At 36.4% G+C, this 119,325-nt stretch overlaps 5 protein-coding genes across 6 annotated transcripts; 3 read left to right on the top strand and 2 right to left on the bottom strand.

Annotated features, from left to right (window-relative positions):
* Positions 1 to 336: 336 nt before the first annotated feature.
* Positions 337 to 12,145, bottom strand: LOC142984546 (angiotensin-converting enzyme-related protein-like). Its single transcript, XM_076132249.1, has 10 exons — positions 12,068 to 12,145; positions 9,292 to 9,658; positions 8,053 to 8,441; positions 5,420 to 5,608; positions 4,788 to 4,894; positions 4,163 to 4,308; positions 3,729 to 3,837; positions 2,027 to 2,787; positions 1,396 to 1,551; positions 337 to 516 (listed from the first exon to the last, which is right to left on the bottom strand). Exons 2-10 carry the CDS (start codon positions 9,615 to 9,617, stop codon positions 354 to 356), a joined length of 2,346 nt encoding a protein of 781 aa, XP_075988364.1. The 5' UTR covers positions 9,618 to 9,658; positions 12,068 to 12,145; the 3' UTR covers positions 337 to 353.
* Positions 12,146 to 20,305: 8,160 nt separating this feature from the next.
* Cht2 (Chitinase 2) lies at positions 20,306 to 42,994 on the top strand. Its single transcript, XM_076132236.1, has 9 exons — positions 20,306 to 20,529; positions 35,782 to 35,946; positions 37,230 to 37,425; positions 38,198 to 38,294; positions 38,769 to 38,984; positions 39,500 to 39,694; positions 40,255 to 40,388; positions 40,925 to 41,097; positions 41,631 to 42,994. Exons 1-9 carry the CDS (start codon positions 20,469 to 20,471, stop codon positions 41,912 to 41,914), a joined length of 1,521 nt encoding a protein of 506 aa, XP_075988351.1. The 5' UTR covers positions 20,306 to 20,468; the 3' UTR covers positions 41,915 to 42,994.
* A 199-nt stretch (positions 42,995 to 43,193) lies between these two features.
* On the bottom strand, positions 43,194 to 45,767 carry LOC142984593 (U-scoloptoxin(01)-Cw1a-like). The gene is made up of 4 exons (XM_076132331.1): positions 45,627 to 45,767; positions 44,606 to 44,769; positions 43,721 to 43,801; positions 43,194 to 43,277 (listed from the first exon to the last, which is right to left on the bottom strand). The coding sequence occupies exons 1-4, from the start codon at positions 45,655 to 45,657 to the stop codon at positions 43,224 to 43,226; spliced, it is 330 nt and encodes a 109-aa protein (XP_075988446.1). The 5' UTR covers positions 45,658 to 45,767; the 3' UTR covers positions 43,194 to 43,223.
* Positions 45,768 to 52,635: 6,868 nt separating this feature from the next.
* On the top strand, positions 52,636 to 64,130 carry LOC142984576 (spliceosome-associated protein CWC27 homolog). Of its 2 annotated transcripts, XM_076132309.1 has the most exons (10): positions 52,636 to 52,814; positions 53,213 to 53,321; positions 53,788 to 53,888; positions 54,379 to 54,529; positions 55,458 to 55,644; positions 56,147 to 56,277; positions 56,885 to 57,116; positions 57,611 to 57,814; positions 60,966 to 61,094; positions 63,967 to 64,130. In XM_076132309.1, exons 1-10 carry the CDS (start codon positions 52,773 to 52,775, stop codon positions 64,115 to 64,117), a joined length of 1,437 nt encoding a protein of 478 aa, XP_075988424.1. In that variant the 5' UTR covers positions 52,636 to 52,772; the 3' UTR covers positions 64,118 to 64,130. The 2 variants fall into 2 exon arrangements, with proteins under 2 accessions (XP_075988424.1, XP_075988423.1); XM_076132308.1 differs by lacking the exons at positions 60,966 to 61,094; positions 63,967 to 64,130 and adding an exon at positions 58,553 to 60,130.
* A 7,870-nt stretch (positions 64,131 to 72,000) lies between these two features.
* On the top strand, positions 72,001 to 109,409 carry LOC142984404 (uncharacterized). Its single transcript, XM_076131958.1, has 21 exons — positions 72,001 to 72,105; positions 72,342 to 72,565; positions 74,752 to 74,884; positions 75,318 to 77,908; positions 89,643 to 89,781; positions 96,155 to 96,489; positions 96,911 to 97,300; positions 97,796 to 97,934; positions 98,470 to 98,621; positions 99,429 to 99,567; positions 99,992 to 100,173; positions 100,679 to 100,814; positions 101,462 to 101,623; positions 102,126 to 102,289; positions 102,582 to 103,316; positions 104,003 to 104,119; positions 104,568 to 104,634; positions 105,760 to 105,875; positions 106,153 to 106,440; positions 106,791 to 106,929; positions 107,407 to 109,409. Exons 2-21 carry the CDS (start codon positions 72,451 to 72,453, stop codon positions 108,485 to 108,487), a joined length of 7,320 nt encoding a protein of 2,439 aa, XP_075988073.1. The 5' UTR covers positions 72,001 to 72,105; positions 72,342 to 72,450; the 3' UTR covers positions 108,488 to 109,409.
* Positions 109,410 to 119,325: the final 9,916 nt, after the last annotated feature.

Below are 119,325 nucleotides of genomic sequence, written 5' to 3'. Positions count from 1 at the left end.
CAGCTTTATAATATTAGTATAGATAAATAAGTTAAGTTACCACCGTTAAAGCTCTGCTTACATTAGCTTAGAAATCAAATAATCTTATGGGTTCAGAGATATACAAAAGAAAATTATGGCATTTCTCGTATTTCACTTTTCAGTATGTTCGGCCATCTTGGAATATTTCGGAACGAATGGCAGCGTTCAGAATTTCACAAAATATTTGTATTTGGTTGAATTAAAGTACTGCGAAAAGCGGGACAACAAAATCGTTGATATCATATCACCTTAAAATCTAGCATTTTTCAATAAAAAATAATCACCACTCTTTTTAAATGCTTTATTACGATTTAATAAAATATTAAACAACTCTACCATCCAATAGGAATACGATGTTGTGTTACAAACTTCTTTAACACTTTGTATAGAGGCCGGTAGTAGCGGTTGAGAGCTGATGATGAGAAGTCTTCAATGTCAGTTGTCATTTGAAGGAGCTCGCTCCAGTGTTGCGAATGGCCTCGAGACATTAGGTCCCTGGGGAAAGAAGAGCAATTTAGAAGGAAAACATATTAGGTCGGGGAAAAAGTCTTTTAGCATTATAGTATGTATGAACTTGTAATAAAATGTCTTTTGCTTCAAGAATTACAAATGAGTACACGGTTCATTAGGTTTCTTTCAGTGAGCTCGTGAGGTACCCAAATATCGAGCTTTGTTGTGTAGAAAAAATATTTTTTTACAATTTCATACATACTTTAATACGAAAAGACTTTTTCCCCGACCTAATACTTATATATCTCATGTTCCGCCATTATCAATGCTAAAAGTGCTATGCTAAAGGGATGAGCCTATTGTCTTAACCGGTCACAGGAATGCGAAGTCTCTAAGGTACCCGTATTTGGCTAGCATGGTAGAGTCCTTAAATCTTTTTTATTTTGGAATAATGAGACTCTTTCCCAGTAGGAAAACAGCTTTATACGCGTGTCATCCCGTAATTAAAAGCCTTGAGTCTACTAAGCTGTCTTTTGCAGGTTGCGGTCTTTGCATCCTTGCAGGAACTGGTTTAATGAAGTTTCAGACAAGAATTATTTTGAAAAAACATATTACTTCGAAAAGTCCCCAACCCGCACTAGACCAGCGTGGTGGCCTCAAGGCCTAACCTTTCACTCTTTACGGGAGGAGACCCGGAGGAGGAGTCAAATTTTGCGTCAATACTGATATTATTAAATTTCACGAAAAAAATCACGACACTTTCGTCGGCAAATGTCGACATAAATATAGTGTGGTGAGCACGTTCTGATTTGTCGAGTATAGCTGACCGAGGCGTTCAAAGGGTAAAAGAGTAGCTACTTGAAAATACCTACCTAAAGGGCTTTATGGCAGAAAAATGACGTAAAGATAATAAAATCAACTTACTTGAGAACCTTCCCAGCAGCCTTCGACCCGTAGATATCACACCGGCTTAAGCTGATGCTATCAGGTACAGGACCGTCTGCGTTCCTTCGACCGAATACAGCTGCTTTACACAGCTTCTCGAATAACTGGTGCTGAAGGAAACTGCTTAAAAAATACCTGGAATAAGATATTAAAATGAGGAGCTATTTTTAAAGCAATAGGTATTTCGAAGTAGCAGTTTCAAAATATTGTTTAGAGTATGTGAATAAATCTACAAATTGTGGGGAGTATTAATCCATATAATTTTCCATTGATGGAATTAGTAAGCTAAATGTGTTTTGTATTTATAATATATTTTGTCGCAAAAAGACCGGAAAAATTACGTGAAGATTTTAATTTGTTCGAAGTCTCTAGCGACCTTTTACCAACATTATAATCGAACTGTCAACTCATTGCAATTCAGAAATAATGATAGATAAACCAGACTAGTTATTTTCTGTGGCGACTAATTATTGTTTGCACCTATTTACTTCGGCTTTTTTTTCTTAGTATTACAACCTATCCCTCAAGCAAATTATATCCAAATCTATCCAATAATTTAGCCAAAACAGACAGGGAAGCAATCACATACCCTAAAATATTTCAGTCTTACCTGATATAAGGCGTATTATCCGGTACATGAAACTTCGCCCCAACATCAAAGTACTCCTCCCCTCGCTCACTAGATGGCGCCACTCCTTGCAACTCCTCAACTAAATCCCAATACCCTCCGTTTTGTTTTATCAAACTACCCTCAAAGTACCTCCACCGATACTCATCAATGGCCAAAGCGAAAGGAATTTGCGGTATTTTATTTAAAGCTTGTTTGAAAAGTAAAATCATGTCTGTGTTAAGTTTTTTCGAGTCGAAAAGTTCGGGAACAATTTCGTCAACAATATGCATATTTTGTTTCACGTTTTTTGGATTTTCTTTATCGAAAATATTGTTAGTTATTTCATTGTTATTGTAGTTATTTATTTCAGGATATGTCACACCATATTTTGGTTTAAAATCACGATTTTTTCCCTTTGTTTGAAATTTATTTTTACCCCGAATTTGGGAGTAATTTTCGAAGAATGGATTTTCAATTAAGACAGTATCTTTTGTATTTAATTCCTTTTCAATACTATCGTTTGGTTTAAACATATCATCGGATATATCTACAGACTTATCTCCGGATTTCTCTTCAGAATTTTCATTTAAATCTTCAGGGAGGTTTTCAAGGGTGTTCGATTGGTCTTCGTCAGGGTTATTTTCACTAGGGGTGTATAGTAAAGAGTCGTTTATAAGACCTAATCGGTTCAAATGTTGTGGGGTTAAAACTCCGTACATTATTGTATCGCCGATTGTTTCGTGGAGAGCTGAGTTTGCTTGCTGGAATGGAAAGGTTAGAGAAATAGTTATTATTGACTTAAGTACATGAGGTAATATAGATTTTTAACCGTTGTCAGTTTTTAGGGTTCCATACCCAAAGATTAAAACGGGACCCTTTTACTAACTACGTTGTTTGTCTGTCTGTCTCCAGGCTGTATCTCATAAACTGTGATAACTAGGAAGCTGAAATTTTCATAAATTATGTATTTACATTGTCGTTATAACACAAATACTAAAAATTTAAAAAATATATATTATGGGGGCACCCATATAAAAATCGCATTTTTATGGTTCGGGACCCTTTGGGCGCGAGTCCAACTCGCACTTGGTCGGTTTTTTTTATTATATTAGGCGTATGCATGCAGTTTAAGATGCGCAAGAATAAAATTATCATAAAACTACGCTTAGAAATGCCGTATATAAAGTAAGTGCCGCAAGTAGAAGAAAGGCTGAAGAATAAATAATATACAGATGATACGAGAGATGGCACGTAATTCGGATGTTTTGAAGGATAAAAAGGATAAAAAGGAAGGCCTATTAGTAATAAGACACTGCAGACTAAAAATAAAACAAAAAGGGAAAGATGGATTCTTTAATGTGTAGGGAATAATAATAAGATATTAAGGTAAGAGTCAGGAGCAGTGATAGCCGAGTGGTATAAGTTGGTACTTCCCACGCAAGTGGTTGCAGGTTCGAACCCGAGGCAACACACCAATGACTTTTCGAATTTATGTGTGTATTAAAAATAATACGGTTAAGGAAAACATCGTGATGCAACCTTGCATGCCTAAAAGTTCTGTAAAACAGTTCTCGAAGGTATGTAAAGTCCCCAACCCGCACTTGGCCAGCGTGGTGGACTCCACCCTCATTACGGGAGACGACGCTTGCCCAGCAGTGGGAAAGTAATGGGTAAAATTTAAATTTAAGGTAGGTGTGCTTACCCTGAACAAGGATGGTTGTTGTTCATAAGCCATGTAGTATTGGATGTGACCGAGTTCATGGTGCAACACGTAGAAATCTTCTTTAGAAGTTTCGGCACAGTACAGCAATCTAAGAATAAGGAAAATAAAAATAAAACTTTTTCCACATCATTTCGTATCATTAGGTACAAAAGCAGAAAACGGTGATTCGGGTATCGAACCCGAGCCTTTAAGATGCAAACACAGACTTTACCGTAGCACTACATAAGTAATTTACTACAACTCATTGAAATTTATAGCTTTTAGGAATTTTTAGGGCAATAATTTATACTGACTAACATCATTATTTGAAGAAACACTCTGTTTGTCACAGTATCACAATAGCTGAAGACCTGATATCAAAACAAGATTGTTTTTTCAAAACGTGAAACGTTTTAAACACAAACAACACTTACCTATAGTCACCATTTTGAAACATGTCTGCCGCAGTACCATGACATCTCGCGTCATTATTTTCCCGCGTAAACTTAGATTCGCGCCAAAATTTATCCGTCATGGCGGGCAGGCCTAGTGATTGGTAGAAATCTTCCGCCCTTTTCACCTGAAGGGCATAATATTATGATTGTAATAGGCTATAACGGTGAGCTTAGTTTAATTTAGTATGTATGGAAGATGCTCAAAGTGATGCGTTTATTAAAGCTTGATGATGAAGGGAATAAAAGAAAATGGGGTTGTTAATATAAACATAAATAAAGAATTTACTGTAATGTACTGAATAACTGAATGCTTTTCAGTAATCTAGACTAGGGTTATACATTTACTTAATTGTTTATTTAAGAACTTAATTCAGTTTTGTATGAATAGAATGAATATTTAAATAGGTTAATGTGCAAGTCGTAAGGCATTAGAGTTGTCTATTTTGGAATTAATATTATGTAATACATATCTTATTTACAGCTTATGACAAATACCTTTAATGTGTCTGAATATAGCAGCAAATTCTTTCAAGAAAGGCAAAAGAGAAAAATGTAAGTTATAAGAGAAGATTGTAAGTTATGGAACGGAAAGAAAATTATTTACCATGTGCATGACAGTCCAATTTGATTCCTTGATACTTTTATCCAAGTCTATGTTTTTGGGCAACATCATATCTGCTAGGGGCTCCCAGTTTTGTGACCATAGGTTACCTGTAAAATATACATACATATTTTATAGTTATATTGTTTCATTAAAAGGGTATAGAGTCGCAAAACCACTTGGCTCTAATTTCCAAACTAGTGGTAAATTCACCTATTATATTTGACCATCATAAATGTCTGTACTTGACCTAAATAAATTAATGATTTGATTTTGATTTTAAATGATGTAGCTGGTTCTATTTCAAATATTTTCGACTATTTTATTATGGAACAGAGTTGAAAGACCTATATTATTATATGAATAATTTTCATTTTCACTAATTGATTACTCAAAAGAGTTGATAGACCTATATTTATAGTATAGTAAACCTAATAATGCACAGTAGCCCGATTCTCTATAGTCAGTACTGTCGAGTATCGAAAGTTTGTCATTGAAAATGTACTGCCAAAATAGTTTCTACGACGCCCGCTGATCAGATTTTCATACAAAATTTTTGATAGCTAGCCGGTTGTCCGTAGTCGATAGTGGTAGAGAATCGAGCGAGTGGTACAGAAACTTGAATATACACGTACCTAACAAATGCGCAGGTATAGCTCCCCTCTCCGGGACTACATCACCGTAGACTCTTCTTAGATAATACCTGACAACTCCATGCAGTAGTTTGTACAGCGGTTGTACACCATGGTACAGATGGCGACACTGGCGGCGGAGACGTGGCAGTTCTAGCTCATCACGCCAGGAGGCGCCTATGTCTGGGTACCCTGGAGAACAAGGTGAGGTCAAGCTAGTGACAAAGTTGTTTAAGAATAAAGGCCTTTGATATGGCTTAATGATTGTTATCTTATTTGAAAAAAACTGGGACTGACACGGAGTTGCTGAGCCGATATACCACTATACGGCCACCCGTCTAGGGATTGTAGCCACTGATTATTTCTTCAGTATCAAACAAAATTTGAACCTGACCTACAAGAATCTATTTCCGGAATAAATAATAAAAATATCATTGGACAGCTCACACATAGTTATTTGATAAACGTACTATATACTTCTACATACATACATATTTATACAGATTAATTAACAACAGGACAGATTACTCGTATCCATCACATAAATGTCCCGAGAAGGCTCCAAACCCACTACACGCGGCGATACGATTAACGCGGCGAGGTGATCACGGTAATCATTGCGCCAAACGTGCAGTTAATCAAATGGTAAGGAAGTGTTTAGGCCTTAAGTCCACCAAGTTGACCAAACGTGGGTTGGGGACTCTACATCTTTCAAGAACTGTCTTAAAACACTCTCAGGCAAACTCTATATTAAATAAATATTTAAAAAACCTTCCTATTACGATCTATTTATTCTCAAAATATATTATTACACATTTTCCTGGAACGTAAATTACTTTAAATAGCCCAAGAGACTTCCATTTTTCGTACATCAAAATACTTCCCAACCTATGTTATTTTTAATTTAGCGTTAATTATTTAAGATAGCATAAAAATATTATTGTAAGTCTATCTAAAAATGTAATTAAGTTCTTTTATAATATTATGCCATCAAAAACATTCTGTAAAAACCTCAAGTCTCGCCGTAAAAAGTTGTGAGATCGATATAATACCAAGTCGATTAATCTATTTAGTCTCTACTTAAAGGACCTTCTGTCTTAAGTTTTTACGTATGTTATTATCATGCCAATTTAATAAAAAATACCTTTAAAACAATTAGACCGACCTGGCCATCGCATGATTTAATTATTAGTATGTATCACACTACACAGCACGACGAGAAGTTAATGCTCCTGAAATGTTAATGGCGAATTTGTGTTTTCTTGCGATGACCAAGTCGATCTAATTGTTTTTAAGGTATTTTTTATTAAATTGGCATGATAATAACATACGTAATAACTTAAGACAGAAGGTCCTTTAAGTAGAGACTAAATAGATTAATCGACTTGGTATTATATCGATCTCACAACTTTTTACGGCGAGACTTGAGGTTTTTACAGAATGTTTTTGATGGCATCTCACTTCTTTTTGTAGAGCGAACATAAGTTCAATTTGTATGGAAAAACGTTTTTTTTTCATAATTCAACATATTTTCCTATTGGAATGTTGTTCAGTTTCATGGGCTAAACACCCTTATCCACCTTATACCCCCTCCCCCGTTATGTCTCATATAGTAGGTACCTATTTACACCTATTTATTTTATTTTCTACAGAAATAATAATTCATTAACTGCAAATGTAACCTTGTAATCTTATACATTTATATGGGATTACAAAGTTATTGTTGCAGTTGGTGTATTTAGAAAACTGGACCGAAATTAGAAAATATTAAATTTTTCCCATGATTAAGACACTAAACCCTATTTGTATTCTAGATTTTAAGCTTCTAAGTCTGCTAGAAGTACCTTAGACTTTTGATGATCGGTGAGTCAGTGAGTCAGTGAATCAGTGAGTGACAAAATTCAAAATTTTAACAAGTTGTCATTCCTAAACTACTGGTTCAAATTGACTGAAATTTTAAATATACCGTGTTTATACAATGACTAATTAGTTGCTGAAAATCCAGGCTTCTTGTTTTATCCACAACGAAATTATAGGGGTGTCAAAATAGCCCGAATTGCTTCGAGAAAAGGATGTTACGGCCGTGCCGCTTTTTTTTTGCTCGACTTGCGGGGGCACTTCCGTGCCCCCAGATTTACATAGCCATTTAAATAGTCTGAAAGAATTTTGTGAAATTTTGTATGAAAAGAATTTCGGAACGAATTTATGTATACGAAAACAATCTTTTTACGTTTTAAAGATACATCGCAATACCTAAATAGACTGAAAAAGAATATCAGAAGATTTATTTTGACCTGCCTTCGAATCAAACCCAAGACCCATCAGTCTCAACTCTCATTCGCTACAAAAGAGCCACTGTACTCAAGTTTTCAACCTGCTTTTTCATTTCACTACAAAGTATATAAGCACATTCAAAAACTTTTATTTTTGATAGCCTATATGCTCCACTGAATAAAGGAAACCCCACTCCGTTTCCACTACCTGGTAGAATAATACATATTTACATACATACATACATATATAGGTACATACATACATACATACATATGTACATACATACATACATACATAAAATCACGCCTTCTTTCTATAAGGATAATCAGAGAACAAAGAATATAGTTTTAAAAATATCTTACCATTACGCCTAGCGGCTTGATTTTCAACATGAGCCAATCGTTTATAAGGTTCTTTCATAGGAGGACCAACCCTCTCTCTCCAAGCCAACCACAACCATCTCAATACATTCTCATTTCTAGAAAACTCCATTATTTTTTCAAAATCATTCTCTCCTTTCAAACAAATACTGTTTCTTCCTTGTGGGTAGTTATTGACAGCTATTTTGGCGGCAAATAAAATGGTGTCTTTGTGTTCGAAGTTTAAAAACTGTTTGACGTTTGACAGGTAATTCAAGATGGCTGTCTCGATGTTTGAAAGGTTGGTTGTTGGGGTGTTGTTGTCGTTTGGTATACAAACTTCTGCGTTTGCATATATTGATTGGAGTTCTTCGTATAGATTACTTGTTAGTCTGAAAATAAAGGAATAAATATGAAACCTAAATGACCTAGCTACAATTTTTGAAGTGTCTGTGTGAAATTTCTAAGGGTGCGTCCACATCTGGCGAACGTGCCGCGAATGTGCAGCTCGCAAGCCGTTTGCGAGCTGCCGGCGAGCTGCGCGCGTGCAGTCACGGCAAAAGTTTGGTGCGCCTCTTTAGCGCAACTCGTACAAGGCTCGTATAAAGGCGTGCGCGCGGCGCGCGATCTGCGCGTACTCAATCCTCGCGCTTACAGTTCCATTTACTGGCTCAGTACTTTCGAAGATGTCGGACGACACTAGTGCTTTTAATATAATTGCTGCATCATTAGCTATTATATTACTGATAAAAAGGAAAAAAAAGAGACAACGGCGTTAGGGGTGCGGGGATTGAGACGCGGGTGGAAGGAAGACGCGAGCCGCTAGCGCGCCGCCCGCGCGCTGATCGCGTACGGCGCTTAGGTTGCGCGTGAACTGCGCGCGGGCGGCGCAGGAGCGGCGCTCGAACAAAATTGTACGCGCGCAGCTCGCAAACGGCTCGCGAGCTGCACATTCGCGGCACATTCGCCAGATGTGGACGCACCCTAACGTGCCATCCAAAGCACGGAGACATTCAGCGAAAACACCTTGGTGACTAATCTATGGAATTTAGATGTCAACAACCACTTAAGTCGCAAAACGTTAACCAACCGCTGGACACAAATTAGCACCATACATTTATACAAAAACCATAATAAAACTGTTCCATGGTTTATCAGGTTCCCCTGTATTCATTTTGGAGTGAATACCTCAATCTGTCACTTAAATATGAGTAAATAATTCCAGTCTTAAATTAAACTTACCTAGCTTCCTCAAACGTAAACTTCGGTCCTCTACACAGCAAATACGACTGCCTTTTCTGAGTGTCATTCAACAACTGATCGTTATACAGTGTTCCCAGCCTATTGCACACTTGGTGTTGCCATGCTATGCGCTTTTTCTGATATGCAGCCGACTTCCTCGGTAACTCAGTGTTGCCAGGGTTTATTGAGGACTCCCACGCTATTGATGCCGCTATGGCGTTCAGTTTCCCATTTTCTTGGTTAATTTTTTGAAATAGGTTTTCTAGGTTTTGGCTAAGACATACTTTGAGGAATAGTAAGAGAAATAATGTTGGTGTTAGTCCCATTGTTTATCAAATTGTCATTGTGTTTTTGATGAGAATTGAACCTGAAAGAAGGACTTATTATTTAGATAAAGTTAACATTTAGATTTGATGAATTTAGTTACGACTGTTGTTAGTTAGCCACGAGCTCTTCTAGTTGTGTAAAATAAAAAAGACCAAAAGATTAAAATAAAAAGTGGCAGGAGCGGCTTACGGGTATTTTAATATACACAAAGTTATGCGACACCTGCAGTCGTTTATATTCATTGACTAAACTCAATCTAACTATATATATCTCAAAGGTGACTGACTGACATAGTGATCTAACAACGCACAGCCCAAACCACTGGACGGATCGGGCTGAGATTTGACATGCAGATAGATGTTATTACGTATGCATCCGCTTAGAAAGGGTTTTGATCAACTCTTCCCCAAAGGAAATAAAATAGGGGATCTTCTTCTTGTCGTATGGTTAGTGGTCAACCTAGTGTCAAAAGTAAAGTAAAGTTGTTCAAGCCGCCCGAAGGCTTTTCACATGGCTTAACGATCTTAATTGACAACAACCGGGACCGACTTTTTACGTGCCCTCCGAAGCACGGAGACGCCCTGTTCGAATACCACTATGCGGTCACCCATCTACGGAATGACCGCGCCAAGGGTTGCTTAACCCACAGATCGTTTACCGACCGGTGAGCGCAACGGGCGCCTCTAAAAACAGGGGATGAAAGTTTGTACAAAAATTCTGTCCTAAGTCACAAAAAAGAAAATTATGCTGACAAAGTTCTACTCTCAAAAAAAAATAACGCCTAATCAGTGCAGGTACGTATTATCTATTAAATCAGGAGTGTTTCAAGTGCTTGCTGATAGCGCAGATATGAGTGACGGTTTGAGAGCGGTACTTAGTCGCTGATTAGAGTGTGAGAGTGATTTCACCAAGCTAATGTGTTTAGATTAATTTCGTTCGTGATTTAGATAGATAAAGGCTTTTTGATGTCGCGGTTTTTTTATTGAATTTTGTTTTTTGTTGGATAGCTTTTTTTGGGTCCGAATCTATATTATTTATTATTAATATTATAAATCTATACTAATATTATAAAGCTGAAGAGTTTGTTTGTTTGTTTGAACGCGCTAATCTCAGGAACTACTGGTCCGATTTGTAAAATTCTTTCAGTATAAGATAGTCCATTCATCGAGAAAGGCTATAGGCTATATAAATATATCATTACGATACGAACAATAGGAACAGAGTAGCAATAAAAAAAATAACAAAAACGGGGAAAATCTTGACCCATTCTCTCTTATGTGACGCAAGCAAAGTTGTGCGGGTCAGCTAGTCTGTAATACAATTTGAGTTTTAGTATATTTTTATTTTATTGCAAATGGTTTCAAAGATACTGAATGGTTTCTGATAAAATTTGGACTTACAAACTTTGTATACTATTTGTAATATGAGAATCGATAATTATCAAGCTGAAAAGACTGTTTATTTCTAATCTCTTAAAAATCACTTAAAGACAATAGTTAGTCCTATTTCCTACTAATCCTTACCAATATAAAGCTTTAGTTTGTGAAGATTTAGTACATAATATTTATTATGTATTTCTATGTTGTCACTATTTTACGCGAATCTACCGAACAGATTTTGTTTGTGTACAGACAGTTTATAAGCTGGATTAACACATACGATACTTTTTACTCCGGTAAATCTTTTCCGAGTAAAGTCACGGGAAATAGCCAGTTTATATATAAAAGGAATAATTACGAGGTTTTGAACTCACAATAGTTTACTTAAACGTTTTGAAATCGTAATTCAATGATAGACAAAGAGGGAAAATTATCAAAAGATCTTTTAATTAAATTTACAAATAATTAATTAAAAGTTTTTGATTAATTTTCTATTGATATTATGTCGCAATGGAAGGTGGAGATGACTTTTGATGGCGCGGATCGGAGTTCGAGTTCTGAGTCGACATTTTGGAAATCATATAATCTTGAGATAATAGTTGCATAGTTATTATACTTGAGTGACAAGAGTTAAAAAAACAAAAAAAAACTACATTTAGTGTAAGGGGTGCTTAACAAATCTACAAGCAAAAACCTGAAAATATAACTACACGAAGATAGTTTCCTTATTTACAAGAAAACTGTCTTAATTAGGAATGGAACTCGAAATGCCACAGTCTCACCAACCATTTTTCAAATGCACTCAAAATAAAATACAAAAGCATATAGTTCAACTTTCCAATTACGGCACACAAAAACAATAACTCAAATAGAAAACTTTTTTTGATCCTGCCAAACAAAAAGAAAATCAAAATTAAATACAAAAAAGTATAATTCAATTTTCCAATAACCGCATACAAAAACAATAAATTAAAAATAAAACATTTTTTTGATCCCACCAAACAAAAACAGAAAAAAAATTACAGCATTAAAAAATACATTCTCTTTTTAAATCTAAACCATAGACTTACCAAATAACTTTCTTAAACCGTCCAGTGAGGCAAGGCACACGATACAGGCTGTTAATAGACACCGTACGGCGAGGTGACTGAAACGCGACTGAAATCACGACGGACACGCGCGTACTTTACTGTTGGAAATACGTGGGAAATTCATGAAAACGGGATAAGATTGAGATTTATTTAACTGAAACATTCGATTATTTTCTTAACTAACACGTTTTTATGATGATAGAGTTAATATATTTATTTATTTAAAGTATAGTAAAGTTTGCAAAACTAATATAAACCTTTATCAATTGTGTTGGTTTCATATGAAAAAATAATCGAAACTTGTTCATATTCCCACTGTCACCCAAATGATACAAAGTTACCAAAATTGACCTTATGGTTAATTATCAAAGTTGTTTAAGATGCCAAAAGCCTTTTAATAATGATTCTTTGTCAACCACTTTGTTTGAAATAGCTAACTGGCTACTACTTGTAGATAAACTTTAAAAAATATATAAATATCTTTTCAACGGTAAAACATAACAGGCTGAAATACAGAATATCACATTTGTTAAACTAGTTGCTGCACGCGACTTCATCCACATGAAAATAATCTCAGAAATCAAAAGTAACTATAAAATATGTTGCAGATTAAAAACAAAATGTACGTAAATTTATAAATAGATACCCATAATAAATAGATCTCTATTCAACAGGTCTTATTAAATTTAAACATCCCCACATCTATACTAATATTATAAAGCTGAAGAGTTTGTTTGTTTGTTTGAACGCGCTAATCTCAGGAACTACTGGTCCGATTTTGAAAAATTCTTTCAGTGTTAGATAGTCCATTTATCGAGGAAGGCTATAGGCTATATCATCACGCTATGACCAATAGGAGCAGGTGTTCCAAAAACGAAGCATATTATATCCCTCTTTTAATAATATTAGTAAGTCAAGTATAGCTACAGAACCCCCTGTTATATGAAACGTTCAACCCCGGCCCGTTTTCATTCACCCTCAGACAAGGCGGCACTCCGGCGTGGGCGACGCGACGCTATAAATTATATCAACCATATTATACCCATTTATTAACGTACAACATACAATTAAAAGAGTATTTTTATAATAATCTCTGGGATGTGTTAATTTTATTTGTAACATTACGTCTGTTACACACAAAGGTGTAGACAGAAGTGTACGAATTTTCAAACTTTTAAGTTACTTTTATTCTCTACCACATATGTATATCGTACCAAAAATATTACGTGTAATATGTTGCCTAGACATTTTCTTCTTCTAACAGACTAGCCGATCCGAGCGACTTCGCTTGCGTCACGTAAGAGAGAATGGGTCAAATTTTCCCCTGTTTTTGTATCATTTTTTATTGCTTCTCTGCTCCTATTGGTCGTAGCGTGATGACATATCCCGAGATTAGCGCGTTCAAACAAACAAACAAACTCTTCAGCTTTATAATATTAGTATAGACTAGTATAGATAATATTCTCGTGTCACAATGTTAGTTACCATACTTCTCCGAAACGGCTTTACCGATTTTTACCCAATTTTATATGCATATTCAGTAAGCTTGAACACGTATTCATCCCCTAAGTGATAAGTGTTGTCCACTCCGAACATGTGAAAAACAAATCATTTGGTAAAGCAACGTTTGCCGGGCTAGCAAGTAAATCTATATAAATAAAAGTGAATTACCGAATTGTAATGCGCATAACTTTTCAACAACGTATTATAACTAAATTGTATAATTCTTTTTTTTAATGGTTGTACCTAGTGTTCCCGAGGCCTATAGGCTTTTAGGCCTAAAATTAAGCCTATTAGTTCTTTTTTATGGCCATGATAGACTACTAGGCTTTTAAAAGGCCACTCATTTTAAAAAGCCTACAAGGTGTTTAAAAGGCTACTCATATTAAAAAGCCTATAGGTTTAAAAAAGCCTAAATAGCCTTTTAGGCTTTATTTCCGACTGAAGTATTTTTCGAGTAGTAGGCTTATTATAAGGCTATAGGTATTGTTCAGGTTATGGCTTAGTATGAATTAAACAAAAATGAAAAATGAAATTGGAAATAATAAGTATCTACTTGTTATACATTATTTGCGACAGTGCGACATTCAAACTTTGCTTGAGTAAGATCAAATACGCGCTCGCCCAATGTACGGTTAATACTCAGACACTCAAAGTAAACGCTTATGCCCCCGACATAAGGGCGGTTTTAAATCGTAACATTAAGTTTACGATTATTATACTTTATACTCGAATAATACATAAAATAGACCTAGCCTAAAGGACGAAAAATCTATATAGGTTTCAGGCCTTTCAAGCCTTTTTAATATGCGCCTAGCCTATAAAAAGGCTAAAAGCCTATAGTCATCGGGTGGACAAAAAAAGGCTATGAAAAAGGCCTAGCCTAAAGGCCTAAAAGACTTTTTAGGCTTTTATCCCGCTGTAGCCCCACATGCATAGGCTAGTCTTAAAAAAAGCCTAAAAGCCTATAGGCCTCGGGAACACTAGTTGTACCTGTCGGGACAAGGTTTGTATGGAATCGATGGGATCAAAATCCCACGGGAATGGAATCAACGGAATTAAATTGTACTATACCGGGGCGAAGTCGGGCTAGTCAGCTAGTAATAAATATTTGTTATAAGTATCTTGTAGTGTGGTCCAGGTTTATAGCAATAAGGATAAGCCGTGAGACAGTGCTTCGTCTTAATTTGTAACAGATATACAGCTGCCCACTCAACAACTAATATCATTTGTTTATTTTTATATTATACGCTTTTTCTATTTATTTAACGGTGCTTTACTGGATTTCGAACAAAAATGATCCAAGTAAAAAATTAAATGTATCTCTGTTTGCTTATTTTGTTAAAAAAATCCGCAATTCCATATAAACATGCATAAAAAAAAATCATGTATTTTTCCCATAGAGTTAGGCGGAGGTCAAAGAACGCCACTTGATACGATCATTACAAACTTCCATTATTCCATTCACATCTTGTGATGCCGAACCGCTGGATACGAATAAACATCCTGAAAATGATAATATGAATAATAATGTAGTCTTTTACTGCTGGGTAACGGTTCCCGAACGAGGGAGACGCGTGAACTCCGGCCCGTCACGCTAGTCAAGAGCAATCCTTCAAAAATGTGTAAAAGAACTCTTACGCATAAAATGTTTTATCATGATCTATCCTTTATTATAATTTTTCATAACACCATGCTTTACATTATATTTGAAGAATAATTTGTACAGTCAAGATCCATGCATCACACCTGTTATGCCCGAAGTTGTAAGCAGACGCGTTAAAAATACACTCGTCATTCACATAACACATTTTATTCTAAGTCCACAGCACTTTGTTCGACCCGAGAATCAAACCCGGGACCTCATAATCAGTAGTCGTAAACACTTCACAAAATCTCAAATAAACTTATCTATCTACATAAATAAGGTTACATAAGCCACTTCATCTTAATTCTCAGTAAGGTAATATCGTTCTCACCGTAATTGTAGACATAAATACAAAGATTTACCACGAACAAGTTATTGTCTCACTTTTATTTACCATCGAGAACCATTTGAGTTGAAAGCTTTAGAAAAGGGACTTATTAATCTACGGATCTTAGAATTATCTTTAAAAACACAGCATTGATTTTTTATAATATTATGTAGGTATATTAAAATTCTTGACGGTCTCCGTGGCGCAGTGGTTAAGGTGGTCGCCATGCCAATACCATTGCGTCGGGAGAATTCGATTCCCACTCGGAATAAATATTTTTGTGTGAACCACAAATAGTTGTTGAGGGTCCGGTTGTACTTTGTGTCTTTACTCTACCGAAAAGACCACAGCACTTGGCTTTTACAAAAAAAAATAAAAAAGAACTTTGCCTCGTCGGGAAATCGATCTTAAAACCATAAAAAATGTCGTAATTTCAAATAAATCTATCTACATAAAAAAGGCTACTCAAGCCTCTTCATCTTAATTCTCAGTAAGGTAATATCGTTCTCACCGTAATTGTAGACATAAATACAAAGATTTACCGCGAACAAGCTATTGTCTTACTTTTATTTACAATCGAGAATCATTTGAGTGGAAAGCTTTTGAAAAGGGGCTTATTAATCTTTGCGCTTTGGAATTCTAAATAAAAATCCGGCCAAGTGCGAGTTGGACTTGTGCGTGAAGGATTCCGTACAAAAAAATACGAAAATTCTATGGGGACCCCCGTAATATATATATTTTTTGATTTTTAGTTATAGCGGCTACGGAAATACATAATTTGTGAAAATTTCAGCTTTCTAGCTATCACGGCTTATAAGATACAGCCTGGAGACAGACAGACAGACAGCGGAGGTTGAGTAATAGGGTCCCGTTTTACCGTTTGGGCACGTAACCCTTAAAAGACGGCATTATCTTTTATATTACCAAAATTTAAGATTTTGACGGCCTCCGTGGTGCGCGGTAATAAATTAGTTTTATTCATAATCGTCCCACTGCTGGGCAAGGGTCTTCTCCCGTAATGAGGGAGGGGTTAGGCCTTGAGTACACCACGCAGTACCATTGCGGGTTGGGGACTTTGCATACTTTCAAGACCTGTTCTAAAGAACTCATAGGCATTCAAGGTTGCAGCACGATGTTTTCCTTCACCGTTGAAACAAGTGATAATTATCTATACTAATATTATAAAGCTGAAGAGTTTGTTTGTTTGTTTGTTTGTTTGAACGCGCTAATCTCAGGAACTACTGGTCCGATTTGAAAAATTCTTTCAGTGTTAGAAAGCCCATTTATCGAGGAAGGTTATAGGCTATATATCATCACGCTACGACCAATAGGAGCAGAGTACGAGTGAAAAATGTTATAAAAACGGGGAAAATTTTCACCATTCTCTCTTATGTGACGCAAGCGAAGTTGCGCGGGTCAGCTAGTTTTAAATGTAGATAGACTTGGATTTTATTTTTTAAATACATTAAACTGTTGTTCCTATACTTGGATAAGTACATATCTATACTATATAATCTATACTATAATATTATAAAGCTGAAGAGTTTGTTTGTTTGATTGTTTGTTTGTTTGTTTGTTTGTTTGAACGCGCTAATCTTAGGAACTACAGGTCCGATTTGAAAAATTCTTTCAGTGTTAGATAGCCCATGTATCGAGGAAGGCTATAGGCTATATATCATCACGCTACGACCAATAGGAGCAGAGCAGCAGTGAAAAATGTTACAAAAACGGGAAAAATTTTGACCCATTTTCTCTGATGTGACGCAAGCGAAGTTGCGCGGGTCAGCTAGTTTCTAATACACATAATTTGGAAAAGTCATTGGTGTGTTGCTTCGGGTACGAACCCTCGATCACTTGTGTGGGAGACGCAACTTAAACCACTTGTCTTTCAAGATTTTTTACGTAAATATAGTAGGTATTACAATCTTATACCAGGTGCGGAGATACACTTATAACGCAGTGCAATATTATTAAATTCCAATACACATAATAATATCCTGTTGCAAGCATTCAATCATTTCTCAAATATGTAAAGTATCTCGCTCAGTTGAACGAATTATAATATTTATCTAGTGTACTCGTATATCTATACTAATATTATAAAGAGAAAAGGTTTTATTTTTTGTTTGTTTGTTTGAAATAAATAGGCTCCGAAACTACTAGACCGATTAAAAAAATCTTTCACCGTTGGCAAGCTACAATGGACTCCGACTGCTTACCTCGAGGTCCTGAGTTCAATTCCTTGGTCACTCAAAGTGCTATTGATCTTTTTCTAATTGATATATTAGATTTTTCGGAGTTCGAAGTTTGGTAACGTGCCCGGTATATGGCGCTAGGCTCGCCCCCTATTACATGGGACTAACATTGTTAATGACAAAACGTCTATGAAATACACGCAAGGCAAAGTGTAGGCAGAAATGTATGAAATACACACATTTCATATATTTCTGATCTTTTGGGTATAACAGACGTGATGTTATAAAAATAAAAGTAAATAATTGCTTCTATCGGAAGTTCGGAACAATTTGACTGCCTCCGTGGCGCAGTGGTTTAGGTCGCCACGCCGCTACCATTGCGTCGAAAGGTCGTGGGTTCGATTCCAGCAAGGGACAATTATTTGTGCGATCCACAAATAATTGTTTCGGGTCTGGTTGTACTTTGTGTCCGTTGTTTGTATGTTTGTAAAAGACTCCGCGACACAAGAGCAATTCTTAGTGCGGGAGTTGTCTTATAAAAGAAATAGCGTGTATACGACTCTCAATTGAAAAATTAACGGGTTCAATTCCCAGGTCGTACATTTTACTCTATTAAAAGGTACAATAAAGTCTAACTACTAAACTATCACCGATATACCCATTAGTTCTAATATAAATTGATTGCGAGCATCAATAATGAAACTCCCTATTCCCCTCACGTGCGTAAACAAAGGGTAGTGGGTAGTTATTTGTAGTCTGGTAACATTCCACTGAATCTTTTTAAATATAGATTTTTGAACTAATGGGATAAAGTTCCTTTAATCAAATCGATCCATGAAAGCAACCATGGCGCCATGGCTAAGGTGGTCGCCTCGTCACTACTAATGCTTCGGTAGGTCGTGGGTTCGTTTCCTACTTGGAATAAACTTTTGGGTGTTCCACAGTTATTTGTTACAGGTCTGGTTGTACTTTGTGTTCGTTGTTTGTATGTTTGTAAATGTCTCACGCGTGGTAAAACTTTTAAAAGGTTCTTATTTTCTCGTATGGTTAGTGGTCAACCTATTGTCAAAGTTGTTCTAGCGAACCGAGAGGCCTTTGACATTATTTAAAAACTGTTATGTTCATTGACAACTTCCAGGATCGAATTTTTACGTGTCCTCCGAAGCACGGAGACGCTGAGTTCAAATACCACTAAACGGTCACCCATCTATATAATGACAGCGGCAAGCGTTGCTTAACCCACAGGTGGTTTACCAACCGGTGAATGCAACTAGCTAACCCCCGGTTTCTGAGCACATTTAGCGGTAGTTTATCTATTCAATAGTGTTTTTTTATGAGTTTTAACGCTGTTGAATAGATAAACTGCCGCTAAATGTATTTCAGAAACCGGGGGTAAGAACACCTTAATAGAATCAAGTTAAAACCTATTTACTTGAAACTTCCTTAAACATAGTCAAGCAGTCTTATATCAAGCAGTGTCTACAGTCTACAGTCGTCTGTGTTTCCGAAATCGACACCTTTTGACATTTTGTCAAGGTAGCCTGAGTCATAGACAGGTATATGACAGTAGTACTACGATAATTACTTTTAAACTCTCGCGTTGCATGTTTAATGTATAATAGAATACGGCAATTAACGCGGACACGCATTTTACCTTAAAATAAATAACGTTTCGGCGCAGGTTTCACTACGAAGAGTGCAACCTGCGCCGAAACGTTAGGCATTTTAAAGTAAAATGCGTGTTCGCGTTAATTCCCGCATTCTATTATACATTATGCTGTCACATTTACTGAAATAATTATTTTAGTTGACATGTAGAGACGATTGAAAACTCGACCGTCAATCGAAATTAAAATACGTGAATTCATCTTTATAGTGGTATAATGTGAATGTACTTTTTATACGATAAAATCATTCGAAAATCAATCTTATAATCATAGTGTAAGGTTTATAATTCAGATAGCGTTATAAACCGGTCCTAACGATGGCTTGATTGTTGATAGAGTTGTGTGTTAGTGATTTACCCTGAATTGTGGGAAAATTTTATATGCGAAGTACGTCATTTTTTAGGAGACTATTTTCGTTTGTTTATTTGTCTTAGATTTGTTTTATATGTAATATTACTAATAAATATGGAATGCAGAAACTAATAGCCCCGAATACTGGCAAATCAAATTGTAGTTTTAGATTTGTACTAGTAAAACGATCAAGTAAGTAAACTATGAGTTTTGTATTACTCGTATTTTTGTAAGTATAAAAATTATTCTAAGCCAATATCCACTATACTTCAGCTTTAAAATAAAGCTGTAACGACTACCAACGTCTTTTATATATAACCACAAATAAAAATATGTAGGTACCTAAACTCTAACAGTATTAACTACAGCTTCTGTACATAAAGCATTTGACGTAAAATTATGTTATTCCCCATTAACCACACGAGTCTTTAGTCCCGCTTATCGTGGATTTGTCATCTCCCAAGTACAAAATAATGGCGTACAATTATAGTAAAAATAATGGACCTTACATTTCGATATCTAGCAACACTTAAACCAGTCACTTGAACTCGCGAGCGCGCATGCGTCGCGCTTTTACTGACAGTATTCGAAATTTAAAAATTAAAAAGCAGTGATATTTTTTTAATCTATAAAATAAACATTTGAATATCGATGTTTTAAGTGTAAAAAAAACAATAAATAATTATTAAAAATGAAGGTTTTGTGTGTGTTTTTACTAAGTTTAGTGGCGGTTTACGCTCAGACCTTGGCCGGTAAGAGAAAGGCGTTTTTATTTTTAAAAACTTGTTTTTTGTCGCCATATTGTGAATTATTCGTTCGCGCGTTTTTTGTTGTTATTATTGCACAGAATTAAGACTACAATTATTAAAGAAATCTTTTGTTAAGTTAAATCTTTTAAAATGGTCGTTGCAACAGCTTTTTTTGTGAGTAGATGACACGTTACCCTATTTAGCAAAGCTTACAACTTTGTTGGATTTCTCTTGCTCTACTCAGAGAACTATAGTTATATAGCTTACTAGCTTCTGCTCGCGGATTCGTCCGTTATGAAAGATTTCCCGTAGTAAAAAGTATCTTATGTGTTAGTCTAGGGTATAATATATATCAGTACTAAATTTCATAAATATCCGTTGGGTGGTTTTTGCGTCAAAGGGTAACAAACATACATAGGTACATATTATTATATAAATCCTCATAAACTTAGTTTTATTACCTGTTCATCCGAAGTTAGGTAGAATTCAATGTTATTTAGTTATTTCTCATAATAACACGTAAAAGTAGATGTTTGTTGACTTTACTGCTGAAATCTGATCTTGAGGTTGTGAGTTCGATTTCCGGGTTCGCCATTGTTTTTTACCTTGAGTGAATTAGCTACTTTAAAAACAGAAATACTCCATTTAACGCATGCTTTACACGGACATCAAACTTTTGATTCGATAGTCCGCAGTCAGATACTTTACCAACTTAACTATTAAGGCTGTTATTTTATATTATAAAACAAGCTTCGAACTACCAGTTCTGAGCTAACTGCAAGCTAACGAGCTTCGGCTGTATAAAAATGTTTTCTATTTCAACAATTTTCATTTTTCCCATAGGGATCTGTAGAGACCAAATATTACCACTAGGTACGATCCTTACAAACTTCCCTTGCTTCATTCACATCCATACATGTTGTCATACAGAACCATTCGTTACGAGTACTACGCACCTGACCTTTTATCAAGTAAAAAGTATCCTATGTTAGTACAGGTTGTAAACTATCTATGAACCAAATTTCATAAAATCCGTTTAATAGTTTTTGAGTAAAAGAGTAATAAACATACATTCATCCTCTCAAACTTCCACATTTTTAATTAGTATTAAAACTTAAAAAAAAATGATTTTGGCATCATTTAAGCTTTTCTATTACTACCACGAATAATTGCAAAAAAAAAACAATGTGCAATGTCGCTCACCCATCCAAGGCTAAACCTTAATAAGGTAACTTAACCTATTTCATTGTTTCGACCTTAACATAACCAAATATTGTGACAATGGTCACACACTTTCAATTGCTTGGAACGTGGTTTGTATAATAAATAATAATATTATAGGTTGTTAAGAATATTAATGTCATCAAATTCTTTTATATATGACTAATGCCTGATTTCTGAGTACATTTAGCGGTAGTTTATCTATTTGATAGCGTTTCTTACATAAGTGTAAACGCTATTGAATAGATAAACTACCGCTAAATGTACTTCAGAAACCGGGGGTAAGCGAACTGGCCCAACTTTGTCCAGGTAAAGTACAATTCTATCTGTAGGAATATTGATCCCATCGATCCCACACAAGAGTTTCAAACGTATTAAAAAAATAATTATCCAATTTAGTTAATTATTCGAAAGTAATGCGCGTGCATATAATTTGGTGATTCATTTTTACTTAATATCTATACTAATATTATAAAGCTGAAGAGTTTGTTTGTTTGTTTGAACGCGCTGATCTCAGAAACTACTGGTCCGATTTGAAAAATTCTTTCAGTGTTAGATAGCCCATTTACCGAGGAAGGCTATGGGCAAGAAGGTTATATATATCATCACGCTGCAACCAATAGGAGCAGAGTTCCAAAAAAAAAAAGTTATAAAACCGGGAAAATTTTGACCCATTCTCTCTTATGTGACGCAAGCGAAGTTGCGCGGGTCAGCTAGTAGTTTTTAAAAATAAAAATAAATCGGGGTACTCCGCGACGGGGGCCTCAGGGATCGGGGTACTCAGGGACTCACCCGCTATTTTGGCCCATGATGTTAAATTTTAAGCTCTTTCCTTGTTTGAACAAAGACTATCCGATAAATCTAAGTAAACGCTAGGTAGCATTGACCTGTACCGTGTGCTACAATGCGGAGAGAAAGTACGGCACAGTTGTGTCTCAAACGAGAATCTTGTGTGAAATAGCTATTGTTTTGCTTGTAATTGTACCGTGGGGATTCACTTTGTAACTTCAATAGCTGGTGAACTGGAAAATTGCTTATTAGTAGCTGACCTGGCAAATTATTCCCCACTATCTGACCCGTGCAACATCACTTGCGTCACATATGAGAATTGGTCAAAATTTTCCCCGTTTTTGTGTCATTTTTACTGGTATTCTGCTCTTAATGGCCGTAGCGTGATGTTTTATAGCCTATAGCCTTCCTCGATAAAGGGACTATTTAACAGTGAAATAATTTTTCAAATCGGACCAGTAGTTCCTGAGATAAGCGCGTTCAAACAAACGAACAAGAAACAAACAAACAAACTCTTCAGCTTTATAATATTAGTATAGATATAGAAGTTAAATTTTGTAGATCTTTAATAGTTAAGATAAGGTTGAAAGTCTGACAGCCAATCTTGCCGAGGGGTATCGTGTTATAACATAAGGAACTGGGTTGTGGAGGGGTTGTGTATCAATAAAATAAAGAAAAACTAAGATACTAAACAAAGATAAAAAATGTATAGAAACTGTAATTAATTTCAGGCTACAATTTACAGAGAAATCTTTGATTTCAGATGAAATTACAAGTAATACCAAGAATTCCCCATTCACAAAAGAATCAAATATCGTCTAAAAGTTTAAAAGAATTTAACAAACATGCAAATCATAGACATAACAAAAACAAACAAAATCTTTCCACTCAAGTGTGAAACAAATTATGTAATAGAAACCTACTATTTTTAAATCCGAAAGTTTGTGTAGATGTTTGTTACTCAATAACGTCGAAACTACTGAGCAGATTTTGATGAAATTTGGTACACAGATAGTTTATAACTTGAATAAACACATAGGATACTTTTATCCCGGGATATCTTCCCACGCGGACGAATTTATAGGTAGAAGGTATTGTTTAATATCGCTGACCCCATTTTTGCCTGCAATTTTATACTACAATTGCAAGTGCATTTAAAAGTCAAAGACCTAAGACTTTAGCACTACTCTCGAGACTAGAAAGTACAGCCTAGAGTCTATGACTCACCATTCCCGCAACGTCATTTAAAAACATCGCATTGTCTGTGGTCTGACTGTTTGAAAAAGGAACGAATAACAGATGACACATTCCCGCTTTATTTTTTAAATGGCGGTTTTGTTTTATTTTATAGTGAGTCATAAGGTGACTCGGTCAATGCATTTTACAGCCTATTATGGCTTTTGTCACATTGAATTAGGATCGCTTTGGTTGGATGTAGATTATATATTATTATACTAATTTTAGGACAAGTTCTCTATTGTAAGATCTAGACCTAAGCACCTATTGTAAAGAGAAAATAAATATAATATTGATTGATTTTATATTTGGAGTAAACAGTGAAAAAAATACTGTAATCGAACAAAATGTATAAAATTGAGACGCTCCTCATTTATTTAAGTTGGCTAAAGGGTTAAATTAGGTAAGCCTATGACATATTTCCCGACCATCTAGTCGTAAATAACTAAATAACTTAAAAATAACTCGTAAATAACTATTTCCCTTAACTTTGCTTGTATGTAAAATACGATTAATGCATACTAATATTATAAAGCTGAAGAGTTTGTTTGTTTGTTTGAACACGCTAATCTCATGAACTACGGGTCCGATTTGAAAAATTATTTTAGTGTTAGATAGCCCATTTATCGAGGAAGCCTATAGGCTATATATCATCACGCTACGACTAATAGGAGCAGAGTACCGGTAAAAAATGTTACAAAAACGGGGAAAATTATGACCCATTCTCTCTTATGTGATGCAAGCGAAGATGCGCGGGTCAGCTATTTATTCATAAAGATCAAAACTTCATGTTTCTATGCCACAATTAGCTCGCCTTGTTTCAAAGAGAAAGCTTTTTACTCAGAATACCGTTTTCTAAATACATGCAACGCGCAATAGTGCAGTGGTTATAGGTTATTGCCTCGTTCGCTTACACTGAACGTGTCGTGGATTCGATTATAATATTATGAGTTAGATTTTTGCATAAAGTTTGTGCATAACATATTATGTTCATAACACATACATATTATTATATCATGACTTTTATACCTGAAGGTTATATCAACAAAACGTTCCCCCACAAATTGAAAAATTTCAGTAGGTACTGTGTTCAACCCGAGAATCGAACTCAAGCCCTCGTGATCAGCTTGCGCGTATACCGGGAGAATATCAGATCACAAAGGCAGTTTTTAAGGTCTGACCCTTCCTTTTCCCGGCAGAAGACTCCTACCCACGCAAGGGATTCACTAGAAATTTAAAAAATATTTTCTGAAAAAAATAGAAAAGGCAGTACTTTGCCCGACCTGGAGATCAAACCCGGTACCTCACGATCAGCACTCCGATATATGATAACAACCGCGCCAGAAATATTCTAATATAAATTAGAAAAAATCACTTTGTTTTACTCGAGGTTCGAACCGGAGACTTCACGATCAGCAGCCGGATACAATACCGTGCTATAGAAACAATTAACATTAAATATTACGGTATATTTACCATATAATTGTTAATGATATAGTACAATTCGCAACCACTATGACAACCAGTATTCATAATTACCCTGTTTCTGCCGCTAAGTTACAAGCTATTATTAAAAACAGGTTATATGGTGATTTTATAGGCAGATATTATATCGATGACTCGGGTGTTTGAGTCATATAGCGCTCTATGACTAGGCTCAACACAGGGACTGGTTTACTATTTAGTTATAGTAGTAGGGACGCGGAGTATCCAATTGGAGGTACCGCGTCCTGGTCATTTTATGGTGACTGTTGAAGGAACACCGTCAGGTTTTTAGTCGGAACGCCTAGCCGGTGGGAGAACCCGCCAGACCCCCGCTTCCTCCCTGAAGCGGGAAATGCAGTTTTGCATTTTCCTGACGAAAAAAAAAGTTACAAAAAGTTACATACCCCCGGTTTACCCCACCCCCACGGTAGTTTATTTACTCAATAGCGTTTTTTTATATGAGTTTTGACACTATTGAAAAGATAAACTACCGCTAAATGTACTCAGAAACCGAAGGTAATAGTAGTAACTAACTAGAAGACTGCCTCTGTGACGCGGTAGTGGAGGCTACTGCCAAGAGATTTTGGTCTCTAATCTTGGGTCGGTCCAAAAAGTCTTCTGAGATTTTCTGTTAAGCATTCCTCAGAGATTACCCGGAGTAAGGAAGTTGAGATTGTAGACCTCCGTGCTTCGGAGAGCACGTGTCGCCGTCGGGCCTGCGCCTGACCTCTCACTGGTCGTGTCAATTATCTGTCCCACCGGGCTTCAGAGTAACACACTTGAAGGTATACTTTTTATGCCAACGGCCGCCCATCCCGGTCTTGTCCTAAACCTCACTGCTTCACTTTGTCGATCGTAGCTGTACGTTTTTCACGGTCAATCACACACTTACAACCATGATAATTTCAACAACTCACGCAACCAAAATTGACCTTAATTTAATGGTCACAATAAATACAACTAAAACACGGAAATATTTAAACTAATCTTTTTATATAAAACTCTTCCGTTACTGACTGATGGACAACGCATAGCCAAAACTACTGAGCGTAGAAAGTTCAAATTTAGTATGAAGAGTCCCTAGGAAGTTTAGAGGAGCACTAAGAGAGGGTTTTTGGAAATTTCACTCCGAATGGGGTGAAATTTCACGCGCGCAATGTTATAAAAATACTCCCAAAATGACTTGGTCATTGACCAGTCAGAACATAACATACGAGGAAGATGTCAAAATATTTTAAATGTTTTTCCTCAAAGGTGAATTATAAACTCGATAGTGTTAATATGAGTACAAAAAACTTCTTAGGTAGGGTTTACCCACGATTTTCCTTCTAAATACATGCATCCTTCAAATTTAAAGAGTTTGAATAATAAATATCCTTTTTCAATATGCTTTTCAGTTTCATCGATATACCAGTACATTTTCTGATAGATATTAAATATAGGTATTAACTGAAAGACGATTGTCTTGTTATTTCCTTCGGCCCGCGTCTTTTTCAAAGAGAAGAAGAAAGGGAGATGAAATCGGAATAAAAAATATGTTCTTTTAACTAGATTCCCAGGCTACAAGCTATGTATTTACATATATGTAAAAATTCTTAAAAGTATATAGAGTATTTCTAGCGTTACCAAAAATCCTAATTAGTATTTTTTCAATCATAAGTTTTTAACATGTTATAAAAGATTTAATGACGCTCGAATTTCGACAACCAAGTGATCACTAGTCTAAAACGACAAAAGCAATATAATTTTTTTCTTTATACCATTCATGAGTCAGTATATTAGGACAAATTATAAATCCCGTTTGTTAGTCACTTCCGTAATGACAAACCTGTTAGGTACTAATTAATCTATTATTCTTATTATTAATTTATTTATATCTATACATACATAATATCAAGCCCTTCCCATAGGGTTAGGCAGAAACTTTAATTTTATATCTGAGACTAGTTCTCCGCCTGCAGCTTGTCTCGCGTGGAATTTCACCCTCTTTTGGGAATTTTCATCACAAATTTCAAGTTTCTACGCTCAGTATTTTAGGCTGTGCGTTGTCCATCAGTCAGTCAGTCACCTTGGAGTTTTATATCTAAAGATGTAGTTAATATACGTTATTTTATATTCATTAATATTCGCTAATTACACCATAATAAAATTATTAATTAAACAACATAGTTAAACCATTTATTTGTAATATATTTCCTCATTAAAATATTTGAAACCGCATTCGGTTCTTTACGCGTAACCACAAGGAATCTATGTCAAATTACTTGGTAAATAAATAATTATGTAATTACATTATTACTCATTAAATACCATAACTTTTGACTACTGTGGCGCAGTAGTTAAGGTCACCACGACGCTACCATTGCGCCGGGGTGTCGTGGGTTCGATTCCTACACGGAACAATTTTTGTGCGATCCACAAATTGTTGTTTTGTGTCTTTGTTTGTATGTTTGTTAAAGTGCTCGCGACAAAAGAGCAACTATTAGTGCGGGAGTTGTCTTTTTAAAAATCAAATTAAGTTAAATAAGACTTGTCTTGAAAAGATTCTCTCTCGTCTCGTTTTAGACGTTAAAAAGTATTTTAAACCCAGATCAATCCCAGGTCATGGTCAGGTAAGCAAATATTATATTCAAAACAAATCAGCATTATAGCAGTAAAAATATAACAGATATATAAATGATCGCAGTTATAATATTAGTTCAAATATAACAATTTCTGCCTCTATCTTTTCTATAATTTTATTTTATACTGTGCCTCTGTTAGTCCAAAATTTTGCATCAAAACTCAAAACAAAAAACCGTTTCGATCGTTTACAATACAGTTAATGATAATGTTCTTTGTTTCACGGTCGATGACACTTTCTGACTGGCTGCCCCTCACCGTTCGTTGAACTAAATGTGCAATGGAACTACAATGTGACGATTTACTCTTTTTGATTAGCCATCTGAAGAACTAACGGGTACGCTAAGGCATCATTCTTTAAAAAAAAGACAACACCCGCACTAAGAATTGCTCTTGTGTCGCGGGGACTGTTTACAAACATACAAACAACGGACACAAAGTACAACTTGACCCAAAACAACTATTTGTGGATCGTAAAAATATTTGTTCCGTGAAGGAATCCAATCCACGACCTCTCGATGCACTGGCGAAGTGGCCACGTTAACAATTGCGCCACGGAGGCCGTCTTTCTATCCTTCTACACTAAATCAGTCGTGTACTTCGCTTGCGTATTGCATAGAACAATCTGACACGCAAGTCAGCGTCCCTGTGCATTGCCACATTAAATATAGAATATGGCATATGTATATACAAAGCTCGACTGATGTATGTCACCGGTGTCTTTTTTAAACACGTTACCTTCCCACTGCTGGGCGAGAGTCTCCTCCCAAACGAGGGAGAAAGTCTTGCGTCCACCACGCTGGCCAACTGCTGGTAGGGGACTCTGCATACCTTTAAGAACTGGTCTAAAGAACTCTCAGGCATGCAAGGTTGCATCACGATGTTTGTCTTGACCGTTGGAACAAGTGATAATTATTTTTAATACACATAACTTGGAAAAATCATTGCTGTTCGAAACTTCGAATCATTGACAACTTGCGTGGGAGGTACCACCTTCTTTTTCTTATCGTATGGTTAGTCAAGTGGTAAACCTAGTGTCAAAGTTGTTCAAGCCGCCCGAGAGGTCTTTGACGTGGCTTAACGACTGTAATCTTAATGACAACAGCCGGGCCCGACTTTTTACGTGCCCTCCGAAGCACGGAAACGCCCAGCTCAAATACCACTATGCGGTCACCCATCTATGGAATGACCGCGCCAGGGGTTGCTTAACTCACAGATCGTTTACCGACCGGTGAGCGCAACCGGCTATGGGCTATGGCTTGCTATACCTTCAGAGTAGGTATAGCAATCATATTCAAAACAAAATAAGGAATCTCTAAAATTGTGTACAAGAACAACTCCATCTCCTCGAAAAGCCCTGTATTTCTTGAAGAAAATTCTCTTTGGCCATGAAATATCTAATATTAGAATCTTATAAACATCGCTCTATATACAAGTCATGATGAAACTGTGTTATGGTAATCGTATTATCGTAATTTTAGTTTCCAAATATACATATGTGAATGAATAATATAAATACCAAACCCTTTGATCTAACGTATTCTATGCAAAATCCTGATAATATTATAAATACGAATGTTTGTAAGTATGTTAGTTATACCATTACGCCAAAACTACTGAACGGATTTTGATGAAGGGTTAATAGATACATAGTTTATAACCTGTACTAATTAGGATATCTTTTTTCACGTGGAGAAAGTAGTGAGCCGAAGCTAGTAAACGAACAATTTTTGCTGATTTAGACAACATTTTGGAGAATTTAGTGACTGTTATGTTTTCATTGGTAAACTTATTAACGGATTTTAGCGAAATTTCGCAAAATGACAATTAAAGACCCAGAATTCAACATACGCTACATTTTCGCAAATAGTAAGTCCCAAATGTCTGAAATAAGCTATAGAATTGCAAACTCCTTTATACGCAAATATCGAAACGGGAAACAGTCTCTCAAGTTCTCAACATGCGAAACGCCAACAAACGGCTTGTATCATTGAATTACAATCAGCCAGACATGTTTCCAAATTGCATATTAAAAGTGTCATGGCGGCCAGTATCCTTTGTGTCAATATTAGGGGGATTTCAAGGTTATATCAAAGAAGGGTACTTGGTTATTGTCCAAAACCTGTTTGATGGCTCGTTTTAAGTTAAGGGTCGACAAATGGGTCAAAAAAATGTGTGTGTTTGTACAAAAAATGTTGCAGAAGAGTTAAAATGCGTGTCCGGTTGTATTAATTTGCTCGAAATCCTACTATCTTACTAATTCTACATAAATGCCAAAGTTTGTGAGAATAGATTTATGTATGTTTATTAATCTTTCACGCAATAACTATGAAACGGATTTTCATATAATTTTGTACCTACACATAATATAGCGTATGAGTGAAGACGCTATCAGCCTAGCTTTTCTTCCAACTATATTGAAGTCGGATGGAGCGACTGCCTATCTGACATCCACAACCCAGTTGCCTGTGCTATAACACGATACCCCTCAGTAAGACTGGTTGCTAGACTTTTAAACTTCTGACTACTGGTAAAGACTGTCAAAGATCTTTGAAAATGACAACCGGGAACCACAATCTAACATGCCTGCCGAAACACGGATCAACTTCTTACAGCAAACAGCTTCCCTACTCTATATATTAATTCGCAATGGATTTTTTTGATATCTAGTCTTAGTGCAAGACCCACACTACTTACCATACAAATTATAGTGATTTATAACATAGATACGGGCCTGCATAACAAAGTATAGTCTAGGAGACATGAATGTCAATTGAGTGCCTTTGATGACGGGTACCGTTGTTTAGTGCCGCTTGTAAACGATGTCAAGTTGAAATAGTTGCTATTTGGTGCATCTAATTGTTCCTCTCTTAATGTATTTTTTGTTTTTGGACGTACCAAGCGGTGGCCGTGAACGATCAAGATAACTGTCATGTTATTTTTGAGGTTCCGTACTCAAAGAGTCGGGATCCAATTATGAGGGTTCCGTACCCAAAAACGGTAACCTATTACTGAGATTACCCTGGCTGTCTGTTTATTACCTGGCTCTATGTCGATAAATACTCAGAATAAAATCAATATAAATGCCAGGTTTCTTTTATGTCAAAGTAACTTTATCTTATAAAAGCAACCTATATCTATTGTCCCCAGAAAGACATAATAATGGATGTGAATGAGGCAAGGGAAGTTTCTAAGGATCGTACCAAGAGGGTTTTCAACTAATTTTATAGAAAAAAAGTGTGATTTCTAATATAGAAATTGTGGTGAACCTAAACTCCACCTAAACTCCTTCTACTCTATGGTAGATGCCATATATTAATCATATAACGATTTGGCATTCTCTGTCAATAAATATATCAAACACGTAATGCTCGTATTTTATTAATACATAATATTGGCGACGAGGAAAAACTGAACCTAAATGGAAAAGCTACGTAAAAAACGGAGCACCCTACGTGGGATGCTCACCAGACTCGATACCTACATCGAGCAGAGGGCGACGATGTCTGACGAGGACATCACCGCTCGCTCCGCAGCCTTGAAGGACACCATAACAGCACTGCGAGAGTTACAAGAGAAGATAGAAAACAAAACCATAGATGATAACGATGAAACAGCGTATTTACACGAACAAAATTACGGCTACGAATTCGAAGAACTTCACACTATTTTAGTATCAAAACTTTTAACAAAAAAAACCATTATTCAAGGTCAGCGACAGGAAGACCAACATAGAATATACCAATACCATAAGATTATACCAAAAATTCAATTTAATCCTTTACATGAATCAGAAACGTTCAATAACTTTAAAAAACGTCTGGTCTACAACGGCGCTCAGATGCGAAGCCCAGTAAGACTACACCGGATATAAATCAATTAAACGACTCAGCGATAAGCGATGATGATGAATGGAATGATATTAATGTTATATCTGGTGAAACATCCGAAAAATACATGATAACGGTACACATTGAACATGCTAAGATAAAAATGGAATTTGACACTGGAGCCACACTTACTTCTATGTCATTACGAGACTACAGAAAATTGAAAATCGGCAAAAGAATCTTTAAAACTAATATAAAACTCAAAACATATACCGGCGAAGTAATCGAACCTGCAGGTGTTGCATACGTTCAATGCAGATGCCAAGGAAAAGAATTCCACGGTAAATTATACCTCATCAACAACAACGTTGACCCCGTTTTTGGCCGGAGTTGGATGAAAGAACTCGAAACTCTAAATTTAGCAGATATAAAAACTTTACAGCAATCAGAAAATCTAGAATTAGACCAGCTTTTGGAACTTTACAAGACATCAGTATTTCGATCCGACTTAGGCGAAATACCCAATTACAGAGGACACCTAAATCTACAAGAAAACACAAGACCAATTTTTATCAAACCACGTAGAATACCGTACGCTTTAAAAACCAAAGTGGATGAAGAGATCGAGCGACTATGCAAACAGGGTGTCATCACGAAAGTCGACCACTCTGATTGGGGTACTCCAGTGGTACCAGTTGTCAAACCGAATGGGAGTATCCGATTGTGCGCTGATTATAAAGTTACACTAAATAAAGTCATACAAGATGAACAATATCCAATACCTATGATAGAAGATATATTTGCAGAGATGAACGGAGGTAAACTATTCTGTACACTCGACATCACCCAGGCATATCTCAACATGACAATGGATGAAGAAAGCGCAATGCTACAAACACTAAGTACGCATCGAGGCACTTTTAAGGTGAACCGCCTAATGTTCGGCGTTAAGGTCGCGCCGAGCCTTTGGCAGAAATTTATGGATAAACTCCTTCAAGATCTCGAAGGTGTAAAATGTTTCTTTGATGACATCATCATTCAAGGCATCAACAAAGAACAATTACTACAGAGACTTAAGCTCGTGTTAGACAAACTAAAAGAAAGTAACCTACGAGTAAACAAAAATAAGTGCCACTTTTTCAAAACAAGCATCGACTATTTGGGACACACTATCGACAAAGAAGGTCTACACAAAAACAGAGAAAAGATTAACGCAATAATTAAAACAGAACGCCCAGTCAACACCGCAGAATTGAGGACATTTCTTGGAATGGCAAATTTTTACAACAAATTTATACCCAACCTATCATCGATCACGAATCCACTGAACAACTTACTCAAGAAAGAATCTAGTTTTCGATGGTCTACAGAATGCGAACAGAGCTTTGTACACATTAAAAAAGAAATTCTAAGCGAAAGAGTACTTATACATTTTGATCCCAAGAGGCCCTTGGTTCTTGCAACAGACGCATCTCCACTGGGAATCGGAGCAGTACTGTCACATAGACTCCCAGATGGATCAGAAAGACCGATAGCATTCGCTTCCAGAACACTATCGGATAGCGAGAAGAAGTACAGCCAAATTGACAAAGAAGCTACTGCCATATACTGGGGATTGAAGAAGTTCTTTTATTATTGTTACGGTAGAAAATTTATCCTAGTGACAGACCATAAACCACTGACAATAATTTTCCACCCACATCAAACGTTACCAGCAATGAGTACAATGCGATTATTCCACTACGCTCATTTCTTATCTGGATTTGACTACAACATTGAATACAGAACTTCGCCTAACAACTCAAATGCAGATTACCTATCCAGGTTCCCAGTAGAAAACACAAAGGCAAACAAAATGGACCAGAATTACAGCTTTCAACTTCAACAAATACATACCATTGATGTCAACCCAAATATCATAGCGAAAGAGACAAGTATTGATTCCGATTATACACCATTAGTACTCGCATTACAAACTGGCCGATCACTTAAAACGCTCGGTTACAATGATAATGAATTTACTTTACAAGATGGATGTATACTAAGAGGAACGCGAGTCTTAATCCCAAAAACATTACGCGAACGAGTGCTGGACGAACTACACCTCGGTCACCCGGGCATTGTGAAAATGAAGCTACTGGCCCGCAGTTTTGTATACTGGAAAGGAATTGACAATGATATCGAAACAAAAGTTAAGTCCTGTAGAACATGTAGATTACAACAAAATGAACCAGAGAAAGCACCACTACACCACTGGGAACACCCAAAGGGCCCCTGGCAAAGGCTTCATATTGATTTTGCCGGACCTGTTTACGGATACTATCTTTTAATAGTTGTAGACGCATTTTCGAAATGGACAGAGATTATACCTACTAAATCAACGACAAGCTCTTGGTGCATCCAAAAATTGAAAGAACTATTTTGCACCTATGGAACACCTCTACTCCTTGTCTCAGACAATGGCCGACAATTCGTATCGGGAGAGTTCGAAAAATTTCTAAAAGACTGTATGATTTCGCACAAAACCTCTGCTCCATACCACCCTGCAACCAATGGACAAGCTGAACGATACGTACAAACAGTCAAGAGAATCTTACGAAGCTTAGAGGGAGAAAGGGGTAATCTTCAAGAGAAACTTGTTATGGTAAAAACTCGCCTCAGACGGACACCAAACTTGAATGGTCAGACACCTTATCAGTTGATGTTTGGAAGAGAAGTTCGAACAGCATTACACTGCATGTTTCTAAACACCCATAAGGAAACTACATCAAAACATCAAGAGATCAAGGTCAGACAGTTGGAAGTCGGCGAACGTGTACAGGCCCGTGACTACACGAGTGCTTCGCACCGTTGGCAGTTTGGTACTATCACAAGACGTCTAGGCCGACTTCATTACGAGATCCGCACCGACAACGGCGATGTCTGGCGCCGACACCTCAACCAGGTGTTGGCTGCATCTTATATTCAGAACAGCTAAGAGGTTAGGAGGGGAGAAATGTGGTGAACCTAAACTCCACCTAAACTCCTTCTACTCTATGGTAGATGCCATATATTAATCATATAACGATTTGGCATTCTCTGTCAATAAATATATCAAACACGTAATGCTCGTATTTTATTAATACATAATAGAAATCTTAGCGTATTGTTTAAATCAAACCTGATTTAATCGAAATATACTTAAATATGCAAAAACCTCAATATAGTTTTTTATAATGAGTAAAATAACACTGGTTCACCTTCAACGTGTCCTTTGTAAACTTCTTTATTTAAACAAATTGTCGGTTGTGTTGGTCTATTTAACACAATATGTGTGAATGTGGTTGGAGTAGAGTAAACTGATTTAAAATTGGCTAGAATCTCGCTAGTTTTAATTAAGAAAATACACAAATATTTATCAATATTATTTTTACAACTCCCGCACTGAAATTTGCTCTTGCGTCGCGGGGACTTTTACAAACATACAAACGATGGACACAAAGTACAAACACAAAAATCTATAGTTTTAATAAATAGGAGTTATACAGTGCCTCGATTCTCTACTACTATCGACTACCGACAACCGGCTAGCTATCGAAATTTTGACATTTAGAATGTACTGCCAAAATGTTTCCTACGACATCCGTTCGAGGCGCTGATCAGATTTTCATACAAAATTTCTCGATGACAGTTCGGTTGTCGGTAGTCGATAGTAGTAGAGAATCGAGCTACAGAATTGGCATTTTTTTCGTTTTTCTCCTTCCTTTCTACAGTTTTGTACCTTATGGGTAAAAACGGAACCCTATTACTGAGACTTCGCTGTCTGTCTGTCACTAGAGTGTATCTCATGAACCGTGATGACTGTTGAAATTTTCACAGATTATGTACTTGTATTGCCTCTATAACTGTCAATAGATAACAGAATAAAATAAATAATTAAGAGGGCCCTCATACAACATGATTTTAAAAATAATTTGATTAGCAGAATTAATCTGAAAAATCTTTTCAAGGATTTAAATCACAGGAAGTACCTAGTTATGGTTGGATGTCTTTATTCGTGGCTTATTAACTAAAAATCCCTTTTTTGTTCCAGGTCCGAAGCACGGTAAAAAAGTGGTATGCTACATAGCCACATGGGCGGTATACCGGCCAGACCCTGGTAAATTCAGCCTTGAAGACCTGGAGCCAGCGCTGTGCACCCACCTCGTGTACTCCTTCGCTGGACTCAATGAGACTACTAATACTATTAAGAGTTTAGGTAAGGATCTCTGAAAAGTATTCAAAATATGGCGCTTAAATATGTCAAAGTGGATTTTTGATGTTAGCTTCCATAGCACAGAGGATGATGTGGACGCCATGGTAGTACTATTTCATCGGAAGGACGTGGGTTCGAATCCCACCAAGAACAAAAAAATTGGGCAATCCACAAATGTTTAAAGCGTTAAATTCTTAAATTGAAATTTTCGGGAAATGCCTTTAAAGAATTACGATGCTATTAGTACCTAATAGTAAAAGTATAAATAGTAATAAGCAAACATATTGTTTGGGATCATCATAATTTATATCGTCCCACCTAGTAGGAAATCGCGCACCACACCTACGTGGTACAAAAGTAATACAAAGTTAGCACATTGTAATTTTTTAGATCAGGAAAGTCCCTTTATATACTATTAATGATAACTTACATTTTAAAATAAATTTAACCCGTTACTATTCCCTTACTGGGCAAGAGTCTACGCCCAGAACAAGGGACGACTCATACCTTAAGTCCACCTCGCCGACCAAATGCAAGTTGGAGACTTTACATCACTTCAAGAACAGTTTTAAAGAACTCTCAAGCTTACCTTATTACCAATTACATACAAAATGGAATCAATTATAAATAAATGATGTAACATTATCGTAGTAACTTTCTAAATAGCATGCGATTACATGCACTTGCATGAGTCAGACGCATGTTAGTGTTTAGTGACGGTCTACTTTACAAATATTGTAGACGTGATTCAGGTTTACTAAATTTAAAAGGAATTTTGTATAAATTTGCATTTTTGAGAATACTATATATTCATGCACTAAAACTGTTTCCTTTTATATTTAAGTTGTATCCATACTGGGCTTCGGATATAAGGAAGAACTTAAATCCCGATTGGTCATTTTGGTCAAGTGCGAGCTTAGCAAAATGGGACTTTGTTTTATGTATTATAAAATTTACCTAAAAGTGTTAACATTTGTATGAAATATACTCAAGTTGCACCGTTTTTAGCGTCAGGTCCCATGTAATAGAGGGTTAGCCTATTACCATGTGCCGAGCACGTTACCAAACTCCGGCTTACCATTCTAACAGAAATTAGAAAAAAAATGCCCAACATGGAAATCAAATCCAAGACTTCTCGATCAGCGGTCGTATACACTACAGCACCGATCACAAAGGCAGTCAAATCATACACACATACATAATATCACGCCTTTCGTCTTTCACTATGGGAAAATGGCAAGCAAATCATTACTAAGATTTTTATTTTTATTTTTTTCTTTCCACAGATCCATGGCAAGATCTCGAAGTAGACTACGGCAAAGCCGGTTACAAGCGGCTAGTGGGTCTTAAACAGAAGTACCCTCACCTAAAGGTCACGTTAGCCATTGGAGGCTGGAATGAGGGGTCCCCTAAATACTCTAACATGGCGTCCAAGCCGGAGAGCAGGGCTGCTTTTATCAAGAGCGTGCTGTTGATGTTGGCGTAAGTTATAATAATGTCCTCCTTGTCGATATACGGCTACGGCGGTCAGTTTCATTGAAACTGGCCATCCTGTGCAGGACTTTGTTTATAGTGTCCAAGTGTGTGCACAATACACAGGTACACTCTTTATTCCTTCACTCTCATAACCCGGTGGGACGGATAACCGACACGACCAGTGAGAGGACCGACGGCTTTACGTGCTCTCCGAGGCACGGAGGTCTTCGACCTCAACTTCCCAACTCCGGGCAATCTCTAAGAAATTCTTAACAGAAAATCTCAGAAAAGACTTTTTGGCCCGACCCAGGATCCGAACCCGAGACCTCTCGCACGGCAGCCGCATATACTACCGACCGCGAGTAACCAATTAATAAATCTATTACTGTCTTAAGTCTTTTTCTGGATACAGACTGGTGTTAAAACTGAATCCATTTGCCTGCCATTTCTGGGTTTCCTCTCAATATGATGGAGGAGTGAGGCTTTCTTCTCTAAGCTGGCGAAGTGCGGGCTGACGGCTTTGTATCTCTTCCAGAACAGTTTTAAAGAGTTTATAGACATGCAAGGTTTTATCGCGATGATTTCCTTCGCTGTTAGAACCAATGTTAGTTATTTCTGATACACACATGATTTCGAAATATAATTGACGTGCCTTGGGTTCGAATCCTCGACCACTTGCATTGGAAGGTGAATATTAGAATTTGAACACTCAACAATATCGACACAGAAAATACAACCTAAAAATTTCTATCTACAACTGAATTTTCTTTTCTTTCAGGAACTACAAATTCGACGGTCTTGATTTGGATTGGGAATACCCTACAAAGAGAGACGGCAAGCCTTATGACAGAGAGAACTTCGTTCAACTAGTCAAGGTATAGAAAACAAACTGTTCGTGACCTCTAAGTATTAAGTAAAATTTGGTCGAATATTACATTATCAGAAGTAATTTAGTTTGGGTATCAGAAAACCCAAGATTGATTGCTCTGGCAAAGTAAGCTTACGTATGTCTCTTGTCGCTTTTTTATGAGTGAGGGTAAGGCGCTCATAACCAGTTGCGTTGGACGATCTGTGGGTTAAGCAACTGTTGGCGCGGTCATTCCATTGAGTGACCGTAGTAGTATCTAAACTGAGCGTTTCTAAGCTCTTGATAACAGTCGTTAATATGTCAAATCAAAAACCTTTCGGGCGGGCTACTTTGACACTAGGTTTACCACTAATCTAATTAGTAACAAAATATATATTTACAGTTCATCCTTCTATAATATATGAAGCATATCTTTAGTAAGTATCTGTGGAAAGATAGAGCTTACAAACGACCGCTAATCATCTTAATTTCCTTCTTCCAGGAGCTATCAGAAGCCTTCGAGCCTCATGGCTACATCCTCACAGCGGCCCTGGGAGCAGGCAAGACGACCATGGACACGGCCTACGACCTCGCCAAGCTGAGTCGCTATTTAGACCTGATTCATATGATGTGCTACGATTACCACGGCACGTGGGACCGCGTGGTCGGCGCCAATGCTCCTTTGAGAGGGGTTGATGCTGAAGATGTTTTGAGTGTGGTAAGTTAAGATTTATTTTTGAGGTCAAATTCAGTCTAGCCTTTCTTTCAACTATGTTGGGATCGGTTTTCAGTGTCACCAGATGCAGCTGAATATCAGTATTTTACATGGAGCGACAGCCTAGCGATCATCAACGAATCAGTTACCTGAGTTATACTCCTCGGTAACATTTATTGTCAGAATTTTCAGATTATTAGACAGCGACTGTTGTTACTTGGCCACGAACTTTTTCATTTCTTGTTTAGGAGTATAATTATTGTGCCTTAAGAATGTTTTTTGCTTTGAGTCATATATCGGAATTAATAGCTCATGAGTTTCCCAGGATGCACGAGTGTATCGGGATGGATCAAGATAAGGGGATGAATTAAAAAAAAGAACTCCCCCCATCCATTTCCCATGATATTTTATCACGTTACCAGTTACCAAGACAGCCAAAATAGGTAGTCGTTATTTCCCGATTAGTTATAAACTGCTTTTCATACCTTCCAATCTTCTAACGAAATTCTTCTTTACAGGAATACACAGTAGAATACATGTTATCCCACGGCGTCTCCCCCTACAAGTTGGTGCTCGGTCTACCGATGTACGGGAGGACGTTCCTCCTCACCAACCCTGACACCAGGGTGCTGGAGTTCGGCTCCACGCCTGTCAAAGAAACTGGATTCAAAGGACCTTTCACTGGGGAAGCTGGTTTCATGGGCTATAATGAAGTAAGTGTCATTTTTGGCAAACTATGAGTGACTTTTTTACTTCGCAAGAAAAGACTGCATACATATTCATAATACTACGCCGTAGAAGACGTAGGCAGAGGTGTATGAAATACACCCACGTTTCTAAAATGACAATGTTAGTCCCATGTAATAGTCTATTCCCATTTACCGGCTAGTTAACCAACTTTGGCTACTTTTAGGACTGCCTCCGTAACTCAGTGATTAAGCCAGGTCCATTGCGTCAGGAGGTCGTGGGTTCGATTCCCACACGGAACCATTATTTGTGCCATCCACAAATAATTGTTTCGGGTCTGGTTGTACTTTGTGACCATTGTTTGTATGAGTCCCCGCGACACCAGAGGAATTCTTAGTGAGGGAGTTGTCTTAAAAAAAAAAACCAATAGTGCCGATCTAGAAATCGAACCCTAACCTAAACCAGACCCTAGATCCACACAATACACTACCAGCCAGCGCCACAGAGGCGGTCTCAATATAAACTTATTAAGTATCTTCTTCTTTCATTATAAAAGCCAGCTATAACCTCTTAACCTGACCTCCAGATCTGCATGGAGACCAGCAACAAGTCCTCACCATGGGTATACCACTGGCACGAACAGTCCGCCACTCCATACCTCCGGGACGGAGAGAGAGTCATCACTTATGACAACGGCAGGTCTATCGCTGCCAAAGTTAAGTAAGTATTTTAATGTGGTTATTCTTCTGTTTCCATTTTGCGGTATTTGTTAAAATCCTATTAGGACTAGGAAAGTATTGTTGTGTATGAATAACATTTCCATCCACCGACCATCTTGAGATATTGTCCTCGTTAAAATTTCAGTGGGCTTATCACGTATCACAGTTGATAGCTAGTTTACGTCAAATTGATAGTCACTATTCAATAGATTGCCGCTTTGAAGTGACATGTCAATCACTACGATCTTAGGGAGAAAAAAATGTACAGCGCAGTTGCTTTCAAATAGTTGTCTTCTGAGATACGTGATAGCCCCCCAGGTAACGCCAACACTATCCATATTAGTGAATACCGGTCAAGGGGTTTGAATCCACATACGAAAAAATAGACCAACACCTGCAAGCGACAAGGCTAAAGCACAAAATCAGGGATTATTTTTTTTAGCATTTTCTTTTTTAACCGTTTTCAAAAATGGTGAAAGTTCTCGATTTCTTCTATTTCTCTGTTTATTGTTAAAATTTACTTATTTTTTTCCTCAGAATGGCAATAGACAAAGGCCTGGGCGGTCTGATGGTGTGGAGCATAGACACGGACGACTTCAAAGGCAACTGCAATGAGACCGACTCGTACATAGACTTCGTGCAGCGCTACCAGAGTCTCGAGAGAGACCCGCTGCTAAAGAAGGCGTTGGAAACTTTGAACCTTGTTGATAGTAAGTTTTTTCATTTTTTATTTTTATGTTATAGTAATGTATTTGTTTATTTAATTCCATGGTATAGTGATTATATTGAGGTTAGTGGTAGACAATGATAGCCGAGTGGTCTAAGCATGCATCTCCAACGTAAGGATTAAACGATTCGAACCTGAGTTATGTGTGTATGAGAATTAATTATAATTTCTTTCAATGGTGAAGGAAAGCCTCGTGATAAAAATTTGATTGATGCATTTCTTGAAGGCGTGGTGGACTCAAGGCCTTACACCTTCCTGGATTTGGGAGGAGACCTTTGTCTAGTTATAGTGGGACAGTAATGAATACACATAACTGCCTAAGTTTCAAGCTGCTAGAAATACCTTTGACATTGCTTAACATAATTAGCACCAATTGCCTCCATACTTCGTCCCCGTTGTTGTCAATTACATTAACACTCGTTCAAGTCAGTCAAAGGTCTAAAAACTTGAACTGCTTTGTCACTAGGTTGACAACTAACCAAACGACTTTTCTAAACTATTTCCTTTTTGTTTCAGTCAACCAAACGCCCTTGAAAGGACCTTTATACGTGTTGAAAGACAGTCACCTACATCTCAGGCTGCCCCAACCAAAGTACTCCAACTACGCACTCATGCAAGCAATCAACGATGCTATTTCCTTAGCCGTTGAAGAGAAAAGGATAGAAGATGCTATGGCGAAGGTGGCGAGAGAGAACGAAGTCACGCCAGACAAGGACAGAGATAGTGGTAGTGGTAGTGATAGAATAAGCGTCAGTGTTGTGTGTCTGCTTGTGTGTGTTTGTGCTTTTTTCAGGTTTTAAAATAGTTCCTTTTTGGGTTGCTGTTGGTTGACAAAAAAAGGAAATGGCAACCCTAATTGTACAGTGTGGATGAAAACGAATTTGGTGTAAGATTCTTCTTTGTAAAAAAAGAAATATACTAATATCAATATGTACCTTACATTTTTCGCTTAACAAAAAATCTGAGTCAAATTTTGTGTTCAAGATTCCGTTTAAAAATCGTGTTTTTAAGAAAATTTCGATAATTGTCGCTTTCACCAAAAACTTAATCGTATAGTACAGTACTTTTATAGTAGCATTATTTTTCAACGAGAAATGCCAACATTTTCATAGTTTCCGTATTTAAAAATTATATTTTCAGTTCTATAATTTTGAAATTCTTTTTCTGTAACTATACTTTACATAATTATTTCTGGATTATTCTTGTATGTGATATGTTTTTGTGTAGTGTGTTAAAATGTGAGATTTTTTTATAATTATAAGTATTTTCGAAACAGTATAGTCCAACAACTTAATATAGAGCCTTGTAAGCAAGCTTTGCGGCTGGTAGAGGTAAACCAAATTCATAATTTAGAACAACTCGTAGACTTTTACAGCTGACAGTAGCCTTCAAGTACTTTATTTATATGCCAAGGCTCTCTACTACTTTGTGAGACTATAGAGTAAAAATATGTATGTTCTCAAATAAACCAAAACTCATTGTCACAAATTAAAAATTTCTCGCTCGAATTTTGAGCAGATCATAAAGACTCGCCTTTTTAATGCAAGGCTTGATTTTCATTCTAGCGAGAGAAAGCTGGATTGAAACGAACAATTTAGCTCAAGCGCTAATCATTCGAGCGAATTTTAATCAAAATCTTTAAAAAAAAATTCGCGAGTTCTCGTATAGTTTTCGAAATTATATGTATTAATCTATACATGCCTATGCAATAGGTTTCTCTTGATTACTCTGAGTGAAGAATATAATATTTTTTGTATATTTGAACTGTAAAATTCCAAAAATGTATCGCTGTGCGACTGTTTCATCAAAGATTGTTTCAATACTCAATTACTTATATAATATTTTTGTATATTTTGTAAGTTTTTTATAATATATTTTGAGAAAAAACCTTTGCTTTTATTCCTTTTTAATGTTTCCATTGTTCATCTTTTTATAAACGTATATATAACATTATGTTGACTATATTTTACCAAAGTTAGTTAGGCTCAAATAATTTAATAAAACTAACTGCTTTGGATTAGGCTTCCAATTTTTATATTACGACGTAGTTTAGTATATCGATTTAATAAAACACGCAAATGTAATAAATAAGTAAATAATATAATTTATTTACAAATCTTCATAAGGAGATCCACATCGCACGTTGTAGAAATGATCACAGACCTGAAAAAGAACAATGAATATTTTAAAACTAGCTGACCTGCGCAACTTCGCTTGCGTCACATAAAAGAGAATGGGTCATAATTTTCCCCGTTTTTGTAACATTTTTTACTGGTACTCTGCCCCTATTGGTTGTAGCGTGATGATATATAGCCCATAGCCTTCCTCGATAAATGGGCTATCTAACACTGAAATAATTTTTCAAAGCGGACCAGTAGTTCCTGAGATTAGCACGTTCAAACAAACAAACTCTTAGTAGGACATTAATGCATTAAATTAACTCGCTGTCTCTTGTGTCGCGAGGGCTTTAACAAACAAACAAACATCGGACACAAAAATACAACCAGACACGAAGCAATTATTAATGGATCGCAAATAATTGTTTCGTAAGGGAATCGAACTAACTGTGCCAAAGAGGCTGTGAATAAATAAGTAAGTATACTAACCTGGAATTGTTCATTGAAGAGTGTTCCATTAGCGCACAGATCCGTGCTTACTAGATGCTGACGCCAGCAGAAATGATACGCCTGGAAAAGAAGTAGAAAAACAACTTAATATTATTAACATTCTGCCCAGAAGATAACCTTTCTGGTTTACGCAAAATTCTAAAAGTTAGGAATTCCGTTGTTTAATTTGAGTTTAATGGTTAGAATTTATTGTAGATATTATGATCATATTGGTCAAAGTAGACCGGTATTAACTTATGTTTAGCAACCCTATAGTAAATATCGATTATATTTTTAACTAGCTAACCCGCGTCGTAAAACGCAACTTCGCTTGCGTCACATAACAGAATCATAATATTCCCCGTTTTTGCAACATTCTTCACTGGTCATCTGCTCTTATTGGTCGTAGCGTGATGATATATATAGCCTATAGCCTGCTTCGATAAATGGGCTATCTAACACTGAAAGAATTTTTCAAATCGGACTTGTAGTTCCCGAGATTAGCGCGTTCAAACAAACAAACAAACTCTTCAGCTTTATAATATTAGTAAGTATTAGTAAGTATAGATGATTTTTAATCACTTCTTACCCTAATTAGCAACCAGTGTTAAAATCAACATCAAATCATTTAGGTCAAATATTGACACTTAGATATAATATTATGGTAGTCGTTACAATGACTGAATCTACCACTATGTAGATCCTTATAAGAAGAGCTAGCAAGAAACACACGGACACTTTTCAATCGCCAAAAGATTTACAATGTGGTTGATACAATAATTGATCATGCGAGGAGCTGCCAACAATCAAGGATTTCCTTTCAAAAGTCCTAGTAGTGACGAAAAAAAAACATTTTAAATGTAGCTTAATGATTAAAGTAATTACCTGACATCCACTATCAACATCAGCATAGTACCCTCTTTGTCTGTTCTCACAAGAGAACTGTGTCCTCGGCGCCTCGGAGAACACCGGGTGTAGGGGGGGAGAGTGGGGCAGGTGAAGGATGTGGTAGTAGTCGAATGGGTGCTGACTGACTACTACCGTCACAGCTGAAACGTAAGGATGTTACTATTATTAGGCAATTGAATATATTTCTAGATATGAGTCACAAATTTGGTTCACTGATCAAGCATAGTGTTTTTGGGTTTTTCGAATTTAGATTAGAACTAGCTTTAACTATAACTGGCATATTTTTGTGTAAATTTTACGCACACACTAGTGTCAAAGTTGTTCAAGCCGCCCGAGAGGCCTTTGACATGTCTTAACGACTGTTATCTTAGTAGACAACTGCCGGGACCGACTTTCAAATAACACTATGCGGTCACCCATCTATGGAATGACCGCGCCAAGGGTTGATTAACCCACAGATCGTTTACCGATCGGTGAACGTAACTGGCTATGGGGCTATACTAAGAACTAGTCTTGAATCTTAATATTTATATTTTTAAATATTTATATTTTTAAACAACGGGTAGGTACACAATGGTCGGAGTCCCAAAACAAAGATGAAGTTGTTTAAACACTAATCTGTAAAGCAATCGAATCTACGACCCGACGGATGAAAGTTCTGAAAAATTAAAATATTATACATAATACATTTTGAATATGAGAAATTACTTAAACCAATAAATTATTAAATTTATTATTAAGAAATGTGATAAAAATCACCCCATTTAAAATGATGAATTTGACCCATTTTTACGGACTATTTTTATTGCTTTTTTAATTCATATTTAAAATGAAAACGAAACAAATAATTAGAATTTTAACATTATTGAGTTTGTTAATATACTTTTTTCCGAATTGTTTTTTTAGGGATTATTGGCAATCCTAGATGAATGAATTACTTAAATATTTAATATAATCTGAAGGCAGTGGAACACATAAATAAAATTTAAATACATACCCAAACAAACAACAGCAAGTACTTTCAACATATTGCAACAAAAACAAAAATAATCAAACTAAAATAAAATAAAATAATAAATTAAACTAACACGCGGCAGGTCGTTGGCCGGCGGCTGGCGCGCGGATCACTCAACTAAATCATTACTTGTAATCCTATTTGAATTTACTATGTTATAGTTATTGATCCGTGGACGAGATTATGCAGTAAGTAACAATTTAAAACTATAATGAATTTGACCAGCCAGTGCCGACAAATTCAACTGCTAGGTTTTGTCACTCGCTGGATATCAAGGATTTTGATTTCATTATTAACTAGCTGACCCGCGCAACTTCGCTTGCGTCACATAAGAGAGAATAGGTCAAAATTGTCCCCGTTTTTGTAACATTTTTCACCCGTACTCTGCTCTTATTGGTAGTAGCGTGATGATATATAGCCTATAACCTTCCTCGATAAATGGACTATCTAACACTGAAAGAATTTTTCAAATCGGACCAGTAGTTCCTGAGATTAGCGCGTTCAAACAAACAAACAAACAAACAAACAATCAAACAAACAAACTCTTCAGCTTTATAATATTAGTATAGATTTGAGCATAGCATTGTTGCATGAACTGTATTAAAGATCTCTCAGGTAACGCTGGCGCTCATCACGATATTTTTATGAAAGTTAAGTTAAGTATCTAAAAGAATCGTTATAGTTTTGACGAGAGAGTAATTAATGTGTAGTAATAAGTAGTACTCGTAACCGGTGGTCACGTGTGACAAGATGGATGTGTGATCATACCAAGTGGCGTTATCTGGTCTCTGATTGGACCTATGGGAAAAGGCGTGATATTATGTATGTATGTAAGTCAGTTATCGAACCGATGAAATAACCCATTCTTCTTCAACTTCTTCATTCCCAAAAGAAACCCTTTCCAGTATGGCCTGGTTGGTACAGTACTGTGTAAGAATTATTAAGAACTATAGGAAATTTTCTGCTAAATCATGATCCTAGCTGATCCTTAATCAATCAGTAAGTCTATCAGCCATTTTCTTTATTTCTTCTTGGCTACATCTAACATACAATCACCCATATCGTTACTATCTACTGGTAAGTGTATCGCGTTACACGTAAGGTCGCACACGCAATGACCATAACTAGAAGATCATGTCAGGCTGCAAGTCACTGTTGAATCTACCGATGTAGTGACATTTTGTATAAAAAATAATGTTATTTTGATACTAAGGGCGGTCATCCGTTTTTGGGAACGGGTTTTCTGCCCCACATATATATATTAATCCATACTAATATTATAAATGCGAAAGTAACTCTGTCTGTCTGTCTGTCTATCTGTCTGCTACTCAATCACGCCTAAACTACTGAACCAATTTGCATGAAATTTGGTATGGAGATACTTTGATACCCGAGAAAGGACATAGGCTATATATCATCACGCTACGACCAAAAGGAGCAGAGTACCAGTAATTAATGTTATAAAAACGGGGAAAAATTTCACCCATTCTCTCTTATTGGACGCAAGCGAAGTTGCGGGGGTCAGCTAGTCATTCATATATATATTTTAATCATCATGAACATCATCATCTGCCTAGAATTTTATCCAACTATGTTGGAGTCGGCTTCCAGTCTCACCGGATGCAGTTGAATACCAGTATTTTACATGTAGCGACTGCCTATCGGACTTCCATAACCCTTTGTACCCCCGATACCTTTCGGTAAGACTGGTTGTCAGACTGTCAAGCTTTTAACTACTGGTAACGACTTTCAAACATCTCTGGTAATTACAGCCGTGATCCACAATTTAACGTGCCTTCCGAAACACGGAGGAACTCGGTATGTTTAATATAGTCCACAGAACAACCTCGGCAAGCGAACTTTAGGCTACAAGCTCCTCAAAGCATTTTTGATACTAAGGACGGAAGGTTTTTCTGTCCCACCATTTTAATTTTTTTTTCAGTGTTTTGTTCCGTGCTAAAGCTCTCTAAGTTGTCAAACTAAATTGGTAGCGGAAACAACAAGAAAATCTGTTTGGTACTTTTAGTTAATTTTGATTCTACTAGTGTTTTATAAATTACGCTTATCTACTATCAAAGGTTTAAATGCACATTAAGGCAGAACTATTTTTGTATTACTAAGATGAGCGTGGTCAAACAAACAAACAAACAGCACTATCTATATTAGTATAGTTAAAGTGCCTACCCTTGTAAAGTCAATATATTTTTATCGATACCGCAAGCGATACAGTTACGTTTCCCTTGACATTACTCGCATTACTTCCTACATCCTTGACTTGTGTGTACACGACGATGTTATAAACGATTTATGACCCTAAAGTATGAACTTTAGGGTCATGTAGATGCTTGCATTAACTGAACTGATAAAATAATCGAAGATATTCATTACCGCTCGTTACTAGATAGTAGATGAGAATAAGTTAAAAAACTTTTGAGAAAATCTCGGACATACATACATACATAATATCACGCTTTATTCCTATAGTGGTAGGCAAAGACCAGAGAACGCCACTTGGTAAGATCCTTATAGATTTCTTTTGCTTCATTCACATCAATACATCTTGTTTTACAGGAATACAATAATTAAATACATATAACTGAAAACCGTATTTAGTTTGTTATTTGATCGAAGGATGTCGTATAGCAAGCAATTTATGATTTTTGTAAAAAATATTCGTTTTATTTTATTCACAAACTAGCTTTTACCCGCTACTTCGCCTGCCACCTGAATTTTCCCATGGGAATGCGTCATTTTCTCGGGGTAAAAAGGTTCTCAGGTATTTAAATATCTCCATACCAAATTTCATGCAAATTGGTTCAGTAGTTTAGGCGTGATTGAGTAACAGACAGACAGACAGAGTTACTTTCGCATTTATAATATTAGTATGGATGATTGTTACAGGACGAGCTATAAATATTTTGTGACCGATTATCTCAAAATGATTATTCAACGGAGTAATCCTGATCTAATACAGAATATACCTTTAAATTAATGGATTTTTAAATCGACAACACCGAATTGAAAATGTAAAAATGATATATTTGGAGCATAGGAATTCGACCTCGGTGGCTGCGGTCAACAAGTGCGAGCGCATGGCGCCACTCACTATAGTGCATAGTGAGTACATAGGGCTGTGAGTTTCTTAATAGTTTTTAGCCCATCAGAACGCATATTATATTATAATATTTTATTCTAGTATTAAGCATTTGTTGTCAAGCGGCAACAGAAATACATCATGTGTGAAAATTTCAACTAAGTATCTATCCATCACGGTTTACGACATACAGCTTGGTGACAGACAGAAGGACAAATAGACATCGTAGTTTGAATAAAAGATTTTTTTTCCGTTTTTATCCCTCGGATACGGAATTAACAAAGCATGGTCCATGTACCTATACTTAATGCGTTTCGGAGCTTACGATGATTTTGTTCAAGGCTAATAACAGTTTTGTGAAATTTATCTACCGTTCCTACAAGTTTTACGTCACCTCTATAAGGAGAAAACTAGCTGTAGTATTCTAGGATCCTATTTTTTTTTGATTATGCGTTACTGCCAAGCCATTGCGCATTGGTCAGTCATGGACTGGCAGCTATGGAACGGGCGAAGATTGCAAGGAAGGCCTTTAACTAGATAGCCAAATGACATCTAATCGTGAAATGTGTGGGACTGCAATGGATGAGACAAGTGCAGGATTATAAAAAATGGCGTATTGAGGGGAAAGACATACTCAACAGAGGGTAGTAATGGGCTGAATATATAAATAGTTTACTGTCCCATTGCTGGGCAAAGATCGTCCCCAAATTCCTCCATCCATGAAAATTTTGACCAAGTTAAACTTTGTGCCAACCCTATTACTGCTAAACAAAACACTAATTATTGACAAGTAAATGATTCAAAAAGGTATAATTATTCAGTGTCGATTTATTATTACATACTAATACATACTTAACTAATACAAGTTATTATTTAATATTATTAAGTAGGATTAGTGGTTGAAAGGCCCTGGGTAGTCGTGATGTCGTGACTCCGAACCCGGATGTTGGATGTTGAATTATTTTGGCAAGGAATTTTGGTTGGCATAGTTCAAATTTTATTGCATTTTAAATAAAGAATAATTTTGTGACTGATATATATTTAAAGCGGGAATTGAACCCACTACATGAGCATCAACTAACTTATCACCACCTACAGCATTCCTACTATTATTTTACTACAACTATCATGGATTGGAAACATCATAACCCAACTCGTAGTTGGCCAGCGTGGTGGACTCGAGGCTTAACCCCTCCCTCATACCGGGAGAAGACCATTGCCCAGCAGTGGGTCATTTCAGGGTTAAACTTATAAGGTATTTCCAAGCTCGGAAATCGAACAAAAGACTTAACGATTGGCAAAGCAGATGCATCGAAGAGTAATTTTTGGAATTAGCATTTATTTTTACCTTTACTGTCCCACTGTTGGGCAAGGGTCTTCTCTCGAACGAAAGAGCTACAAATACAAATGGTTATTTTTTTAACCTATCTATATAAATAAAAATGAATCACCAAAATGAATGTACCTACGCGCTTAACCTTTCAACAACTAAACAAAATTAGATAATTCTTTTTTTATCAAGTTTGTAATTGTCGAAACAAAGTCTGTATGGGTTCGACGGGATCACAATTCCCACTGGAATCAACGGGAAAAAAATGCACTATAGCGGAGCGAAGTCGGGCAAGTCTGTTAGTTTTTAATTATAAGTTGCAAATAAAACCAAATGGACCATAAATAACAGAGTCATGTGGGTCTACCACTTGTGTCTAATATCTAATATGTAACGACATTGAAGTGTCGTACGGAGGTCGTGCGAGTGTCGTACAACACTCTGATGGATTAGACAAGTACGATTTGGGTTTGGGGTTCGGTGCTCGGGTGGTAAAACGGTAGAATAGTTTTTCTGTACTTTGATAGGAGTAGCTTTAACAAATTAATAATATTTGTTCATTTTTAGCAAAGTAATATTCAATATTAACATTAAGTTAAATCTTAAATGCATATAGAAGAGAGCGTCAATATATTTTTAGTGGAAAACAGTACTTAACTTAGTTAAACCCTACCTCGTTAAAGATTTTGACGAATATTTTTATGCTTAGGTACCTACCTACATTTCTGTCGCGATCTATGAGCTAATAAGTTAGCTATTCGTTACTTTATCATAAAAAAATCTACTAAAAACGAATGCAGGAGATAGTGAGATGAAATAAAAAAATGTTTACATATGAATAATTTCTCAAAAATATTATTTATGTACGGAATTGGCGCCAAAAACACGACACTGTCAAACTGACATGACAGGTTTTTAAAACACAGATAAGAAAGTAATTGATTAGTGCAATGGTTTTTGCGGGACAGGCTAGTTGGCCAGCGGCTAGGTCGAGTGAGGTAATAGGTCAAAATATGTTCGTGTGGGCATAAAATATTGCTCTATTTGATATATTGACTTGTGTAGGTGTAGATATAGGCGTTTGGTGAAAATATAGGCACGTATGCAATCAATAAGCAACAGGCTCGGAACTAATCTAATTTTTAGGTAAGCAAAGGCTGTAAACACAATATAATATAATACATAGATAATATCACGCCTGTCTATCTATTTATCTATTGAGGCAGTCATAGCCAGTTGTGCTCACTGGTCGGTAAACGATCTGTGGGTTAAGCAACAGTTGGTGCGGTCATTCTATAGATGGGTGACCGCATAGTGGTATTTGAACTGAGCGTCTCCGTGCTTCGGAGGGCACGTATAAAGTCGGTCCTGGTTGCCATAAAAAGCCATGTCAAAGGCCTTTCGGGCGGCTTAAACAATTTGACACTAGGTTGACCACTAACCATACGATAGATAGATCACGCTTGTTATACCCGAAGTTGTAGGTAGCGGTGTATAAAATACGCTCACGTTTCATCACTTTCAATGTTAGTCCCATGTTATAGGCGGCGAACCTATTGCCATATACCGGACACGTTAAATAACTAGGAGCTACTGTTGAGCAATAACGTAATATTAATTAGAAAATACTAATAGTAGGTACTTTGCTTGACTCCGAAATAAAACCCGAGACCTAATGATCAGTAGTCGGACATTATCGACTGCTAGTCGTATTGTAATAGGTACATTGCTTTTATAATCTTAGGTAAATTTTGGTTTTTTTAATTAGTGATTTGTCTTTCAATTTCACAGCTCATGTAAAAATAAGCAAGTAAAGCTATTTTAGCTCCATTACTGACTTTATATTTGAATAAAAAACAAGCCATTAACATCGTCGTTCTAAAACGCGTATAAAAACTGACACACCATGAAACGAGAACGTTATTACCACATACAGATGACCTTTACTTGCGATCGAGACGACGATCAATAGGCGAGACGCTTAGGCATTTTGATTAGGTAAAGATTATTTTAATGGGTTTATTTTAAACTTTAATCTTTCTTAATAATCTTATGACTGAAGATAAAAGTATTGGACATTCAATTTTCTTAAAAATCTATATTACTTATACTGTTTTATCTTATTTCTACACCTTAGGAATAGGCGGAAGACGACAAGGATAGGTATTTTTTATTTATTTTATTTAGGTGTAGTTGTTAGAACTATCAATAGCATTGATAATCAAGTAAATAAGATTATTGGATAAAGAGAATAACTTAACAATCGTTAAATGTACTTTAGGCCCCTTATAATATACACAAAGAACCTACCAAAAGTATAATAGCAATCAGTTGTATAGGCTCAAGATTCGAGTTCTAAATTCAGGCGTTAGTATACTCAATCCAGATAACAGATATTAAGTAGGGTTAAAAATATTTAATATAAATATAACGATAGAAACATAACAAGTGCAAAATCAATAAGTAGTTGCAGAAAAATCAAATTCGGAAGTTAAGTCTTAAAAGATGTGGTTTCAAAGTAATTAAGAGTTTCGATAAAAATGACAGTTACACGAAATGTCATTTCAGTTTGACACATCAACCGAATTGTTTAGATTTTGGACAAATGATTAAGAATTGTAATTTCTTGTAAATAACATGTTTTAGGTATTACTTACCTCATTAAAAGTGTAGTTTATAAGTATTTCTTCGTGAAAAACACAAAATGAGTAACATTTATATACAAGAACCGCCTGCACTAGGCAAAGTAAGTACAGCCAACTTATTTTTACTTTTACCGTTTTTCTTCTTCATAAAACACAGTTTTGTACCATAAAAAAACTGTATTATATATAAATCAGATGTACCTGAATAAATTTTACTTTTGAATGCGATAAATAACAAAACATAATCGTATTTTGAAAAGGTTATAAATATCACTACTTTCCAAGATTTTACTGGTTCTTGCGTCGTTGTGACTTAGTTCTTAATATCAACTCTTCTAGAGGTTAATAACGAAACCGTAAATCTACCAATTTCATTAATATTGAAGTTCCAATAGTGCTAACCTGTGCAACAGTCCATTCTTCAAAGTTAAGAAAGTAAATACATTTCTCGTCTCTACATTATTGTTTGTATCGCTACCATTTGTTTTATAATCCACAGGTGCTATTAAAAACCACAGCAGGAGAGATAGACATAGAGTTATGGACCAAAGAGGCTCCGAAAGCTTGCAGGAACTTCATACAACTATGTATGGAAGGATACTACAATGGTAAATTAGATAATTGTAATTACATACATATAGGCAATAGTTTTTTTGAAATACACCAATGTTAGTCTCACATATTACGGAACACATTACTAAACAGAATAAATTACCTTTCAATTCTTCAATGTTGAGACATTGTTCAATTCTACTCCATAATGTAAGGTTATTGTCTTATAATTTATATTGTTCTTTTTATAGCTTTCTGCCTGTGCCTAGGCCATGTGGAATTTCACCCCCTTTAGAGTGGATTTTTCTAAGGTCCTTTCTTTGTTCCTCTACATTTCCTAACAAACCTTCTTTCCTAATCTCAAGTTTCTATGGTCACTAGTTTTGGCTGTGTGTTATCCATCAGTCAGTACCGAAAAAGATTTATACATATTGATCATATAGTGATATTAAGTACAAATTAGTTACAATTTGTACTAGTTATTTGTATGTTGAGAATGCTTATATTGTAATTAATTTTCAGGTACAATATTTCACCGAGTCGTGCCAGGATTCATAGTGCAGGGTGGAGATCCTAACGGTGATGGAACTGGTGGTGAATCGATCTATGGTGCTCCTTTTAAAGTGAGTTAATTCAATATAACTAATCAGCATGTTTCCACTTGCTATTAAGTATAGGTCTCCTCAATACGTTCCTGCACTTGTCTCGTCCATAGCACCCTACACATTTAATAATGTTGTCCAACCATCTAGTGGGGATCCTCTCTTGTGATCTACTCTCGTTCAATACTAAGTTTAATGAGCTAGTTTTTAAAACTTATCTGGGAAATCTGGGAAACAGTTTAGGTGCAGTGTAACAGTTTAGTTGTAGGTGCAGAACAATCAAGACAACCTAGGGTTATTCATTTAAATCAGGGGTTTCCAACCTTTTCTTAGTCTGGGACCACCTTTGTATAATTTTTGTTAGCAGGGACCACTATGTTAGTATATTAAAAATAAAGTGTATTAATCATCCTGAGAATATTAAATTGTATAATCATTTGCGGACCATACTTCGACTTCCACGGACCACTGGTTGGGAACCACTGATTTAAATTAATGTTTGTTCAATCAGGATGAATTCCACTCCCGTCTCCGCTTCAACCGTCGAGGCCTGGTCGGTTCAGCGAACGCTGGCAAAGACGACAACGGCTCGCAATTCTTCTTCACTCTCGCCGCCACGCCGGAGCTGCAGAATAAACATACTATCTTTGGGAAAGTCACAGGTGAGATTTATATTGAATTATATCTATGCTAATTATTAATCCATACTAATATTATAAATGCGAAAGTAACTCTGTCTGTCTGTCTGTCTGTCTGTCTGTCTGTCTGTCTGTCTGTCTGTCTGCTACTCAATCACGCCTAAACTACTGAACCAATTTGCATGAAATTTGGTATGGAGATATTTTGATACCCGAGAAAGGACATAGGCTACTTTTTACCCCGGGAAAATGACGCATTTCCCGGTAAAATTCAGGTGGCGAACGAAGTCGCGAATATTCAATATTATAATGACACTGAATTAACAAAATTCCGTTGTCATGGCAACTGTTTCAATGGCGGATATGCTTTAGCGCGATTTCGTTATATTAAGAGATATAAATAATTTTGAGAATATTTTTCGTGAAAAAAAAAGCATATTTTATATCATCACGCTACGACCAATAGGAGCAGAGTAACAGTAAAAAAGTGTTACAAAAACGTGAAAAATTCGGACCCATTCTCTCTTATGTGACGCAAGCGAAGATGCGCGGGTCAGCTAGTTTATTATAAAGATGAAGAGTTTGTTAGTTTGTTTGTTTGTTAGTTTGAACGCGCTAATCTCAGGAGCTACTGGTCCGATTTGAAAAATTCTTTCAGTTTTAGATAGTCCATATATCGAGGAAGGCTATAGGTTATATATCATCACGCTACGACCAATAGGTGCGGAGTACCAGTAATTAACGTTACAAAAATGGGAAAATTTTTACCCATTCTCCCAGTGACGCAAGCAAAGTTGCACGGGCTAGCTATTTATTAATAAGATTATTGTTAAATGCATTTTATAATGAGTAAAAGGTTGCTTTATATCGATAACGATATTAGATTATCCTAGTCTAAAACCTTTCTATGCCTAAAATTATCACTACTAATGTTCAAAATTATATTTAACAGGTGAAACAATATACAACGTGCTGAAACTATCAGAAGGTCTGATCGACGCTGACGATCGTCCGGAACACCCTCACAAAATAACCAGCACTACGGTCATCATCAACCCTTTCACTGACATCGTGCCGAGGGTGGTGGAGCAGAAGGAAGACGCGCCGAAGAAGAAAAAGAAGGAACGCCAGGGGGTTAAGTATGTTGTGTTAATTTATATCTATTCTAGTATTATATAGCCGAGTGGTATAAGTTGGCACCTCCTACCCAAGTGGTCGACGGTTCGAACCCGAGGCAACACATGTAGAAGTTATGTGTGTAATAGATAATTACAATTATCACTTCCTCTAACGGTGAAGGAAAACATCGTGAGGAAACCTTGCATGCCTAAAATTTGTTTAAGACATTTATTGAGGGCATGCAAAGTCCGTAACTCGCACTTGGTCAGCGTGGTGGACTCAAGGCCTGATACCTACCTCGTTTGGAAGGAGAACTTTGCCCAGTAGTGGCACAGACGTGGGCTTAACTATAGTAATGCTAATTTTCAATAAATTTGATACAATAATATGATAGATTATAACCTGGACTAACACGTGTGTTTCAACCTAGTTTTTTTTCCCGTGGACCAAGTCACAGGCATAAGTTAGCGTATAAATAATTAAATGTGTATTAATAAAACTTAAGTAATACTTATGTTCTAGAAACTTCGGTCTGCTATCGTTCGGCGAGGAAGCAGAAGAAGACGAAGGCGAGGCTCTCGAATACCGCGGCAAGCCCAAGTCTACTCACGACCTGCTAGAAGACCCTAAGTTAAGCAAGAAGACTGCAGCAGGTAATTTTTTTTGTTTTTACTTCTTTCCACAAACAGACATGACAATTATATAGGTAGAAGTAGTGATACCTGAGTGTTATAAGTTGGTATATCCCACGCAAGAGGTTGCAGGTTGGGACCCGAAGTACACACCAATTACCTACTTTAAGAAGAGAGGGTTTAGGCCTTGAGTTCACCACGCTGGCCAAGTGATGGTAGGGGACTTAGTATACCTTCAAGAATTGTTCTAAGAAAAGCATGCAATCACGATGTTTTCATTCACCGTTAAAGCAAGTGACAACTATTAGGTCGGGGAAAAGTCTTTTCGCATTATAGTATGTATGAACTTGTAATAAAATCTCTTTGGCTTCAAGAATCACAAATGAGTACACGGTTCATTAGGTTTCTTTCAGTGAGCTCGTGAGGTACCCAAATATCGAGCTTTTTTGTGTAGAGAAAAGATTTTATTACAAGTTCATACATACTATAATGCGAAAAGACTTTTTCTCCGACCTAATATTTGTCTGGCTCGAACCGTCGACAACTTGCGTGTGAGGCGCAACTTAAACCACTCGGCTGTCTCTGCATTTTTGTAGAAGCAATATAAATAATTTTACTTCTCTTCTAGAACTAGAGTTAGAAGAAGAACAAAAAGACAAAGAAGAGCAAACAGAAGAATCTAAACGCCAAGAAGAATTGAAACTCAAGCAGACAGCGGCCACAGTGTCTACTATTAGAGATAAATTGAACAAGCGCGCTAAGAGCCCAGAGGGAGATAGCAAGAGGGTGAAGAGAGAAGAGAGTCCCGAAGAAGAATACTATATTGGGAAGGATAGAGACGATGCTAGGAAGAAGGAAAAGTTAGTACTTTGTGTCTGTTGTTTGTATGTTTGTAAAAGTCCCCGCGACACAAGAGCAATTCTTGGTACGGCAGTTGTTTTTTTTTTAATAATATAAAATAGTATTTATTTATTTTCTACATACATACAATATCTTCTTATCGTATGGTTAGTGGTCAACCTAGTGTCAAAGTTGTTCAAGCTACCCAAAAGGCCTTTGACGTAGCTTTACGACTTTTATCTTAACAAACAACAACCGGTACCGATTTTTTACGTGTCCTCCGAAGCACGGAGACGCTCAGCTCAAATACCACTAAGCGGTCACCCATCTAAAGAAAGACTGCGTCAAAGGTTGCTTAACATAGAGATCCTTTACCTTACACAGCATTTGGCCAACACGTTGGATTCGAAGCCTAACCCCTCCCTCATTCTGGGAAGAAATCATTGCCCAGCAGTGGGACAATAATAAGAGATTTTATTTCAATAGAGTACTCTACAATTCTTTATTCTTACAGAGAAAGAATCCAAAACGAAATAAAACAGCTCAAAAGAGAAATGAAAGGCGCTAAAGAAGAGAAGACCAAAGAGATAGCAGCAGAAGAAGAGTCCAGAAGTAACAAGAAAGAGGCAGAAGACAATGAGCTGGTTAAGCAGTTCGTTGACGAACAAGAGAAGTATAGAAAGAAGAAAGAGAAGATACCTAAGAAGGGTGCAGCCAGGTGAATATATTGTGCTTTTTTGTAGTATAATTTAAGTGTGAAGTTGGATGGTTGGTTGGATGGATGGCTGTTTGGATGGATGGCTGGTTGGATGGTTGGTTGGTTGGTTAGTTGGTTGGTTGTTTAAATGGATCAACAATTATATCTGTATTAATGTTAATTTAACCAAAAGGTTTCGTTTTAAAAAGAAACAATAAAAAATAAATATCGCGTAGGAGACCAGCTTTAATTGAAATTTTGCACGTCATCATATTAGAATAAGGATATTCAATGTAAATACGTCGCGATATTTTAAATATTCGAGTGTTCTAAAATACTGGTTAACGTCAAAAAATCTTTACATTGATCAACCATGTGTTCCTAACTTTGAAAGCTGTAGTGCGATTTTGAACTTTCCAATACTTTGCCGACATGATCCGAAATATTAGTGAGTAAATGGTCTTTAATTTTCATTAATTACTAGCAGACTGTCCCGACTTTCTTCGGGGTATTATACAATTTTATCCCGTTGATTTTATACCCGTGGAAATTTGATCCCACCGATCCCATAGAGTTTAATTGTTAAGAAGTTATGCGCGTACATACATTTCGGTGATTCATTTTTATTTATATAGATTTTTATACTTATTTTGTTCCGCAATTTTACTCGCGTTCTTACATTCGTTTAATCTCGTGATATTAGTGTTATAACCTCAAAAAAAGCAGAGCGCAAGACCCTAACTCAAGAACCGATTTCAGGGCCCGTACGAAGAATACACGTAGGAAACCCTGGGTGAAAAACTTATACGAGAAGCAAGAATATCCCGACAACCATACAGACACGAAATTCCTTCAAGAACTAAGAAAAAATTTGAACATTGAAAAAGTGACCTTATTTCAAGCTATCCAAGGTTCATTTCGGGTTGTCCTAAGACTCTGTATATGCGTCCTTTATGCCTTGATTTTCGTATATATGTACAATAATTGGGTGCATACATATACCGTTATTTACATATCAATAATCACTAGTTTTATTAGTTATTTACTATATATAACTTTTGAAGGTAGTGCGTTAATTACTCATATGAAAACTGTATTAGTATATGTAATTATAGGTTATTTATTATCGCCTGTGCTCCACACTTTGACAGATACGGTGAGTACGGACACGATTTACGCCTGGGCTGTCATCATGTTGACAATCCATTTAATATTTTTCGACTATAACGTCCCAGCGGCAATAGTATCGAATTCTTTGTCGATAAATGCGGCGATTTTCGCTTCAGTATGTCTCGTTTCGCGATTATCGACACCGTTTGACGCATTTATTTTATTAACTATATCTGTTCTGTTATTTGTTTTAAGTCCTCAATTGTTTAAATCTTGTTTAAACACTAAATTGTTTAATATATTGTTTTTCGTGATTTTATTTCTGACAGTCGTAGGTCTTTATACAGTGTCTATGACGTTGTTAATTTATTTTATGTTGGTAGTACTGATTTTGAGTTTCTATTGCCCGTTCTTGTTTGTAAGTTGGCAGAAGTATAAGGATAATAAATATGGACCGTGGGATGAGGCTGTAATTAATGATTCTGATGATTTAGATGAGTGTCTCTCTGATGTTAGGTAGGTTTGATTACCGTGTCACGAATAAAGTGTAGGTATATTTTAAACTAGCTGACCCGCGCAACTTCGCTTGCGTCGAATAAGAGAGAATGGGTGAAATTTTTCCCCGTTTTTGTAAAATTCATTACTGGTACTCTGCTCCTATTGGTCGTAGCGTGATGATATATAGCCTATGTCCTTTCTCGGGCATCAAAATATCTCCATACCAAATTTCATGCAAATTGGTTCAGTAGTTTAGGCGTGATTGAGTAGCAGACAGACAGACAGAGTTACTTTCGCATTTATAATATTAGTATGGATTAAAGGGATAAAAATATGTTAGTTATAGCCGAGTGGTAAAATATGTCTATACACCAAAGTCGCCAACACGCCGACATATGTGAGCGACTTGATGTCGGCGGTTTAATTTCAAAGATAGTCATAATTTCGCCGACATGTGAGAATAGGTCGCCGGGTATATTATTATTTTAGTCCTGTAACGCGATTATGATACTTAGTACTATCGACTATCAAGATATTTGCGATTAAAAACCTACTTGAAAAATAAGTTCCTATGGAACACGCTAGGGGCGTTGATATATTTGTCATATAAGGGTTTTCGATAGTTATTCAGTAGTCGATATTTGATAGTGGTAGGAAATCGTCTTACTGTTGTAGCCAAATTATTAATCAGTATAAATAATTGATATTTTTATGAAAGACAATCAATAATGTAAGATTGTTATTATTATTATAATAAAAATGTACTGCCATTTTTACTTTGTTTTATTATTATTAAAAAACCCATAACCTTACATATTATTATACCTAAGCATTATGTAAAAATAGAAGTCAAAAGACATAAGTTTTGTTAAATACTTACACCTCTTTGGAGCTACTACCTATGTGGCAATTTGGGTTCGATTCCTACAATGAGCAATTATTTCTATATGAAAGGCGTATAAAATATTCTTCAAACTGTACCCAGGCTACTATTAACAATATTCTGATAGAAATTAGAATAGCTTATTAGTACTTTCACAATTACTCACTTATCTTTTGAAGAAGTTAACTGTTACAAATTTCTATGTTGAAAATTATATAAATTAATCCAATTACTGACCCACTGCTGGGCGAGGGTCTCCGCCCAGAATGGAGGAGGGGAAGGGAGGCCTTGAGTCCACCACACGAACCAAGTGTAGTTGGAGACTGCATACCTTCAAGAACTATTTAAAAACCTCTTAGGCATGAAATGTTTCATCACGATGTTTTCATTCACCATTGAAACAAGTGATAATTATATCTAATATACACATAACTTTGAAAAGTCATTAGCCGCGTCCACACTAAGCGAGCAGCCTCGTGAGGCAATATCTCGGTCTCGCTCATTTCGATTTTAAAGAAAAGAGACAGATATTGCCTCACGAGGCTGCTCGCATAGTGTGGACGCGGCTATTGTGTGTTGCCTCGGGTTCGAATCCGATTACTTGCATGGAATGCGAATGCTTTAAACCACTTGACTATGACTGAGCTATTGATTCTAATATTATATTTTGTTTTGTTTCAGAGAGGATTTCACACTACAACTGCTAGCGAAATTCAAGAACAAACTGCACGCTATCAAAGAAAAGTCACAAGCAGAAGGAGAAGCGGAGAAGAAAGATGATGATGATGAGAATTTAAATTCTGATGATTGGTAAGTAAAAATAATTTGGTCGCTTTATTGTATAGCTTTGATATATCCTTTAGAAGCTTTTATATTTCAGGTGTTTCTGAGTTGATTTTTGTAGAAATATATGCCTGTTTCAATAGGGTATTTTATTATATGTCTAGGCTCAATTTCATAAGAAACAGTTTAGGCCGTTTAGGAGCATAAAGTCAAAAGCGCGAAATGACAAATGATCGCAAATGGTCAAAAGCGCAGAATGTCAAAGGCGCAGAATGTCAAAGGCGCAGAATGTCAAAAGCGCAGAATGTCAAAAGCGCAGAATGTCAAAGGCGCAGAATGTCAAAAGCGTACATAGTCAAAAGCGCGTAATGTCAAAGGCGCACAATGTCAAAAATCATGGGGAGTCAGACTCGCGTTACTTTATGGGCCATGAAATAAAAACATATATTCAAATCAACAAAAAAATATTTATTTTTAATCTAAACGAAATATACACAAATTTTTATTATGCATTAGTGAGACAAACGAGATTAATATGTTATATATGAAAATAGTGGTTAATATAGGTAATTAACTACTTTCCCTTATTCAAAGATACCAAACTATAGGTATGTTTAAATAAATTATGTTAATTGTACTCGTAATTAATAATTGCTGACTTTTCCTCATTACTATCTCATCTTCAATATTTTCCTGGTATTTCATAATATTAGCATAATAAAATACATCGTTTTGATAGAATGGAACGTAATCTGTTATTTCATTATAAATTATACTATTAGAGGGTAGTTTCAAAAAAGTTTGTGACTTGTCAAATGAGACAAGTTTTTTGTTTAGGAGGTGTGTTGTATTACGTGAGAAAGTATAAAGATTACAGTTATATATTACAAATAATATATAGTGAATCGTTATTGTAAACTAGTATAAAACATTACTGCTACACATATATTCGCAGTTTGTGATGGATGATCAAGAATTTGAGATAGTTACAAATCAGAAGGGTAACTTGGCACTACTACGTGGTGGTTATAGGTATACGAAAAATGTAACGAACAAGAGTGGAACCATTTTATGGAGATGTGTGCGACGAAATGTATGTAATGCTTCAGTTACTACGGAAAATAACAGTAAAAAACTATTGAGAGAATCTATTCTTCATACATGTCAACCGGACCAATTAGATAATGAAGTGCTGAAACAGAAACAGATTTTAAAAAAAGCTGTAAGTATGTACAAATCTTGGACCTATTCAAAAAATTGTTGAAAATACAAATCATGATATAATGGAAAAGAGCGGTCAAGACCTTGGTATTACTTACAAATCTTTTAAAGATTCTTTGCGTCGTGCTCGCAAAAAGTATTTATGTACAGATACATTAAGTCACAAAAATCCAGAATCCATTACTATACCTGAAGCTTTAAGAAGTGAATTCTTGATACATCAGGACCACGAAATATTACTGTTTGCTACAGCTATATCAAAGAAAATTATGAAGAAACCTGGAAAATATTATGCAGATGGTACCTTCAAATGTACTCCGAAACCTTACTATCAACTGTTTACAATCCACTATGATATTGGCTCCAGTGAGGTTCATACCAATATTGTTCCAGTTGCATATGCTCTTTTAATTAATAAAACTCAGGCAATATATGAACGATTGTTTAATATCCTTAAAAATAAACTAAGTGTTAAAATGGTAACTTTTAAATCCGATTATGAAACAGGTATTCTAAACGCTGCATCAAATGTTTTTCCTTCGGTACAAATTTCCGGCTGCTATCACCATTACAGTGATGCTGTGTGGAGGATGTCAAAAAAATTAAAGCTAAATAAATCGAAAGAAGGCAGAACTACAACCAGGATGTGCGCCATACTTCCTCTTTTACCTGCAAACCGGATACACGAAACATGGCAACATATACTACATACTGCACCAGACTCACGAGAAATGAGAAAGTTCCGAGTTTATTTTGAAAATACCTGGTATCCTAAACAATCAGCAAGTACATTAAGCGTAGCTGAACAACGACATAGACCTACGAATGCTCTTGAGGGCTGGCACCACCGTGTTAACAAAAGAATCCCAAAAAAGCCTAACTTTTATTTATTTATACATAAACTTCGGCGAGAAGCAAAATATTGGGATAGAAGAATAACATATTCACTATTCAACTCTCCTCCAAAAAATAAAAGAAAACAATGTGATATTGATTTTGATAGAAGATACAGACGTTACTTAAAAAAATTTGATCAAAAATTAATTACAATTCCAGAATTTCTAAAAAAAATTATATTTTTACAACTTATCTTGAAAAAGTAAAAACACAATTATTTTCCCCTTCTAATTATTATGATTATTAAAGAATGTTTACATTTGTTAGTTGCCACTGTGTCACTAACTAGAAGATAGAAGCTGACTTTGAATTTGATGATTTATATTAATGAGACATAAGGGAATAATAAATGTGTGTATATTTCGTTTAGATTAAAAATAAATATTTTTTTGTTGATTTGAATATATGTTTTTATTTCATGGCCCATAAAGTAACGCGAGTCTGACTCCCCATGATTTTTGACATTGTGCGCCTTTGACATTACGCGCTTTTGACTATGTACGCTTTTGACATTCTGCGCCTTTGACATTCTGCGCTTTTGACATTCTGCGCTTTTGACATTCTGCGCCTTTGACATTCTGCGCCTTTGACATTCTGCGCTTTTGACCATTTGCGATCATTTGTCATTTCGCGCTTTTGACTTTATGCTCCTAAACGAGGACATTTTACCACAAAATCATGTCATGCGTGCGGAGTCGCGGGCAGAAGCTAGTTACGGAACTAAATTAAACAAGAACGAAGATGCGCCGCTAAACCAAAACTAATTTATTTTTGTCCCCAGGCTAGGCCACACACTACGTTTTGAAGAGAAAGGCGCAGTGCTCGCTAAGGACGCCTCGAGTAAAGGAGATGACTGGTTCGATATCTACGACCCACGGAACCCCATCAACAAGCGAAAGAGAGAGAAGTCAGATAAAAAACAGAAGAAATAAAGATTTTTTGTTATTTTTGTATTTTATTTTATAGTTGGTCCACACATCTCCATCGGTCGCGTATCTGCTTGGGAGTTGATGAAAATAATGCAGTTATAATTCAATCTCCATCTTAAATCTAAATGTATATAACTTAGTTGAAAATTTAAGTAAAAATTGAGGCCATGTTTAGCATATTATAGGCTAAATTATGTGCCTAGGTAATAAATCAGTATTAAACCAAACCTAGTACATAGTTTGGTTGTAAATTAATATTCTACTATAACAACTACCTCTGTGGTCTAGATATTTGTGCATACGATCATGAGGTCTCGGTTTTGCATCCCGAGTATTGTAATGTTATTACTCAAAGGTGACTGACTGACTGCCATAGTAATCTATCAACGCACAGCCAAAACCACTGGACGAATCGAGCTGAACTTTTGCATGCAGGTAGATGCTATGACGTAGGCATCCGCTAAGAAAGGATTTTGATCAATTCTTCCCCCAAGGGTATCAAATAGGGGATGAAAGTTTGTATAAACCTTCTTAGATTTTCCACTGATTGAACTAAAATTTACCTAGATTCGCAAATAAGATACTCTTGCTTCGGGAAACCTTTTCACGCGAACAAAGTCGCTGGCGAAACCTAGTAAGAGATAAAATTATACATATTTTTTTGCTGAAAGCTCTCGTAAAGCTGTATAACAAAGCATGTACCGTTGCGTCACAGATCGTTAGGTTTTATCGTCTTGTTATACAACTCATACTTATCGCTCTATCAGTAGTTTGTTACACTCACTAAATCGCGAGAGGTCAAGATTTGACCACTAAATTGGTAGAAAAAATATAGTGGGTAGGTAAAATTTTTTAGAAGTTTTCGGTATAACTGTGGCTTGTATTATAGTCAGCTCCAAAAGTAGCTAAACAACTTCGTATTTTCAAATCCTCTGTATTACGTAACTTTAATGAATAAAATATGGTAAAAGCTACTTTCAATTACTGTAACATCTAATAATGTACCCATGTTTGCATAAATAAATTGATTTGATTTGATTTGAATAACTGATCAAAATCAGGCAGAATGAGTTAGAAAGAAACATTTCAATCAATGGCAAATGTTTTATCCATGGAATAATGTGCACACTTCTGTATATAGGGTTTCAAAGGATTGAGTATGATCAGCTACTTTTGGAGCTGACTGTACCAACTATTGAGTAGCGAACGTTGTACTTGAAGAGAATAGTTCTCGCGGAATACGCTAGGGACGCTGATTGACGAAAGTTTTAGAACAAAAGTTGTTGCTTTTGATGTTAGCTATCTCATCCTGCGAGGTTTCTGGTGTTTTACAAATAACCCTGTATAACAGAATACCATACAACAGTTTTCTTCTTATATCTTCTTATCGTATGGGTAATGGTCAACCTAGTGTCAAAGTTGTTCAAGCCTCCCTGGCTTAACGACTGTTGTAGTAGTAAATAACAACTGGGACCAACTTTTAACATGCCCTCCGAAGCACGGAGGCGCCCAGTTCAAATATCATGCGGTCACTCATGTATGGTGTGACCGCGCCAAGGGTTGCTTAAACCCACAGATCGTTTACCGTCCGATGGGCACAACTGGCTATGGGCGCCTCGATTGACTGTAAAAGTGATTGATTACCCGTGCCGCATGTAGGAAACTTCTAAGACGTTACCCCGCACTGATTCGTGGTCGGTAGTTCCCCCTTTCCCGTAAGGGTGCGTGTTAGGGAGCGAAGTTGATAACCCTGTATTATAAAATACCATACAACAGTAAACCCAAGACTTTACGACCACTTATTATAGCGAACAAGACGAACTAAGAGCGTTATAAAAAGATGAGTCACTCGCTGAAACAATGAATGAGAATAATTACCGATGCGCTTATCTCAATCAAAGAATCAGACAACACTTGCGGATTTTATTAAATTAATAATACGTTTGTGTTTTTAGTGAAGGGAAAATTAAATATCGATGTTTGTGTTTCAGTTCTTTTCAGCTTGCGTATTGTGTAGAGGAGCTCGTGGATTAGTTAACAACAGCCGCGCGGATCGAGCTCTGAGGTAATGCTACACTTGACGAGGTTGTTCTGTGGATGGGTGACCATCTTATATATACCGAGTTACGTACGGGACGTACCAACTTGCGGCGATAAAATTGCTTACTTTCTTAGTTATATAACCATTTAAAAATATTTTAATTACTACTGGCCGCCTGCGACTTCGTCCGCGTGGAAACCCTACCCGTGTAAATCCCGATCCCTCGGGAACTCCGGAATAAAAAGTAGCCTATGTGTTATTCTGGTTTTTCAGCTACCTATATAAAAAATTTCATTGTAATCGGTTCAGTAGTATTTGCGTGAAAGAGTAACAAACATCCATACATTCTCACAAACCTTCGCATTTATAATATTAGTAGGATTATCGAGATAATCTCCCCCTTCCCTAACCTTCGTGACCCGTAAACTCTGACCGTTGTCTGATGGTCAGATAAAACCAGACCCACCTTATACTTACAAGTACCCACTACAATTATAAACATTATGATACGACGTCAATGACCTGCTAAACCTTTTGTGGTACGAATTATAGTTTAGGTAGAGAATTTAACGACCTTTGTAAAAGGGTGGCAGGAGTATGAGAGACTTTTAAACTTTACAACTGAATTTAATCTTTGGCGGCTTATTAAACGACCTTAAAAATAATAATGTCCTCCTAGCCGATATACGACTACGGCGGTCAGTTTAATTGAAACTGGCCATTTGTGCAGGACTTTGTTTATAGTGTCTAAGTGAGCGCACAATACACAGGTACACTCTCTACTTATTCCATTACTCTCAAAGTCTGGTGGGACGGATAACCGACTCGACCAGTGAGAGGTCAGGCGCAGGACCGACGGCTTTACGTGCTCTCCGAGGCACGGAGGTCTTCGACCTCAACTTCCCAACTCCGGGCAATCTCTAAGAAACTCTTAACAGAAAATCTCAGAAAAGACTTTTTGGCCCGACCCAGGATTCGAACCCGAGACCTTTCGCACGGCAGCCGCATATACTACCGACCGCGCCACAGAGGCAGTTAGAAGTATTTACATACATACACAGCTTTTTCACATTCATAGACTAAAGAACGCCACTTGATACGATCCTTAAACGGGCTGACTAGATAGATCCTACTAATATTATAAATGCGAAAGTTTGTGAGAATGTATGTATGTATATTTGTTACTCTTTCACGCAAATACTACTGATCCGATTACAATGCAATTTGGTATATAGGTGGCTGAATACCAAGAATAACACATAGGGTACTTTTTATCCCGAAGTTTCCGAGGAATCGGGATTTACACGGGAAGGGCGAAGTCGCGGGCGGCCTATAGTAGATAGATAATTTCATGGTAACTACTGGTTAGTAACTCTTTGTTTTTACATGATGGGCGTCCAAACAGTGACCACAAACCATAAAGAAGTTTTTATACGATCCTATCGAGATCTAAGAACGTGATAGCGAATTCGTTATTAATACACAGGTCAGTGACCCGCCTTTGTAGTTCGTTTCACACTTTTGTTGAAGAATTGGCGGATTACACAGTGTACTTAGTTTCAGAGGAGGTTAAGATGTAAAGCTCTTGGCTAAGTTTCAACAGCCGCAAGGATCGATTTCTCAGGTTAAGCTACGCTTGCCGAGGTTGTTCTGTGGATGGGCGACCGTATTATATATTCCTACGGGTTTCGGAAGGCACGTTAAATTGGGGGTGCCAATTGTCTTTTTCTAAGATCTATGACAGACTTTCTAGGTTCTGACTCCAGGTAACTGCAGTCAGAAGCTAGAAAGTCTGACAACCAGTCCTACCGAAGGGTATCGTGTTATCACCCAGGTTACTATAGAGGTATGAGCTTGAGTTTGACTATAACTACTGAACGAATGTTTGCTTTAGTGTTGAAGTAAGTTACTGAAAACACTGTGGTAAGTCAAAAACAGTTATTTAAAAGCTAGAATACTTTCTAAACGACTGAAAACAATAACAATAAACAAAGAGTGAGAAAGGATTGTTTTTGAGATAACGTAATTACTTGAACAGTTCATGTTTATTGTTCAAGCAATATGTATTGTATACTGAAAATATACAGCTTTGAGTTAACCTCCCTTATTTCAAAAAGGCTACAATAAACTTGACCAGAAGATACAACATACTTATCAGCCTTGCCTTTCTTCCAACTATGTTAGAGTCGGCTTCCAGTCTCACGGGATGCAGCTGAATACCAGTGTTTTACATGGAGTGACTCATCGGACCTCCACAACCCAGTTACCTGGGTTATAACACGATACCCTCCGGTGAGACTGGTTGTCAGACTTTCAAGCTTCTGACTACTGTTAACGACTGTCAAAGATCTCTGAAAATTACAGCCTGGACCCACTATTTAACGTGCCAAAACGTAGGAACTCGATATGTGTAACAAGATGGTCACCCATCCACAGAAAAACCTCGGTAAGCGTAGCTTAACCTCAAAGATCGATCCGCGCGGCTGTAGTTAACTGAGCCATGAGCTCTGATAAGCGTGATGGGTAAGGCGCTGGGTCAGAAAGTAATTTAAATAAATCGTGCATGCCGATCTAAACTGAAACTCAAGTGCTGTTGAAGAACTTTGTATTTTTTCAGGAACTGTTTACAGAAGTTTTCTTGCACTGAAAAACCAACTGAAATATAAGTGAGATTTTCGAAAGTCGTTGGTATTTTACGAAAGCTTTGAACCCTGTACCATTTGACATGAGACTATTTTAGTTTTAAAAAGAAGTGGGTATGCTTAATGCGTGCTTAATATTTGCATGTCAGTTTCATGACTAAATACGTGATACCAATAAATAGACTTTGTAAAACATCTCTTATACCAAATTTCTGCAAATAAATGTAATTGGAATTTTGTGTGAGAAACGAATGCTTATAACTAAGCTATTATAGCTTTCCTTATCATATAATCCAGTTACTTCACGCATCAACGGTAAATTACCACTAATTTCTACTTTAATTACAAAATAAAATTGCCAAAAAACCGGTAAATATGTACAGTTAATATATCTTTAATAGAAAACAAAGAGTTTTTGTGTAACATTCACACGGAATTTCGCGATATAGCATTATTTCGGTACTAGACATGGTATAATCATTTGATATGTATCTTATCTTAGCTAGGTGCGAGTCTGGTTTAAAACGTGATTCTTTAGATGTAAATTTTAGTACTAAATTCTAAATTCTTCCATGGATTTTAGGAGAAATTCACGCCTGTTATATGTAAAGGTAGAAGCAGAGCAGTGGTTTACGTTCACTCGCCCTTATTTTTGTGATGAATAAATGTTCAACTACATGGTCATCTTGTTAACTTCGTAGCGTCTATATTTTTTGGAATTTAAAGAAAAAATCTCTTCGCAAGAACCACCCTCGTAATACATGTGATATTATGAAAAATCAAAGATCAAAGAATCAGCGAAATCGGTTCATCTGCTCCTTAGATAAACGGCACCGCATCATAAAATGTCATCCTAGCTGATACCCGGCTACTGCGGCCAGCTTAATTGATCCAGCCAAATGTGCAGGACTTTGTTTATAGTGTCCAAGTGTGTGCACAATACACAGGTACACTCTCTATTCCTTCACCCTCATAGCCCGGTAGAACGTTAAATAATGATCACTTGCTCTAACTTTAAAGGAAAACATATTGATGAAACCTTGTATGCCTAAAAAAAGATTGTATGACGCATTTCTTGAGGGCATGCAAAGTCTCTAACTCACACTTGGTCAGCATGGTGGACTGAAGGCCTAACCCGTCTCTAGTTCAGGATAAGACCCTTGACCAGCATTGGGACAGTTATGGGTTAAACAATTTTTTTTTTTTTTTAAAAGACACCTCCCGCACTAAGAATTGCTCTTGTGTCGCGGGGACTTTTTAACAAACATACAAGCAACGGACACAAAGCACAACCAGACCCGAAACAATTATTTGTGGATCGCACAAATAATTGTCCCGTGTGGGAATCGAACCCACGACCTCCCGAAGCAATGGTTGCGGCGTGGTGACCTAAACCACTGCGCCACGGAGGCAGTCAAAAATAGAAATTATATAGAAATGTGTTTTTAAAAATAAAAACGCCTGACAAAGTAACCCTAAAACAATAAAAAACGGTTCAAACTGTAACACGCATATAACTGGTAAATATTTTTTGTGTTAATTAATAGTTACACGGACACGACCATTAATTATATACCCTCGTTATATGATGAACTGTATATAAAAACTTATATTATATAGGTACATCTTTTAGATGTGTTTTCGTGAACTCTTCTTGTCTTAGTATGTTTCGGAGCTGATTACTGCCTTTTGGTCAAATTGGTAGTATGTACTTACATTACTATAGATAAAGAAGTATTAGGTTTCTTTTGTTCTTTTTAAAAAGCCATCTCCCGCACTAAAAATTGCTCTTGTGTCAGACTTTAACAAACATACAAACAAAGGACACAAAGTCCAACCAGACGCGAAACAATTATTTGTGGAATCGACAAATAGTTGTTCCGTTTGGGAATCGAACCCGACGCGGCGACGCAATGGTAGCGGCGTGGCGACCTAAACCACTGCGCCAGGGAGGTTGTCAAAATGGGGAGTTATTTATAACATGATTCAGTAGCTACTGCTGCGGCAATAAAAAATACATTTCTATTATTTCATGAATTCCTTTATTACAACTTACAACGGTTTTAAAAAACTATGTCACAAACTAAACTAGGTATTTTTAACTTAAATATAAAGGCTGCATTATAGCATTAAAATGTAAACTTTAATTATTTAATTTCAAATTAAAACGGGTAATGTAAAATGACGTCATTTTACAGTTGAATCATCGTCTCAGAAATAAACATTTGTATTTAATTTAAATTGTTTTAAATTGTTGTTTTTAGGGTTCCGTACTAAAAGGTTAAAAACGGGACCCTTAACGGGTTTCGCTGTTTGGCTGACTGTCTGTCATCTCGTTGTTCCTCACAGAAAAGCTCAAGTTCAATTTTTTTAACTAGCCCGTATTCGAACCCGAGACTAATACTCGATAGTCGCATATTCTACAATTGCGCTGCACGTCAGTCACTCTAAATGATTACTAAATTAGTTTTTCTATCTGGTAACCCTAACTATAAACTAATAGGGTTGTCAATCTCGCAGTTTTAAAATAATTTAAATAAATTCACACAAAGTGGTGTAAAGTACAAGATTGCTTTTAAATTATTATATTTTTTTGCTTGAAATTGCTAGAGCGTGAAACCATCTTACGCTAAAATACATAGTAATGTTATAAATACGAATATCTGTATGTCTGTTACATTTTGTTCGCTCCATGTAAAATACTGGTATTCAGCTGCATCTTGTAAGACTGGAAGCCGACTCCAACATAGTTGGAATAAAGGTTAGACTGAGGCTGTCTGTCTGCTAAGCTTGAACGGCTATACTGCTGTGTCGATTTTGATGAAATTTTGTATTAATATAGTTTAAAACTCGGCCCATCATAAAATGCTAAATAGGGGATGAAACACTATGAAACATTATGAAATCGCACAGTTCAGATAGTTTTTCTACAGAATATACGCTAAAACAAAGAAATCATAGGCCAAACACACATGTAGGAATAAAACTTAACTAAGTGTCTACTGTCTATTAACGGCACGCAATCCAAATTCCTAAGAAATCACGGGCAAATCCGCGATACGTATCTATAGCAATCTACCTGCCCGATTAACAAACTTAAAGGTTCACATGAGACGCCAAGGAAGTGTTCACCGAGCATCGAACCATGACACAAGCCACTCCCAAGCATTTGCGCCATAATATTTGCAAATCTAAAACCGAATGGACGTGTTTCCTTCGCCAAAATAAAAAAAAAGTTTAAAAAAGTTTCGCGTGTTATACTCTGTGCCCGTGGGAATCGCGCGGGAGAATTTCAAATTTGGAAATCTGTGTTGTAATTGTTTCTGTCTTTTTTACTCATGTGCTTTTATATAGTGTGGAGAGAGATAGGTATAGATTTGTTAATACGTCGTGAGACTTTGTATCGTACTCTGCTATCGCTGTTAATTTCGTTTGAAGATTAATTGGCGTTCCATTGACGTTTTAATTCGACAGTTAAACAACAATTAACAAGTTAAAACCGCAATGGATTAAATGTAACGCGATTTGTGTGCTTATCTTACAGATTACTGCAATTATTTGTATCATAATCTAAAAATACAATACAATATTAAATTAAGAAATAAGTGTGATTATTTTTATTATAATAATGGCCGTTTTATTTTAAAGTGAGCATGTTAGTTTGTTTGTCTGTCAAAATGTTGTACGTATTAGTTTTGTGCCCGGTTCTGCTTGCGGCTGGGGTCCAGACCTTGACGATTGATTCACAACTTGGAACTTCTATTGAAGGTAAGAAGATTTTTTTTCTAACCCGTTATTGTCCCACTGCAGGGCAAGGGTCTCCTCAAACGAGGGGGAGGGGTTAACCCTTGAGTCCACCACGCTGGCCAAATGCGGGTTGGGGACTTTGCATACCGTCAATAAATTTAAACAAGGCATGCAAGGTTTCACGATGTTTTCCTTCACCGTTAGAGCAAGTGATATTTATTTCTAATACACACACATAGCTTCGAAAGTCTTATGAAGAAATACATTCACATATAGACTGCATACCCGGTATATGGCAGAACCCTCGCACCCTATTTAAAGGGACTAACATTGTAAAAGACGTATTTCATACATCTATGCCTACACCTTGGGGTATAAAAAGCGTAAAGTTATGTATGTTCAGGACAGACGCTCGTACTCATCACACAAATATTTTTCCTGAGTGGGATTCGAACCCAACACACGCAGGCGCAGTGGTTATTGAGGCGAGGTGATCAAGTTAACTACTGAGTCAAACGTTTGGCAACTTCGTAAAATATCTTAAAATGTTGACAAAATCACGCCTTTTTCCTATACGGGTAGGCAAGAACCAAAGAACGTCACTTGGTACGATCCTTACAAACTTCCCTTGCTTCACATCCATACATGTTGTCATACAGGACCGCCGGTTACGAGTTGCACCTGACCTTTTTGCAAGACATCACCGATATGATCTGTGTATGTCTTTCTAGAGCGAGCCCTCTGGTTTTCATTTACTTCCGCTAACAAAATTTAAATCATAATATAATTATATTATTACAATATTCTATTGTTTTGTCAATTATTATAATTTTATGTATAATTTAGTAGTAATGTGTACAATTGACATTCTTATGTAAATATTGCGTTATAAAATAGTTTGTCTTTGTTGTGTTGTTGACTAATATCAATTATAGTAATAGGATTTATTTTGATACAAAATAAGTCACAGTGGAAGTAATTGCATGTTTAGGGGTCCTTTAGAATATCTTAAAGGTAGTCAATTCGATTCCCGTTCGGGAAAGTGTCAGACGGTGATCGTCTAGCCTAGCTTTTCTTCCTACTAGGAAGGATCCTAGGTTCCTCAACTTTTGAGGAACCTGGAATTTGACTATTCATACACCGTTAGAACTTTTTTTGGAGGTACTTTATTTGTTCTATATAATTTAACCCTCTTATTCAAAAACACACTATAAATCTATTTTAGTTAAAAAACTACTAAAATATGTTTTCTCTTTTTCATTTCGCTAAGGAGTGAAAGAAACAAAACTGTTTATAAACATTTCAAAACTTCATATACTTACATATTTTTATGTATAAGAGGGTAAGCCATTAGTGTCCCACTGCTGGGCCAGTCTCTTCCCGAAATGCGAAATGGGTTCATTAAAATTTTACATAATACATCGCAAGTGGCATTTGGATGTTTACGAAAATATCTGTGCAGTTAAATAGAATAAGTTATTATTTAAGTCTCTTAAGTCTTAAATGGAGGTTTTACTTTCCTGTTAAATTGAGGTTTTCTTAAAAATACCTTTAATTTGATATGAAATACAATGTTTCTCGACCCGTGTCTAAGAAACACGCCCCGGGATATAATTAGTACCAAGAACTTTACGGTGTCTTAGTTTCTGAGTTTTTTTTCTTCCCATTCCCAAGCTGTGTTATTAACTGGAAAGACACGTAAGATCTCATATATTTATGGGATTTTTTTTGGGTATCTCCTAGTTAAGAGGACATCTAGTATAGAATGCCTGTTCGAGAAAGGCTGATCAGAGATATGAGATGTTTGACTGCCTTTAAGGCGCAGTCGGTAGTGTAACCGATAGCTGATCAAGAGGTATCAGGTTCGATTCCCGGGTCAAGCAAGTGCTATATATTATATTATCAAATATAGCCCAGTGTTTGGTATACGGCAATAGGCTCTCCCTGTATAACATTGTTTATGATGAATGATTGAATTTCGTACACATCTGCCTCCGCCTTCGGGAATAACAGGCGTGATTGTACATGTATGAGAAGTTTTGGTAGAGGGCTTGATCCACTATCGCGCAATTTCTGGTATTTAAATTATGTCATGGTTAGCAGATTTAAAAGGTCAAAGTCCTGAATAGCATGAGAAAAGGGTATCCATCGTGCACATACATTAACTACTAATGAAAAACTTTATAATTTTCTACGTTTTCTTCCAGATTGCTTTGAAAGAATATCGATCGGCGAACAGTTGCCACCTGACGCCATCTACCGCAATGTGACTGAACTAACAACGCGCGAGTGCGAGCAGATCTGCAAACAAGACAAACAATGTCAAAGCTACGATTACGGGTAAGTTAGTGTAGATGGCGCTTTAACAAATTTGGTGAAAGTAGCATGATTGAAGCTCCTTGAAGTTAATATTTATTTTGTAAATGGAGATGAGCAGAGGCTTAGACCATTGTAAATATTCTTTATTACAATAGTGGATTTTATAGCTTATGCACTGGTAACTTAGATTAATGGTGACTTTTCTTGGTATAAATTTATTACCCATAATTACTGCTGAAAAGGGTTATAGACTAGACGAATAACGCAATGACATCAGAATAATATCACCAAGTTTTAACAAATTATGTATCACATTTACCTTTTTTAGATTACAGGTTGTTTAATTAATAAAAATATACGTACAACAAATATCTATACGGAACAATGACTCTAACCTTCAGATTTAATTAAAAACTACTAAAAGTCACTCATCTCCCATCTCTTTTCATTCCAGAGTCGGCGCAAAAGGCAACGCAACATGCAACCTTAGCAACGCCAGCGAGAAAGAACTCAAAGAGAAAAACCTGCTCCTCCGTCACCCAGACTACGACGTCTACGTGCGAAGATTTCAATGCGAACAGTCTCCCCCCTCCCCTATAGAGCCCCAGTTCGATGACCCCCCCGAATCGGCTTCAGACAGACCGATCCACCGACCAGTCTTCCGACCAGTTGATGAAAAACAGCCTTTTACCGACGACTATCTTATATCTTCGGATTTAGCGTCTTATGGCGTCGAAAGACCGGTATACAAGCCACAGTATGACGAAAGACCTGATGATTATAGTAACCCAAAACCTGATTACGACTCTGGACCCAGCTACGGGTCTCATAGACCTCAAGATATGACGTATCCTCAAAAGCCAAGACCAACCAGTTCAAGGCCAGACCCTTACGATGTTCTTCAACTCCAGGACCCTTATAGGCCTACTGAAAAGCCAGGATATCCTGCCAATGAGTACGATAGACCTTACAAAAGACCTTATGAGCCTGAAAAGCCCGAATACGTGTATATTACTAGGCCTACGAGAAAACCCAAGCCTCAAGAAGACACTGGATATGGTGTTAAACCATCTTTTGATCCTGGTTATGGTCAGTCTTCAAGTCAGGTCAGACCATACCCGGACAAAGACTATAACCGTCCCAGGCCGACCACACCCGGTCAGTATGCCAGCGGATATGGTCAAAATGTACCATATGATAATAATAATTATATTCATGTTGAAATTCGGGATCCTCCAAGGCCTTATGATAGACCAAGACCTGAAGACCTGGGTATTTATGGCTATGGAAGCTATTCTAGCCAGAATTCCTATTCGCAAAGTCAGAGTAGTCATTCTTATTATGGTTCTGGAGCAACCGAACAATCTGGTTACGGCAACCAGTATGTAAAACCAAGCCGACCGGCTTACGGTAGCAGTTTCCAAGATGACGCAAAACCTGGTTACGGTCTTGAAAAACCTGGTTACGGTAACCAAGTATCTTATGGCAACCATGCTTCTTTTAGTCAGAGTGAGTATTCTAGCAACCAAGCAAGCTATGGAAGTCAGTATTATCAGAAACCAAACGACTACAATAAACCATCATACAGTGATTATAAACCAGGTTATGGTGACAGTTCTTATGTTAGCAACCAGGGTTATGGGAATAACCAAAGCTCGTATGGTTCTAAACCTTCATATGGTAGCAACCAAGGGTCTTATGGTACAAAACCTTCCTATGGGAACGATGCTCCTTCTTACGGGTCTGAACCGGGTTATGGAAATAAACCAGCTTATGGTAGTGACTTACCATCGTATGGTACTAAACCAAAACCGGGTTATGGTAACGAAAAACCCGGTTACAACGACCGTCCATCTTATGGGGATGAGAAACCTTACGATAGACCATCCTATACTAAGCCATCTTACGGGTCTACCAAGCCTTCCTATGGCGAAGACCAACCGTCTTATGGTAGTGAAAAACCAAGCTATGGGAATGACCGCCCGTCTTATGGTAGTAAGCCGAGTTATAACGAGCCATCCTATACTAAGCCGTCGTACGACCGTCCGGCTTACGGCACAGGTACTATTCCTTCTTATGGCAACCAAGATTCTTACGGCAGCAACCAAGGGAATCAGTATTACGGTAGCAGTCAACAGACTAGTAGTTCGTATGGTTCTCAATCTTTTGGCAGTCAAAGTGATTATTCTGGTTCTTTTGGCAACCAAGGTGGTTATGGTCAGAGTGATTATAGACCTTCGTATGGTAGCCGGCCGACCCAGGATGCTCCATCTTATGGAGGAAGTAGACCAAGCCAAGATCAGTCATACGGCAACCGGCCAGCTCAAGACGGTTACGGTAGCAACCGACCAGATACAGGTTACGGACAAAAACCTTCAAAACCAGCTTATAGTGATGATAGTAACCAAGGTTATGGCGGCAACCGTCCCGACCCGGGTTACGGACAGAAACCACAAAAACCAGCTTATGTTGATGATAGCAACCAAGGTTATGGCGGTAGCCGTCCGGATCCAGGCTATGGACAGAAACCACAAAAACCGGCTTACGGTGATGACACCAACCAAGGTTACGGAAGCAACCGTCCAGACGCGGGTTACGGTCAGAAACCTCAAAAACCAGCATACAGTGATGACAGCAACCAAGGTTATGGCGGCAGCCGTCCCGACCCTGGCTATGGACAGAAGCCTCAAAAACCTTCATACAACGACGACACAAACACAGGTTACGGCAACCGTCCAACAGAAAGCTACGGTCAGAAACCACAAAAACCAGCCTACAATGATGACAGCAACGGTTACGGGCAACCAGGCTTTGACGAAAACCGTCCCGATTATATCGATCCTAATGAAGCCGATACTGATACTGGTTATGGAAGTAAGCCGAGTGGGGTGAAGCCGGTGTACGAGTATGAACTTAATAAGCCGTTGAATGCGCCTAGTTATATAGCCCGGCCGGGAGGACAGGTTGTTACAACCAGACCTATGGCTATTGGTGACTTCGATATGGGCTATGGAAGGAATCCGGGGAAGCCTGCCAGTTATGAGGGTAAGTGATTCTTTTTTATTCATAAGCTGATTATGAATGTTTTTATACCTAACTAGCTGACCCGCGCAACTTCGCTTGCGTCACGTAAGAGAGAATCGGTCAAAATTTTCCCCGTTTTTGTAACATTTTCTACTGGTACTCTGCTCCTATTAGTCGTAGTGTGATAATATATATTCCTCGATAAATTGGCTATCTATCACTGAAATATTTTTTCAAATCGAACCAGTAGTTCCTGAGATTAGCGCGTTCAAACAAACAAACAAACTCTTCAGCTTTAGTATAGATTTCAGTAGATAAGGGTGGTTTTATAAAAGAAAATGCTTTAAAAAGTACCCCTATTCTTAGATATCGAGTCTTAATTTATGATCATCAATTCAGCAGTTTGCGTTAAAACGTTACAGGCAATTTTTTGCATTTATAATAACAAAATAGATTTAAGAGATATATTTATACTATTAATATTGTCTGGGATAGAAAGACTTTTGCACGTCTGATACGGTAAATCATATTTTCAACGTTTCAAAGGTTTCCCTGAACTACCGATTTTTGAAGGTGGAATACTCAAGTTTAGTAGTAAAAGCACATGTATACGCTAAAAAAAACAGCTTTCACGAGTAACAGTATTTTTAAGATTTAGGACTATGCATGTTAAATATAAATATATTTAACCCATAAATGTTCCACTGCTGGGCAAGAGTCTCCTCTCAAACGAGGGAGAGTTAGGCCTAGAGTCCACACCACTGGCCAAGCCAGGGGAAAAAAAGCTGCTTTTAAAAAATAATTAACATATTGTATTCGCGGGCAAAAGCTAATTACACTTAAATGACTTTTCTTCCACTTAAAAATACCAACAAAATAACAAGTTTCAAACCTATTGTGTAGATATTTGTGTATTACACTGCAGACCAAAAAAACCTTCTTCCGTGAACATAGTCGTTAGAAATAATTGCTTATTGTTACTTTAACTAATTGTAATCAACGTTTCTATTGTTTTTTAACTATATTTTGTTAAGATAAATCCGTATGGCTTAGTAGTAAGAGTGCCGTACTAGAAAGGTTTTAGTGTCTATTCTTTCGTCAGGTAAAAAAGTTGATCCTAAGGTTTTCTACCAAGAAGGCTTTCAATGCTGGTTATAGTCAGTGGTTACCGGTCTATAAATGATCTGTGGGTAAAGCAACCCTTGATGTGTACATCGCATAGATGAGTGGTTCAGCTAAGCGTCTACGTGCTTCGGAGTACACGTTAAAGATGTTATCATTTCAATCTATACTAATATTATAAAAGAGTTTGTTTGTTTGTTTGTTTGAACGCGCTAATCTCAGGAACTACGGGTTCGATTTGAAAAAATCTTTCAGTGTTAGATAGTTCATTTATCGAGGAAGGCTATAGGCTATATGCCTATAGGTCCTATAGGTATAGAGTACGAGTAAAAAATGTTACAAAAACGAGCAAAATTTTGATGCATTCTCTCTTATGTGACGCAAGCGAAGTTGCGCGGGTCAGCTAGTTGTTAATACTATGCCAGACAAAGACATTTTAGGTGACCTGAACAACCTGAAACTTAGTAATAACAATTTGCGTAGATTTTTTTGTTTTTCAATATAATCGCCCTCATAGCCAATTATGGATAAGAAAGAGATTACTCGATCAAGCCAATTCTTAAAGAAAAACTCGCGGCTCGATCGAGTTAAACGTAATGTACGTAAACCTCGATCGAGCTTAAACTTCACTTCAACCAAATAAAAATTCAACCACAAAATTCAGACACCATACAAAAAGCATTTCCTATAAACTCAACTGTAACATCAAATGACCTTTTGCCGGTGTCAATTGTCATTGTTTAATTTAATTATTAACATTATAATGGAGGTGTTATGACCTTACGTTCCCATGGCCGGAGATCACTCGCTGATTTAAACTAAATTGTGAACTTTATGCCTTTTGATTCAGCTATTTAGATGGGATATTGTGGATGCATGAACGTAACTTCTGATGTTCATTGGTTAAATTATTCGCCACGCAATCACAATGCATGGAGTCATGGGTTCGATTTCTACATGAAACTGTTTTGTGCTTCAAACATTCCCAAACATTATAATTGAAAACGTAACCCATTCTTCTTCTTTTCCTATGGTTAGTGGTAAACCTAGTGTCAAAGTTGTTCAAGCCGCCCGAGAGGCATTTGACGTGGCTTAACGACTGTTATCTTAGTAGACAACAACCGGGACCGACTTCTTCCGTGCCCTCCGAAGCAAGGAGACGCCCAGTTCAAATACTACTATACGGTCACCCATCTATGGAATGATCGCGTCAATGGTTGCTTAACCCACAGATCGTTTACCGACTGGTGAGCGCAATGCTGGCAGGTGTTTGATATATACGCAATCATGCAAAACAAGCATGACATATAATACCCAAACACACGCAGACACTCTCTCACATTGAGAGGGAACTACTCTCAGAGAGAGACAAATTGCTATAACCCTGACGTTCATTCCTCATCACCAAAGGGCGTAACGACCAGATTCCTAGTACTCGAATTAAATAAACTATGTCACGCATTCATAGTTGCTTAGCCGGCGTGATGGTCAGAACGAAGGTCAATATTATGTCATTTTGAACCGTTTTTGTGGCAAATGACGATGTTTAATGGGAGGTTTTATGGTATAGGAACGATATAAGTGCAAGGTAGTAAAATGGCGTATGTTTTATATGCTACCAAAAATATTCACATCCAAAAATGGTTCATACGTACCTGCTTTCAATTAAGAGCGGAGTTGGAGGGTTGAGACTCCTACCAATAATTCCCAAAGCACTTCAAAAACTTAAGGTGCCCAATTTTTTAAGTTCTCCTTAAATCAGATTCCTGGTCCTACCAATGGGTGCCTCCATTGAGAAGTGTATCACGACGAAATGCTTTATTTGACCACGAGTGTTAAACTGATCATCTATACTAATATTATAAAGCTGAAGAGTTTGTTTGATTGTTTGTTTGTTTGTTTGAACGCGCTAAACTACTGATCCGATTTGAAAAATTCTTTCAGTGTTAGATAGGCCATTTATCGAGGAAGATTATAGGCTATATATCATCACGCTACGACCAATAGGAGCATAGTACCAGTGAAATATGTTACAAAAACGGGGAAAATTATGATTCTCTTATGTGACGCAAGCGAAGTTGCGCGGGTCAGCTAGTCATCTATAATTCTCCAGTCATCAGCTTTCAATAGTCATAAATGTCTCATTGCTAGATAAGGATCTCTTTTCGGAATTGGGAATAGTTGGGCTGACCAAGTGCTGGTTGGGAACTTTGCACCAAGAACTAGTTTTGGGCATACAAAATCATTATCTTTGACTGTTGTCCCAACCCAATCTCATTTGTTTCGGGCTAAGTACTATTCATATTTTCTTTGCCCGGAGTTTGATAACGTGCCCAGTATATTATAGCAGTTATAGTCTTGCCCCCTATTTAATGGGACTGACATTGGTATCGCTAATAACGAATCGCAGGTGTAATTCATACACTTCCACCTAATATACTTTCGGGTATAACAGGCGTGACACTATGTATGGACATTAACACGTTCACTGTGTATGACCCACCGATGGGTTATTTCGAATTTTTCGCCGTAAGTGTATGCGCCATCAATGTCTCGTATGAGTCCCGGGCATGGAATAAAGAGCTCATACGTGTATAACCCATGGATGGGTCATAGACAAATTTTGGGTCATTGGGGTTATGGGTTTCAAAGTAATAAAAAAATGGTGTAGTATATTAAATTTATACCTACGCAACAAACCTTCCACAATTTGGGTTTAGACGTAGGGGGTCGACACCAATATTTTGGCTACTCACTGAACGTGTTAATAGATAAATAACCCATATCACTCAAAGCCCGACCACCATGACCTCGCGGTCTCCCACCAAGTCTTCAAGTTATTCATCATCAGGCTGTCCGCCCCGTGCGTTTAGTTTTTACCCGCTAATGGCCACATAATGGAAGGTCTTACCAATTTGCCCAAGCCTACCGCTTGCAATTTACTTTTGGTATACGGTACAAGTTATAAAAATATGTAATTTAAAACTATTGAATATTTTTTTATATTCATTTATGGTGGATTCAAGGCCTAACCCTTCTCCCTCGTTTGGGAGGAGACCCTAGCCCTGCAGTGGGACAGTAATGGGTAAAAAAAATCGTTTATATAATTTCGTAGTACTCGTAACCGGCGGTCTTGTATGACAAGATGTATGGATGTGAATGAAGCAAGGATCGTACCAAGCGGTGTCCTCTGGTCTCTTCCTACCCCTATAAGAAACAGTCGTGATGTTGTGTCCGTGAAATTTGGCTCACAAGGACATGACCAAATAAGCCTTCAAAAGCTAAAATAAATATCAATGGACAACTCACACACGGTCATTTGATTCCAAACTAAGCAGAGCTTGGACTATGGCATCGAAATAACTGATAAACACACTAATATACTTTTAACTTTAACTGGAAGTCGACTCTAACATAGTTGGAAAAAAGGCTAGAAAGGCTATACTGCGCAGTCGGTACTGTCGAGTATCGAAAGTTTGACATTTAGAATGTGCAGCCAAAATAGTTCTTACGACACCCGTTGGAGGCGCTGATCAGATTTTCATACAAAATTTCTCAATGACAGGTCGGTTGTCGGTAGTCGATAGTAGTAGAGAATCGAGCTACTGTACCTTCAAATCTCATGAACACTCGCTAGTTCCTCTCGCCAGTACCAAGCTCTTAAGATAGTGATCTAATATCAAGATTCTCTGAATCATTGTGTACAAAACTTATTGTTAATGTTATATCATACGACGACCTTCGCCATTGTCTTATGTACATTATGTACAAGAAAAAAACATTGTAATATTCTAATATATTCACTTTTTGTGGTGTATAAGTGTTTAAAATTGTATGAGTAGTGTTAGGTTCTTGGAAATGGTAAAGATTCTATTGAGGACTTCTTAGAAGTAGTGGAGTTAAGTAGACCCTCCTAAAAAGCTTTACAGAGTCTTCAAATAAGGTTTAGAAACAGCGGAAAACCGATGATTGAAAAACGTTGATAGGTTGAATTTTCTAATACATTTTTTTTTAAGAAAACTCAGCATTGCTCTTGTGTCGCGGGGACTTTTACAAACATACAAAAAATGGACACAATGTACAAATTTGTTCCGTGTGGGAATCGTCGTTATCAGGTTATTGTTATTCAGGATTAGGGTATAAGTGGGTTTTTTAATCCACAATGGAGCTGTAGAAATAGTTACAAATGATTTTGATCGTACATTCGGGGGTACGATAACATATTCAATTTAATTAAATTTTTAATTATTTTTTTAGACGAAATGTACTAAAAAGTGTTAAAGTAACCGCTAATACTAGACGCTCTCAATAAAAAACTAACCCTTACCATACCACAATCAAGGAAATCTCTCCCAAAAATTCTAAGCATCCTCCCACAATCTAGATCTCCAGTCCCAAGCGCATGATGTAAGCCGTTTACGAGTGCTATTGTTTAAAAACCTTGGCTTTTGACTATACAATACAGTAGGAAGGGTACATTATTGCAGATTCTCTTAATTATACGGTACGAATATATTGTTTTTACGTACATTTTATTACTTTAACGGCTAAATACGTCTCTCAATTTTAAGTGGCTCTCAAAGGCATTTCTGAATGCCTCCGTGGCGCAGTGGTTTAGGTCGCGACGCCGCTACCATTGCGTTTGGAGGTCGTGGGTTCGATTCCCACACGGAACAATTATTTGTGCGATCCACAAATAATTGTTCCTGGTCTGGTTGTACTTTGTGTCCGTTGTTTGCGTCGTACGCTAGTCCGTAGAGTGCGCTATGCGTCGAAATACTCGTCCGCATCGTTGCCACGTTGTATGGCAATGCTAATTTTTCGTGCTAAATAATTGCCAGCATTCTGGTCACGAGAAGTGTCGACCTGGCACTTGGCAGGCGATTTGCCAACTCAAATTAAATGTAATGAAATAAATGAAATTAAAGTGGTGTGAAATGATGTATGTATTTTCATGGAATCTTGTGTCAATTTCCCACAAATTCTTGAATGTAAGATAAACCTTGTGTGAAGGGCTATGCGAGTAATGTTGTTAGTATAAATGTAACTAATTGTTCGTAGTTATCTACTGCGGATGCTGCAAGGATGTTTTACCCAAACTTGTATCTTATTGTTTTGTTTTTGGTTAGTTTGAGACTGCACTTAGGTTTTTGAGTTCCGTAGCTATTTTTTTAATGATAGAACGCTCGTGGTCACTCAGGAGTCAATTTAAAATATAAGCCTTAAACTTCAGAATTTTCGGAGCTTTGTATGTATTCAAAATAATATAATTGTTACTGGTTAGGCGTTGAAATGTATTATTGTGAAGAAACCTCAATAACAGTAGTCACAAGCTTGAAAGTCTTACCGAAGGGTATCATGTTATAACCTAGGTAACTGGGTTGTGGAGGTCCCATAGGCAGTTGCTCCACTAAAATGCTGGTATCCAGCTGCATTCGGTGAGACTGGAAGCCGACTCCAACATAGTTGTAGAATGGCTCGGCAGGTGACTCTTAATTTTTTCATAAATTGCCTCTGCAATTAACTAAAACGATTGAGATTGTATCAAGTCTTAGGGGCGTTCTTAAGTCTCTACTAGTTACCATGGAAACAAGGCGTACTGTGATGTAGTAGGCAAAACTTAGAACGCTTTTCCATAGTTCCTAAGGTACTCAAATAAACAAATTACTTTTAAAACGTCGCTCACAAGTCAGACGACGCCGGATAAACACAATTTGTTAAATTATACGGAAGAGTTTCGACTATTTGACTTTGTCGTTATTTGTTGTCTTTATATTAGAGAGAGATGGAGCTATCGCTATCTCAATCACACGCATTAACAAGCATTTTGCTGAAATAAGGAAAATGTTAAGTAGAATTGTTACTGATAGCTTTTACTAAAGGTTATCTATTGCATTAGGTTTAACAATGCCAGCAGTCCTGGTAATTCCTGCAACTAGGCTTCAAAGTTAGGATAAGGAACAAGTGTAGTACCAAGGTAGTCTAATTTAGTGGTGTTTCGTTTCCTTCCACAAAAATCGTCTTAAACCACTAATATTATGCAAGAGTGTCTAATTAAGGATATGTGTATGTTTGTTACTCTTTCACGAGAAACCTACTGGATCCATTTTAGTGCAGAAAAACGTAGTGTCGTCATAGTATCTTATTTTCGTTGGTATCAAATGAGTGCCTACTAAAATATTTCAGTCTGCTACAATTACAATTTCAATATTATTTACGAAAAACTTTGCACAGCGTACATTTTGGATGAACCTTTTAACAGTACCTACAAGTTTAATACATTTTTGCTAACCCAGTCAAATACCCAATTACCAAAGAAACGCCTTAATTATAAATTAAATTGACAATGTTTATGAAACCATTAACCCGCCATGATGGAGTTATTCTCATGGTATATACATACGTGTGCTGTACAGTACATTACAATTACATACATACATAATATCACGCCTGTTATATCCACTACCTCGTTAGTAATGGGTTTTCTTACAAAACAATCTATACTAATATTATTAAGCTGATGAGTTTGTTTGTTTGAACGCGCTAATCTCAGGAAGTCCGAAATCCAGAAGGAGTCCGATTAGAAAAATTATTTCAGTGTTAGATAGCCCATTTATCGCGGAAGGCTATCGGCTATATATCATCACGCTACGACCAATGCGAGCAGAGTACCAGTAAAAAATGTTACAGAAACAGGGTAAATTTTGACCCATTCGCTCTTGTGTGGCGCAAGCGAAGTTGCGCGGGTCAGCTAGTCTTAAATATCTAAAGGTAACGCCATAATTACAAATTAAATTGACAATGTTTATGAAACCATTAACCCGCCATGATGGAGGCATTCTCATGGTATATACGTGTGTTGTACAGTACATTACAATTGTCGGATGTATTAGGCTTTTTGCCTTAAATAAATCCTTTTTTAGTGAGACAATGGGCCGGCTGCCGAACTTATCAGATGTAATGAACACCGCGTTGGTTTTGTGTGGACATAACCTTTTATAATAATATATTTTTTTGGACAGAGCATTAAAAGGTTTGCTTTATTGTAAGATCTACGGGTTGATACCTGGACAAAATTTTAAAGTTTAGCGTGTCTTTATATTATATAGTGGAATACGGGAATTAACGCGAACACGCATTTTACCTTAAAATGTCTGACTTTTCGGCGCAGGTTGTATTGGCGATAGTCGCAGGTTGAGGTATTGTAAGGTAAAATGCGTGTTCTTATTAATTCCTGTATCCTAATATATAATGATGAAGAGTCTTCTCAGTTTGAAGAAAATTTAAAGCTGCACTTATGGAGTAACAATTCAAAACGCACAAATTGGTACTTGTGATATGTAACAAATCGTTATCAACACTTTGTTTATAGCAATGGCAGTTTCTAAATCTAGTGAATCATTATCACACTTAAAATTAGAAAGAAACATAATGGTGTTGTCAAATATTTTCGAATTTAAACGACATACATAAATAGTCAAGCTACAAGCAATAGTATACAAGTTGTCAAATAAAACGCCTTATCCACACAATTCTTTCGTCAATTTACCATTCACATATAAGCTTATTGCAGACAATGCTACTGTTCAGTTGCACTATGTTACGCGCCGCGACCTCATTGACCCATAAACACACAATAAAACATAAATTCGCTAAATAAATTAACTAAATATAACAATTACATTGAAATAACGAACTAATGTTACGAATTGTTACAATAAAAAACGAATAAAACATTCCATTTTTGAAAAATGTTATAAACAAATTCGAATCGAATTAAAAAAATCGAAGTAGTGTTTTGTTTTTATTTGCAATTTCGAATTTCGAACGAGCGATGTGTTTTTGTTTGAATTTTTAAGTTCTCATGTTATGGAAATGTTATATTTGTAATATAACATTAGCAATTATGAGTGGCAGTTGTTATTTATGTGAAATAAAAGGATTTAGTGAATGATGTTCATGAAAAAGTGCTGTTACAATGTTATTGTGGACTATAACGTTTGTTTTTTGTCAGTTTCTGTGTACTGTGATTCCGTCGAGAGTTATTCTTGTGGAGAATGCACCCAGTATGTATTAATTTATTATTGTAAATAGTTATTAATACACAATTACCTATTTATTATTTACTGTACGAAGGAACTTTAACAATGACATGTTTAGAAGAGCTAGAATTCCTAGTACTAAGCAATATAAATTGAAAATAATGTGTATATTATACAGTAGTTACTACAAGTAAAATTAAGCCATAGTAATAAAATATCTGCCTTGTAATATTGCAACTGAAAAGGCTACTAAGTTTTTGACCCCAACTATTTTTGTTTATATAACTAAATAAACATTAAATGACTTGATTTTCCTAGTTTTGAGAAAAATTAACGGCGTCTAGATATGAATTGTTTAGTTTCGCGTAAAACTTTTCAGCATTTTTCATTTAAAGTTCAATGTATTGAAATGGTAGGCAATAATAAAATTGAGTAGCTTATAAATATTTTGAAAAAACTAATATTACGCTACACGACTGCTTATCACAAGTCCTCGGGTTTGATTCCCGGGTCGGTTAATGTGCTACTGTTTTTACTGTCTATAAAAATATTGCTAGTAGTCTGATATTTTGTAACGTGCCTGGTATATGGCTCTATGTTACTAAAAACTAAAACTTATTTACTGTAATATAGTGTAGAGGCACAATTTGTTTATGTTCCTCTGGTTATATTAAAGGTCAAATGAGTACAAGCGTTGTGAATGAACGTTTGTTATCTTTTTAAACTTTATTGAGAGAAGCGTTTACCTCCTTACAATGAATAATTGTAATCAATGAATGAGTCCTCGTCGCAATTTATTCGGTTGAGTAGACAATTTGAAAGGTAGCTTGAGAACTGTAAATAAATTTATATTTATATATTTATTCATTCGTTTATTCATAAACATACAAAATTGGTAACAGAATATATGCCAAAAATCGAATATACGAGACCAATTTTCGTATAATAATATGAATGATAGTCGCGGAACAAATATTTTTTTTCATGAAAGTCATAAACTGTGAGTTCGTGAAGTGCCGTGAGCTAATTTGATGAATACAATTTTAACCGACTTGAAAAAGATTATTTTTGTTTGATTTTTTATGTGTCCTCCAAAGTAAAGACACTATTAAATACATCTAAGTAGCTCCATTTAATATCTGCGCTATAGGTTGCCAAACTAACTAATCGTTTAAGCTTGCTACACACATATTTGATTCGGCAATGTTTATCGAACCGACTCCACTCACTAGTTCGGCTTGTGCCGATCGGGTTCATCTAAACATATTCGGTTTTGTCGCCCGGCTAGACTGATAAATACCAAATCAAATATGTGGCTTCATCTACAAATAATAGGTTTTGCTGCCCCGCTTGGCCGAGTAATACCGAACCGAATATGTACATAGGTACATAGCAGACCTTACTGAAGGGTGAACTATGCTCGTTATCACCCGAAACACACATTTCTTTTTTCGACTCATTACTGTCCCACAGCTGGGCAAGGGTCTCCTCCCGTAGTAGGGAAGGGGTTAGGCCTTGAGTCCACCACGCTGGCCAAGTGCGGGTTGGGGACTTTGCATGCCCTCAATAAATGTATTAAACAAATTTTTGGCATGCAAGGTTTCCTCACGATTATTTCCTTCACCGTTAGAGTAAGTGATAATTATTTCTAATACACACATAACTTCGAAAAGTCATTGGTGTGTTGCCTCGGGTTCGAACCTGCGACCACTTGCGTGGGAGGTACCAACTTATACCACTCGGCTATCACCGCCCCAAACACATTTTCATTAACTAATAGTTTCGTGAAACTATTAAATAATTCGCGTGTCCTCTGTAGGTCACATTTATTTTAATACAAGTTAAGTCATCTCGTACAAGGTTAATATACGTTTTTGTGTACGTTTGTGAGTAATTATGTTTTTAGCTGATGAGGTTTTGTGTTATGACGGTTTTAAATCTTGGGAGAATAGGCAGAAAGATACAGGCGTGTTATAAGTTTCTATAATCAGTTCTTGTTCTTAATTCTGGGCTCAAATTATCTAAAGGTAAATTATCCGGCTTTCCAGGCTTCTATCAAATCAGCCTTTTTCTAAATGTGCATTTGGTGGCTTATTTTTTATAATAGGATTACTTGCTTTACAAGACTAAAATTTACTTGTTCTGGTGATAAATAAATACGTTTTTAATTTCCCAATAACGAACCCTCTTATGGGAAAAAGATCATTTTTTTTTCGTGTAGCTCGTCTACCTGTGAGTCTTTAACATTACACTAGCTAAACGAAGTATTTTACGCGTTTTATAGTGAAATGAAAGCCGTGTTATAGAATGTTTTGCTCACGAAACGTTTTTCATACAGTTGCAATAATCCATCAACTCTATAGAGAGCTTTCGCATGCACGGTTTATCTAAATTATAATTAAAAATTAAGTAGCCGTATCTAACAGTTAATCAGCTGCCTAAGCCTGCGAATCGTTGATGCTCTAAATTCCAGATTTTTGATACCTCTATCAGCTACAAACCTTTCATACAAGGCTCCCAATAAACTTCTTCAACAATAGTGGTAGGAAATCGCTCTACTAATTTCTACAAGCTCTTTATTTTCTCCACAGCCTGTTTCCGTCGAGTGCTGGCCGGTCAGCGTGCCCTCCGCAGTCATGTCCGCAAAGTGGTGCCCTGCGAGAGGCTGGAGGACTGCAGGAAGGAGTGCGCCACAGAGAAGAGGTTCCCTTGCGAGAGCTTTAATTATAGGTAAGTTAAAATTAATGTTTTTCTAAAATGCGCGTAGACTTTTTACGGGATGGTTCCCATTTTATGTTTCAAATGGTTAGCAAATAGGATGTTAGGCATTCGGCATGAACGAGATTGACACAGTACCAACACAATCGTCTGACAAATAACTCTTCAGTTTTGCTCACCCATCCAAATCTAAGCCGTGACAACATTCCTTAACTTCCGAACAAGTTAATATGAGAAAGCACAATTGTACCCTATTGGTAAAATTCAAGATTCAGGTCACCTATCCAAAGCCAATTTCCGATAACATTTCTTAACTGCCAAACAAGTCTGTAACATTATTATAACAAAGCAACGATCCCCTGAGTTATGCTCACCCATCCGAATCTAAACCTCAACAACATTCCTTAACTTCCGAACAAGTTAGTATGATAAAGCACAATTGTACGTTATCAGCACAAGGTGATCTCAACACAATCATCAGATAACTCACCCTTCAGTATTGCTCACCCATCCGAATCTAAACCTCAACAACATTACTTAACTTCCATAACAGCACATTCTCAAAAGCATTTGCAAAATGTTCCCTTATGTTGTGACATAATTATGGTTCCAAGTTATGCTCATCAATCCGAATCTAAATCTCAACAACATTCCTTAACTTCCGAACAAGTTAGTATGATAAAGTGCAATTGTACGTTATCAGTACAAGGTGATCTCAACAATCCCTTCAGTTTTGCTCACCCATCCGGATCTAAACCTCGACAACATTCCTTAACTTCCGAACAAGTTAGTATGATAAAGCACAATTGTACGCTATCAGCGCAAGGTGATCTCAACACAATCATCTGATAAGTGAGCCGAGGTTGTGCGTCATGGGTTACGGGTTACCGAGCTTTGCGACGAATATTGTTTAAAATGTGGACAAATATTTATTTTGTTAGGCATTTTTTAAGTTATAAAACTATTGAATGTTCTATGAAGAAAGAATCAGCGTCCCTGACGTATTTGTGCGGGATATTTTCTTCAATACATTTATAAAATTAAATGTCAAACTATAAAATGGCTTTAGACATCGTTGTCTATTTCAAGATCTATTTATTAGAATACATATAGAAGTTTATGAAAAAAAAAATTATACTAACGACGGAGTCAATAATAGTCACGAAAGGGATCTCAGAGAGAAGCTATTGAGGAGAGAGAGAGAGAAAGAGAAAGAGAGTTGTCCAAAATAAAAAAATCCCTAGAAAATAATATTACGATAATAATACAGTCACCCTGGGTAACTTCGAATCATTTGGGTAACAGTGAACGTGGGAATGTGAACTAGTTTCGATTATTTTTTCATATGAAACCAATACAATTGATAAAAGTTTGCAAAACGAAATAAACCTTTATCAATTGTGTTGGTTTCATATGAAAATAATCGAAACTGGTTCAAATTCCCACGTTCAATGTTACCCAAATGATTCAAAGTTACCCAAATTGACCTTAAAGAAAACACGGTATAACGGTAAAAAGTTTAAACGCGTAAACTACAGTTTTTCTTTCGCTTTTAGTTTGAGTAACGATGTGTTAAATTATTAATTCTAACTTATTTAAAAATATTTAACAGAGTAACATACATATGTATGTTATGTAGAGCCAGCCCTATCTCAACCCACTTGCCCATAGAGCGTGTAGAGAAGGGCCTTTGCTAAGTACTTTATAGTAAAGCCTTAATAAGTACTAAACTTGATACAACATACTTAAAGTATAATTTAACCTCGAAAACACAGGGGCAACTAGAAAATACTAATTAAAATCGACCCATCTTTCCAACGCAGTGAATTACTTGAGACAATTCAATCAAAATTTTTACTATTGCAATTTTTTTCGTAGTACTAAAATAGCCGTAGTCTGAATTAAAATATCTCGGTGAATAAATAAGTAACTATGTAAGTTTGTGGTAAATTCCAAAATGCATTCGCTTTTGAATTTGACTTGAACATTCTTATAGCAGGAACCGGGTGCCTATTACAATTCAACGAAAACGAAACGCACTTTCGGTTGATTCTTACCGAGCGTCATTTTTACAATTAAGTCTTCTAAGCCCACTATAATTCGCAAAATTACTAAACCTGTGATAGTTATTTAACATCAAAATTGTAATTAAACTTATTAGCTAAACAAAGTTGGCCTACTGTTTTATTAGGATTTGTATTTTCAGGCATTATGTCCGTTTGTTTTGTATATAAAGTCTTAAATAAATAAATATTTTATAACAATGATACGCGATCGCAGACTATATACATAAAGTATATTAACAACTAAAACATTAAACATTTTAGAAAAAAATTGCAATACGCCTCCAGATAAAAGAAAAATATATTATTATTCACGCTATCTAAACTGCAGCAGTCACAAATCAAACAGTATTAAAAATTATTTAATTTTCATATCCCAATTCGTCACATTCATCAATAAAACTCCGAAATGTCGTAACGATATTAAGGCCACCGATCAGGAAACATTCACAATAGTGCGAACAGTTCGTGAGAATGTTATATACTTGTACATTTATGTTATGATATTATCTACACTACTGGAAATATTCGTTTGAGGCAATTTTTCAGGGTTCCGTACCCAAAGGGTAAAACGGGACCCTATTACTAAGCCTCCGCTGTCTGTCTGTCTCCAGGCTGTATCTCATAAACCGTGATAGCTAGAAAGCTACCGCTGTAACAAAAAATAATAGAAATTTTGAAAAATATTCCCCATACAATAAACGTGTTTTTTTTTCGTATTAAAAACAGTAACAGGTAGTAGTAAATTCAGCAGATGATAGTACGGAACCTTTCGTGCGCGAGTCCGAATTGCACTTGGCCGGTTTTTTTAATGTGATTCATTACTGGTTACTGCAATTGTTCTTAGAAGTGGCTGGTTAATTTGCAAGTATTGTTTGCTAATTTGCATGTAGTTTTTGGACGTACCTATATACCTATGTATCTAGGGACATGGCAGTACCTCCGCAAGCACGAACCAAGTGCAATAACTTTTGGTAAAATCGCTTCGTCGTATTTTTGAACCTTTATAACTTGGGTTAAGATTATATCAGATAAACAATTTAGGAAAACGATGCCAGTAGTAATTTTATGAAACCTATAAAGTTTTAAATCTAATTAATATTTGTGGATCAGAATAGGTAAAGTGTAACGTTTTTTTATCTGCAATAAAATTTCACCTCATCCAAGCATTTGACTAGCTAGCAGCTAGTTAGCTAGTAGTTATATAATATCTAAAAAACTTTGTGATAATTTGATTTTCAATTTGTAATCTCTTTGCTAAAATATTGTTGCAAAAGTCCAGTTTGTTAAGGCCCGATATTTTCTTCTTTTCAGAGAAGACTTCGAGGCCAATCAGCAGTCCAAAATTCCTCAGAATCCAGAAATAAATTTTGACTTTCTTGGCTCTTTCAAACTAATCAAAAACCACTTAGATATAGTAATTCCTATAGACGTTACTAATATGAAAATATATATCAAAGATATAAGTACCATATTAGAAAAGTTTCGTACAATTTGTAAGGAAAATTATTGTAGAAATCACATTAATTTACTAAAAGCAAAACTTGATGAATTTAGCAGACATTTTCTAGTTATATCTCGATTAATATCTGGACATACTAAAAAATCTATTTGGTCTAGTACTGTTGAAAGTATTTTCAAAAAAATATTTAGAAATGATAACCAAAATAGTCTTGATATCAAATATGTAAACGCTATGAATAATTTTCGGAATAAAAAATCTAATTCAGACGAAAATATTATTATTATTGATAAATCTATAAAAATTGATAATAATTTTGATAAAATCAATGATATTAATATATTTATAAATGAGACTTTACATAAAGAAAATTTATTAAACAACAATATAGATATAAACGAAAGTTTAAACTCTATAACCGAAGTTTTATCTCACCTATCATATAAACTAGAAGATGTTACAAAATCTATAATATATAGCAAATCAAATTCAATTAATCCAAGTATAATTACTCAAAAAGAACTATATGAAAACATCATTAGATACTTAAAACATACAAAAACAGAATTACCTTTATCTATAAATGAAAACAATATGTTAAATATCTTAAACATGTCTTCAATTTCTACCTATTTTGTTAATAATACTATTGTATTTATTATAAAAGTTCCTTTAATCACCAAAGATGTATCCTGTCATTGTATTTTTAATTATAATATCGGAAAATATTCCTCTATTTTCAATTATGTGGGAGTAAGTAAAGAAAACAATGTATGGAAGTTAGATATTTTAAACAACTGCAAATTAGTTGGTAATGATAATTATATTTGTCATACTGTTAATGTGAAATCAACTCAAATGACATGTAGATTTGAATTATTTTCTATAGCTGTTAGTATATTTAGTAGTAGGTGTAATTTTACTATTAATAACACAAGTAATAATGTATTTAATTTGCCTCAAACGGGTACTAAAATGATTTCGTCTATAAATCCAAATATTAGACAAAATTCTGATTCTTATAGTCCTGGTCTTAAGTTAAAACAATTGATTGAAAATTCGATTCAAACAAGCCCAAAATTGCAACCATTTTTTGACTCACTCAACCAAACAATTTCGAAATTAAGTCCGTCATTTGCTTTAGTAAATGAAACTGTTTTAAATATCAAATCACTTTCTAATTCCACCAAAGATTCTGGATCAAAAAAGCCTTATTATGTTTCGAAAAATGATCAAAGCTTTTTACCAAAAAATACTTGTTGCAACGATTTGAAATATCGGCAGATTTTAACCGAGTCTTTGCAAAGAGAGAAAGAATTGCTACAATTGGTTATTAATTTGAATAAAATATTCAACAATAATGCATTTATAAAACATGGTGATTATTTTTCTTTTATTATTTATTTTTGTTTTATTATAATAACGTGTATTGCTGTGATTATTATATTAAGGTATTATTTCAAGTGTCGTAAATTATCTGCAAAAAAACGGGAAAGGAATTTTGAAGATGCTAATGAAAATGCTACTCCTATGCTTTTGCCTAGAATGAGAGAATATGCTTAGTAGTAAAAACGAAAGTAGGTAAAGTGAAGATAGATAAGTAACTCTCTCGTTTCAATAACCTATCCGTAGTCTATAAGTTAAATACCTAATTTATGTAAGTTGTGTGTTGTTTTTGATATTTTACGGGTCTGTTTTTACTAGTCTAGATTTTTAGTGAAATAAAAGTATTTATTCGTTCTGATACTACAATAAAAAATAGGAAATATTTGATTTTTCTTTTATTCCCAAAGCGAACTTAACGGTTCAAGTCACCCGAAGACCTTTGACTGCGTAGCGCCGTTTAACTTAATTAATATTTACCAGGACTTTAAGCATGCCCTCCGAAGCAGGGAGACTCTCAAAATATTACCAAGCACCCACAAAGCAAATGTTTGTGGGAAACTTTAATTATTTCGCTAACTTGCTTACGACTGCTAAACGCAAATAACTATTTATTAGAAAACAAAAAAAAATATCATCAAGTATCAAAGAAATTGATAATTTTAAACCACTTTTCAATGAGAAAAGCTAAACTTAACTGCACCGAAATTGAGCAACTCAGTTACTCTAGTACTGCAATTCCTGCTAATTTCCATGAATGAAAATCTATTACTATTATAAATAACAAATAACCTATCAAATCATCTAAAAGTACATGTAATCTACATAAAAGATGATGAACAGCGTCCGTGTGACATAACTGGGACATACACAAGGTTACTAGCTACTATTGTGTTCGTGCGAACTCGAGTGTTTGTGGAATGTAGATTAGAGTGGATTGGATTTACGTTGAGAAGCGTTTTACTACTATTACAGAGTAGCTATCGAGTTGGTTTCGAATAGCTATCGAGTAGGGATCGAGTAGTAATCGAGTGACTATTGAAAAGTTATGAATATTTTTATTAGGGCATTTTAATTAGCGCCCAATTGGTTTTAAACTGACTCTGTGGCGCGGTCGTGAAGGCGACTGCCGTGCAGAGGTTTCAGGTACAAATTCAGTCGGGTCAAAATTTCCTTCCTCCTAATAAATGCTTAGTACTTTCGTGTCTCGAAGAGCACGTGAAGCCGTCGGACCTGCGACTGACCTAGTACTGGTCGTGTATGAGAACCTACCTACCGAGCTATAAGAATAAAGGAGTATAAAGTGTACCTGTGTATTATGCACGCATTTGAACACTATTAACCAACTCTTGCATAGTTAACTCCGTTCCAAACAGGTTGGCTTAGTCTAACACCAGCTAGAGAAAATAATGTCCATTTTGACTTTAAATATTAAACACCGTTTAATAAATTACTCATTTCGGTTAATTCGTTTTAGACTGGACCGTTCCTTCCGCGGCAAAGGCCTCTGCGAGCTGATGACGAAACCAATAGAAGCCTTCGACCTTCGCCGAGACTTCGTTGAAGACAAAGACTTCGATTTCTACGAACTGGACCGAAACAGCCTGGAGCCGAACTGCCCTGAGACTCTGAGAGGACCAGGGATGCTGCACTCGGGGTTCCTGTCTTCAAAACCTGATAGGACAGAGAGTGGATGGAGGGATAGAGGAGACTTTGTGGATGGGAGGCACAGGGATAGATTTAATGGAGGAAATAGAGGCCATGGGAACAGATATGATGATAGGTTCTTTATACCTTATCAGATTAATCAAGGTAAGAATTTTCTTGATTTGTAAGTAGTTTTAGCTAAAAGTTTAGCTACAAAAATAAGTTTTTTGAAGTCATTATAAGATTAAAATACTTCGATCTCTAACAAAGTGTCTTCCGGGTTCGATACTAGGCTGTGTGAGAACAGAATACATAAAAGTAGGCTCATAATTTCTCAAAATGTAAGTTTGTCCAAGTACAAGTTTGTCTCTTGTATTCCCTGATGTAAGTACATAACTATAGCAAACGACTAATTTTGTAATCAAGAAGTTAGATGATTATAAAACACAATTTCATCTTCCAATTTTCAAACTTATAAGCATATGATGCCTAATTACACTTGCCTATGGTAACACTGGTTCTAGGTAGCTAAAATACTAAAGCAAAAACTGTAAAAGGTAGCTAAAATTTTATTATTCTTGCATAGGCCTTGCCCGAAGCAACGACGACGAAAACTGGGGTCAATACGGCGGCGGCTACGGCGGCACCGACCGATACTATAAGGACCGAAACGACTACCACAAGTCCATATCTCACTGGCAACTAACCAGTGACATTGAAAGACCTTCCTATGGAGTCAAACCTCATGGCAACACAAACTTCGACTATAACACCCTAGGAAAAGGGGGCGAGGGAGCCTGGAGATACGGCCATGGGTCCTGGAAAAGAGGCAGGTGGAATAATTCAGGGACTTCCAATGGGTTGGAGTATGGAGAGTCAAATTTTTACAAACCGAAGTCCCATTTTCATGGGGTTAACGAACGAGGGCATCAGCCGATAGATCGGATTGATGATGGCCATGATGGGCCTACGAAAGGTTGGTAAATTTTAGTAACTAATATTTTTAGTTCAAAGTTAATTTCCCAAGAAAAACTGTCATCGAGTTAAACTGCAGCTTACTGGTATTGGCTGTGCGTCTCCGTCAAAAGGCACGTTAAAAGCCGGTTGCTGGTTGTCAGTTACAAAGACTCTTCAAGATCAAGTTTAATATTGTGTAAACCATTGTCTGACCGTCAATCATGTCACTCTATTACGCATTCACGTCTAACCGAATAAATCAATTTAGCTGAAAAAAGGCAGAGGTAAAATACAATTCAAGGAGGACCAAGAGGCTATATTATTATAATATAATAATATAATAATAATAATAATTTTAATTTTTTTTATTATATTAATATAAATAATAATAAAATATAATAATAATAATAAATAATATATATAAATTTAAATTTTTCCCAAAGTCTCTTGCAATAATGCAGCGCCATTGTTTTTATCTCTAGCATTACATAATATAACCTACGTTTTCTTCCAGACTGTTCATCGCGTCGTCGTCCAGGCATGTCGCTAGGTTCCGGCGCGATCAGACGCTCGCTCATATCACACAACGTGGTGGAGTGTGAGGCTGCCTGCTTCAGTGAGAGAGAGTTTAAATGCGTGTCTTATAGTTTTAGGTGAGTTGTTTTATTAAAAATACCCAGTGGTCGCCAAGTAGTCGAAATTTGACTATGATTATTTTAATTATAAGTTATTTCATATCAAAATTTATGACATTCAGTAAGACCTCAGTAAACATATAAAACGGTACTCCATGCCTATGTCAGTGTTCTATGAATATAGACAAATGGGTGGTAGTGTGTGTAATGTTTTATTTATTGATTTCATTTACTTTAAAAGCATTATTATAAAAAATATAGCGTTCTACACTCCTTCACATAAACTGTAAGTGTGCCGAATTTCATACTTCTGCCTTCGCGCATTTTTCGTAAAAAGGGGTTCAAAATTTTTGCTTCTTTTTAATACATAGATCTCACAAGTGTAACCTCTCGATGTTTTTTTTCACCGTTAGAATAAATGATAATTATTTCTGATATACACATAATTTCGGAAAATCACTGGTGCATTGCTTTGGGTTCAACTCGTGACCACTTGTGTGGAAGTCAAATATACTTAGCTATTGCAGCTTATGAAATCTACTTTTCGTTGCAGATATTCAAGCTCCCACGGTTCAGATAACTGCTATCTATCTGAGCGTCCTTACCGTGGTTTAGAGCTATCAGCTGACAGTAGTTCCGATGTGTACGCGATGCCGCAGGACCAGGGATGTGTGACTATCAATTATAAACCTTGGGTTGAGAGTGGTAAGTACCAAAATCAATTTTACTATTTTAAAGGTGTTATGCCATCTGTTACCTAGAGGTATCCTGCTTAATTGCGATTTTGATGTCATTTATTAAAAATCAACCCACAAGCAGTTGAAATAGGGGATAAAAAAGTCGAACAACTGATCATTATCTCAGAAACTTGATACTTATTTTTTATTTTTTTCTTAAGACTAATAACGTAATTTTATATTCGTACTTGGGTACTAATGCCTTTTCAAAATTATCAATTTTTCTTTAAAGGCGTACTTTCTAGTGTTGACAAATTGTGTTAAAAAAATACATGACTAAGCAGGCGTAATATACGTTAGTAAGTTAATCACGAAGTCTAAGGTTTGATTCCCGAATCGTTCATGCTGCTACTAGATTGCCTTCGTGGCGCAGTGGTTTAGGTCGCCACGCCGATACCACTGCGTTGGGAGGTCGTGGGTTCGATTCCCACACGAAGCAATTATTTGTGCGATCCACAAATAATTGTTTCGGGTCTGGTTGTACTTTGTGTCCGTTGTTTACATGTTTGTAAAAGTCCCCCCGACACGAGAGCAATTCTTGTCTTTTTTAATAAATAAAAAAAAACAAGCTTATATTCTTAAGAGCCATACTTTCCAGTATTGATAAAATATAAGGAAACAAATTGTCGTCAGCCAGTAATATGTATATGACATTTTAATTTAATTTCGGGTTGGATTCCCGGATTGTTCAAGCTACTGCTACTACTACTGCTAGACTTTCGTCTACGAAATCTTCATCAACAATCTCACCTTCTATAATCTTCTCTTCTTTCAGAATGTTTCTGGCACGTCCGTTCCGGAGCAGCGGTCAGTGACTCTGCTATACGAGCAGCGCTAACAGTCGCCGGCCTGGGAGCCTGCGAAGCGGAGTGTATCAGAGCACATGCTTTCTTCTGCAGGGGATTTAGTTTCAGGTAAGATAAACTGTAGTATAGGGTTTCTTTGACTATTTCTGGGGTTAAATAAATCGTATATTGGGTTGACTATTAATAACTTGAAAATAAATAAAGAAAAAGGTATGAACTTCTAATTACAGATAATTTAAATCAGTACATATCTTAAAGTTATTCTTCCTCTACCTTATATTTTTATATTGTACGCTGTTGACTGATTGACAGATTCATTGACTTGCTTATTTTGAAAAAATAATCTTTTAAACTTTTTTTTCTTAAAGGGAGTAAACTATGAATGATTTAAATCAAACTTAAATATTATTATGGGAACGTGAACGTACCTTACCTGGTATTACTTGACTGTTTGATGCAGGTTACATTTGCTGTGGTGTGTGTGCTTTCCGAAGTCTATTAAACATATCTTATCTGATAACTTGATTCCCAGGTTCGACTCCCCGACAATCGGCGACGACCTGGACAACTGCATCCTGACCTCTTCCCCTCCGACCTCATTGGAGAACGGTCGCGGCCTCCGGCCCAACAGTGGACACGAGTTGTACGCGAGAGGGAACTACGGGAGGGGATGTGAGCCTGCGCTATATGATGATGCACAACATAGAGATGAGGGTGAGTGATATTATTCAAAAGTATTTTTTTGGAAAAATATTTCTTCAGATATACAACATTTTTGGAGCAAATAGTTTCTGCTGATAAAATTTTCTTTAATGTGCAAATATTTGAAAAACAGGCAACATTCGACATAGTTCTTTGTCCTATAACGTATTTCTCAATGTGGTTAAAAAATACTTTTTGGGGTGACATTTTCTAACGCAAGTGATTTTATTTAACGTTGTTGTTTATTAATAGCAAACATTGATACTTAGTACAACCAGATCTATAACTAAGTTTCATGTGGAAATCGAACCCACAATCCTGCCATCCACACTTTTAATTATGTACTCGTATTATATGTAACTTTGCACTGATGCACATTTCTAACAACTGGATTTAAAAGTTATTTTAAAAATCTAGAAACATTTTTATACAAGTCTAAATCACATGTCGGTAACGAATTTAGTTGATTTCAAGTAATTAGTCTTTAAAAGACTAAAACAATACGTATTTATTTCAGAATGCTACCTACAATACGACAAAGCAGCTAAACTAACCGGCAGTGCTATTCGCGGTCAGGCGCGAGTTAAAGACGAACAGTCGTGCGGTCACGCCTGCAATGAAGCTCCTTTTACTTGCCTTAGCTTCTCTTTCAAGTAAGTGTCTAATGTGCTTATCTTATATTCCGAGTAAATGATATTATAGCGGTGTAAAGATTTGCCTGCTTTGCCAAGTATTGAGATTTCAAAGCAATGAAACACACCCATGACTTTAGGAAGTTATGTGTGTATTTTACAAATAATATGTATAAACGTGTATCGGTGACACTGTGGCGACAAGGTCCTTATAGAAAGACTGATGAATTTTAAAAAGAACACTAAACTAAAACCAGAGTAACGCAATTAAAACTTTTTCAAAAATATACTCTTTGTCTTAAGGTGTCGAAGTTTAAAACTTGAGACAACACACTAATGAAATTATATTTAAAAGAAGTACTTACTCACTTGTTAAACGTTGGTTTACTATTTCTAACGATGGAAACGACATGAGAAAAATAAACAATAATCTTTATTCGTAACAGCATTTTAGTGCCAATCTGTTCTATAAATCTGTTATAAAGTTATAACAGTATTATTAGAATTTATGAAAAAAAACCCAGCCTCTAGCCAGCGTATTGACGCTGGCTAGATTTTTTTGAAGAAAAAAGTTAAGTCTGGCATTGGCCAGACTTAACTTTCTTCCTATTGCGAGACGAGACTTTTATCTATCAGTGTGATAGTAAAGACCCATTTCTTTTCCCCAGTAACAACGCACCACCCAACACAGACAACTGTCTGCTATCAGAAATCCGTCTGTTCGACCTGCAGCGAGGAGTAGACTACATGCACTCCGCTGACGACTGGCTGTTCGCCTTCGACCTCTTCAATGGACAGTGCTGGAGGAAGGTCCACGCACAGCATCATGAGTAAGTCTGGGACACCATAATTAACTGGCGACTTTTACTTTTTTAACCCAATACCTTACCACTGCTGGGTAAGGTTCTCCTGCTATGTCTTTAACTTATAGATTAATTTAAAGCAGATGCTTTTAACTAGTCCATCGGTACTCGGCTCGTGCTCCGCTCTCCCAGCGTATCTTCGCTAGCGGAGCACGAGCCGAGTACAAATTTCTTGTAAAAACGCACTCGTTCGATGCTCTTGAGACCTTGTACAGGTGTAGTTCTTTAAACACGATGTCCTAAACTTAGGTACTCATGACCACGTTGTTCCAATAGAATATAATACTCAAGAGCGGAAACAGAATTAATACAATAAGATGTGTGGAAAAGACTTGCTTTTTCCATGCTTTTCAAAGAAACTCTAGATACACCCTTGAACAATGTATATACGTAGAAGACTGTATAAGCTCACATATGTTTGTGTTATCTAAATCAACGAGAAAATTCTAATTCCACTAACTTGTTACAGTGATTCATCACCAGAAGTACCTCGCCCTCTCTCCGCATTACCTGCTGAGGATCCGTACTCGCTCACCGGACCTTCAGGGCCTGCAGGTCCTCCAGGTCCTCCAGGACCACCTGGGTTAACCGGACCATCGGGCCCGTCTGGACCTGGATACCCACCTGACCATGGTAAGGGCAAAAATACTACCTTACATTTTATGAAAAAAAAGAGACCATTCAGGCTCCATACATTAACTAACTAATATACGGTTGGAAGGAAATGTGTTTACAAAAAATAGAGTAGATATTAAAACCATCGGGTTCAGGTTGTGATATCGTTGATGCGGCGATATTAAGGGTTCGATTCCCGCACGAATCAAATCGAAATCAAAAATCAGTTGTTATCTACAAAATCATCGTTTTGGGTTTTCCTACAGACTTTATTTGGATAAAACAATTATTACTTTATTTGTATTTACAGATACACCCTTCCCACCATCAGGCCCACCGAGCGGTCCAGGGTTCAAGCCGGACTCACCAAGATACCCTCCTGGACCGGACCACGACTACTCCGGACCCTCAGCACCATCTTTCAAACCTCACTATCCACCTGGACCCAGCAAACCAGGTTACTCGGACCCTTCAGGTCCTGGACCTTTCAAACCTGGTTATTCTGAACCATCCGGTCCAAGTTTCAAACCCAGTTACCCTGGTTTCAAACCGGGTTATGCTGATTCCGGACCCGATTATAAACCCAGTTTTCCAAGTTTCAAACCCGGATATTCAGAACCTTCAGGTCCAGATTTTAAACCAGGTTATCCTGGTTTCAAACCCGCTTATCCGGGACCTATTGGTCCAAATTATAGGCCTGGGTATTCAGATGATAGTCTTTCCTTTAAACCCGGGTTTTCTGGACCGGATTCTAATTTTAAGCCTGCTTATCCACCTCCGACAAAACCAGGGTATTCTGAGCGACCAGGGTATAAGCCCGGTTATCTGCCTGATCCGGATATAAAGCCAGTTTTTAGACCACAAAGACCAGCATACAGGCCTATGGAACAAGACTTTATACCAGGAAAGCCGGGATATTTGCCTGAGAAACCTGGGTACTTGCCTGATCGTAGGCCCGGATATCCGGGGCCTAATAGACCGTTCTCTGATGTGCCGAAGCCCGGTAGAAGACCTGGTGTACCGGATAGAGAAATTAGTGAACCGAGTAAGTATCAAATAAAAAAATAGCCAAATTAAAAATAAAGTGTTTTATATTACTTTTAAGCAAATTTTTAAACTAAATGAATTTAATTTGTATAATTTCAGGAACTAAACATAACATTTTTATTTTCAGTGTATTTAGAATTTAGTTTTAATGTTACTAATAACCCAATTCGTTTAGAATTTACATATAATTTCAGTTTTACACTTCATTTTAAATTATACACAACTCATATAGTTTTGCACTACGTTCATGTAGATTTTTACATTTCATATGTAATACATTTTTACACAATTCATGTAAAAATACATGCTATTATGTCACCTGTTCATTTTTAATAACTCACTACACAATTTAGTTACATTTTATGTTTACTAACTAAATAAAATTAAATAAGCTCCTTGAAGAAATATTGTATCGTAATAACTCTAAAAGAAATTAAACAATCGATAAAAGTGAGTAGAAGAAAGAAAAGGGATAAAAGTTTATGTATTAAATAAAAGAAACGTTTTTTTTATAATAACTTTACGGGAAGGTTTAAAATTGATTGACTGGGTGAAAGCGAGATGATGAAAGTGTATTGACAAAATAGAGTCCTTATACTTCTTCGTGCAAAAAATATTTTTGTTATTTTATTTTTTTTCTCACAACTATTTTAGCAGATTTCTCACATATTATAAATATTTTAGTACAAGCATCATGGCGTCACTACACGGTATCCGGGTTCCCGTGCCGTGCAGGGACCACTTGCGCTCAAAACAAAGTAGCTGGACACTGGGCTTGCGAGCCTGAGGGTGGAGAGATTGGTAAGTGGAAATCAAATTGAGATAAACTTTAAATTATACTGCGAATTCTTATGCTTCAAAGTCTGACGATCAGTCTTACCGAGAAGTATCGTGTTATAACCCAGGTAACTAAGTTGTGAAGGTCCTATAGGCAGTTGCTCTATGTAAATTACTGGTGTTCAGCTGCATACAGTAAGACTGAAAGCCGACTTCAAAATTGTTGGAAGAAAAGCTAGACTGATTGACTGTAGATATTGAAAATTAAGCTGAGCGCGCTGTCGTTCACATATTAAAGAAATGTCTGCCGTTCAAGTCAGCGTTGTTTTGCAGTTTCCCATAACGCATTTTAGTGACCGTCTATAGCTTAAGAAGAATTCAAACATAAGTTCAAATATTATTGAACCATTTCCTTTGTGTTATTATGCGACCAAAAAGAGGCTCTACCAAGAAAATATTTTCTGATTTTCAGGTTCATGGGACTACTGCTGTGCTCCAACACATAGATGCGGTTATAGTGAAGGATTCCACAAGCCTTGGTAAGTATAGACAAACATGCCAATTACATTGACTCAACCTCCTGGCGCAGTATTTAAGGTGGTCGCCACACCACTACCATAAATTGTAATGGGAGGTCTTGGAAACGATTCCCATACGGAACAAATATTTGTGCGATCCACAAATTAAATAGTTGCTTCGAGTCTGGTTGTATTTTGTGTCCGCTGATTATTTATATGTTTGTAAAAGTCTCCCAAGAAGGCACCAAAGTAGCAAATAATAAAGCGAGGGCAAAGCAATGCAAGTCTACGATTAAAAAAAATAGTAGCAAATCTCATAATTTTTTGTTTGATTGTGTTAATTTGAAAAAAACTAACTGAAAATCAAAAAAATAACTCAGTTATTTATAGCAACCGTTTTTAACATCAGCTATGACATTACGAGAGTAAAATAATCACCACAAAGACAAGTGAAACTGCATGACACAGCTAAAGCAATTAGCTCAAACCTCTGAACTGAGAAAGTTCAGAAAACATCTGCATAATAATTAGTTGTTGTACAACAATGTAATCTAACTTACAATCTTATTTATGACGGCTTTAGTACATTTAACAAGCACTTTCTTAGCTCATTAGAGTTATAATCTTAGTGGATTCTCGCGACATTGGTCACGGGAAAAGTTGTGATAGTTTGTGATTAACATCACGGCTGTTTACCATTTACAATTTATTTTATTTTAGGCTTTTATTATTAGGCAGAGTGCTCTAAAGGCACGTTACCAAACTCAAGAGTACTGCTTATACAAAGATACAATCATAATAAACCTGTTTTACTTAAAGGTGTAAATAGATGTGTATGAAATACAGCAATGTTTTGCCAATTATAACTATATTCCTATGTATTAAGGGGCGAGCTTTTTGCTATGTACCGAGCACGTTACCAAACACCGGGAAATTATTGAAAAGTTCTCATATAATATTCGTTAATTTTGGGATAAAATCTTGATTTAATTTACCTTAAACAAATGTTTAAGAGTTCTTTAAACATTTGTTGAAGATATTCGCAGTCCCCAACCCGCACTTGGCCAGCCCGCAGTGTGGTGAATAATAATAGATTTTACTTTTTAAAAGCTTTTTTATAATAAACTTGTAATAATTTTCTTACAGGTGTTACGTAGGTCCATCAGAAGACCAATGGCGTCCATGCAGTGAGAAGTACTACCCATACCATCAACATAAAGTGCCGCATCCCTCCCAGGGTCACCAGCAACCACCACATAGAGGTAAGAATAAAACGATAGAATTTTAGATTATTCAAAATGTAAGTAAAAAATAGATTTGTTGTGGTTGTTTGTAGCCTTTCTGTAGACCCGTGAGTCAAAACTGTAAAGCTACGATGTTATGAAAACCTCCAAGAATGTATTGGGACATTTTGAGATGAATCAAATATACATGAATTTGTGTCCCCTATAGTAATAGCCAAAGAAAAAAAATGTTATTGTATTTTCAGTAATGACTTAAGTCAAATATGAATTAAAAAAACTAACCTATCTTTTACAGAACCTGACCGTACTCCCCAAAGACCATGGAACCGTCCAGGTCAACCATCACCTGGTTTCGACAGACCTGGACAACCTAGCCCTCCTGTCTTCGAACGCCCATCCCCTGCTGGTCCTCCCCCCTACGACAGACCAGGTGCAGCAGGGCCTCCAGGGTTCAGACCCCAACGACCAGGGTTCGATAGACCCCAAGGACCTTACTTATCTGAAGCTGATAGGAGATACTGGGATGATTTGTACAAGAATGGACCTCAAGCTTATTATGATAGGAATGGAAATCCTTTGCCAGGTTTGTTGAATAATTTATTTGTGTGTTATTCATTTTAGAAAAAAATTAAAAGGTGATATTTGGTCTTTTGTGGTTGCCAAATTTTTGTATTCTTTGGTCAGGTAAAAAAAAGTAATTTATTGATTACTTTCACTGCTTTCTGCTCAACAATACACTAATAGCTCGAAGGTTACAAGGGTTCTCTTAAAAGTGTGTTGTATCAAAATCAAAATTATTTCTCGTAAACTAAAACTGTATGCTAAAGATCCATTCCTTATAGAAATCCAAGTCATTTTGTATCACTCAATCCCAACTCTCTTATACAATTTCAACCTTATGTTCAAAACTACAAAGTCTACTTTCTTTTGCAGGTTACTCTCGAGTACCAACAGAAGAGAGACCTCACATCAAGTATAGTCACAACTACCCTCCCCCCGGCACTGGACAGTGGCAGCAGTTGCCTCAAGAGACTGGTCAGAGAGGACCTCCACCTGCTCTGGGAGTACCTAGGTAAGTTTATTGTACCTTGAAATTAGTTCGAAAATACAAGATTCTACACAAAAATCATTAACCCCGGTTTCTGAGTAAATTAAACGGTAGTTTATCTATTCAATAGCGTTTCTTTTGTATTTGTTTTGACACTATTGAATATATAAACTACCGCTAAATGTACCTCAGAAACCGGCGGCAAATGATTGATTATAGTCTTAGCGCAATCTTTTGATCACGATTTGACTCACAACGTGTTGGCTACGAGGTCTTGGGTGCAATTACCAAGTCTGGCAAAATGCTTATCAGTTTTATTACCAATATTTATTAACATGCCCGGTATATTATGGCGATATGCTTGTACCCGAAGTGATGTTTTTCGCACACTTTTGGCTACTTCTCCAGGTATAGAAGGCATGGTGTTATAAAAATTTTAAAATCACGGTATTGAATAAAGTTCGATAGAAAATAAAGTTTTAATTTATCCATTCATTTCAGATACTGGCCCGTAGCATACCTCCACAAAGGCCCACCACCAAACACAACATACTTCCGCTACAACGAAACAGAAAACCCAACAACAACAGAACAATACCCAACAACTCAACGATACACAACAACAAACCGATACACAACAACTAACCGATACACGACTACAAACAAATACACAACTACATACGAACCCACTACAATACAACCCGACAAACACAGAGATGAGAAAAAGCGAAACATAAGCATATTTGATGACGTCATCGAAACAACAACTGTCAAAGTCAAATCAACAACAACAGAAGTACCAGAAGTGACAGAAGAAATTATTGTAGAGAATAAAACAGAAGTCGAAACGGCTAAGCCTTTAAGTGTGAAAATCAAAGATGTGATAGCAGGTATAGATGATAAGTTAGATGATTTTTCTAGTTCTATAGAAGTGTTAGATTTGGATGACGTGAAAGGAGATAAATTATCTGATTTGAAGACTTTAGAAGCAGAAGAAAGGCAAATTGAAGAGATAGGTAGAATTCTAGCTTCAAGACGAGGTGGAAAACTAGTTCTAGACAAACGTTCTCAGAAAGATCTAGAAAATAAAAACATAGCGATTGACAAAGAACTAATAGATTTTAACTTTGGTAACCGATTTAATATTGAACGAAGAGGAGTTATACAGAAGGTAAGTAAAGATGAGATAGAAAGAGAGAGAGCTAATGACAAAAGCTTGGAAGTGAGTGAGACAGCATTCGTGAGACCACCAAGAATTTTATCTACGACGGAAAATATAAGGAAAGCAGTTGTGAACGGCAAAGTCTTTTACGATGCAACTATAAGAGAACAACGAGATACATTTCTAAATTCTACTCGAAAAAGTAAGAATTTAAGAAATGCGGATGAAACGAAACTGCCAAATTTGGCTACAGTTTCAAGTTTCGGTAAAAAAATTGTTAAAGCTAGAAATGTGAACCCTGTTAGAAGGGTTCGCAGGGTTTATAGGAAGAGGTATAACCCGGAGGAAGTGAGAAGGAGATTGTTAGAGCGAGAGAAAAGTAAAATTGATGTTTCTACTGATAGTTCTAGAAAAATATAAGAAAAAATAACTCAGTAAATATGCAGTTATTGTAGCAATAAAATCTGAAAAATCTAATACCTACATTTTTAAGTATTTGAAAAGCATTTTTACTTTGTGTATGCCTACGTATTGAAGGATTTTTTCTGGATTTGGATTATTTTTAAACGACTTAAAGATAATTTAGTGATTTAAAATGATGGGGTAAATATTTGACGAGTGTTTGCGTTATAATGCTGCTTATATTTATAATAAAATAAGGATATTTTTATTAAGTTTTTAAGTATGTATGTATTTGAGACAAAATATTTTTAAGAAATCTTTTGGTGCTTATTAAATTGTCAGTTTGACTTTAAATTATAATTATTAAAGTTGAATTGACGATGCATGAACGAAATTATAAAATAAGTTATATTATTATTAAAATAATATTTTCTTTATATAATTTATTTAAGTAAAACATAAGCTTGAATGATAAAAAGTATTCTGTACTTTGATAACAAAAAATAATTAATGGAGTTGATGCTATTTTTTTTAAATAAAGTATGTATCTGAACATCTGCTACATACGACTATTAGTGCCGTCCAGGGTGGCAGGTACGATTTCAAAGCAGTGAACTTTTCTCATAGAACGAGTGGTGATATCAGATTGAATTGCTCTCAACTGCCATTACACAGGGTCCGGGTTTGATTCCCGTCCGAAAACATTTTTCTTTGATATATCCAACAGGCGTGATATTTTAATAACACTTAGAAATACTCGTATTTTTAATTGATAATTATAATTAAAATATAAATTAATTATATTTTTGTGATAATTTATAATTAAGTTACCGAAACAATTAAGTTACCATAAAGAAATTGTAGATGGCACACGTGTATTTTTTTTACAAATTTTCTCACTTTTATAGTTAGTTTATAATTATTTTTGTAAGAGTATAAATAAAAAGCAATTCCTTTAATAGTGTGTTTTATTCATTAACTACTTACAACCATGTACTTCTATCACTAGATCAAGTCGTGGCTCTTACTCAATCAGCCTAGCCTTTCTTCCAAACTATGTTGGAGTCGGCTTCTAGTCTTACCTGATGCAGCGGAATATCAGTATATTACATGGAGCGATTGGCTATCTGACCTCCACAACCCAGTTACCAGTTACAGACTTTCAGGCTTCTGACTACTGTTAACGACTGTCAAAAATCTTTACAAAATGACAGCCGGGACCCACAATTAAACTCGCATTCCGAAACACGGATGAACTCGATACGTATAGGATGGTCACCCATCCACAGAACAACCTTGGCAAGCATAGCTTAACCTCAGAGATCGGTTCGGCGGCTGTTGTTAACTAAGCCAAGAGCTCCTTGCTTTTACTCGATCGACGACAAACGAAGACTCGATCGATTGATGAGCCCATACTCGATTGTTATGCTCACACCTTTATTACATGGGACTATCATTGTCAATGGCGAAATGTGGATGTACTACACTCTGCCTACATCTTTGAATACAACAGGTGTGAATTTATGTATGAAATAATCTGTATAATTTAGAAATTGTATACAAGATTTCTACTCAAACCATCCTACTAATGTTACAAAAGCGAAATTTTGTGAGAATGTAAGGATGTTTGTTACTGTTTCACGCAAATACTACTGAACCGATTATGATGAAATTTGGTATATAGGTAGCTGAAGACCCAGAATAACACATAGCTATACTACGCTACTTTATATCCTGAAGTTTTTGAAGGATTGGGATTTAGACAGCAAAGGTTTCCACGCGGATGAAGACGCGGGCGGCCTCTACTTTTAAAATACATCTCAAAATTAAAATAAACACTCAATGAAAGCTCAACATTGAAAGTAATTCAAATAACAAATTCTAGTTTACTTTTACTTTTCAAAATCGTAACAGTTTCTCTACAACAAATATTAGTATGTAATTTACGCAACCTCGTTGAAGCAAGCCCTAGAGAGCACTTTTACTCATTCCGTAAGCACTTTCACGTAAAACTGCACTCAATTGTATGCAAGTTGCGTTGTAATTGTAGCACTTTCTGGATGCACTGAGTGCGTTGATCGAATATTTATTAAAGAGACAATAATATTATATTATTTTGCTTCAAATAATTTAATTTGATGCAAAATGCTCTTGTTTTAAGCAATTACAGTTGCGCTGCTCGATCTCTTAGGTTAAGCTACGCTTGCCGAGGTTATTTAATGGATGGGTGGCAATATTATACATACCGAATTCTTCGGTGTTTCCGAAGGCATGTTAAATCGTGCGTCCTGGCTGTAGTTTTCAAACATACACGACTTACTGAGGTGTATCGTGCTATAATCCAGATAACTGGGATGTGGTCATTCAATAGAGTCAATCCAAGTAAGATAAAGTACTAGTATTTAGCTGCATCCGGTGAGACTAGGAGCCGACTCCATCGTAGTTGGAAGAAAGGCTAAGCTGATTGATTGTGGAAGGACACTTAAAAAAACCACAGTAATTAGTTCCCTTCGCTAATCCATACTAATATTATAAATGCGAAAGTAACTCTGTCTGTCTGTCTGCTACTTAATCACGCCTAAACTACTGAACCAATTTGCTTGAAATTTGGTACGGAGATATTTTGATACCCGAGAAAGGACATAGGCTACTTTTTACCCCGGGAAAATGACGCATTTCCCGGGAAAATTCAGAAAATTCAACGAAGTCGCGAAAAATCAATATTATAATGACATTGAATTAACAAAATTCCGTTGCCATGGCAACTGTTTTAATGGCGGATATGCCTTAGCGCGACTTCGTTATTGGACCAAGATCCCAGAGCTGCCAGACCTACGTGATTTTAGCAAAGCTGAAATTTTGAGGATTGTTAGTATAAAGGGTCTGGTAAGAGGTATGCACATCCACTACCTTGAAAGCGGGGCCGTTTCTGAGGTAGCGCGGAGTGAAGGTGCGTAAAAAACGACCCAACCCACGTTATAGTAGCAAAGTTGGTTTTCAGATATGTTATTAATGATATTATGTAGAATTAAAATTGACTATTGCCAGACCGTTTCCCGGGGCCATTACTTCTGCCAGACGCCTTAAATGTTATAAAAAAATGAGGTCAACTACGTCATAGTAGCAAGCCTAAATTTTATATATGTTATTAAAGGTACAATTTTAAGACCCCCTGTATGCGGACAGACCATTCCGCAGGGCCCTTCGTCCCCTAGACGCCATTAAACTTTCCCTATGAGTGCGAGAGTAAGAGCATTATTCATACGCATAAATGAAAAACAATTGAATTAAAAAAATAAAAATTGAAAAATTATTGAATACTAACTGACCCGCGCATCTTTGCTTGCGTCACTTAAGAGAGATAGGTCAAAATGTTACATAAACGGGTTATGTAACATTTTTCACTGGTACTCTGCTCCTATTGGTCGTAGCGTGACGATATATAGCTTATAGCTTTTCTCAATAAATAGGCCATCCAACAGTTAAATATTTTTTTATTCGCACCAGTAGTTCCTGAGATTAGCGCGTTCACACAAACAAACAAACTTCTCAGCTTTATAAAATTAGTATAGATTAAAAGTACTTGGAATGTTTAGGAAGATAAGTAGCATTATTTTAAAAATAGATATGGTTTACACTTTCCACAAAAATTATGAAAAAAAAAATTATAGTCATTCATCATCATCATTATCTGAGCTCTTACTTCCCTCATCAAATTGAATATTTAAATCATCTCCACCATCGTCTTCATTGTTACTTGAATTCTCTGTAAAAAAAAATGTAGGTGATGCTGCACGGCTACAACTTTTCATTAACACGTATACAGTCGGCGATGTGAATGAGAAATTCCACCGGCAAAATGTTAAAAAATTCGACGCAAGTAATTTACCTCCTTGTAAATCTGAATTGCTTCAACAATTTCGACGAGCAAATTATATTGCGGGTGTCTGGAGTAATGCTCATATAAAGCGTCCCAGCATTTTAAGCCCAGCAAATAAAGGGTGGGTTCTAAAGGATAACCATTATCATTTTAAGTGGTTTGATGGTGACTAATTGCCAAGTTTCGTAAGCGAATCACTTGAAAACGAATTAGGTATTTTATTTTAACTATAAATTATTTCAATATACCTACTTGTAACTGTTTTCAACATCATTACCTACATTTTTTTTTACAGAGAATTCAAGTAACAATGAAGACGATGGTGGAGATGATTTAAATATTCAATTTGATGAGGGAAGTAAGAGCTCAGATAATGATGATGATGAATGACTACAATTTTTTTTTTCATAATTTTTGTGGATAGTGTAAACCATATCTATTTTTAAAATAATTCCCAAAATAATGCTACTTATCTTCCTAAACATTCCAAGTACTTTTAATCTATACTAACTTTATAAAGCTGAGAAGTTTGTTTGTTTGTGTGAACGCGCTAATCTCAGGAACTACTGGTGCGAATAAAAAAATATTTTACTGTTGGATAGCCTATTTATTGAGAAAAGCTATAAGCGATATATCATCACGCTACGACCAATAGGAGCAGAGTACCAGTGAAAAATGTTACATAACCCGTTTATGTAACATTTTGACCTATCTCTCTTAAGTGACGCAAGCAAAGATGCGCGGGTCAGTTAGTATTCAATAATTTTTCAATTTTTATTTTTTTAATTCATTTGTTTTTCATTTATGCATATGAATAATGCTCTTACTCTCGCACTCATAGGGAAAGTTTAATGGCGTCTAGGGGACGAAGGGCCCTGCGGAATGGTCTGTCCGCATACAGGGGGTCTTAAAATTGTACCTTTAATAACATATATAAAATTTAGGCTTGCTACTATGACGTAGTTGACCTCATTTTTTTATAACATTTAAGGCGTCTGGCAGAAGTAATGGCCCCGGGAAACGGTCTGGCAATAGTCAATTTTAATTCTACATAATATCATTAATAACATATCTGAAAACCAACTTTGCTACTATAACGTGGGTTGGGTCGTTTTTTACGCACCTTCACTCCGCGCTACCTCAGAAACGGCCCCGCTTTCAAGGTAGTGGATGTGCATACCTCTTAACAGACCCTTTATACTAACAATCCTCAAAGTTTCAGCTTTGCTAAAATGACGTAGGTCTGGCAGCTCTGGGATCTTACTCTATATACTAAGAGATATAACGTGAAAAGAAAAGCATATTTTATATCATCACGCTACGACCAATAGGAGCAGAGTAACAGTAAAAAGTGTTACAAAACCGTGGAAAATTCTGATCCATTCTCTCTTATGTGACGCAAGCGAAGTTGCGCGGGTCAGCTAGTATACAATAATGTGATAAAAATGTATCAACGGCAAATTTAAATATATGGAGAGCTTTTTATGTAAACTCCCTTATTCCGGGAAGAGATCCTTGCCCAGCATTGGGCAAACAGTCTTTTATTAACATAAGTGAAAAGCTTGAAAGTTAGAAATTATAAGATTTACTATCAAATTACTTGCCAGCTTTCCATAATTTACGGCGATATTAATTATTGTGTTAAGTGCCATCTAGCGAAATGATTGGCAACTAATTATGGTGAAGAAATTGTAGGCGGGAAATTAAGTTTTCTAAATATAGTTATAAATATTTTATTACTATGTAAATTAGATTATTAAATTATGAAGGATATCCACCGCTAATCAAAGCTTTAAACCGTATCAAAATCCGTTCAGTAATTTGTCATTGAAAGTAAGTACTTTCGCATTTATAATATTTGCAGTGATAGCCGAGTGGTATAAGTTGGCACTTCCCATGCAAGTGGTCGGCGATTCGAACCGGAGGCAACACACTAATGACTTTTCGAAGTTATGTGTGTATTAGATAATTATCACTTACTGTAACGGTGAACGAAAACATTGTGATGAAACCGTGCATGTCTAAAAAAAGGTTTTATACTTTTCTTGAGGGTACATGCAAACTCCCCAATCCGCGCTTGGTCAGGATGGTAGACTAAAGGCCTAACTCCTCCCTCGTTCAGAGGGAGACCCTTGCCCAGCAGTGGGACAGTCACGGTTTAAAATAAGTGAGATACGCATTTTTATATTCTTACTTTTTGCGCATTAAGGCACGTAAAATTGCGGGTCCCGGCTGTCATTCCCAAAAGATCTTTGACAGTCGTTAACAGTAGTCAGAAGCTTGAAATTCTGACAATCAGTCTTACCGAAGGGTATCGTGTTATAACCCAGGTAACTGGGTTGTGGAGGTCCGATAGGCAGTCGCTTCATGTAAAATACTGGTATTCAGCTGCATCCGGTGAGAGAAGCCGACTGCAACATAGTTGGAAGAAAGATTAGACTGATGATGACTTTTTGCGCATTAAACGACCATTTAGCAAATCATATTACGCACTTTCTTTTATATAGAGCATATAATTTAAGTTTTTAGAACATTATCATCAGATAGTCATCAAAACAGTTATAAATAACTAAATCATGACTGTGAGACACGAATAACGCATTTATATATAAACTATGATATAACGAGACTTTTACTACATTAAGTAAGTAATGTTACATGTTATTGTATAAAATTGTATGAGTTTTTGTTTGCTTGTATTTTTTTCTTAAGAGTTTTGGATAATGTTTCTATCGATATAGTAAAAAACTAGCTGACCCGTGCGGCTCCGCTCGCGTGAATTTCGTACTGTTGCTTATTCGTTTGAGCACGCGAATTGCGAAGCACTCAATACACCTACACATAAAAATGTTAACAACTCTTTTGTCATCTAATGGTTATTTACGAAAGGGACCCGAAGGGCACACAATGTGACACAGGCTCAGGCAGGCCCGATTTCCTGTGGTTACCTTCTTTTCTGCTCTCGTCTGTATCCGTAGCAGTTTACAGTGTAAAATATAATACCTTATTATAGACTGACCATTGCTTACCCGTCTGGATTCAGAATATCATTTTAGGTCCTATCTGCGCCGGAGCTCTTCAGACGCGTAATAATGTATACTTACGATGATACGTCCGAAACCGCGTAACCCGTAATTATTTTTTATACTTATATCATCCGTTGTTTATTTTTTAAAACTTACCACATAGTCTGTTTCATAGCTATCCAATTTATTTCCTTAATGCAACCAATTAATTTGGTTATGTGATTCGAACAACAACGCCAGCTGTCAGTTGCGGCGAACAACGACAACAAACGAAATTACTCGATTTGCCATCTAGGATATCCCGATCGCACCGGACCCACGTAAACCAACATTTTTGTGTAATATATCATACAACATTTATGTTTAAAAATCTTATAAATGCATAGCATGTTTCAAAGGTATTTTTTTTACAATAAAGCCATCAAAATAAATTAATTAGAAAAAACATGCTTTGTTGCGGTTTATAACGCCATCTATTGGTTGGTGCGAACAACAGGTATCGATACGGCAGGCGCCGACTATGCGAATGTTGTGAAATGGATTGTAACGCCATCTATGGTCTCTATAGCGAAATGCAGGTTCAAACGATTTCTACGTATTTTTTTCAATTTTCTAAAAATCTTTGAAATTTTATGCTATAAAAACTATCCTAGAAATTGCTCCACTACTTATTCTATGCATATACCAAATTTCAGTGCATTCTATCCGGTAGTTTTAACGTGATAGCGACACATACAGACGGAGGACAGACAGACAGACAGACAGACAGAAAAGAAAATTATAAATTGCAGATTCGGTATCAGTATCCGTTACTAAACATCCCCCATTGGTTTTTTTTTAAATATATTCAATGTACAGAATTGACCTCTCTACAGATTTATTATAAGTATAGATGGAACTTCAAGGAAAAATATCAGTTTATTGGTAACTTTATTATCATCAATATTTAAAGTTAGTTTAGCATTTTTAGGATATCGAAAAAGCCCTTCAAATCAAGGTTAAATGAGATTAATAAATGGGTTAAGTTCAAGTTCAAAAGGTATCGAACATTAAAAAAGAGCAATAAAAGACTGGTTAATTAGTAGGAACCTATATTTTTTAAATCTGTAAAAAGAGGAATATGTATTTTTTTAGAGATTTTAAATTTGGGTAGGTACTAATTTTTAGATTTAGAAAATACACCAAAATAGTTTTTTGAACAACAAAAAGTTTTTTTAAAAGAGATTCAAACCCGCAACACGTTGCTATTAAAAATAACAAAGTAAGATCACTTTCAAAATCTTGCTAATATACTCCTTACTTTCATATTGCTTAAATGTTACAGTAAAATCACAATATTTCTCAAGCAAACCCGCGATAAAGCAATACTAATACATAGAAAGCGACAATAAGCATTAAAAATAAAAGCGTATCGGCCAAATATTACGGACTGTGTATAATCGAACACTCGAATGACATGAAAACGGGTAATTTCGCGCAATCGCGTTACAGACTTTCCCTAAATGTTTACTTATGACCGCAAATGCGTACAACTTTTTACGTAAACTGCATTTTTAATGGTTTGCGTTTTCACTTCGGTTTCGTGGGTTATGGATGATTTTTAAACCAGTTATTCTGTTTCTGAATCTATACTTAATATTATAAAGCTGAAGAGTTTGTTTGTTTGTTTGAACGCGCTAATCTCGAGAACTACTGGTCCGATTTGAAAAATTCTTTCAGTGTTAGATAGCCCATTTATCGAGGAAGGCTATAGGCTATATATCATCACGCTACGACCCATAAGAGCAGAGTACCAGTGAAAAATGTTACGAAAACAGGGAAAATTATGATTTTCTTATGTGACGCAAGCGAAGTTGTGCGGCGGTAGTAACTTAATAAGATTCAGAATCAAGGCGACTTCGTAGAGTTTTAAAAGTGATGTGTATTAGAAATAATTATCAATTGTTCTAACGGTGAAACATTCACATAACATTACGCTTGTTACACCCTAGGGTAGGTAGAAACGAATTAAATACACCCACGATGCGTCATTTACAATGTGTGCTATGTAATCTACAAGCGAGCTTATTGACATATTTCGGGCATGTTACCAAACGTCAAACATAAGTACTACTATTCTAAAGTGCCTGAAAGTTCTTTAAAACAGTTCTTTAAAGGATACCAATTAAAGTTATTACCCAATTTGGCAAGCGTGGTGGACTCAAGGTCTAACTCCTCCCTTATTCTGGGAGGAGACCCAGCAGTGGGACAGTAATGTTTTTTAATATACGGCCGTAAAATTTAAACGCAAACTGCATTTTTAACGGTTTACGTTTTCACTTCAAAATGTGAATTATGTATTTCAACCGGTTTTTCTTGTATAAAGTAGACTAGTTTCTACTAGTGATTGATGGTGCAGTGGTTATTATGCACTTTCAGATCGGTAGTGGGTTCGAATTTATGGTTATAGGATGATTTATTATGTCGCATTTTCACTTGCACTTGTAGTTTACTTAGCAGGTCGTAGCGTTATCATAGGCTGCTGATAACCCTGCAATAATATTGCGAAGATTTGTAAAATTTTTGTAACACATTATTTAACTAAAATCTATCGTTACTGCCTAAAATATTGCACAATCACCTAAATCCCTAACCGAGTTATGTACACGTAAATAGTACGTTATATGTTATTGGGGTATATACACCTATATCATCTACGGGCTCTAGATTATTATCACAACAATAAGAAAAGAAAAAATAAAACATATTATATTTCCAAAACAAGATTTTAATCCTTAGAAATAAATTGAAATCAATTAGGTACATTATTTCCGATTGGGAGTCGAACCTACAACCTTCCACTGAGAATTATATTTAGTTGTCAAAATCGAAGTGGCAACCAAACACTTATTTGTATTACAGATACAACAGCCAGAAAAACAACCTTTTTATCAATAAATAAATAATATTCATCATAAATAAATTTTAATATCATTGGACAACTCACACACGGTCATTTGATTCCAAACTAAGCAGAGCTTTTACTATGGTAACCAAATAACTGATAAACATACTTATTATACTTCTAAATACATACTTATATCCATATACTTTAACAATCAGGCTCAGAACAGATATTCGTGCTCATCACACAAAGATTTGTCGTGGGTGGGATTCGAATACACGCGACGCCACGGTTATTGCAGCGAGGTGACCACTTTAACAACTGCGTCAAACGTGCAATAAGTAAATAGCCTTTTCATCACTAAAGAAATACGCAGTACAGTTCTACGAAAACTACCCTAATATTAACCATGGTCGATAGTTACGGTTCATCTCAATTGACATGGCCCATAACTTTTACTTTAGAAAGTGACTTTCCCTCTCGAAAGGCAAACGTTTTTGATATTGAGACGGCACAGGTGACATTTGATAGTGTTTGCCGTGTGTAATTTAACACGTTCGATGCTCGAGTCGGGCAAAGACCTAGGGCAATTCTGTTGAAAAATTCTAAGTTGTTAAAAATGTATACTTTACTAGCTGACCCGGCAAACGTTGCTTTGCCATATAAATTTAAAAAAAATAGTGTCACTTATGGGTATGAAAAATAGATGTAGGCCGATTTTCAGACCTACTCAATATGCTCACAAAGTTTCATGAGAATCGGTCAAGCCGTTTCGGAGGAGTACGGTAACGAAAACTGTGACGCGAGAATTTTATATGTGCGCGAGTCCGACTTACATTTGGCCAGTTTTAAAATCTCGGTTCCTGAAATCGTTTCATCATGAAACACCGTTACAATACGCACTTAAAATTAATAGCATTACTATAAAATTTTATACATGTCTGGTTGTACGTCGTGTGTTTAAGGCTTTATACCCATCGATAAAACAAGTAGCAGATGTATGTAAAGAAATATTTTTCTTTGTTCTTTATTTCTTCAAGACAACTCCCGCACTAAGAATTGCTCA

This window comes from Anticarsia gemmatalis, chromosome 27 (genome assembly GCF_050436995.1).
Source record: "Anticarsia gemmatalis isolate Benzon Research Colony breed Stoneville strain chromosome 27, ilAntGemm2 primary, whole genome shotgun sequence".
Classification (NCBI taxonomy): domain Eukaryota; kingdom Metazoa; phylum Arthropoda; class Insecta; order Lepidoptera; family Erebidae; genus Anticarsia; species Anticarsia gemmatalis.
Note: the sequence above shows the minus strand (reverse complement) of the source record. Positions and strands in the feature narration are given on the sequence as shown.

What these genes read in the sequence shown, in the direction of transcription:
- Cht2 (XM_076132236.1), top strand. Translation starts at nt 20,469, where the DNA reads ATGAAGGTTTTGTGTGTGTTTTTACTAAGTTTAGTGGCGGTTTACGCT. An exon ending in TTACGCTCAGACCTTGGCCG is followed by an intron (nt 20,530 to 35,781) that starts GTAAGAGAAAGG and finishes TTTTTGTTCCAG; the next exon opens with GTCCGAAGCACGGTAAAAAA. An exon ending in ACTTCGTTCAACTAGTCAAG is followed by an intron (nt 38,295 to 38,768) that starts GTATAGAAAACA and finishes TCCTTCTTCCAG; the next exon opens with GAGCTATCAGAAGCCTTCGA.
- LOC142984546 (XM_076132249.1), bottom strand. Translation starts at nt 9,617, where the DNA reads ATGGGACTAACACCAACATTATTTCTCTTACTATTCCTCAAAGTATGT. An exon ending in TTTACGTTTGAGGAAGCTAG is followed by an intron (nt 8,442 to 9,291) that starts GTAAGTTTAATT and finishes CTTTATTTTCAG; the next exon opens with ACTAACAAGTAATCTATACG. An exon ending in TTTCAAAATGGTGACTATAG is followed by an intron (nt 3,838 to 4,162) that starts GTAAGTGTTGTT and finishes CCTTATTCTTAG; the next exon opens with ATTGCTGTACTGTGCCGAAA.
- LOC142984404 (XM_076131958.1), top strand. Translation starts at nt 72,451, where the DNA reads ATGTTAGTTTGTTTGTCTGTCAAAATGTTGTACGTATTAGTTTTGTGC. An exon ending in CCAGCAACCACCACATAGAG is followed by an intron (nt 105,876 to 106,152) that starts GTAAGAATAAAA and finishes TATCTTTTACAG; the next exon opens with AACCTGACCGTACTCCCCAA. An exon ending in GAATGGAAATCCTTTGCCAG is followed by an intron (nt 106,441 to 106,790) that starts GTTTGTTGAATA and finishes TTTCTTTTGCAG; the next exon opens with GTTACTCTCGAGTACCAACA.
- LOC142984576 (XM_076132308.1), top strand. Translation starts at nt 52,773, where the DNA reads ATGAGTAACATTTATATACAAGAACCGCCTGCACTAGGCAAA. An exon ending in AACCGCCTGCACTAGGCAAA is followed by an intron (nt 52,815 to 53,212) that starts GTAAGTACAGCC and finishes TATAATCCACAG; the next exon opens with GTGCTATTAAAAACCACAGC. An exon ending in TATCTTTGGGAAAGTCACAG is followed by an intron (nt 54,530 to 55,457) that starts GTGAGATTTATA and finishes TATATTTAACAG; the next exon opens with GTGAAACAATATACAACGTG.
- LOC142984593 (XM_076132331.1), bottom strand. Translation starts at nt 45,657, where the DNA reads ATGTTGAAAGTACTTGCTGTTGTTTGTTTGG. An exon ending in ATGTTGATAGTGGATGTCAG is followed by an intron (nt 43,802 to 44,605) that starts GTAATTACTTTA and finishes CTTCTTTTCCAG; the next exon opens with GCGTATCATTTCTGCTGGCG. An exon ending in TCTTCAATGAACAATTCCAG is followed by an intron (nt 43,278 to 43,720) that starts GTTAGTATACTT and finishes GTTCTTTTTCAG; the next exon opens with GTCTGTGATCATTTCTACAA.